The sequence below is a fragment of the Leptopilina heterotoma genome, unplaced genomic scaffold (genome assembly GCF_015476425.1).
Source record: "Leptopilina heterotoma isolate Lh14 unplaced genomic scaffold, ASM1547642v1 Lhet_15, whole genome shotgun sequence".
NCBI classification, from domain to species: domain Eukaryota; kingdom Metazoa; phylum Arthropoda; class Insecta; order Hymenoptera; family Figitidae; genus Leptopilina; species Leptopilina heterotoma.
In genome coordinates this window covers 1,934,907-2,079,085 of record NW_025110867.1, presented here as the reverse complement: position 1 = coordinate 2,079,085, position 144,179 = coordinate 1,934,907, and the positions used below count along the sequence as shown (strand labels likewise).

Here is a 144,179-nt window from a genome sequence, read left to right as displayed (position 1 = left end):
TCGGAAGTTCAATACAGTTTCACGAATTCAGGAAAATTGCATCATGGCTCCAATTCGTATTTGTCACAAAGCGGGATTCACGAAAGCTCTTTGTGAATTCTTTTTAATTCATTTCAATTAGTTTTCGTTTACTGGGTTCTGTGATGTACAATTCATTTTGAACTTCACTATTTTCTGATTCTATATTAGAAAAGTTTCTTTAATTTCTAGACCTTTCTTACTAATATAAATTTTGCAGGTGTCGCAAACATATTGTCCAATCAAGGAACTAAACACAGTCTTCCAATCCTTTGTAACACATTTTACATTTTTTTGAATTGATTTGTGCTTCACTTTTAAGAGAAGATTACAGCACCGTGGCACGGGTGACATTTTAATTAAAAAACAAATATTTCGTAAATAAACAAGATCAAAAAAATTAACTTACTTATAAAGCACTTTTAAATTATATCTATAACACTGTTTTTTAATTTTAAACGAACAGAAGCCGTTAAGTGACGTAACACGTTTTATAAAAAACAATTTTAAAGTTTTCAGATATTTGTAAATATTTTTTAAAAATTTATTTCTAGAATTCAAGTTTGTTTTTTTTCTAAAATTATTAGTAATGTGCTGGAAAAATATTTGGTAATTTCGCAGAAGAAGGACTTTTCCTAATTTTAGAGATAAATGGTTAATTCTTTTTGGAAAAGCTTTCACTTAGCTAAAAAATGTGAATGTGAAGGACATTTTTTTAGGAATACGAAATTTTTATTAGATTTTTACATCGTTTATTGATAATTATAAGTGTTGTTAGAGATATTATAAAACTTTTAAAACAGTTTATAACATTTATGATAAACAAACATTTTTTATTACTGTTTCATGTTTTATTTGTAACAAATAATTAAAAATTTACTGATCAACATCTTCCCAGAAGTCACATTTATTAACTGGATTCATGAACTGCCCTTCTTCGCATTGAAATGTTTCCGCAAATTCCCTCATATTCTGTAGGGTACCAATGACTCTTTTATCAGATGGTGAATGTTCCGCATCTACATTTAAGGTGTTACGCACTTCGCAGTATCGCTACAAAAATATTTTAAATCATTTTCGTAAGTAAATTTATATTTTAAATTAATTTTACATTTAAAAAAAATTATTCACATTTGCGAAAGATATAAAAAACAATTTGTTTGCATCGAAATCATAGATATTTCCTAATCTTTCATCTGCTAGAATTGGATAAAGATCTATGTATCGTCTCATTGCTTTAAATGCTAATTTTAATCCTTGTGTATCAGCAACATTTTCCTTTAAGGTACCTCGTCCATCAACCTATGTAGAAATATATTATATTATATAAAACTTTTTTGACACAAATAAATAAAATTTAAAATATTGAAAATATAAATATAACTGTGGGTATAATACATCAAGATCGTTGAACTGATTAGCCACGCAATCCATTTTTCTATTAAATATTTCTGACAAGTCTTCTTGATTAAAAATTTCATCTGTAACAATTAAAAATTAATCTGTTACGTATAATTAAAATAAATAATAAAGAAAGAAAAATTATTTATGTACTCACATCCGTGTCTTGCTTGAAAGTTTGGATAATCAAATGCATGAGAAATTTCATGACCTATTATAAATCCTAATCTCCCAAAGTTATATGCTCTATTGAAATTGTACATTAGATATAAATCATATAATACCTTTATAATATATTTAAAATTATTATTTTGTTTATCTTTTTGGACATATCAACTTACATTGGTGCGTCCATATAGAACGCTGGTGGAAACAGGAAAGCTGTCGTTAGCGCTAACATAACAAAAGAATTTAAGAAATAATACTTTTTGTTGTCGATAAATTTTTCTAGGCAAGTTTAACAAATGTATAACTTACTAATAATGTTTCTAGAGGACGTATAAAATGCATTCAAATCAATTTCCCTCTTTTTCCTTTCATTAAGGCTAAAAATATATTTGTTGGTTATCATTTAAAAATCGGACTCTTTAATTATTGTCATATTGTAATTTTTCGAAATTCATCATTAGATTTATAATAATAAGTACAAATATATAATAATAATACAGCTCAAAATAAAATTAGTATTTGTAGATTAGTAAATCTGTCAGGATTTTTTAGTAAATGTAAAAATTTAAAGAAATCGTTTGCTGCTGAAAATACCTTTGCTGCTGCATATGAATTAAAGACAATTCAAATTTATATGCCGTTTGTGCCTTTCTATAATTGATCCAATTTAACAAACCAACAGGAGTAACATTAAACTGTAAAATTAATGGATGTTTGAATTAAATTTCAGTGATTATGTGTTACTATTATTATTATTACTACACATGTGAAAGTTATTACATCGTAAGAAGTTGAATCCATTTCTTTTCGAGTATAGGGAAAATTCATTTTGCTAATCCTAAGTTTAATTGCTTTTGTCACATTAATCGCTCTCGCTTTCGAAACATCATCCAGCCAACTGTTTTGAATTTCGTTTACTAATTCATGTTTTGACATATCAATCATTGTATTCAACTAAAGCAGAAATATGAAAACAAATATTTTTTTAAAAACTATTAAATCTGATTTTAAGGCGCATAAACCTGCCATAGGTTATATCTCCCCTTGAGTTAGTCCCTTCGATTTAATTTTTAGAGATTCTCATTTTGTATTGAGTAATTTATAAAGTAGAAAAATTTTGAGACCCTTTTTTACTTATATATCGCAAACTATATTGTTTTACATACAAAATTACAATTGTAAGAGATAAAACTTTTTCGTAACTTACGAACTCTTCTCTACGGTAAAAATCATCACTATCTGCTAAAAGTTCATAAAATCCATCTGTTATAGGAATAGTGCTGATACAACGATGAGATCTATTATTAAAAGCATTTTCCTTTGAATATCATATTAGTAAAATGTGTGATTAAAAAGCGAAGAAAATTTTTTAGCAAAAATTAATATTTATTTAAAGAGAATCAAAACAAAATTTTTAATAAAAACTTATTTAATCACATACCTTTCAAGTAATGCTGCGTCGTTCAATGAAGGTGTAACGTAAAATAACGTTTCGAAAGATGTTTCAAAATTAAACTGCAAATATCGCACTGTAAAGTAAATTATCAGTTCTAAATAAATCCATCCAACATTTATTAATTTAAAAGTAAATTAAACGTTAGTTCTTTTTATAATTTATAATTACCGATTACGTTGTTTGGAGTGACACTTAAAATTTGACACAAATTACTTAAATATATCCAATCAATTTTTATCTCGTAGAAATCTGTGAAAGGTATTTTGCCACCCTCAGAAAGTTTTAAAAAAAAATGAAGCCAATTAATCTGAAAAATTTTAATAAATTCTCATGATATTCTCAATACTATTCTCAGGCATGTTTTTGCGTCATTCATAATTTTCGAAAAATAGAATTACAAATAATTTATATAAGATTAAACAAAAATTTAATTAAATTAAGCAAAAAGTACCTCTGATACAGAATTTAATAAAGGGCAATCGGTGATATAAATTTCTCGTAATTCTCGAATAGTAACTGGTAGAAATGAAGCTACTCGACCATAAACCAACTAGAAAGTTAAATTTGCAAATTATTTTGTCCACTACAAAGTATAATTTAGTAGTTTTTTACATTTTTTTTTTACATTCTTTAGTAGTTTTTGAATAAAATTAACCATAATATTACCTTGTTTATAGACCTTAGAAATTGGATAAATTGACTTTGAAAATTGGCATCTGATTCACGATACTGATTATACCACATTCTATCAGGAGGGTTGCTTAAATAAATATTTATTGCATTTAAATTTAATTTTTCGAATGGTAATAAGTTTGCTTTTGTGTATCCTGGTCTCATAATCTAGATAAAATTGTAATAATTAAATTAACAATATTTTACTAGAGACAAATACAAAACACTGGTATAGAATCATGTTTGCGAATATTAATTGTATAATTTGCATTGAAATTTTCTTTAAATCATGGAAGTAAACATAAAAATGTTGCTATGTAATAGAATTCGCAACTTAACTATTATTACTATTTAAATCTTACTTCTAGTTCGTTGTTGTGGTTTAGTGACACATGAAAAAGTGAAATTTCACCAATTTTAGTAGCATAATATGCAGCCACATTTTGCCACAATGGCCCTGCAAGCATGCTTTCAATTACTATAATTTTGTATAAGCTCCTTCCTTCTTCAATTGAATGGTCTGTGAATATTTTTAAAATACGGGATAAATAAAAATAATAATGTATTTAGGCATATAAGTTTTAATAAAATATCCGTTTCACTGAATGGGCGATTCTCCAAAAAACCGCATTTTGCATGTAGTCAAGATTTTCTAAATAATTATAATCATTTGGAAAAATGCCAAGTCATATTTCACTATTTTATGACTTTTTCTAAATGTTCTGCAAGAAAAAGTTGTAAAATTTTATTGTTTAATGCATTTTTAAAATATTTTACCACCTTAAAATCGATTTTCTAACCTGTCATCTAAGTGCTTTTCATTCTTTCAATACGTAACACAATTATTTAAAACATGAAAATTGGTACTTTATCAATTCTTTCTAAAAGTTATGATATTTAAGAACAATTTTCTAAAATATGAATAAAATATGTCGTGTAGTTTTTTTAAATATAGAAAATGAAATTTGTCATGTAGTACCGCGTCATTTCTCTCACTCGTTGAATATTATCCAATATTTTTGCTGTGCGTAGAGATATTGATTAATTATTCTATTGTGATTAATATATTTAAATTAACATTTCTAAAATTAATTTCTTAAGTTACTTTTTATAAAAAATGTTATTATTTTGCGTTAAAAAAAATTAAAATTGAGACATAAGCAGAGATTCACAACATAAAGCGTCATTTCTCTCACCCCTATAATAAAAACAATATTAATATATATAAATTGATCGCAATTTTTTTTCACATAAAGTTATCATTTATGAACAAGATAGGGCATATATTATAAGCTGAAGGAAAATTATTTGTCAATTAAATAAAATTAAAAAATGTTTAAATCGTCATTCCTCTCACCCGTCATTCCTCTCACTTTTTTAAATAAAAATTAAAAATTGATATGATTGATATCATATTGATATGATTGTCGGTTGTTTACAAACTGTCAGTGAAAAGTGAACCTAAAATGTATGAAAAATAATTTTTGACAATTGTTAAAAGAGATTTTTGACAACGATAAGTATTTCAAAATCTATAAAATTTATAGATAATATTGATAAATTATAATTATTACATAATTTTTTGTAAATAGAAAAATATTGTGCTATATATAATAAAATACGCCGGCGCCAAATTTTAACCTCTTAATTTTTTTATAAATTTTAATTTAAAATATATATACTTTAAAAGCTAAAAGTTAGCATGATCATGCTATATAAAGGTGGTAAATATTTGAAAGCTCAATATAATTAACTGCATTAATCCATAAATAATAATTTTTTTTCTTGTTTGTTTGTGACTCACAAAAAGGAGTATTTCGGGAGAATCACCCGAATATTTCATAATTACCCGGATCCATGCAAGCATTGTAGAATCGCTGTTCATCGAGTAAATGTGAGTGACTTGCGGCATTTGAACTTTCCAATATATCTGTAAATAAAAACATTAAACATTTCATAAAAAATAAATTAAAATATTTAGAAAAACATGATTATGCATTGAAAAATTTAATATATCAGAAACTTTATACAATTTATTTCTCGATAAGAAGAAAATTTTTATACTTTTATAACGTGATTACGTTATATATATTTACGATACGGTATTTAAATGATACTTTTAATTTTCCTAATTATGACATCTTTGGTTATTTGATCAGCATTCCAGAAGTAATAATAATCAGGTTTTCGATACACTTGTGTCCAATTGCCACAAACATAGTTATAAAAATTTTCACAAGGATTTTGACTATAGTCCATTCCGGCAACTAACATTCCGGCTATAAATAAATTATTTATTAGTAAAGGGAAAAGATATTTTTCGATATAGACTTACATATATCGTCTATGCTAACGTCGAAACTGTAAACGTCTGCTAAAGCAGATCTAGAAATAAATAAATTTAAGATAATTATTATTTAACGTAAAATTAAATTTATATACATTTCATTTAGCATAAATGCCATTTAACATAATTCTCATTTGACATAAAATTTACTTGACATAAATTTCATTTGGTATAAATCCCATTTAACATAATTTTCATTTGATATAAAGTTTATTTGACATAAAAGACATTTACACAATTCTCATTTGTCATAAAAGTCATTCAACAAAATTCTCATTTGACATAAAAATCATTTTACACAAATTACATTTTACATGAAAATATCGGCGCCAATTTTAAAAGTAACCAATTAGATATTATCAACAACATTGTGATTCGCCAATTTTGAAATTCGCGCCTATATTTCTATGTCAAATGATTATGATTATGATGATTATGATTATGATGATTATGATTATGTAAAATGAAATCTATGACATCTGAATTTTATGTCAAATGAGAATTATGTGTAATGACTTATCCGTCAAATGAAATTGATATCAAGTGAACTTTATGTCAAATGAAAATTATGTTAAATGGGATTTATACCAAATGAAATTTATTGTCAAGTATATTTTATGTCAAATGAGAATTATGTTAAATGGCATTTATGCTAAATGAAATTTATATAAATTTATTTTTACGTTAAATAATAATTATGTTAAATGATATTCACGTCAAATGAAATTTATGTCAAGCTAATTTTATGTCTAATGATATTTATGTCAAATGAGAATTACGTTAAATGACATTTATGTCAAATGAAATTGATGTCAAATGAATTTTAAAACAAATAAAATTTACGTTAAATGAGTTTTATGTCAAAAGAAATTTATGTTAAATGATTTTTATGTCAATAGAAATTTATGTTACGTAATTTTTATGTCAAATGGGAATTAAGTTATCTGAGTTTTATGTAACATAATATTTCTGTTTAATGAATTCTATGACAAATGATATTTATGTCAAATGGTTTTTGTGTGCAATTAAATTTATGTCAAATAATGTGCTTGTGCATATTATGTGAATTTTAAGTTAATTAGTTTTATATCAAATAACTATTTGGTTAAAAAAGATTTCGGGAATAAGCATGCGTCTCCTGAACACGATCCCGACTTCCAAAATTTTATTGAATATCACGTCAGGATTTTGAGAAAAGTGTGGGGGTAAAGACCCCAAAAACGCTTTTTTGAGGGTTTTCAACACTTTTTTCTCTTTAACCTGACGTGTTGATTTTCACAAGGTCTTAAATTAAACCCATATTCAAAAAATAATCATCTTTTAAATGGAGTTGAAGACATTAAAAATGTGTGTTTTTGGATTGCTTTAATAGAATTCTTGCAATTGCTTGGATTCCCTTGAAAATGGTTACTCGGGGTTATTGGGGTTGCTGATTATGTATCCGATATTAGTTTTCAAAAATTTAAAATGGCGGAATCATGATGGCAGATGTAAAAATTAAGAATTGATTGGATTCGCTTGAAAATTGTTACTCCAGGGTTTTTGGGGTCGCTGATTATGAATCTGCAATTTTGAATTTTTGAAAACTAATATCGGATTCGTAATCAGCAACCCCAAACACCCCGAGTAACCATTTTCAATTGAATCCAAGCAATTGCAAAAAGTCTATTAAAGCAATCCAAAAACACAAATTTTTGGTGTCTTCAACCCCACTTTTTGAAAAAAAAGTTTTAATTTTATTTTATTTTATGGATATGGGTCTTGTAGTGGACATTGCAGGCTTTAATTTAAGAGCTTATTGTTGATTTTTCTAAAGGCCTAAGCACAATAGGTTCGCGAACGCAAAGCATGAGTTAGAAAAGGACAGAGATATATTTGTGTCCTTGTCTATCTCATGTGTCTCGTTCGCGAACGACTTTCGCGAACCTATTGTGCGTTGGACTTAACACGTCAAGTTAAACAGAAAGAAAATGTTGAAAACCCTCAAAAAAGCGTTTTTTGGGGGTCATTACCCCCACTTTTCTCAAAATCCTGACGTGATGGGCAATCTTGGAAGTCGGGATCCCCAATCAGCACATAAGCTTGCCACAAACTTGCATTAAGCTTGCTGTGCAAGGTGTGCAAGCTTACAAAGCAAGCTCGTGACAAGTTTGTGGCAAGTAACAAAATGTCCTATTGATGCAAGCTTGCACTGCAATCTTGCTACAAGATTATGATATAAGCTTGCTGCAAGCTTGTGAGGCAAGTTTTCGACAAGCTAATTTGGCAAACTTGCTACAAGTTTGCCGGATAAACTTGCTACAAAGTTGCTGCAAGCTGCCGGATAAATTAAAAAACTTGACAAGATGCGCAGTTGAATTCTATGGCATTTACGTCTGCGCAGTAAATTTCTTTGCCACCTGGATATGTTGCTGAGTGTATATTTTGAAATTTATACGAAAATATTCAGAAAAAATTAAAATTAATTCAATTACATTGTATATACTTGTGCAGCAAGCTTGCAATAAGCTTACTGCAAACTTACACTACAAACTTGTGGCAAGTTTGTCAAATAAGCTTGTCGAAAACTTGCCTCACAAGCTTGCAGCAAGCTTATATCGTAATCTTCTAGCAAGATTGCAGTGCAAGCTTGTAGCAATAGGACATTTTGTTACTTGCCACAAACTTGTCACGAGCTTGCTCTGTAAGCTTGCACACCTTACACAGCAAGCTTAATGCAAGTTTGTGGCAAGCTTTTGTGCTGATTGGGGATCGTGTTGAGCGTCAAAAAATACATTGGAAACCATTCGGATAACTCATAAAAAAAGTAAGTCTTTTTTTGTAGACCTGTGTTTTCTGTAAAGGATTTTTTCTCCTTCTTTATTTTCTTTAAGAGGTTAAGAACACCCTGACCGCATGAAAATAAGGCATTCTGGAGGAAATATTTTTGGAAAAAACTATTAGGCTTGTAACTTTTAAGTTTTTATTGAATTGAATTACATATCTTCAGCTTTAAAAATATATATATTATATTTAAAAAAAATTAAAAGTAGTAGAGATAGTGCGTCTCCTGTGAGGCACCTGTTGAGACTATAAAATAAGTATGTATGAGGTCGCGAAGTTAGAGCAAGCGCTACGTGTAAAATTCGCACCACTAACAAGAAGATGACGTCGATGGAGTTTCTCATTTAATAAAACAGAGGCTTTTCTATTTAGAAACAAGATTCTATGCCTTATCTAGAGAACTACTATAAATTGCAGTAACGCGCATGCTTTTCTGACACTATTTTTATATTTATATAATGATAAAATTTTTAGAAATAAGATCTACAAAATCTAGTATATTTCAAGATATTGGGATCTGAAATACGCCACCTGGTGTTAGCCTTGTTGTGGTAGCCATTTTTTTAGTCGTATTTCGTTTTTAACATATGCTATGGGAAAGAGATGAATCAAGATGGCTGATACAGCAAGGTTATTTCCACGCGATTTCTGATCGCAAGACAAGTAATTTATACATTTTTCTTATTGCAAGAGAATTGCCAGAATTTAATGATAATCTAAAGATGAATATTTCATCTTAAGATGTATTAAAAATATGTATAAAAGTTTGTTTTTTTTTTTTTTTTTTTTTTTGCTTAGGGACTTTTGAGAAATCTGCCTACAGATACCTTGGATTCCGCACTCCAAGGTTATGTGGGGTTGGTATGATAAAACAAAAGGAAATATAAAAAAAGAAAAATAAATATATATATTATAGTAAATTTAATAAACTGGCGACCTACTACCAGCCCGACCCACTAAAACCCGTAACCCTTCTTCTGGAGCCCTTTACCCTCCCTCGGAACTGTCGTATGACTTTAGCCATCGAGGGTGGCGCTCCAACTCTGTCGCTAATCCCTATTGAAAATCCCCATATGGGAAACCACATGGGAAACCACATGGGATCCTATGTCAAAAACCATGTAAAACCCTACTTCCATGAAGGAAACCACGTGGTTTACCATGTCAAACCATATGGGAAATTGAGACAGGATTTTAGTTAGGAATAGACATGGGGAATTTGAACAGTTCATCTATGCATAAAACCATATCAAATCCCACATGTTTTTCCCAGTCAAATCCTAAACCGAATCCCATGTGAAAAACAGTATCATTCATTTATAATTATTTTCCCAAGTCAATCCCCAAGTGAAAAACAGTATCATTTATTTATAATGATTTTCCCATGTCAAATCCTAAACCAAATCCCATGTGAAAAACATTATCCGCCTTATTGAATATCCCTGCATGGGAATCCACTTGGAATTTTACAGGGGATTTCACATAGGATTTTATATGGGAATTGACATAGGATTTCATGCAAGATTTCACCTAGGATTTAATATGAGATATCACATAGTATTTTATTAAAGATCCAATGAAGAAATTTTCAAAGGATTAAAAATTATTTAATAAAAAATTAAATAATAAATAGTATTAGTGTTACAAGTCATCAAAAAAGTAAAAAAACGATCATTTGAAACACGTCCTCTCTGCTACAGGTTCTCAGCTTTTATATACTTCCAGAGTCGTCTCAACAGCGAGAGAAGTCACTTTCGCCACCTAGCGGTGAAAGTATAGGAGCGACAGTAATCTTTAACATTACTAAGGAAACCATGTGGAATACCACATAGGATTTCATGTGGTTTCCTACGTGGGAATTAACATGGGATTATTTTACTTAGGAATTCATTTGGGAATTTATTTCTACTTAAATTCCTAAGTAAAATCCCATGTAAATCCCCACGTAGGAAACCACATGGAATCCTACGTGGTATTCCACATGGTTTCCTTAGTAATGTTAAAGATTACTGTCGCTCCTATACTTTCACCGCTAGGTGGCGAAAGTGATTTCTCTCGCTGTTGAGACGATTCTGGAAGTATATAAAAGCTGAGAACCTGTAGCAGAGAGGACGTGTTTCAAATGATCGTTTTTTTACTTTTTTGATGACTTGTAACACTAATACTATTTATTATTTAATTTTTTATTAAATAATTTTTAATCCTTTGAAAATTTCTTCATTGGATCTTTAATAAAATACTATGTGATATCTCATATTAAATCCTAGGTGAAATCTTGCATGAAATCCTATGTCAATTCCCATATAAAATCCTATGTGAAATCCCTTGTAAAATTCCAAGTGGATTCCCATGTAGGGATATTCAATAAGGCGGATAATGTTTTTCACATGGGATTTGGTTTAGGATTTGACATGGGAAAATAATAATAAATAAATGATACTGTTTTTCACTTGGGGATTGACTTGGGAAAATAATTATAAATGAATGATACTGTTTTTCACATGGGATTCGGTTTAGGATTTGACTGGGAAAAACATGTGGGATTTGATATGGTTTTATGCATAGATGAACTGTTCAAATTCCCCATGTCTATTCCTAACTAAAATCCTGTCTCAATTTCCCATATGGTTTGACATGGGAAACCACATGGTAAACCACGTGGTTTCCTTCATGGAAGTAGGGTTTTACATGGTTTTTGACATAGGATCCCATGTGGTTTCCCATATGGGGATTTTCAATAGGGATGCGACCTTCTTCTTCTCTCTTGCGGTTTTCCTGCGTCCATAGTTAAAAATTTAAAACTTTTTCAATATAAAATGTATAAAAGTTTACTTACAGCATAAACAATAAGAAGAACATGTCGCTTCTGCGCATTTTCGAAACAAAATTAATTTTTCAAAAACAAAATTATTGTTTTTAATTCTTCAGGTAGAAAATGTACTACTGAATACACTTTTAAGCGAAAGAAAGAGATATGATGCTTTGTTTTAAAACACGAAATATTTTTTTAGATTTTACTTTTAAGATATTTTTGTCATGAAATATAGACATTGAAAGAGGCACTATTAAAATTGACATTAAATTTTACTATTATATTATCATTCTATTGTTATAAACGAATCAGTTAAAAAATATGTTTTTACGATTTTAAAAGTATCTGTTTGCTTTATGATTTTGTTTTAAATTTACTTTTTTAGAATAATTATATATAAATTTACGGACTTTAAAACTATGTTAAAAATTTCAATGATTTTTTTCAAATATTTTTTATTTCTTAATTATTTTTTTTATTTCTGTCATACATTTCTGTAAATTTTTTTTTCTCGTTTGTCAAAAAACATGCTCGGACGTTTATAATGATATCTCACGAACCGAATAAGATTTTTGAATTCTTTTGGTCTTAAATTAAAGATGAGACTTGAATGATCACACCTATATAAGTTTCAAATTTTTTCTGAAATTTTTAAAAAATGTGCAGGGGTTGAAAAAATTTCCAAAAAAATTGTATTTTAAAAATTTTTTTGTCAAATTGGCAAATTGCTGCAATCTTTGTATAAATTATTAAAATTTTCAGTTATGTACCATTAATCGTAGAATTTAATAATCTTTCGAATGGTATATTTGTTAATTTTCTGACATTTGTATTTACAAAAAAATCGTGATTTAAAGATTGGTATGTTTTTGGGCAGTGCGTGTGCAGCCGTACCGATAATTCCCGACGGTAGTGTATGAATGTCATTCTATCTAGTTGTAACGTCGAGAAGAGAACATAATCTTATAGTTTAGTGTAAGCAAGATGGCAGTATTATTTTCCAATAAATAATGTTAAACAGAATTTATAGCGTGATTATTTGGTCTTTGGAAATCTGACCAATTTTAGTAATTACCATTCTAATTTCCCACACTGGTGATTCCTAGACGCGAGTTATATTTTTATTTTATAACATCGTCTGCAACATGCTTTACCGGCGTCATTAATTATCCACGTTTATCGGAATTTTTTTATTGTTTATTTTATGTTTATTTTTATTTATATATTAAAAGAAAAATTTACTGCATATATTTTTCTAAAAAGTTTGTGTTTATAATTTTTTTTACACAACTTATGGATCTTTTTCCATGCAACCACGTTTTATGCACATGGATACGCCATTTTTATTTCACTTACGCTCTACTACTCGACTGATTTTTAACACATTTTTCATCGACTTTGATGGATGTGACCGTTTTCTGTCACTGGAATGTCTCACTTAACATTTCTCCATTTGATTTTGGACCTGGTGATGCCATTGCAGTCAACCTGATTCCAGAGACGAGAAGCTGTGTTTGTTAAAAACGCTTTTTTCGTTTGTATGGGCTCATCTACTTTGCCCATGCAACAGGTATGTTATCTGTTTTAATGCCTAATTTTTATTTATTTCCTTACGTTTCAAGTTGAAACATTTTTCCGCGCCTGGCAATTTTTTCTCTATGTGTGTGGAGAAATTTCCTGGTGCCAACGTATTCACCCAGCCAAGGAATTCTGGAGAGATATACTGTTCAGTCTTATTTTAGCATTAAAATTAAAATCACATAAGCAGAGTACACATTATAAATTGAAAGCACAATTGTCCTGGAATGTAAAAATGCCGATTTCGATAATATTCAGTGAATGTTTGTTAAAAATTGGTAAAAGCAAAGTTTGACAAGCGCGACTGAAACTGAATTTACCATATGTGAATAAATGAAGTGGTAAGTTTAAATGGACTAAAAGAAATCTACTGTTACCGACAGAAAGTTCCTAGAGAATTGTGGTAAATTCAAATGGAAAAAACGAAACAATGAAATTTTATTGTTTTGTTGAATTTACCACAATTCTCTAGGAACTTTCTGTCGGTAACAGTAAATTTCTTTTAGTCCATTTAAACTTACCACTTCATTTATTCACATGGTAAATTTAGTCGCGCTTGTCAAACTTTGTTTTTACCAATTTTTAACAAACATTCACTGTTTCTTATCGAAATCGGCATTTTTACATTCCAGGACAATTGTGCTTTCAATTTATAATGTGTACTCTGCTCATGTGATTTTAATTTTAATGCTAAAATAAGACCGTATTCGGCGGATGAAAAAAAGATTGAGTCAAACGTCCCAGGACGGTTTTTACTCGAATCCGTATTGGCTCAGAGCTTCACTTAATTCCTAAACGCTCCACTCAATACTTTTTTTCACTGGGTATAGTAATATACCTACAAAAGGTCGACCTCTTCCATTTTTATTACTATTTATTTATCTTTGTTTACATGAATGGTTGTCAATAATTGTTTGGTCCAACACGGAAAAAAATTTCTTGTGTTTATCAAGTTTTGCTGTCATACTATAAATAATAATTGTATCCCATGAATCGACTGCCTAAAACCTTTAAGGCACGAGTATGTGTGTTTATATTATCTAGCATGTGTCGAATACTTGAAGCATTATGCCGAGCGCAAATAGATTGTTCGAAAAATAGTTTTAAGTGATTTTGTATGATAACTCGTCTGTGATCGTATCGCTCTGTTAATAATGCCCATGCAACATCATAATTTCTTTATGTTTATATTATTATTATTATTTATATATTGTAATTAATAACACAAGCCTGCCAACAATCGAGAAGTCATTTCCAGAAGTATTTGGTGCGCTGAATCCGAATCTGGCAACGAAAACCACCCATCACGTCAGGATTTTGAGAAAAGTGGGGGTAAATTCCCAAAAATCTTGTTTTTTTGCCGTTTTTGAAAATTTCTACCGGGTAAATCCGACGTGCTAAAGGCTTGTCATAGGAGTCAAATTAAAGCTTGAACCATCTACTTCACGAAGATATAGTGATATTGCTAACAACAAACTAAATTAACCATCAAAAATGATTTTTTAAATAGTTGTCAAGTATAAAAATTGACTGAGACTGTCCGTAATTAAAACTATTTTGAAAATTGATTGGATTCCCTCAAAATTTGTTACTCAGGGGTTTCCGGGGTCGCTTATTACGAATATGTTGTCAGACTTTCAAAATTCAAAATGTCGGATCCAGTATGTCTGACTACTTGTTCAAAAACGATTCATATTGCCTGAAACTTGTTACTCGAGGGTTATCGGAGTCGTTGATTATGAATCTAACCAAAGATTTTTTAATTTGACATCATATTTGTAATCAGCGACTCCCAAAACCCCAGAGTAAAAAATTCTAAGCGAATTGAAACATTTTTTTTAATAGTTGTATTTACGGACAGTGTGAATTAATTTTTATGCTTGCTAACTGTTAAAAAAATCATTTTTGACGGCTAATTTAGTTTGTTGTTGGCAATATCGCTTTATCTTCTTAAAGTACAGGGTTCAGGCTTTAATTTGACTCCTTTGACAAGTCTCTAACACATCGGATTTACCCGGTATAAATTTTCAAAAACTGCGAAAAACATGATTTTTGGGAATTCACTCCCACTTTTCTAAAAATCCTGAAGTTATGGGAGCTTTTCGTTGCCAGATTCGGATTCAGCGCACCAAAATAATACTGCGGGAAATGATTTCTCGATCTCAGACAACGGAATAAATTTTTACTTTTTTGCAGGCTTGTGTAATGTTATCAAATATATAGATTTAAACCTATTATTTACAATCAATTTATTATAAATAATGGCAAAAGATACAGTCTCGAAACTCAAAAGGTATTTCAAGCTATATCTTCCGAGGTCAAAATCTGAGAAGAGATACTAGCATGCGTTCCCCTTGCGAAATCTCCCTGCTATCTTGAAGAGATACATAGACCTCCAAGTCCTCTGCCAGACATGACTGTCATTGACGATGGCATTGGTGTGCTGCGGTTGGATACTTATCCGCTTCCAGACACGACTGATATCATGGATATATTCGGTGGACCTTGCATAGTGGTGGCGAAACTTTCCACTAGTGGGCAACCAAAACAGTACGAATCATGAAAATGAGCTGTAAAAAATGACTACCTGCAGGATAATGCTTCGGCCAAATCCCTCTCCGGTTCCGACGGTCAATCGCATGGCGTGGGGGCGATGGCCGGTGGTCCGTAGATGCAGGAGGGCAAAAACGCTTTACATATTTCACAGATCACCCTAGAAAGAATCCAAGTAGAAAAAAGTTGTTGACCGAGAAGAATACACACCAGCGTGAAAAGTGGTGGACTAGGACCCAGAAGAGGTAACGATTCAAGTGTGGGCAGATGCATTACCATTTCAGCAACGCTTCTGCTGATGCTATCGCTATTGACCATCAGGATAGGGACACTTGTATTAAGCTGCGAGTGGTGGAGGCGGCTTGCATTGAAAAGATCGCGGGAAAGGTACGCAAGATGCTGGAGTCCTGTAAGGTACAGACGAACGTCAATATGACAATTAAAAAAAGTCTGAAGAACCTGATAGAAATTGTACAGGAGCTTAGGAAGAAGCATGAAGCCGCGAAGGAACAGGATGCGCGCTTCTACCACGGTATGTCCATTTCGAAATAGATGCGTGAGGATCGGAAGAGAAGACAACAGCGATTCTAAGTAAAAGTCATTAGAAATGTCGTGCTGGAGTGCTCCAGGAAAAAGAAGACAAGTCAATGTAGTCCAGAGGTGACAAAGGAGGTAAAGAACAGGTAGGAAGCGCCTATTAAGACACTGAAGCCAAAACCATGGTCATGGTGAGGTCGGCGGCTGGAGAATCAACAATGATCTTCAGGGTCGCGGATGGAAGGTCATTAACCGAAGGGTTACTCTGGGGTTTTACTGCCTGGATTGCCTTACCCAAGAGGACGAGGTACAGGAGGCACTATCAGGTCTCATGAAGGAACCGGCAGGAAGCAGAAAGGTGACGGTTGTTGGCAGTTGTCACCGACCAGGATCAGGCTGAGAAGCTGGAGGTGCTCGGACGCATAAAGGTTGGTTTTATGTTATGTCCGATCAGAAGGAGGTTTATGATAGTGAGGTGTTACCAATACCTCGGCTATGGTCACCTAGCAAGAGAATGCAACATGACGGCTAAAGTCTTACAACAGTTCCGAGAGTAGGTAAAGGGCTCCAGAAGAAGTGTTACAGGTTTTAGTGGGTCGGAGCTAGTACTGCTGGTACCTACTGGTCACCAGCATATTATTAATATTTAAGCATATTAAGCATATTATTTTACATTTTTTTTATTATACCAACCCCACATAACCTTAAAGTGCGGAATCCAAGGTATCTGTATGCAGATTAATTGGTGTATTGTTTTAATTAGCCTGAAGAGGATGACAAACCCACGTCATCGAAACGTTGCTGTTTTTAAATAAACAAAAAATGTAACATTACTTTATTTTATTTATGTTCTTATTGTCACCTTCTATGGATCAAATTCTTGTAATTCATTAATATTAACAGGAATTAATTTTTACAAATATGTTTATTATAGTAATTCAATATGGAAATAGTATAAAGTTTCTAAAAGTGAAATTTGCACTGGAGCCCGAGTTATAGCATTATGCACATTGTTCTGATATAGTGAATCTATCTGTTAACTTGAAGATCATAGCGTTCCCAGTATCACGTAATATTACAGCAATAATGAGAACACTGCCTAAACATTACCAATGTTGCCTCAATGTTACAGGTAGGTTCCCAATATTACGTGCTACTGGGGGTTAAATTTCTAGATAGTTAATGTAACGTTTCATGGTACCGCCACTAGATAGTAAATTGTAAAACTGTATCGTTACGTTATGGATACGTGAAGAATTTCTACCCATGAAAAAATATGCTGCAATTTATTAATATACACCATAGAAATTTTTTTACTTACCTCCTTCAAGTTCTTTAGATCTAACTGCATCAGCATACTCACTTGAAGACACTAAATAAAAATTAATGCAAATAAAAATAATAATGAATGAATGCATTTTTTAAACGAGAATATAATTTCTTTTGCGAAAAGTAAAAAGTTTGAAAGTAAACTCCGTGGCTTTTTCTTTTAGTTTTAAACAGCTTTAGATAAACTAAAACGAAAATTAAATTTTATTCTCTTACATAATGTTAAAGAAATGTACACCTGTTTCACATTTTTTAAATATTTTGCATTTTATGTTTGATAATAAATATTTAAGAAGGAAGAAGCTATCAATTATCCGAATCAAATTTTTACTAAATAAATTAAATATCTTAAATAAATCTTTATAATCTCTATAATCACTGACTGTTTAGTGGTCAGAGCAGTCTACCGACAATAGAAAGGTCGTGGGCTCATATCCCACCATGCTACCGTTTTTTTCTGGATTCTTTGATAATTTTAAAATTATTAATTAATTTCGAAAATATTTTTCAGATTAAGCACACGGAAAAAAATTAATCTCTAAATTAGAGATTAAATCTGAGATTTAGACATAAACTATCACTGGAATCGGACGTAAGATGTAAGCAGATCACTAAAACTGAAATTTGGTATTATATCTAATCCGAATATTAGTATTATGAAGAACACGTATTTCTTATGCCTAAAAATGATATTAGGAATCTCAAATTTTATGACATGGAACATGTGTTCTAAACTATCAACTAACTTAAATAAATTTAAATCTAATATATTATTTGAATAAACAATATTAAAAATTTTAGTCGTATATTTATATAATTCGTATTTTTGTAATAACTCGATGTAATAAGAATTTATAATTTATCACAATTTAGAGTGAGAATTATTCACAAAATATTTATATTGTTTTCCCTGTTTGAACTATACATTGCCAAGTATAAAAAAGTAGTTGGATATTTTTAAAACACAATACGAATTAAATATTTTTATTTCATTTTTTTGTTTTAATCAAATCATATATTTATTATAAGTTTAACAAATACAGGGAAGTACTCTATTAAATTCCACATCAGCCATTGAGATACATAATGGCGTTGGAAGGTCTGTAAAATTTATAGGTTACAATTATCGCCCGACAAAATACGGCACTGACTGATTTAAATGACGTGAAATAGGTAAATAAACATTTTTCAACCACTTTTTCTCTAAACACAGACACTTTTTACAAAATAGGCCAACATACAACGAGTAGGAATCTTCTTAATTACCTAAATTTAAAAGACGGTTTAAATTCATGTAGAAACGCGGTTGTAAAATGTAAAATTGGAAAGTGATGTAATGCTAAGAATATAACAGCTGGACCATTGTGCTCTCTGCATGCTTCTGCCCTCTTCTGGCGACTGGCAGTAAACCGCTTCTTGTTGTCTGTCATTACATTACTTTCCAATCATTTCCAATTTTACATTTTACAACCGCGTTTCTGCATGAATTTAAACAATCTTTTGAATTGGGGTTATTAAGAAGATTCTTACCCGTTATATGTTGGCCTATTTTGTAAAAAGTGTCTGTGTTTAGAGAAAAAGTGGTTGAAAAATGTTTATTTACCTATTTTACGTCATTTAAATCAGTCAGTGACGTATTTTGTCGGGCGATAATTGTAACCTTAAAATTTCACAGACCTTTCTTCACAGACCTTCGCTTTTATTTGGATATTTGAAAATAAAATTAATACTTAATTAATTAAAATGGTTTAAATCTTTTTTGTCACTGATTAACTTAAAACACAATGTACCTAATTCATATAAAAAAAGTTGTGAAATTAACAAATCTGTAAATCAGAGATGTGAATTTATGGCGTTTTCTGGTATAAAGTTTGACAGAATCAAACACAACTTATCACAGTAATTGTGACTATAATGTTTAATTTAGATACACTTATATTTCATTGGACTTCAAATTAATATTATTTCAAGTTTAGAGATTAATTTTTTTCCGTGCAGGTTTCTGTATTCGGGCAGCTGTGCTGTCGATACATATGAAATCTAAGAGCTTATAGAGATTTATTTAAGATATTTAATTTATTTAGTAAAAATTTGATTCGGATAATTGATAGCTTCTTTCTTCTTAAATATTTAACTGCCGAATGATAAATTCACTTTCTATAACTATAACTATTTGATAATAAGTATTTGCATTACATTTTACTACTTTAAAATAGTTTTGAATATTTAAATAAAAGTTTAAAAATATTTTTTAAAATAATTCCTGAAATTATTATGTTATTAATTAGTATATTGCTCCGATGGGTTTATTTGTTTCTGGATTATTTGCTCAAATTGTTACAAATGACCTTGAAATTACTGCATGACTATTATAATATTTATTTTATATGATTATAAAAAGGGGCCGCGTTTAACCATCTCTCAGTCATCGATTTTCCGATTTTCCGGATCTCTCGGTTGTAACTACAATAAAGTGAAAAGAAAACTCTAGTGCAATCGCCTCTCTGGTTTTAATTTTTTCACCTTCCGACACGGTAAGCAACGCTACATTTAAACCTTGCACCCCATACATACATTCATCATGACACATGTACAAATCATAGGCTAAGTTTTACTTAACGCATGATTGTGCGTGCACTCATCTACACCACACAAAACTGATCTTAGGTTGGGCCAAGCCCGGCGCAAGACTGTTTGAACACCTTCTAACACGTATACACCTTTGCACATGCACAAATCATAGGTTAAGTTTTACTTAATGCATGATTGTGCGTACACTCACCTACACCACATACAAATAATCTTAGTTTGGGCCAAGCCCGGCGCAAGACTGTTTGAACACTTTCTAACATACACCTTTACACATGCACAAATCATAGGTTAACTTTTACTTATTGCATGATCGTGCGTACACTCACCTACACCACACGCAAAAGATCTTAGGTTGGGCGAAGCCCGGCGCAAGGCTGTTTGAACACTTTCTCACACGTATACACCTTTACACATGCACAAATCATAGGTTAAGTTTTACTTAATGCATGATTGTGCGTACACTCACCTACACCACACAAAGACGATCTTAGGTTGGGCCAAGCCCGGCGCAAGACTGTTTGAACACTTCCTAACACATATACACCTTTGCACATGCACAAATCATAGGTTAAGTTTACTTAATGCATGATTGTGCGTACACTCACCTACACCACACACAGACAATCTTAGGTTGGGCCAAGCCCGGCGCAAGACTGTTTGAATACTTTCGAACACTTATACACTTTTGCACATGCACAAATCATAGGTGAAGCTTTACTTAACGCATGATTGTGCGTACATTCACCTACACTACGCACCAACGATCTTAGGTCGGGCCAAACCCGGCGCAAGACCGTCTGAACATTACTTACACCAACGCCGTTGTAAAAATGAACTCCCTGAATAACCCCAATTTACTGTCGCTGTCAGATGGGACAACACCGGAGTGAAAGACAGTTGCTAAAGAACAAGGCCCGCGGCTGGAAGATCCAGGCGTATAAGAGGCAGCAGAAATTACTTCGTCGATTGGAGAAGGTCTCCCATCCTACGAAACCGAACAAGGTCATAAAGGAGTACCTTATCCACCAGGAGGCGCCGTCTTCAGAACCGGCTTTCAATTCCTCGGCCCCCATCAAGGTCGTCCAGGAGGACGTCACCCGTTCCAGAGGGCCGTCCTGGGACCAGTAGCCGAGACTCCCGCCGTCCTTCAGGAGCTCGAAGCTCTTCTTCAGGAGCTCGACAGGCAGCCCTATGTGGCTCCATCACCTATATTGAGGTTGACCCCAAAGAAGAGGCCCCCGGTAACGGTGCGCCCGCACCGACCTGCGAGCCACCCCCCGCTCATCGCACCACGCACTGACAAGAGCGTCGAGGCCAAGGCTCCCGACGTGTCTCACAGGCTCCACCCAACAAGTTGGCGATACCTCACGGGTTGAAGACCTTTTCCGCCGGACCTTCAGTAAATTCAGGCCAATCACTCGTCCAAGAGACACCCCAGGTTGGGAATGTCGAGATGAGGCCAACCCGGAGCTCGATTGCGCCCGTCGAGGGACCTCTGAACGTCACACTTCCACCACCGGCCCTACGAGTGTTGACCCCGCTCGAGGCTTTAGCGGTGGACCTAGCCCTGTCATCCGACAGCGACGACGACGACGTCATCAGGTTGGATCCTGGCTCGCCAATCGGCCGGTCGCCATCACCGGAAATAATTGAGTTGGCCTGTTTTCCGTGCCCCCCTGGGCCCTCGCCGTCAACTCTTAAACGGGCTTTGGACCTGCCCATCCTGGTGGACGAAGGGACCGACAAGGAGAATCAGCAACTTCGACCCCTGTTGGGCTACACCATCCCCAGGAGGACCGACTTCGTCCAGCCGACCGACGGCTCCCCAGTTTTTCCCCGAGGTGGGCCATCATCGACTTCTAAACGGGCTTTGGACTTACCCGTTTTGCTGGACGAAGAAAATCCTAAATCACGAAGCAGAATCACCGCCCGGCGGACAAACCACTCCGCCCCCGTGCAGAGAAATGCCGCATTTGAGCGGTTAAAAAGACTCGCTGGACGAGCACCACCGGCGCGACCAAGGACGACTCAACATTGGCCCCGTCATTGACCTAAAACCTCATTAAATTTGTAAAAAAAGAAGAATTTTCGTGTAAGGGGAATTTTAAATGGGGATTGACAGAATATATGGCCGTTGATTGTACATTGTTCGAATCATTGACTTCACCCCGCCTCCAAGTAACCAAATTCTTAACTCCTTTTCACCTTTCGTTTACAACATTTTCCCATCGTCGTTAATACTCGGCTCACCACTCGGCCCTTTGGTTAGTCGCCCTTCCTAAAGTATGTTGGATAACACAATACTACACACGACGAAGAGTCCGTGACTCTCTACATATATCGTGGACTTATCTCTCGAACTCGACGTCCTACCCCCTCCCCCCAGACATAATTCACGCGTCTTTTTCGCTCTCGACCCCCTTGTTTATTGGGACTCGCTAACCGACACCCCAGAGGCAAATTGGCCCTCTGATTGGTTGCCCTTCCTTTAAAGAGCGCAGGGTAACAACACAATACTGCGCACGACAAGATCAAGACCAAACGTTCGATTTTCCCGACTTTTATTCGGGATCTTACTTTTTGAACTGGGGCATTCGCAGGAACCGATCGAACTCACCCAGGGGAACCGACTTCGTTCATACCTTCGGTATCTCTTAGTCTTACACATTTAGCAATGCATTTTGAGACACGAAATATGTGTTTCGAGCATCCGTCTCACACGAAGAAGAAGTTTTACGTGTCATACGTTGTCATACGTGTCATTGAGTTAGATTTAATGTCTTAAAATGAGACACGAGATGAAATTAAATGTCTCAATATAAAACAGATTTTGTATCTCAATGGTTTAAACACTTAAAGCAACTCATTTTAAGACACGCGTGAGATACCAATTTTTGCAGTGTACGTATCAGACACGACACATCTTTTAAAAACACAATTATTAAAAAGTAATAAAACTAATACACTTGAATTACGTATCTAATTAACTTACAAAAATCTAGTGTATCCGCATGAAGTTCTATCGTAAAATGAATAAGTAGTTTATTGTGCTCTGAATCCGAATCTGGCAACGAAAACCTTCCATCACGTCAGGATTTTGATGGAAGGTTTTTGTTACCAGATTTTGATTCAGAGCACAATAAACTACGGGAAATGATTTTTCGATCTCAGTCAACGAAAAGATTTATTTTTTTGCAGGCTTGTAAAATCATTGCACCATATTCACTAATGTATATGTCATTGACAACTGTGAAGTAAGTTATTAGACTATGTTATTATCAATATGCATAGTACGGTAAATCGGTATATTGTACTCGAATCGTACGAATTTGCTGTATCTTCATAAAAAAGCCAGTTAAACGTACTGATGTTATACTAGATTCATACTTTTATAGAGTACTTATATTTTATAATTCGCGAAATAGACAAATGGACTTGAAAAGTGATTAAATTCGTCTATTCGCCTGAATAGCTTAGGTGTTTAGCTAAACTGACAAGGCAGTTGTCTATTTGTCTAAAACTTTTGAGACTCATCTAGTCTAGAAAAATCTGGCTAGAACCTGTTTACATTTTTGTGAGGAAATTCGGACTAGAAATATCTACCTAGGTATACGTGTAAGTTATAAGATCCTATTAGAACTCAACTCAAATTTTCGACACGAGATATAATAAAAACAAATATCATTTTTATTTAGATACAATTATAATTAATACTATGACGTGAGGGAATTTCCTCTCATTTTAATTTTTAATCGATCCTGAAAAATGAGCGACCTTACGGTATTTTCAACGTGTAGGTAGCGCCTGTTCCCGGTCTCTTACCGGTAAAGCCAAATTCAACTTCAATATTTAATTGTATAAAGTGCTGTGTTGTGCGCGTACACGATTCATGCAAATGTAACATCGCTCATATAAGCCTACGTATTAGCGGAAACCCGATCATGTACTTCGAGAACTATTGTCAAACCTCTCATTGCACGGAGAGGGAGATTTTAGTTTGAATTGAGAGAAATAAAGGCTAACTTGAAATTCACGCAAGTCTGCTTGATTTTTGTCCATTACCTATTTTTCCTATCTTCCATGCTACGAGCCTCGGCCAGCAGCCAGAAGGAGTCTTCTTGAGGAGAAGCAAAGAAGGATGGAAGCTATTTTCCAACCGCTTTACCAGTTCGTGTCTTCCACTTTGTCACGTGTTTGTTTGCGATCTTCAAATTTTCCTGATTTTGTCTGATAAAAAGTTTAAAAATGAGTGCGAAAAGAGTCATAAATCTCATTCTCGATTCCAATGGTTGCATAATTCAGAGGCCGTAAGATAAATATGTATTGTGTTATTTGACGAATAGTGAAGGTGAGTACTATTCAGATTTTATAGGTTACATATATTTATTTTAATTTCCATTCATTTTAGTTAATATTTAATACATTTTTCGATTATCACTTTTAAAAATTTAAGAATTAAATTTATCTTCTTTATATAACAAAACTGTAAGATATTAATATAAAGTTTAAAAAATTGTTATTCCCCAGTAATATCCCCTTTTAAAAATGACCACGTGTGTAAATACATGTGTAATACATGTGGAGTAAATGTAAGTCATTATTGATTAAAATAGAAAATTTAATTACTAATTACATTATAATATATTAGAAGCTAAGTCTATAACGACTTTTCTACTGTACTAGAGGATTGCGAATCCCAATAAAGGTTAAACAGCCCCTATTTCCTAGTGAACATCAATGAGCCCTTTTAGGGGCTTCTCAGTCTTTTTTCTGTGAAAGTAAATTTGAAAAATTTAAAATTCCCCTACTCATAAAAAGGGAAATTCGTCCATGTCAAAAATGGCGCCCAACGTGGGGCCCGTGTTAAAAAAGTGAAGAAGTTTAATTTTTCTTTTTTCAAAACCGCCCTCCGCGGCTTCCAATTATTTTAAAAAAAAAAATTCATTCTCTTGTGGGAAAAATTGTAAGTCACCATCTTCTGTAGGACTTAGCTAAATATAAAATTCCAACCACACCCTGTAGTGTACATTGTTAAAAATTTTATTTTCTCCACCCTTTGGAGTTCCTTTTTTAATTCTCCAATGGTCAAGACCAATTAAATATGGTGGCGCCCTCCTTTAAACATTCTTCGTTCTTCGTTCAAAAGTAAAAAATAAAGCATGTTGAACGAACACCTCTAACTAATACCTCAATTTAAAATTCTCTTCTCAATCAATTCGATTTTGCGGGATTTACAAATACCCCCCCCCCACTCATTCCATGATGTCTCGGCGAACGGAAGAACTGACACCAGGCCTGTCAAGAACTCAGCCTCCTGGATACCGTCTGCCTGCAGCTGAGAAATGTAGGCCAGCCTGCATTGACCTCATCACTGGATTCTTAAGACGTACATCAGGCAGTCTTAGAAATTAACCCCCTATGGGCGGGACTCCACGTCCACTAAACCTGAATGCTCATCGGAAAAGGTAGTCACCCCTTGTAAACTGGGATGAGTTAAGAAACTTATTACAGATCATCACCACTACTCCAACTGTGGTAAAGCCCGAGTTTCATGGCAAGGGATACAAAGATTCTCGGGACTTCAAACAGAGAAAGAGCCGGTGGGAGTATTCTTACAAAAGAAGATCCTACTTTTCCAGCAGTTACAACTGAACACTCCGGAAGCAGTGAAAGTGGCTACGCTACTCAAGCTTCTACGTCCACAAGTTCGGCAGGGGATCAGAGCTTTTCAACCTCTAGATCTTGAAATGTTAATGACACGCGCAGTTGAAGCAGATGTTGACCGTACTAATAAACGTGCAGACAAACCTCGTGCGCAACCCTCTTCGAACCCTACTAGTGCCACAACCTCTCAACCCATTGAAGACAAAGAGACTTTGTCTGTGATTGCCCTAAACATGTTTCCTCTGAACAGCAGACTTCGTCTGACCAACAGAGAAACAGGCGAAAGGGGGAAACTCAAGGCGCATTGGTACCCAGAGATGCCATTGGGCGGAGGAATTTCATCCCCACTCTTGCACTATTTTACATTTAAGTCAATGTAAAATGGCGCAAGAGTGGGGATGAAATTCCTCCGCCTAATGGCATCTCTGTTGGTACCCTATGTGGTTATCCGGCGTTCTCCACTTCACTTGTTAATAATGTACTTTCAAATTCACTTGTAGATTGTGTACTTTTAGATGGCGGGTACAGGTTGATTCCCAACAAATTACTCTGTTTTACTGAACCATGTGTACAGGTTGATTCTCAACAAATTATTCTCTGCTGATACAGAACTGCTACCCATTTTTATATAAAAATTTCCTGGTAAGCCTAATGGTTCTGAAGTCATACATGTATTGATCTAATACATTGCGAGTTGATACGAGTGGCAATGGTCTTTAAAAGATTTCACTTTTTGGGTTGCAACGTTTGTTTTGAATCCTCCGCAATGCGAGTGGCAGTGCGTGACCTTCAGTATGAGGTGCCGTCGAATTTTTTTGGGTCGCAACGATTGTTCTGAATCCTCCGCAGTGGTGCGTATACGCACCACTGTTATATTGGTTATAACCAATATAACATTTGTCTTGAATTCTCCGTAATTGTTATTCCTTTGACAATATTTTGAAATACTACCATTTCTTGGATTTGTTATAAGAAGCACATAATATGATTACATTATTTGTTAGAAGATACATAGAATATAATGCAAGTTTAAAACACATAGAAAATAGTAATAATTACAATACATAGAATATAATGGAATGATGAAATACAATATATTTTAATAGAAGATATATGTATTAATAACGATTAAAAACAATATATGAAAAAGAATGCGAGCAAATAGACGAATTCAATAATTTTTTAAGTCCATTCGTCTGTTTGGCCCCAGACGTTTAGCTAAATGACAGATTCTTCTATTTGCCTACAACATATTCAAATAATCGAAACTAATAATTTATTAATAATTGTGCCAGGAAAAATATTTAACATGCTAATATGCATTAAAATATGTATTATAATCATACTAATACAATATTATGTCTACAAAAAATTACAGTTTTAAACAAGTGTTTTTAGTTTTACTATGCAATAACGATTTATCATGCTTATACAAATCCTTAACTTATTTTCTTGAGTACACCATCAAAAAATTGTTTCTTTTATGAGTCACATTTTACTTAATTCCTTAAAGTTTACAATATCACGTGTGGTCTAGCTTGTTGAATTTTTTTAAGTAATATCTGGAATAAAAATTATTATTTCAATTTTCGGAAGTAGAATACTAATACATTAAAAATTTGATTTAATTAATTTTCTGAAAAAATGGTGGAAATCATAACTTATTCTTGGCACAAGGTTGATATTCTTGTATATTAGCATCTTGTCAGAGGTTAACCTTAAATTTCTTAGTGTTATAAATATAAAAGTTGCGATAAACAAATGTAAAATACAATTATGATACAAAATTAACACAATAATTAGTAACATATGATACAAGAATATTGTTTATTTTAAGTGAACATAACAAATTTGTATTTTTTAGGTTATGTACTATTGCGATAATGACACCTTTTCATATGATTTTGTTGTTGATATATTACTATTTTGAATACAGTGTTATTAATTTAAATTAAAAAAAAATGAGTTAGATAAAAAATATCATTGAAGGGAATAGGTGCGTTGAGCACGAAAGATAGCGAAAAAGTAAAATAGACTAAAGAGAAAGTAAATTGATAATTAGATTATAATTATTATTGTTACTTGAAGTGTTAAATTATCTAAATAAATTATTTGTTTTGTTAAATTCAAAAAATATTCGACATTCGAACTGGGCGAAAAAATTCAAACAGTTCGGTTCGAATTATTTTGCACAGCTCTAATTTGTACTTGTACATGATCCCGTATAAGAAATTGAACATGAAAATATACGTGTATAGATTTACTTAAAACTTGTTACTCAGGGATTTTTAGGGTCGCTGAATTCGAATCTGAATTCAAAACTTTAAAATTTGATAGCTAAGGTTCCTGCATCGGAACCTGCACAGGAACCCTGTCCTAAAACCTCGTACGGGATCCTGTACAGAACCTGCACAGGCTCCCGAGAGGATCCTTTAAGGATCCTGTACGGAGATTTTAAGATGGGTACCTATTCAATAATATTTAACACGATTCAGTCTGTATCGCAACTTTCTTATTAAACTTTATATTTTCATAGTGCCTTTTCAAAAATTATTTTATTCATTTGCTTTATTATGCTGTTAACTGGAAGATGCTTATTGGAAAAATTTGACGTTAGCTTCTCCTACGTAGACTATTCAGGTGTATAGAATTGACGAATTAGTCAATGGGAAAACACAGATTCATAAATGTCTGAAAAATATTCCGATTCAAATTTTCCGAAACCGATTTAAAGCAAGTATGGCTTAAATCCGCATTCTTAAAATGTCTGATTCACTAGAAGGCCTGATTAATAGATTTTTTTTCCTGGGTACCGCTGTCAAATACGTATATTTGCTGAATCCACAAACAATTTCTCCGAAATACTTATTTCCTTTGTCACTTGTTACAAAAAGCATGGTCTACGTGCACGCATTGAAAAGGTACATTTCCCTTCGCCAATGGATAAAAGTATCCCGGCTTTCTTTTCAGTCGGCGTCTTGTAATATAAACAATTTACGCACCGCCTAATATAACTACTAACAAACTCTCGTATTTTCGGAAAATAATACGTTTCTTTCAATTTTTCTAAGGTTTTATCTACATCTAAATATGCTAAATTTTTATGAGCTTCTACAACAAGCTTTTGTCTCAAATAGGCACGTACAAACGAAAAAGTTCCTTTGAAAACCAGTAAACTCGCGCATCATACCCTCTTCTAATTTTTCTCGTATTTTCATGATTTCCGCGCTTCCATGAAATTGATCAATATTCATCTAATAAAAACTTGATTTTTCTTACTTAAAACAGTGTTAATTCATTTTAATAAAATATAAATTTTTAAATTCCCGCTAGAAACAGTTTTTCCATTATATCGGAAAAGCGAAGTGTGAACGCGATTTTGACTTTTTCGGTAAATTTTTTTTCTACCGACCGTCGTATAAATGTACCCTGATGTTTATTTTGTTGAATTCAACTAGTGACCTGAAGCTGAGTCTCCAATAGGTGCCAATATGCATGTGCAAGTGCCAGTGCCAAACCCATTTAAAATGTTTTGGGGATTGGCACTGGCACTGGCACTTGCACCTACATTGGCACCTATATTGGAGACTCAGCTTGATGATGGTGGCGAACCTGACCACCGAAACGTCGTCTACATTTTATAAAAAAGTAAAAGAGTGTTTTTCTTTTACCTTTTATATACGTCTTCCAAAAATCGAAAAAATTAATTTATTAAATAATTGTGGAAGAATTTACTAAATATTTAATCCATCATTTTCAATTTTCGAAATCTGACATCGGATTCGTAATCTGCGACCCCAAAAACCTCCGAATTAACAAATTTGAGACGAACTTAATCGATTTTTAATAACTTGTCCGCCATATTGGATCCGACATTTTGAAATTTGTAAAACTAACGTTGGATTCGAAATCTACGCCTTTAGAAACCCTTGATTGGTGATTTTAGTAACTTTAGCGCTTAACTAAATTTTACTACTTGAATTTTTGCTGCAAATGTTTAAGGGATACTAAAAATGAAGAAAGTAGTTTCGTTCACTGAATTTAGTGTAGAATTGTCATTTTTAATCCAATCAAGGTCCACAAGGGCTCAAAATTTTTGTAATCATATAGTCTATCAATAAAAAAATTAAAACCTAAACATTTTTTTCCGTTTGATGTAGAAAAAATAGTAAAAGTTACTCAAATGTCTGAAAATTGTCAAAATTGTCACGAAATTTGATCTTTAATCGACTTTAACTCTCTCAATTTTATTTGAATTTTATTCTGTGACCTATGGATCGAAAGGTAATTTAATAATCTTTCCAATTATACCTCATTTATTATATTTTGACAAGCTAATTTTCCTACAGGTAAGTTTAAGTGACGTCGCACCTCGAAAATGCAAAATTTGAAGCTACAGAAAAACTGCACGAGGGAAAAAATTAAAACTATGATTTTCTTACTCAAAAAACACCTACTATTCGAAAAAAATGTTTTGTTCGATTGACAATTTCACTGTAAATTAGTGTAATTATAAAAGCCTAATTATGTGGTAACATTTATAAGTGCAACCGAGAACTCAGCCTTATTTAAGGGATCGCTTAGATCTTTATTTTAAAATAATATTTGCACCAGGGACCGTCACGGAAATCAAATTTTGATTTCGTTACGATATTCCAAAACAAAACGAAATTATTAATGTATTTTGATTCGGTAACGAAACAAAATTTACTTCCTGTTTTGATTCTAATACTGTAACGAAACAAAATTCACTTTCTATTTTGATTTCGATACTGTAACGAAACAAAATTCACTTCCTATTTTGATTCCGATAATGTAACGAAACAAAATTTACTTCCTATATTGATTCTGATAAGTTAACGAAACAAAATTTACTTCCTATTTTGATTCTGATATTATAATACTGCAATTCGGTTTTCTTATAGAAACAGAAGTCGATTCGAATTCTATTTCAGATTTCGTATGTAAAAACGATATTATCTTCTGATATATTTGACATTTGCAACAAAATTTAGGTTCAATGAGACTTATACACGCGCAGTAGTATTTTATCAAAATTAAAACAAAAAAGAATTTTGATTTTGATATTGGAATCAAAACTAAATAGAATGGAATTTTGATTTTGATATTGGAACCAAAACGAAATAGAATGGAATTTTGATTTTGATATTGAAACCAAAACGAAATAGAGTTCAATATTGATTTTGATATTGGAACCAAAACGAAATAGAGTTGAATTTTGATTTTGATATTGGAACCAAAACGAAATAGAGTTGAATTTTGATTTTGATATTGGAATCAAAACGAAATAGAGTTGAATTTTGATTTTGATATTGGAACCAAAACGAAATAGAGTTGAATTTTGATTTTGATATTGGAATCAAAACGAAATAGAGTTGAATTTTGATTTTGATATTGGAACCAAAACGAAATAGAGTTGAATTTTGATTTTGATATTGGAATCAAAACTAAATAGAGTGGAATTTTGATTTTGATATTGAAACCAAAACGAAATAGAGTTCAATATTGATTTTGATATTGGAACCAAAACGAAATAGAGTTGAATTTTGATTTTGATATTGGAACCAAAACGAAATAGAGTTGAATTTTGATTTTGATATTGGAATCAAAACTAAATAGAGTGGAATTTTGATTCTGATACCCATATCCGAATCAAAACAAAAGTATTTTTTAATTTTGTTTTGATTCCGTGACGGTCCCTGATTTGCACAAATAAGATTGTTTAACAAGCATAGACAAAGAATATTAATCTTAAAGAATAAAAAGGTTGGGTGCAATATCATTGGTCGACGCTTGTTGGTGCTTGGAGAGGGGTAGCTTTTACCATTTTCTTGTTGAATGTGAGAGGCATAGAATAAGGTTTTGGATGGAAATATTAGAGTCGCAGCATACAACAAGGATAAAAAAAAATTCATAAGAATGATGGAAAAATGTTGAGTATTTTTGCGAGGTGCGTTTTGTCGTTTCAGAGTGTTCCCAGTAAAAAAAAAAGTATTCAGAATAGAGAAAAAGTATTGGTGGAGACGTTCGGTGAATGCGTTTTCGCGACAAAACCGTATTGGTGGGTCACGGTGAATACATTTCGCTTACCGTGAATACTTTTTTTAAAAACTTTCGATTTAAAGATTCCTAAGCAAAGTTGAGAATATTTATAAAGAGCGTAAGTGACCTGAAGTATAAAAATGACTATTGCGAGAAGGAAATAAGAAATTTAAAAAAAAACGAAAAATTAAATGTGACAAACAGATTGTCAAATGTTGATCAATTACCATATGCTTTTCTGTGCCTACAACGTATGATGATTAAAAGGAACTTTGACGTTACCGGCGGAACTTACTGTTTCACATACATTTACTTGGATTTCTCAAGTTTCTGTCGGTATCGTCAATGTTCCTTTTCATCATCATACGCTGTAGGTTTGTCACATTTAATTTTTCGTTTTTTCTCAAAATTTCTTATTTCCTTCTCGCAATCGTCATTTTTATACTTCAGATCACTTACGCTCTTTATAAATATTCTCAACTTTGCTTAGGAATCTTTAAATCGAGAGTTTAAAAAAAAAGTATTCACGGTAAGCGAAATGTATTCACCGTGACCCACCAATACGGTTTTGTCGCGAAAACGCATTCACCGAACGTCTCCACCAATACTTTTTCTCTATTCTGAATACTTTTTTTTTTACTGGGTTGTTTTTGTATTTCTCTCTTATATATATTGTCATGTATACACATTCAAATATACCTTGTATTGGACCGAATGATTTGAAATAAATAATTAAATAATTATTACCAAGTTTTCTTCCTCAATTTTTCTTTGAAACTTTTTTCTATTAATAGCAGAACAACTATATGTTGATTGAATGTACTGTGGTTTCATTTTAGTCTGTGGCGTGCTGATTTTTAAAATTTTTTGCATTAAAATTAGATTTTCACGCTCTATTTTCATGAGTTCTTCAGTTGTAAATGTCTTATTTTCTTTCTTTAATTCACTTTGTTTTTTTCTTGAAGGACATAATTGAAGTTTGTTTCTGTGGTAAAACTTTATCACATTTACTTCTGATTTCATTCCAGAATCTGAAATATTCTTGTCATTCAGAGAAAAGGAAGAAAATTCAGAAGATAAAGATCGGCTTGTTACATTCGTCTTTACTGTCTGAAACAAGTAATAAAAATAAATGTTAATTTAATCATATAATTAAAGTGAGTTAACCTAAAATTTTACATTGTACATAGGGCATGTAATTTACGTTAATTTCGGTTAGCGGTTGACGAGTAATTCAATTATAACTCTCTTCAATATTTACCGATAATTTTTAAATTTTATATCGACAATTCGCTAAATTACGTTTACGACAATAATTGAATATTTCAAGAATCAATTTATGCATTACTTGAATTAAATTAATGCTTATTTACTAAGTAATTAACATTATACAGAACAATGTATGTGTGCAATTTTTAGTTTACAAAAACTAAAATACGTGGCATTAGATATTATCTCGGATATTATTAAATTAGATATATTTTATAAAATTTAAAATTATAAAACAAAAAATTATAAACAATTAATATCTCAAACATCGGCCTCGAGGGATGTCTTAAGAATTTATTCTCCTTTTAATTTGAAACAAAGAACACTCAAATCGGTTAAAAATTGTAGGCTGTAGACATTTTTGAACAGTAAATTGTAAAAAAATTCCACTGTGCAGTGCTTGCGCGCAGTATGCAGCGCTCGACAAATAGTCAAATTATGAAAAAGCTTTTCATTTGCACTAAGATTTCTTTTCAGTTCTTGTTTACCTACATTCTAAAGAACATTTAGCAAAAAAAAAATTTTTAATCGCGTGTAAAAAGCACTTAAAACTGCATTTGTTTATAAAAAAATTATTAAAAATTAAAAAAAATAATTTTTTCAAATTTTTATTTTATTATTCAAAAGTTCGAAAGTACATTTACTCACTGATATATAACCATAAATTTTTGTTCAATTTATGCAAAAACTCAATTAGTTAAAATTATTTTATTAAAAGGGTTCTTAAATATTCTTGAAATACTCCGTGAAAATATTACTAGATACTATACCTAATATAGTACTTTCAAATACAAATACTTATTTTAAATTTTGCAACTTTGCGAAAATAGGGGGGGGGGCATTTCAGGAATTTTTACTCATCAATGAAAATATATAAAAAATGTAAGATCTAAAATATTTCTTTGGTTAGGTTAACTTAAAATTACAATTTTTAAAACACTTCTAATGTTTGATCGTTATTCATTTTCACCATGCAGTTAGTTGTTTTCATCGATACATAAATGATAGTTTACTATTCGTAGAACCCATCGATTTATTATGCACTTTTGAAAAAATAATATTAAAACAAGACTTTAATATATAATAATAATATATAATAATTTTAATATATAGTATTGATAAATTCCTACCTCATTTATTGAAGTTACATCAGTGTACAATGATTCTGTATCGTCAAAGTCTTCATTATCATAAATTGCTTCCTCGTTATTAGCGTCATCATAAATAATGTTATTATTTTGTTTACTATTCCCAGGAACAATTTTACTCTTAAGACTAATTTCTTTATCTGATGGTTTTAAAACATAAGTATTATTAAAACTTTCTTCATTATTATCGTTGTTCAATGTCACATCTCCTGTCAATTGGTGAACATTATTTTCATATTTTTTAATATTCATCGTAATAAAAATGGCGAGCAATAGTATGTGTTTGTGTTTTAATTTTACTAAAATTGACTAAAATAACAAGGTATTTAAAATAAAAATGTAAAATATTCAGCTGTCTGGAACTGAATGCCTTGTTTATATACGGTCGTATCCATGGATACCAGGATTGACACTAACCCTGAACCCTCACACATTCATCTCAAAAAATTGAAAAAATGCTGTGTTTTCTGGGTCAATTTACCCCCGTCAAAAATAATAGAGAGTAGAAATATGGAATTTTAGAGGTTTATTGTCTAGTCTTTTTAGATAAAGAATCGAATGGTTTTTGGTTTTTAAGGGGACCCGCACCCGAAATTTCAACTATAACAGAATATAATTGAAAAAATTTTGTATATTTTTTTTCTGACACTATTTTGATTCAGAAATAAGGTGAAAAAATCAAAAAAAGTTTTCATGATTTTTTCGGAAATTAAAAAATTTTTTTTTAAATTTTTTTTGTAACTTTTCACAAAATTAAAATTTTACAAAATTTCGCAAAAATAAAAAAATATTATTATTTCAAAAAATAGAGTAGAATGGGGTGAAAAAGATCATTTTTTACTTTTTACGCTATAAAATCAGAATTTATTTTTTTTTAATTTCTAGCTGGTTTTAAAAGTTTCCTATTAGTCGAAAATTTGGTGGGATAAAAAGTCTCTTTGCGAGTGAAGCAAAATATGTTATAAAATCACTTGTAATTTACAACGCGACTCTTACTAAATGTATCTAACAATTAGCTTAACCCGTGTAAAATAGAAATAATAAAATACATAAATTCTTGTTTATTTATATTACAAATAATCTTATTTTAAAAATATTTTAATAAATTTTAAAGAGTGAATTTCGAAAAGGGATCAACTCGGATTTTTTCCAAACTTCACTTTTTGCATTTTTTTCATTACCTATTACGTCTTCTTAAAATGAAAATTTCATCAGAGGTACTTTTAGGGGAGAAAAATTTGAAGTGTTTTTTCCTTTGACTTTTTAATCTAAAGATTGTTTTTTTTCTAACCTAATGCTAAATTGTTTTTGAGTTCAAAAAAAAAATGTATTACATTTTAAAATTAAATAAATGAATAAATAAATTGTTTTTCCATAGTAAACCGCTTTATTAATATATTTTTATGATTAAAACGATAAAATTTTTGTCATGAATTTCGAAATGGGCTCAACTCTGACAACTATAATATCAATTTTCTCCAACACATTATGCTATCAAGGACAATTATTTTATCATTTTCTCATATAAAATAGAATCTAGTTACTAAGAAAAAAAGTTGGATTCTTTAAATTAAAGTCGTTTAAAATAAACATTTTTTTGTGTCTCCTGTAAAATTTCAAAAACTGAGCGATTCAAATGAAAATCACATAATATTAAGTGGATTTCTTATACCATCAAGTATTTAGCTTTTTACCCTCAATACCACTGAAGTAATAAAAGATAAAAATTAATACGAAGTGATAGAAAATGCGAATTAATTTATTCAAAAAGTATAATTATCATTTTATTTACACTACAAAGCAACTGCAACCATTCGGTTTCTACAAATTTTCCATCGCAATCTATAAAAAAAAGCCAGAAAAAATATAAACAATATTAACAAACGCCTTTTAGACAAAATTACAACGTATTTAAATTACGTTTATTTAAATAAAAATGTTTCTTTTAAAATCTACATTATAAAACCGTTATTATTTAGATTTAAAAGTATCGTTTAAAGCCATTTTAGCTCTAAAAATATCCAAATTAAATCAAATATCGATGAATTGTCTTTCATTAAAAGAATCATTAACTGAAAATTTATAATAATTAGATTTATGTCTAATCAATCCTTATTTAATTTTAAAGTAAAAATAAACTATTTATACACTTAAAAATATTTTTCTTTCGGTCTCACATTTTAAGACACTATCTTTCCTATATCCAAAGCTATAATTAAATAAAATAGATTCTTAATTAACCGAAATGACTGGTCGCAACTGTTGAATTAGTTTATAACAATTGTCAAGCTTTATACGATCGCCCATTCTTTCAAAAGTTTTAGCTGCTTCTATCAACATTCCTGCACGTTCTCCTGGTGAAGCGAGTAATAATGGAGGTAAATGTCGACAAGCTAAACACAAAGCTGTTGCATGTTCACGTTCTCCTCTAGTTTGTTCTGGAGATCGATCTTTGCCACAAATTATTGTTGATCGTAAATTACGTTGGCGTACACTGCGATCTAATAAAATTTGTGTCTTCACCGGTGCTGCGCCAGCCATGAGACGAGCAGTTGCTTCATACACAACGACTTTGGAAAATAATGCCTGAAAAAAAGGATTTTCCAATAAATTAATTGAATTGCCTTAAAAATTATATAACACTGATAAATTAAACAGAACTGGTAAATTAGATTTTAAAATCAATCGATTTGTCTTAATGCAAAAAATATAATTCTTACTTTTATCAAAAACTTATTTGATTGTTATTACATGAAAATTAAACATAAAATATTTATAATTATTTCAAGACTTTTTCATTTCTTCTTTTTGAAAATTCGAAGCAATAAAAATATTGCTTATTTTGGCCACCTCCAAATGGAAGTAATAAATAATTATAATTAATTTCTATATATTCTTACTGGAATACGTTGGTAAAGATGTTTCAGACACAATAAATCCCTCTGAAATGCATAAAGCATTGGACTGAATGGTAAATTTCGATTTGCAGCATTTTCTTGCCACATGGTCGTTCTTTTTTCTAAAAGCCAATCACAAATCCATAGCTGAGTCAACTGCAATAAAATTCAAGTTATAATTCATAAAATTAATAATACATACATCATAATTTTTACAAAAAAAAATTTTTTAAGTATCAGTGTAAATTTATAATTTCTTTCTAGTGTAGTAGTACCGCTAGATAATAAAAAATAACGGAGAATTTAAATAGTAAATTTTAATACACACCAAAAAATTCTGAGATGACTTTTGCTTGCAGTCATAATAAACCATAGATTGTTCCATCAGTAATCCAGCTTGATCGACAAGATTGGTTAAAGTTTCATTTGATGTAGCCTTCATTGCTCGAATTATACAAAGTGCAGCATGATGTAAAGGTTTATTATTGGTATGATGTATACTTAGTTGAGCATGCTTTCCAAAAGGAAATTTCTCTTCAACAATACACTGAGATACCAAACTATTTTCCCCCAATCTCCAATTAGCTGCAGAACAAATAACAGCACCCCACCAAAGTCCAATTTCATCTTTATATTCTGCAAAAACATATAGAGAATATTGTTTTTAAAATAAACATCGAACAACAATTTTTTATACTTGCTATATAATTCAAATTTTTTACCACATAGCTTCCATAAAATTTTTTAAAAATGATTCGATTTTAATCAGAGTTGCCACAAAAATTTCATTTTGTTTTTCCCTGATTTTCAGATAAAATTTTCACTTTTTACCTAAAGAATATTCTGCGATTCACTCTAAAAATGATTAGATACTCAAAAAAAATGTTCCATTATACTTATTTTCGAATTTCTTTAACTGTAAAATTATTCGAAAACAGCAATAACTTCTTTTTAAAGAAAATATTTAATCATTATTATTTTTCCATAGGAATTAAGATTTTCAAAACATTCTAATTCAAATCTTTTTAAAATTCAACAATTTATGAGAATATTATTATAAAACATGAAGAAAGTGATCACTCCGACTCTTCGACTCAGAGTGATCACTTTCTTCATGTTTTATAATAATTAAAGATAACCAAGTAATAAAATCATTAAATTTTCTACTATAAAAAATACTTTTACTGTAACTTCTTCAAAATTATTTTCATCATTTCAATTCAATTATTATTTTCTAGAATTTTTAACTACAATTTATTTTAAATCAATTATTTACAATAATTAAAAAAAAAATTCTGAGAATTTTCAAATGTATTTATTTACAATTCAGTTTTACGAAATTTCATCGATTATTCGGAAATTCTTCAATAATATATTTAAAAATAAAAACTTCCAATAATTTCAATTAAAACTTTTGAAAAAAAATAATTCTACAGAATTGTTAGTTAAAAATATGAAAAATTCAGATTATCAAAGATTTCAATTTGAAACTTTTTCAAAATTCAATTATTTATAAAAATTCACGCTATACTGCTTTTAATATTCAATTATGTAAAATTTTAACTGAAATTCACATAAATCATTTTCTATTAGAAAATTCTACGAGAATTTAATTATTTAAATAAAAAAATTAATAATTTATATTGAATAATTGAATGTTTGTTAACATTGAATTCTCATAAAGAATTTTATCAACAAACTTTTAAATAATTACATTTTTTCGACGAATTTTAATAAAATTTTTTTAATATAATTACATTTTTCAAGGCAGCATTTGATTAAAATTGTACTAAAAATAATTGAAATTCTGCGATGAGTTTGATTATTTATGAAAATAATGGAATTATTGCGAAGAAAATACAAAAATTTGTAAATATTAGAATTCTTGTGAAATTATTTTATTATTTATAAAAATAATTAAACGTTCGCGTAAAATTGTAATAAAAAATTGTTTAAACAATTGAATTCTTTTGGAAAATTTTATTAAAATAGTAGATATTAAATATCATTGAATTTAGGAAAATTTTTGCAAATAATTGAAATTTTCATGAGAATTTTATTAAAATTTTTGCAAATAATTAAATTTTGAAGAAGAATTTTATTATTTATAAAAAGAATTGAAATTTTGACGAGAATTTCTTTAAATTTTTGTATATATTTGAATTTTTGCAACTTTTTGAAACTTTTCCAAAATTCAAATTTTTTTTAGTACTGTTAACTAAAATTCTTCTATAAATTCATTATTTTTAATAATGAATTAAATATATATTAAGAAATTCTAATTTCAGAATTAATTAAATTTTGAAAATTTTTGCAAAAATTTAAGTTATTTAGAATTTTTAATAAAATTCATTCAAAATTGAAATTTTACAAAATTTAAAATTAAAATCTTTTCAAGTTCATCTATTTATGAAAATTGTAAACGAAACTATTTAAAAATTCAATTAATTTGGAAATGTATAAATAAAATTATTCATTAAATAATTTTTAAGTTATAATTTTATGAGATAGTTCTTCAAGAATTAAGTTATTTAAAAAGAAATTATTGTTAGAAATGGAAAAAATTGAATGTATTAGAATTTTTGTTTCTGTAGAAAAAACTATTAATAATAATATTTTAATTATTTGAATGTTAATTAATTATTTTTCAAGAGGTCTGCATTCTGTTGAATGAACCACCTTATAATTTATAAAATTCTTTACAATATCTATATTACTTAAATCATTAACATAAAAAAAACATATTTATATTATGTTGTACTGTTAATAATCTAAATAAGATATAAAACGCACTGAATTCTATAACATTGAGTCTAAATTTTATGATTACACTTTGAAAAAGATTTCAAAAAAAGAAAAACTTGCTTATTTTTTTATTAGAAAAAGGGGACAAAAGGGGACCAACTGTGATGCCTGACTAGAGGGTATTGAAGTCCGTTCTTCATCTTTAAAATGGAAAAAAATCATTAAGTTTGGACCAAAAATGCCAAAATTACAAGCTATTTTATGCATTAACTTAAAAAAAGGTTTTTAGCTCTAAGATGAAAAACAGGTCCAATTTAAAGTAATTTTTTACTTTCACGCAGTGTTAAAATTTTCGTTCAAAAAATAACTCTTATAATTTTTGAAACTCACCTGTAGACTTAGTTTCCCCATCGTTTGCCAAACTTATATCACTGCTAACAGTATCAATGATGCGATTTCCAATTTCCACTGCAGTCGAAGCATGTAAATTACTATAAGCTGTTCCACTCAAAAGTTTCAATCCTTGTTCAATAAGATATTCTCTGTAAGCACGAGCAGCATATGACAATGGTTCAAAAGCATTACTCTGCGAAGTGAATTCACTTTCCACTAGTTTTCCGTATTTCCAATTGTGAGTTAATAGAAATTTAAAACCATCTTCTGTTGTAATCCACTTCATCTTCGAATGAGCCGGATAAGACAACAATAAACTGCGAGCTTTTCCCAAGAAATATTTATGAACAAGCGGAATAAATGATTGCTTAAAACATAGAGCAGCGTCAATGTACATTTCCGCTAGCATTATTTTTGAAATAATATGTCCAGCATTTTCAGCATAATTAATCATTGAAAGTGCAAGGAGCAGTGACTGTTTGTTTAATCCTTCAGAAAATGATAAGCGTAGCATGTGTTGATAAACGGCGGCCAATTCCATAGCGGATGTTTCAATTGACTTTCTCTCTGTCTTTTCTGATAACCATTTTCCCACCAGTAATATCCATTTGCAGGGCCAACATTTATTCAAAATTTGTCTAACACACTGCCACAATGTTGCAAGAAATATTTCAATACGCGTAGAGGGCAAAGAGCGTCCAAAATATTGTAAACATCTCTGTAAATCACGATGAGCGTGCTCGTAGTCAAGATTTGAAATATTGAATTCAGCTTGTCTCCTCCATCTTCGCAATTCAAATATTACTTTATTATCGGCAGGTAATACTGGATCGCCAAATAATAACAATCGAATTAATGCTCCAACGAAGAAGGCAATGTTAACAAACCAAAGCATTAAGTGCATCCACATTTTGTTTTCAGTTGTCGAATTTTCTGTAATTACAAATTTTAAACTTACATTTATTCCAGTCGAACAGTTCACATAAATAATTAAACTTTGAACTAATAACAAAATCCTAAATTTTCATAACTAAATCACTATAAATATTTTGTCACATAAATAAATTGTACAAATGGGAAAGACAAAGAGTTTTAAATGAACTTCATTTATTAAATACCAACCTTGATAGTTGAGTATTGTCCGGCCATCCAACTTGGAACTATAATAATTGTAGTCCATTCTTGCCATTTTGTTTACGACAATTCCAAAAGGATTGAATATTAGAAAAGCGAATAGAACCACACACAGAGTAACACGTGTATGATCTGGAATTCCCTGACTGACAGAAACTGTTGGAATATTAGAATTGTGTGGTGGATTTATTTCATCCTTAGTAGAAAGAGGTGAAGGAGGTCCAGAAGTTGGAGACAATGGTGGTTCACTTGTTTCTGAACGTGGCGGTGTTAATTCACCACATGATATTATATCACTCACATTTTGTCGTTGAACTGACATTCTTAATGCCATGTTTTCATTTTTCAATTTTAGATTTGAATTCTGTAGAAATCTAAAGAAAGAAATAGAATATTTTATCTTTGGCTCAAAATTTCTGAAGCGTGCCACTAATTTTTCGATACAGACATTTTTATATTTCATATCAATAATTTTATAGTATTTTCGTACCAAAATATGATCCCAAAGTTGTTTTTGAAAAATTTTCATTTTTTTGAGTTATTATTTAAAAACAATTTTTAAGCATCAAATTATTAAAACATTTTTTTCTACCGTTCTATTTGATGCATTTTAATAAAATCAGGCCTCGGATCGACTATAAGGTGCAAAAAAAGTCGCTTTAGTCGATTTAAAATTGAAAAAAAGTCGAAAAAGTCGTTTATTTAATTCAGTGTCATCAAAAAATTTTTATTTTTTATCCTTCTGATCCTTCTCTGATTTCTAAATATAATTATTTAAAACTTAAATAATTTCGTTAAATAAATATTTAAATACTTCTTGTTTGTTTTTATACGGGAATAAAATTTAAAAAATTTCTATTTAAAACCTACCTAATTTTAAAAAATTAGAATACAAAAATTCTAAGAATTATTTTTATCAAAAATATTTTAATATAATTTTTTTGTAGCTAATTTTCATTATTCCCATTTTTAAATTTACACTTGAAGATTTTTCATTAAAATTTTTGAGAAATCAATTATTTTCAAAATTAGCAATTAAAATTCTTTTAAAGTTTATTTTCAAAAATTTTTATCAAACACTTTGAAAAAAATCAATTATTTTCAATTAAATTTTACCAAATTTCAATTATTGAAACTCTTTTTTATTGTAAATTTTGAAAATTTATTTAGTAATTAATAAAAATAGTTGAATTGTTTAGAAGAAATTATTAAAAATTTTAGGAAATAATTGAATTTTATGGAAATATTTAAATTCTTCACAGAAATTCAATTAAATATGTTTTGAAAATAATTGAATTTCTGCAAAGAATTTTACTATTTATAAAAATAATTGAATTCTTGCAAAGAATTTTTCCATTTATAAAAATAATTGAATTGTTTCGAAGGATTTATTAAGATTTTAGAAAATAATTGAATTCAATTAGTATTTTAAAAAATAATTGTATTTTTTCTAGAAATTTTATTAAAATTATATTATAAATAATTGAATTCTTCCGAAGAATTTTATTATTAATGAAAATAATTGAATTGTTTTGCAGAATTTCATAAAAACTATTGAAAATAATTGAAATGTTTTGCAGAATTTTGGCAAAAATTTTTGAAAATAATTGAATTTAATCTAATAATTTTATTAAAACGTTAAAAAATCATTTTTTTAAGTATTTTACCAAAAATTGTTGAAAATAATTGAATTCAACTAACATTTTTAAAAATAATTGTATTTTTCTAGAAATTTTATTGAAATGGTATTAAAAATATTAGAATTCTTCCGAAGAATTTTATTAAAATTGTTGAAAATAATCGAATTCGTGCGAAGAATTTTATAATTTATAAAAATAATTGAAGTGTTTCGTAGAATTTTTGTCAAAATTTTTGAAAAAAATTGAATTCTTTCAAAAGAATTTTATTAAAATGTTTAAAAATAATTTTCTTTAAGTATTTTATCAAAATTGTTGAAAATAAACGAATTCAATTAATATTTTCAAAAATAATTGAGTTTTTCCAAGAAATTTTATTAAAATTGTATTAAAAATAAGTGAATTCTTGCGAAGAATTTTATAATTTATAAAAATAATTAAATTGTTTCGAAGAATTTTATCAAAATTGTTGAAAATAATTTAAATGTTTGAGAAGAATTTTATTACAAATTTTTGAAAATACCTAATTAAATTTAAACGAATAAATTTTATTAAAACGTTTAAAAATAATTGAATTCTTGGGAAGAATTTTTCTAATTTATAAATATAATTGAATTGTTTCGTAGAATTTTGTCAAAATTTTTGAAAATAATTGAATTGTTTCAAAGGATTTATTAAGATTTTAGAAAATAATTGAATTTATTCGAAATATATATTAAAAATTGTATTAAAAATGAAATTCTTCCGAGGAATTTAATTTAAATTATTTTCAAAATTTGCAATTAAAATTCTTCAAATGTTGATTTTCAAAAATTTTTGAAAAAAACTTTAAAAAAATCAATTATTTTTAATTATATTTTACAAAATTTCAATATTTATTGAAACTCTTTTCAATTGTAATGTTCGAAAATAAGTTGCATTTTATACTAAAAATTATTGCAATATTCGGCAGAAAAGTCGAGAAAGTCGTAATTTTTGAAAATAAGTCGAAAAAAGTCGAAAATGTTATAATATCCGAGGCCTGTAAAATTTGAAATGAGTAATATACAATAACCCTGCTTTCAAACAAAAAATATTTGTTAAATTTTGTTCATAATTTGTTTAAAATAGCAACAATTATTATAAACTCTACCTCATAAAATAATTTATCTTACCGAATATAGTCAATAGTCTTTCTCAGAATTGCAGATTTATTAAGTTTTGCATCGACTCCCACAACAATGTTTTTCAATTCAACTATTTTGTCATTAATCGAAGTTCTGTACCTCCGTTCAATAGCATTGTGTGCACTGCGCTTTACTTCTTTAACACGGGGCATTCCACTGTTTGTCGTGGAATTTAACCGATTTATTTGGACTTTATCTGTATCTAACATAACAGGAATTCCTGAAAAAAAATTAATTTTTTAGATCGTTTGTCTTTAAAGAACAAATCGACTTCTCCCATTCATAAAGAAAACGAAGTCTGAAATTTTTGTTTTCCAGATATATTAAAAAAAAAGTTAATAACAATTTTAATTGTTAATTAATTTTCTAAAAATAGAGAATTTTTGTTAACGCTCTGCTGATGTTGAGATTTCCTAAGGAAGAGAAAAAACTCACCTGTTGTAAGTAGAGTTCCATTAGTTGTATTAACAAGTGTATGCAACTGATGAGGTACCGAAGCAGATGCAACAGTTTGAGATCCTCCAGAATATATAACAGATTCTGATTTTATCAAATTCGAAGGTAAAATCAGATGGCTGCGTTGCGTTGGAACAGATGTTAGTGTAACAACTGGTGTTGAAACATTCAGGTTAATACTGTGCGGAACAGTATAATGAGGACTGTATAAAGTTTGTGCTGTATGCACATTTTGTTGCTTCAGTTGTATTGGAATAGTTTCTGTAAATTGTAGTTTTTCCGCGGATACCAAATTTGTTGAATTCGATGGTTTAACATTCTTTTTGTCATTAAATATAGTTGTATTTTCAATATTTAAAAAATTCAAATCATCAGTAACCATTGGTTCTGGTTTGTCCATTTCAGTGAGAAGAACTTCATCACTGAATAGATTCTCATTTTTGAGTAATTCATTTTCACAATTTGTGAAGAGATCTGTAAATGTAAAGAAGAAAAAATTTATTCAATTACAGCAAGTACAAAAGCTGTTTTATTAAAATTGCTACACTTTTATAAAGTCATAAATTTTGATAAAAATTCTTTAACAATATATGCAAGAATTAATTATTTCAAATGCAAAAAAACTGATGTGAAATTTATTAAAGTTAAATTAAAATTTAATTAATATTCTGAATATTTTATACTTACTAAATTTCTAAATTTTTTTCTAAATACTAAATTACTAAATTTCACATAAGTTTTTTTTAAAAATTTATTATCAAAATTTCGCTCTGTCGCACTGTTTCCCCAGTTTGTAAAATATTTTTACAAAATTTAACATATATTCTCTCTCCGTATAAAAATAAATGACAAAAAGAAAACAAGAAATTTACATAAAATAAAGTTATATTCAAAATTAGTGAAAAAATTTACAATTGAAAAAGAAGGCTGATCTTTTTTTCTTTAAGAAACCTTGAAAATAACGTTTAAGATTTGTAATAAGTACTCTAAGTAGTGATGATTGTTTAATAATAAATTATTGCGTCAGGCTATGAAATTCAGGCATCTAAACGTCTTATTTAAATTGAAAAGCCGGACAAATTAGGTACTTCTTCAATTGAATCAGTTAAATATAAATACTTCAAGAAAAATACGGAACAATAAGAAAAGTATTAGTAAAATAATAATTATTTACTTGTTATAAATTTCAAACACTTTTATAATGACATCAGTTAATTTTTTGACAGTTATTAAAAAACAAGTGTGCAAAATTATAAAGTGAACACAAAACTTACCATAAAATCCATTTAGTTCATTAAAATCAAGACTGTCATTGTTAGACAGATTTGAAAAATCATTTTCCGATGTTGATGTAAAATCATCTGACTCAGTCATTTTGATTATTTATTTTTTGTTTATTGAAATAAAGGATTTTCAAAATAAACATTTATGTCACTGAGTAAAAATTGTAGGTTAATATTGTAAAGAGAATTTTGCTTCTTAAGAAGTAAAATATAGTTTACTGGAATATTTATTAAATACGCAAATTAAGAGAGCAACTTCCACTTCTGATACATGGTGATCTTTTTTGTTTAATAATAAAAAGACTAATTGATGGTTCAAAACACCACGACGTCCAATGAAACAATCATACAAAATCACGCCACATTACGTCATCATTATTGCTCATATAAGAGATGGTCTACAATAAAGAATTCCAATAAAACCTCTGTTGTTTCTAAATTAATCTTGATTTAGGGTTTTTTTACGATACAAAAATATCTACATACGGAAGCTTACGGTGAACGCGTGACGTCAAAATGTTATTCAAATGGGTGACGTCACACGTTCGCGTTATTGTGTTCTCTCCTTTAGGCCTTTTCATTGAATCGGAAGTTACAGTTGTATTGTGCTTAGACCTTTATGTAGAAAAAATGTAGAAACTTCTGTTATGCCACCCTGGTGTTCTACACTTTTCATGTTCAAAGATCAAAGCATGCAATGTGATTTTATTATCCTTCCTAAGAATGTTGCACGTGTTTAATTGAAGTGTCATATTTTTACAGTCTGTGCACTAAAAGTGCATAAACATTGTTACCATTTTCAATATTCTAATTGAAAAAAATCAGAAAACCTTCTCTAGTGGGCGAATTGAATTCGTAAGTATAGTGAAAACATATGCTCATTTGATAAAAAAAATCTTCAACATAAAATTAATTTTAATCAATAAATTACAACTTTTTAAAATTTTCCATTAAATATTTGTAACTAGAATCATCTATCGTTATACTGCAATTATAAAATTCTATTTTATACTTAATTTATTAGAGATTTGCATTTTTTTGTGTGCTAAGCATATTGTTTGGATGCTGCGGTCACTACAGATGTTGAATGTATATATGTATCAAGCCTAAAAAAATATTCATAATTTTTCAGTTACAATCCATGTAAAGTTCCATTGAATATTTTAATTTATTTTTATTATTGAGGTGAAGCAATTACTGCAGTAAAATAATTTAAGCTAACTTACGACTCCGAAAATATTTTGAGGTTAGAAATTTTTTATTCTATAAAGCTTTTCTTTTTTATTCAAATAAAAAGTATTGCAGTAATATTTTTTACCTTGCAACCATATTATATATTTTTAGCCATATGCAATATTTGTAAAACAATATAATTCAATGTTTCTAATTAAAAGTATCATTTTTTAATTTTTTTTTTTTTAAATTATTAATTTCAAAAGAGGTAATTATTACTTTGAGCAATTTTAAAAAAAAATGTCCTCCATATTGGACCCGCCATTTTGAATTTTGAAAATTTCGAAAATCTGACTTTAGATTCGTAATCAGCGACCCCAAAGAACCTCCGTGTAACAAGTTTCAATAAAATTTACTGATTGGGTTACCCGGGGGCACGAAAGGGTTAAAATGAACCCGTGTAGAAAAATTGTTGGGTTCAAGTAAGGAGCTAGAAAGACCGTCTACTCACTAACGGGGCGCTGAAAAGATTGTCTGATCATGGCGCTAATTAGATCAGTGATGATCGAATCACGCATTGGTCCAGACTGGACGAGCTAATCAGGTCTAATTAGCAGTGCTAATATTTAAAATTTTAGATTCTATTTCAATTTTTGAATTTTAAATAATTTACCCAAATTTACTCGTTTCTCACGTTTATTCAATATATGTAATGTGAATATATGAATTATTAATAATAATAAATATTATTGCTATTATTTTTATTCATATAAGTGTGAATATATGAATTATTAATAATAATAAATATTATTGCTATTATTTTTATTCATATAAGTGTGAATATATATTTAATTAATGACAATAAGTTATTATTTATTATAATAATATTATTTTCATATAAATAATATATTACACTAATATAACAATAAATGTCATTTAAAATAGTAATATTGAAAAATAATTTTAGTAAAAAAGACAATTTGCGTTAATTGGTACATTTTTGAACAAACCTTTAACATTATTTACAAACATGTTTACAGTTTTTATTCATAACACTTATACATATTCAACAGTAATTTTATTATTTTATATAACACACTTAAAATGAAAATTATCAGCTCGCATGTGGTATCGAACTCACGTCCCCCCACCCCTGACGTAACGCATTTAAACCACACGGCCACTGAACGCTGGATGAGAACTCTCATAATCTACTATATCAATGATGCAATTGATTTAAAAAAATCACAGGGATCACAGTTCGTCCCCTTTTTCCCCTATTCCCCTTTTTTCCCCTTACAAAAAATAAATCCCCTAAATCTCCTTAATTCAAATATTTTCTCCCCTATTCCCCTTTTTTCAGTAAATTTTTTTTTGAAAAGTAAAAATTATGATTTAATAATTTTTTTTAAAAGATTTTACAGGGTGTTCAGCGTTCAGGAAAGTCAGGGACATTTTTATAAATTTAATAAGAAAGTTAAAATTTTTTGTGAATTTAAAAATTTTGTAATCTAACAAGACTAAATTGGTTTTTATTACTATTTGTTACTCTAATTCGATATTAATTTATCGCTCACCCTAAAAGAAGTAATCTTGATTTAATGTGGAATCCTCTAAACTGAATGCATATTTTCCTCTTATATATGGTATCAAAATTAATACTCTTCACTTTAGAGGATTTTTCTCTCGGATATTATTTGCAAATTGTGGTTATGAATTGATGAAGAAAAGTTAATTTTATGCACTAAATTTAATGTTTTTAATTAAATAATTATATTTAATAACTAAAAGTTAATTACTTACATTATTTAATATATTCATTCCTTCATTTATTTCCTTTAAATATTCAATGTTTTTGACAAATGTCAATAATAAAACAATGAATTAATTAATAATAAAAATAATATACATTCAAGTCGAATAGTTTTGTTTTGAGAGGAAAACATTAAGAGGATATTAGAAGAGGATTTTTCCTCTAAGTATGAGATTACTTTTTTCTTATATTTTATTAACTATATTATAGTCGAAGAAGAAATAAGGAAAGTAAAAAGTCAGGGAATCTTTTTCTCAATCCTTGTTGGACACCCTGATTTTATTTTTGTAAAATGTTAAATAGCGCGCAACATAAAACAAACCTTAGAAAACTCCATATTATACCGTAAAAAGAAAAATGGCTATTTTTTCTTAAATTATTTAAGAAAAAAGGAGCAAAAAAAGTCAGATTTAATCCAAAAAGCTGTAAATAGAAGAAATTCTGTATGTTGTAACAAAATAATTTTTATCGTGTTTTTTAAAGGAAAATCCCCTTTTTTCTTTTGAAAAATCCCCTTTTTTTACCTATTTTCAAGTGGAAATGCCACTGTGATCCCTGAAATCACCTGCACCAGCCTCCTACTTCGTTTTTTGTTATAAACATTAACTGTAAATATCTATAACAATATCAAGTTTAAAATAGTGAAATAATTTTCTTTAACAATTTATAATAATAATAAAAAGATGTAAAAATATTTTATGTGATTATATTTTATTTTATAATCAAAAAAATAACGAAATATGCTTTCAAAACAGGCTTGAACACCAGACTACCCCCTTAATGTCATATAACATATTCTCGCAATAATTTTTAAAATTCGACCACTGCCTATTCTCTTCCAACATTCTTAAATTTAATAAAGAAATTTGTTTAAGTTGTTGCTGACGGACATAAATAACTATAACAATCATGCCACCAAAACGGTCGATGGAAGAAACCGACCGCTTAACCAGAATTGCTATAGTCAATTCTGATAAATGCAAACCTAAGCGTTGCAGGCAAGAATGTAAGCGTTCTTGTCCTGTGGTAAGAATGGGAAAGCTTTGCATTGAAGTAACGCCGAATAACAAAATAGCTTCAATTTCAGAAGAACTTTGCATTGGATGTGGTATTTGTGTTAAGGTAAGTTTTTAATATTCTTATATATTAAAATATTGGGTATTTTGATCGGAAAATAATTATTTGAAATTTTTTTAGTTAATTTAACAGACATTTTTACAACAGGTTGTTGATTAATATCAAATTATTTGATTTTCTACGGACCAATTTAAGGGAATTTACTCCTTGAAAAAGCATTATTTTCAATTACAAACATAATATCTCTAGGAAAACAATTTTTTAATTTTTTCCGCTCAAAATACTCTTACAGGGTGTCTATAACACCTGGAAAACCGGGAAATGTCAGGGAATTTTTTCGAAAGTCAGGGAATTTTTTTCATCATGACTATTTCAAGTCATGATGAAAAAAAAAAATTATTACAAATTAAAATTATTTTACAAATTTTTAGTAAAAAATTAATAGTAATAATTAATATTGCCTTTCCAATTCTATTCTATATTGATAAATAATATGAACCACAGACATATAATCAAATAGAAAAAGGTTGACCGCTTAAAATTCTGAAAGATCAAAAGAAAAGCAGAAATTCAATTATATTCAAACTTTTTTTTAATTCTTGTCAAAATTTCAATTATCTTTATGAATCTTTATAAATAATAAAATTATTGTCCAAAATTCTATTGTTTTCAAAAATTTTAATAAAATTCTTGACAAAATTTCAATTATTTACAAAAATGTTCCTCCATTTCAATGTTTTTCAATATCTACTATTTTAATAAAATTTTTCCAAAACAATCTAATTATTTAAAATTTTTTTAATAATTTTTATAAAATAATAAACATTTCACAGGAATTTAATTATTTACAAATTTATTATAAATTTCTTCACAATAATTCAATTTTTTTATTTTCATAAATAATAAAATTTTTACTGGGATTCAATTGAGGGGCTGGATGCTGTATGAAAATAAGCGCCATTCACTTAACATGGCGCGTATCCCCTTATAGCATCCAACCCCTTAATAATTTTCATAAATAATAAAACTCATCAAAGAATTTCAATTATTTTTTTTTTTTTATTTTTTTATTTTTTTATTTTTTTTTTTTTTTTTTATTGTTTATACTCCTGCCCTATTGGCCTTACGCACTTCGACAAGAGTCCCCGAGAAATACTTTTTTGGATTAAGCATTTTCTATTCAAACTTTTGTCTTAATAAAACTTTTACAATGTTTCTTGAACAAAAAGTTAAAAAAGAAAATTTTGTAAACGTAAAATATTGTTTTCTGAGAGAAAAGCAGTTTTTTTTTCTTTAAATCGTTGATGACAAACGTTGTGAACTTCTCCCATGTCATTTATAAGTCTTATCAAATAAAATTTAAGCAATGCATTTTTTGTTACCTCTTATTATGTCGATTCTTAAAACCTGGAAAAAAAATTTTTAGAAGGCCTGGAAAATCTGAAAATGTCAGATAAATTTTTTTCAGATTAGTTGTAGACACCCTGAATATGAAAATCAATTATATAAATTAAAAGCATTTGACATTTTACATGTTTCGCTTCTTTAAGTTTGTTAATGATTTATTAATTTTATTTAAAGAAATGTCCATTTGAAGCTATATCAATTATAAACCTACCGAGTAATTTAGAAAAAGAAACTACCCATCGGTATTCCAAAAATTCCTTCAAATTACATAGACTGCCAATACCACGACCTGGTGAAGTTCTTGGATTAGTTGGTACTAATGGAATTGGCAAATCTACTGCTCTTAAAATTTTGGCTGGAAAGCAGAAGCCTAACTTAGGTCAATTCACTGTAAGTACAACCATAATTTCTAGAAAAATTCAATACTCAGCAAATTCAGATCTATTATGTACAATTTATTACTAAATAAAAATTCTTTATTAACAGAATCCTCCTGATTGGACAGAAATTTTGAGCCATTTTAGGGGTAGTGAATTGCAAAATTATTTTACAAAAATTCTCGAAGATGATTTGAAAGCTCTTATAAAACCACAATATGTCGATCAGATTCCAAAAGCTGTTCGTGGAACTGTTCAACAATTGCTTGACAAAAAAGATGAATCAAAAAATCAAATTCAAATCTGCAAAATGCTTGGTAAGAAATAGTTTATTAAACAACAAGGGAACAAAGGCAGCCATTTGTTTCCGTTTTATTTACGCTATTTTTTATTCCTAATGCACAAAAGTGGCGATTTCAGATAGCAGATGACAGGGAGTAAATAATATATTTTCCTCCCGTGGTGCACAGACTATTTTCTTTAACACACGTAAACGGAAAGTACAACCACTTCATAAAAAATTTTAACGACAATAGTGTTTTCAACCGAAAGTTTATTATAATAATAGTATATTTTTTTAAATGATTAATTATTAAAAATTAATAATTTTAACAATAACAATAAACAACAATTTAACAATTTAAACAAATTAAAAAACAAACAAAAACAACAATTTTAACAATTTAACAATTAAAACAATTTTAAACAAAAAAACAATTTAACAATTTTAACAATTTAACAATTTTCAATAAAACATATATTTAGTCGTAAATAAAGATACATTTTATCTTTACATTGTTATTAAAATATATTACATGTGATTTTGGACGACAGGGAGGTAAAGTACTTTTCTCTCCCCGCTATGACGTCACGGGGAGGTAAAGTATATTTTTTTTCTCCCCGTTATGACGTCAGAGGGAGATAAAGTAACATTCCCTCCCTCTCGTCGGAAAAGACATACTTTCCACCCTCTACACAGGTAAGAAATGATGTACTTTCCGTGCGTGTGTTAGAAAAAAAAATTAATCTTAAAAGGGGGCAAGAGAGTTGTTTAAATAACAAATTTAAAGGTTTCAGAGATATACCCTTATTTAAAAAAAAGTTATTAAATTCCAAAATCAGTTTACGTTTTATATTTCTTTGTATAAATAAAAAAATTTAATATTGACAGATTTATTGCACATACGAGACAGAGCAATCGATGCACTTTCTGGTGGGGAATTGCAAAGATTCGCTTGTGCCATGGTGTGTATTCAAGATGGAGACATTTTTATGTTTGACGAACCTTCATCATACTTGGATGTTAAACAGCGACTAAATGCTGCTGTGACAATCAGATCTCTTATACATCCAGACAAGTAAGTTTATTTAGTTTAATTAATTATCTAATTATACTTAGGGACAGTTTCATCAACACCGATTAAAAGTTAATCAATGATTAAATCCTTAACCAATCAATTGTGAGCGCTTAATTTTTGATTAACTGATTAACTTTTAACAGGCCTCGCATATTATAACATTTTCGACTTTTTTCGACTATTTTCAAAAAATACGACTTTTTTTGACTTATTTTCAAAAATTACGACTTTCTCGACTTTTCTGCCGAATATTGCAATAATTTTTAGTATAAAATGGAACTTATTTTCGAACATTACAATTGAAAAGAGTTTCAATAAATATTGAAATTTTGTAAAATTTAATTAAAAATAATTGATTTTTTTAAAGTGTTTTTTAAAAATTTTTGAAAATCAACATTTTTGAAGAATTTTAATTGCAAATTTTGAAAATAATTTAAATTAACTAAATTCCTCGGAAGAATTTAATTTTTAAAACAATTTTTAATATATTTCGAATAAATTCAATTATTTTCTAAAATCTTGATAAATCCTTCGAAACAATTCAATTATTTTCAAAAATTTTGCCAAAATTCTACGAAACAATTCAAATTATATTTATAAATTAGGAAAATTCTTCCCAAGAATTCAATTATTTTTAAACGTTTTAAAAAAATTTATTCGATTAAATTTAATTAGGTATTTTCAAAAATTTGTAATAAAATTCTTCTCAAACATTTAAATTATTTTCAACAATTTTGATAAAATTCTTCGAAACAATTTAATTATTTTTATAAATTATAAAATTGTTCGCAAGAATTCACTTATTTTTAATACAATTTGAATAAAATTTCTTGGAAAAATTCAATTATTTTTGAAAATATTAATTGAATTCGTTTATTTTCAACAATTTTGATAAAATACCTAATTAAAGAAAATTATTTTTAAACATTTTAATAAAATTCTTTTGAAAGAATTCAATTATTTACAAAAATTTTAACAAAAATTCTACGAAACACTTCAATTATTTTAATAAATTGTAAAATTCTTCGCACGAATTCAATTATTTTTATAAATTATAAAATTCTTTGCACGAATTCGATTATTTTTAACAATTTTGATAAAATTCTTCGGAAGAATTCAATTATTTATAATACAATTTTAATAAAATTTCTAGAAAAAATACAATTATTTTTTAAAATGCTAATTGAATTCAATTATTTTCTAATTGGGTCCTTTGGACCCAAGGTCACAATATAAACAGATTTATTTGACAAAAATTAAGATCCTGAAAACATTCTAAGTTGTATTTAAATAATTGAATTCTCTAAGAACTGTCGGAAAATTATTAATAATAATTGATTTTAAGAAGAAGTTTGATTAAAAATTGTAGAAAATAATTGAATTTCAAGAGAATTAAAGTTGTAATTTTTAGAAATTATTAAATTTCAGTAAGTTTTAAATAGAAATTTTTTAAATTTTATTCCCATATAAAAACAAATAAAAAGTATTTAAATATTTATTTAACGAAATTATTCAAGTTTTGAATAATTAAATGTAGAAATCAGTGAAGGATCAGAAGAATAAAAAATAAAAATTTTGTGATGACACTGAATTAAATAAACGACTTTTTCGACTTTTTTTTCTATTTTAAATCGACTAAAGCGACTTTTTTTGCACCTTAAAGTAGATCCGAGGCCTGTTCTAACTGGGGTTAGTGCAATTGGCAGTTAATATAAATTTGTTAATTTTACAATTCTGTAAAGAGAAAATTGTGTTTATTGAAGTAGATTTGCTTTTATGTATAAGATCATTAATTAATAATAATTAAACTGAATTTTAATATTTCTACTATTGTTAATTTATTAGATTCATCATTGTGGTCGAGCATGACTTGTCAGTTTTGGACTACTTGTCAGATTTTATATGCTGTTTATATGGTGTTCCTGGAGCGTATGGCGTTGTTACTATGCCCTTCTCTGTTCGTGAAGGTATTAATATTTTCCTCGATGGATTTGTTCCTACTGAAAATTTGCGTTTCAGAGAAGAGTCACTTGTATTTAAAGTGGCTGAAAGTGCAACTGAAGAAGAAGTAAAACGCATGAATCATTACGAGTATCCAGCAATGAAAAAAACAATGGATAATTTTACTCTTGTTGTTGAAAGGGGACAATTTACTGATTCTGAAATCATTGTTTTATTGGGCGAGAATGGAACAGGAAAAACTACATTTATCAGAATGCTTGCTGGTAATTTATCTCCGGATGAGGGAACAGGTGGGTTTAATTTTTTAAATTTGTGATCCTGATCATTGAATATTTCTGAAATTATGGTTTTTTATTGTTACAAAATTAATAAACTTGCAGATAGTATTCCTCAATTGCATATTAGTTATAAGCCGCAAAAAATAAGTCCTAAATCGCAGGGAATTGTTAGGCAACTTTTGCATGATAAGATTAGGGAAGCATACTTGCATCCTCAATTCATAACAGATGTTATGAAACCATTGAGAATTGACGATATTATGGATCAAGAAGTTCAAAATTTGTCTGGAGGGGAATTACAACGTGTGGCTATGGCTCTTTGTCTCGGTAAACCTGCCGATGTTTATTTAATTGATGAACCATCCGCTTACTTGGATTCAGAACAACGTTTAGTTGCGGCAAAAGTAATTAAACGGTATGTTAATTATTAATATTTATTAATTTTGTTGAAATTTTAAACCATCCTCCGTTATTTATTATTTTAATTGTATAATCATCATAATTGGAATAATGAAATTGTTTTTAAATTTTATTTTGCCTAGGTTTGTTCTTCATTCAAAGAAAACTGGATTTGTTGTGGAGCACGACTTTATTATGGCTACTTATTTAGCTGATAGGGTTATTGTATTTTCTGGTACTCCATCTTTATGCACAGTTGCTCACAGTCCACAATCTTTATTAAATGGAATGAACAGATTTTTGGAACTCTTAGGAATTACGTTTAGAAGAGATCCTAATAACTTCAGACCACGCATCAATAAAAATCAATCCGTCAAGGTAATATTTTTATTTACTTTTATTGTAATTTACTTATTTAACAACTTTAATGATTTAAATGGGAATTTCTCTTAAAAATTCAAATTTTAAGTCATTTTTCTTTTTTAAAAATATATATTTAAATATTCCTAATATTCTACGTCAACATAGTATTTTATTATTATTTATACTTTCAACAGGATTTGGAACAAAAGAAAGCGGGACAATACTTCTTCTTGGAAGAATGATTCTAAAATGGTGATTGAAGACTGGAAGATCAGCACTGTAAATTTGTGATCTTTCAGGTTAATGATGAATTTTAATTATTTGGAATTTGAAAATCAAAGAGAAAAAATAAAATAATCATTCTTTACGCATGAATTTAATAAATATTTACCACATTAAAAGCTTCTATTTAATTACGCCTGCTGAGATCGTTTAAATTTAATTCCTGTAAATTAAAAAATTACTTTTTCAAATTTTCTTGATACAATTTTAATGACGATTAAAATGAACCTATGAACGTTAAAAAATGTTAGCTTTTTTGGAAGATATAAAGAAATTATGCAAATCGCTGAACTGAAAAATGGGGTTTTCGTTAAATATCTGATTGAAAAATAAAAATTTTTTTGTCGTTAAGGTATCATTTTGTTCACAATTTTATTAGTTTTTTGTGAAAATAAAAAGGAAAAAATTGTAGATAATATTTTCTAAAGATTAATGTTAAAAAATTTATATTTTATTTACTATAAAAATTGCTATATATATTATAATTAATTCAATTTTTAAAAAGTTTATTTTATCTGATTAGTAAAATTACTGCGAGAGTACGTTGTATTTCACTGATATTCCTAAACAATTTAAAGCAGTTTCATTGAAAAGAGTTATAAACATTTTCAAGGAATAATTATAAATATATAACGAAAGCAATAATAATAGAATCGAATTTTTAATTCATATTAATTAGAATTTAATTATTTTCAAGAATTAATTTTAAAAATTCTTTGTAAAATTTCAATTATTTTCAATTTTTAATTAAAGTTTCCAAAAGAATTAAATTATTTCAAAATTTGTGGATGAAATTCTTTATGAGAATTTCATTTTGAGAAACATTAAATTATTCAATAAATTATTTATATTTGTATTTTAATAATCGAATTCTCGTAGAATTTTCTAATAAAAATTAATTTATAAATGAATTACAGTTAAAATTTTAGATAATATTTGAATATTTGAAGCATTAGGTGGTTGTTGTTAATTTATCTTGATAAAAAAAATATATGATGTCATATTCATAAAATGTAAAAGTTTTTTTTATTGAGAAGAAAAATATTTGAATAAAATAAAATAAAAATTTTCGTTCGATAATCCCAATTACATTTTATCTTCTTTAGAAACAAATTTTTATTTAATAATAATGACCCTGTAATTATCTGGAAATGAATATTAATTTATTTATAATAATGTAAACATTTTTTTATTATTCTTTTAAACAATAAAAGCCTATTTATCAGAAATGATTTACTACATTCGTAAATGACAATTATATAAGTGAATTTTAAATGTTGAAACATAAAATATAAATTATATAAAAGATGAAAAAAAAATGTTTGCAACTTTATTATTGCAAATAAAACAGTAATTATTTGGTTTATATGAAATATTTAGCAGGCGCAACATATTTCCCGTCCCCTAAAAGTACGTTTGCCCCACTATGTTTTATTTCCATTAATCAACGTTGGACAAAATTTATCAAAATTTTAATATTAAACATTGTCGTTGTCTTTGCAAAAATTTATTTATTTTCATTTCCTATATTCTAAGAAATATGCGACCACAAAAAATTTTTACAAACCATAAAACTTATATTATTGCATTTTTCTAATGTTTGTTGTGTTTTGTAAAGCATTGCAGGGTGCAAGAAATTAATAATCATTCGCTGAGTTAATAACAATTTTCTAATGTTCGATTTTTCGTCAAATATAATAAATTTTAATGCATTATGCGTTATTTTTTAAATGACTTTTAAACATTATGCAATAATGTGCAGTTCAGATTATATTTATTTTAATATATATATATATATGTAAATCTTATAAAAATAAATAATAAAATTTTGAATTTGTAATATCGCTAATTACATGTTTCGGAAATATTTTACCAGCTTCTTTTGGAAATATAGAAATTCCCTTCTATATATGTATTTTTAACCAAATTCGACGCATATAAGTGTTAATTACAAGAAATAAGTATTTATTACACGAAAATACGACATCCCTTTTTATAAAAACATTGCCAAAAATATATATTTATAATATTTTCTTTTTTCGTTGAAATTCTCTCACATAAAAATTCGATTTTGTTAAATTCCAATTCTTCGGCCAACATTCATTTAATATTTATATATTCAGTTAAATAAAACATTTGATAAACAATTTGAAAAACATACATCTAAATAACAATAATCAGTTATAACATAAATATAAAAATTATTTCAATTTGACAATTATAAGAAAAATTTCATATTTAATATAACAATTTCATCAATAACAATATCAGAAATCGGAATCGACTACTAAAGATGGAAATTTTTTTTTTCAAAAGCACAGCGCACTATAAATAATTGTGATGAATCATAAGCATATAAACATTAATTAATGTGATTAGAGTGATATTTCACAACCAGATCAGCGAAATGCTTTTAAATTCTAAGAAAAAAAAACAACTTTTATCGCTTTATTACAAATGAGTACTAAAAATATTCGGCTACAACTTTGTCTGTTTTCACGTGCGGAGAGTGTGTTCTACTTTATTTATTTATTTTTAATGTACATCCTATTCAAGGCCATTCTTATGCTAGAAAGGTCAATATGGTGATGTAGAAGTCTTCACAGTGTTACTTTTCGTCTTTTTTTTTAACTTTTCGTTTTTATCAAAATCCGAAATGGCGAATCCAATATGGCGGAGTAAATTTTTAAAATGTTTCAAACTTCTATAAAACATGGTATTTTAATTTTTTACTGCGTGTGAAATCACCTTTACAATAAATCTTAGAATATTATGAAAAAGGTTCGGTAATGAAGCCATTAAAACAAGAAGAAGAAGAAGAAGAAGAAGTTTCGTAATGAAGAAATAATTTTAATAAAAAGTGAATTCCAAAATTTTTCTGCCAAAATAATGTTTCGGCGAAATGAAAATTCGGCTAAAAAATTAAATGAAAATGTGATTGATAATGTTTTTGATAATCTTCCAAATTTTTTTTCTAACATTTATTAAGTCTAACTGCCTAAAAGGAATTGAAAACAAGGATTAAGAACAATTTTCCTCTAATCCTCAATTATTGAATTTCATTTTATAACTAACACTGAGTTTGATGAATTTCGTTGAGAAATATTATTAGATTTTTGATAAAAAAAAGAAAATATAAAAGTAACACCGTGGGACACTTATAATCTATTACCTCCTTATTCATAAAAGGTAATAAAATTTCTTAAATTTAAATACATTTTGAAAAATATACATTTTTTACAATACTCAACAATATACATATAGAACAAACACAGAAATCTTAACAGAAAACAAAGTAAATGGAATGATTAAAACTTGATATTTTATTATTAAAATACAAGAGGGATAATAAATTGTTTAATTTTTCATTTAATTTGTATCTGTTCCATATATATAAAAAAGGGCTAATTCTGATACTTTTATTTAATGTAAATTTTCCACGACTAATTTTTATAAAGTTTTAATAAATTCCACACGATCAATAAACTAAAATATAGATTGTACTTCAAATAAAGAACTCTATTTATATCACTGGATACGTGTCTCATGTGTGAAATAAATTCTTCTAAATCAAACTAATGTGAAAGAGGTATTAAAAAAAATTCTCCATATTATTATTAACATTTAGAATTTTCCAGTTTTTAAGAAAATATGTTTTTTTTTTGTATTAGGAAGTAATTAAAAAAAAGTTTTTTAAACTCAGAGAAAAATGATTTGAAATGTGAATTTCTCTGAAATGGAAATTTTGAAAAGTAAAGGCTGAAAAATTATTTAAAAAATAAAGAAAAGTTATTATACGTAAAATCAATAGTGAATATTAAAATATTTATATTTAATATTTATTACAAATAAATAGTAACTTATTTCTCTTCTTTATTAGCAAACCTTCTCTTTATATATACTTTCTTTCATAAAATAGTAATTTTATAAATAATTACTTATAAAATCATTATTTAATTACCCTTTGTTTGAATTAAACGTTAAGTTATTTCTTAATAAATAAGTTAATGTCCCAAGATTTTCTACAGTCGCCCTGCTTTCAGAATTAACCCATTAAATGAAATTTACTGTAATGCAAAAGAATGTATTAGCCAAGAGTTAAATAATACTTTTAAAACTTAATATAACAATAAGTGTTTCTTTTTTTTATATATACCTATAAACTTTGTAAATTAAAGTAACACCAGTTATTTTTAATTATCAATAAAGTGGAAAATTTAGAATTTTCTTATGCGAATTTTTAATTTACATTATTCATTAATATTTACATCATTTATAAAGTTTTTTTTATTTGCATTGAATAAAAATATATTTTTCTGTAAAATATTTTACTTTTTTTTAAATATATATTAAATTATATTAACATTTTATGAAATAAGTTCTTAAAAAATATTTTAGTAGTGATTGGAGAAATATTTTTAAAAATAAAAGATAATAAGATTTTTCTTTTCACCTCTAAAAGCAAAATTTATGTCTTGCGAAAGACATATTAATAATTTTCTTTTTCTTCTAATAATTTTATAATTAGCTTTCTAAAATATTTTTAATATAGGAATTATATTAATTAACGTTTTGTGTTTTAAAAGAGTAAGGCCACCCTAATATACCATTATTTTTTTTTTCTTAATAAATTATTGATGATTACCTAATATTCTTAAAATCTATTGCTTTCACTGATGACTTTTACTAAGTAAATGTGAATTAAACTGATATAAGTTGCAACACTGTTCCCCACAAATATTACACTTCCATGGATTACTTTCACTATGACAACCTTTATGTAAAAAATATAAAGTTTGATCTGGAAATGTTATTTTGCAGTGGGTACATTGCATTCCGCTTGTACGACTTTCCTGTTTTGTTGTTGATAAAGGTTCACTCCGTGAGTGCATATTAGAAGTTGAGCCATTGTTATTATTATTATTATTAACATTATTACAAGTACTTGACATTTTTCTTCGAAGATCATCTCTCAATAATGATTTTAGCGGAGAAACCTTTATTAATGATTGTAGTGGTAGACTACTGCACGCAGCACTGGATTCATCTAAACCATTACTGTTAGGCTCTTGCTTTATTGGAATAAGTGAAATTGAGGGAGTTATACCTTCATCAGTATTACTTAAATTTCTAAAACAAAAATAAGTTTATTCAAAGTAACTGCACGCAGAGGAACAGTTTTTTTGTACATCAAATATTAAAAAATATTTAGGTTTTAAATTTGTTATTGATAGTCTATTTCATTATGAAAATTTTGAGCTATTGTGGACTTCGATTGGATTAAAAATAAAAATTCTACACTAGATTTAGTGAACGATACAACTTTTTCATTTTTAGAATCCCTTCAACAGTTGCAGCAAAAATGCAAACTGTAAAATTAAGTTAAGCGCTAAAGTTACTAAAATCTCTAAACAGGGGGTAATTGGACCTATAACAAAGGCTAATTGAACAACCAGTCCAATTTTAATTAAAAAGGAAAATATGAAATCTTAAAGTAAGAAGTAATATATAAAATTGTACTTACTTATGAATATTAGTTTTAATAGGCAGATGGTGATGACTACTACTTGGAACGTTACAATTACTGTCGGCACTTTGTGGACTACTGGGACTATCTCCATTTACTAGAGGAGAATTCGTATTATGTTGACTATTAACTTGTTCTGGATAAGGAATGGAAATCTCCACATGGGGTGTAAGAAAATGCATTGGTGGAGTGGCATTATCAGTTGACCTATTACCAGTACTATCTCCGCTATCAGATAAAGGCGCAGGAGGCACATTTTCGCCGGAACAGTTGCTTAATAATGACGTTGAACTATTTGGTCCAGGATTATCCAAATCTATTCCGTGCCTATTAAATAATTAAAGAAACTTTCTTTTATCCTTTTATGCGAATAAAAAATTATTCAAATAATTTCATTACTCTCAACTCAAGGGGTTAGGCTACCCTGAAAATTTTTAAAAATCGAATATTCAAATAATTACAATAGTTATGACTATTTAATGACCGCGTCTTAATTTCATACGGTCAGAATGGTCTAACCCCTTAAATATTTCTGAAATCGACGAGATAAAGAAGGACATATAATTTACGTAAATTCAGAATATAAAAAAATCTATTTTAAGTCTGGTATCAAATATTGCAAAAAAATGGTACACAAACAAAAAAGGTAGCGTACCTGTTAAAAAAATGTAACCTCAGGCACTTCATGGTAGAAGCTCTATAGTGACACAATGGACAGGATTTCACCATATCATGCTGACCGACATGTTCGTTTTGAAAATGAGCTCTCATTGCAATTTGTCTTTGAAAACCTCGGTTACAAATAGGACAGTGATAAGGCAATGTTTTTGAATGCGTTGTAAAATGTTCAGCTAAATGATCTTTACGAAAAAATCTTTTCTGACATATCCGACATTCGTAGGGCTTGACCCCTGTGTGTCTCATCTGGAATATAAATTACATTTCATTACATTTTTTCGTGGATATTGTATAATTTCGCGAATTGAGTATGGGATCGTACATAAACCTCGTAGCCACATTTTTTGGAAATTTTGACCCCCCCACTCCCCCTCAAGAGGCTACGTGGTTTATGGATGGTTCCTTATTGTTCTCATTAAATCGTTGTATCCAAATAGGAATGTGGGTAAAATGAAGAATATCGCAGTGGGCATTTTAATAACTAGTGTCATCTTAGGTCATAAGAGAATTACTCCAAATGGTCAGAATCAACTTAAGGTTTTTTGTGATAAATGGCAAGATGCCAACATTCACGTTGACTCTCCAATTTTGGTAGAAAAAGATTTTAAAGCCTTTATTTCTTCTTCTCTTTTGAATCGTCGTATTCTGGTCAGAGAGATAGACATTGACTTGGGTGCGGGAGATATTTTTTATTTTTTGGAATCTTTCCTTTCGTCCGCAGGTTTTGGAGATCCGTAGGAGAACAAAATCTCGCCCTCTGTACAAGAATAGTAGTGCAAACGCTATTCCTGAGCCTGTGGACACGATTGAAATGATTGTTTCTGCGCATAATGTCCCTAAAACAATTTTTATTGCAAATATTGCTTGCTCGGCAATTCCAATTATTTCACCATCTAAGAGGTGCTACAATTGTCATAGGTTCAGACATATTACGAGACAATGTAGGAGTTCGAGACCGATTTGCGTTGTTTGTGCGGATTTTCATAAGGAGGAGGATTGTCATAATAGATTAAAGCCTGCCTTATGTTTAAACTGTGGTGGCAGCCATCTTGCCTCCTCAAAGGATTGTCCCGTATATGCTTTTGAGTTTGAAGTAATGAGGATCAGATATGAGAATTTTTGTGGTTTTGATGAAGCTGATTCTATCCTGGAAGCTATGCTGGATATGCTGGATTTTTTCTTGGGACTTTTCGTCCCCGGCCATTATTTTTTGGCCCTTTGATTGTTTTGGTTCGAATTGATACTGTCTTGTTTGTTTTGTTTATTGGATGTTCTTGTTCTTTACATCCTTAGTTATTTTTTTTGTTTTACTTAATTCAAGTTTAATCCTGCTTTATTTGAATTTTATTTTTTGTTTCATTTGTCAAATGACACAACACAATGTTACGTGGAGCCTTTGGAATGCCCATAGCGTAGTACATAAAAAAGCAGAGGCGGAATCAATTTTAATCATCTATCGGTTGGATGTACTATGCATAACTGAAACGTGGCTTACGCCAGAATTGAATTTTAATATTTATGGCTATTCTACTCACAGAGCTGATGAAATTGCTGGAAGGGGAGGTGAAGTCCTTATTCTACCTAGAGATGGTTTGAAGATTGAGCTGGGGAAGGTACCAATCCTATGTGGAGGAGAGATTGATCTTTTGGTCATAAATGTGGAAACTGATTTAGGATTTATTTCCTTTCGTTTGGTGTACTGTCCACCCAATGTGCATACTGAGTTTGATGATTGGCTGGCAATATTCGACCTTATTAATACCTATTCGTTTCCGATTGCAAATGATCTTTGCAAGTTCTTTGATTCCCTTTGTTATCGTGAGGTCAAGGATTCTTGGCTTTTTTTTGGTGGGAAACCAAGGGGGATGAGATATTTTAATAGTATAGGATATGAGTTCGAAAGGCCGTGGTTAAGTGGTCTCCAGTTAAGCCGGAAACGATTCCTAATATTGTTGAAAATTCTATTCACAATCCTCCAGGAGCACGTCAAGAAATATTAAAAAAATTATTTAATAATCAGGATGAGAACTTGACAATACAATTTCTTGAAATCGTGTTCAAACGACCGAAGGGAAATTTTCATCTGTCTTTGAAAATATTATTAAGAATTGAATGTTTTTTATTTGTTAGTAAATTATATTTGGAGCCTCGAACCCTGCGCATAGAATAATAAAAATTGTAACTATTTTCTATAACAAACTATTACATACCTTGTGCCGCCTCATATTTGCTCCATTAGAAAACTTCATATTACAGACATCGCATTCAAACATTTTCCTATGTGAACGATGGCTAGAATGTCCTTCTCCATCAATATCATTTTCTACACCTTCGCTAACTTCGGTATTTTCTCCTCCATCGCCAGAAATAAGGCATTGGTCTTGATGCGTACAAAATGCTGCTTTATTTAGTGTTTCATAATTATCACAGCGTTCACATCTACAAAAACGTTATATTCAAAATTTAAACATTGCGTGTAGAATAATGTAACGTAGGTTAATGTATCTACCTCTACAAATAACCACTGTTTATTTCGATTATTACATGTCAAATTAAAAAATCAAATAAGAAAGAGTTCTCATCTGATTTTTTAATCTTTAGCTAAGAGCAGATCAGGTTATTTTTAGCTAATTTTGAATTTTAAATTAAAAAGGAGACATGAAAACCCTGTCAGTGAAGTGGTTAATGTTTGTTTGGCGCTCACACGACAATTTTTCGGTGTAGAATGTGGAAAAAAATCCATTGTACACAAAAAGTTTCACCTACCTGTATACCAGGACAGAACCATCACTACTATCATAATTTGTATTTAGAACCGTTTCACTATCATGATCAAGTGTTTCTTCATTCTCAAGGCTTTTAGAAGTATTTCCAGTTTCAGCATTTAAAGAGGAATGTGAATCTACCTCGTGCTCTTCGCCTACAGTGTCAACTCCATCTGACATCGTACAAAACGGAAGAGCTATTTGAAAATCTTCATTTATCTAATAGCTGTAATTACAAAATATTAAACAGGTTAAATATAATAATGTATTAAATAAACATTATATCTAGTAAATCTTCCAATACTTCTGGAATTAAAGTGACGTTAACTAATTGGACTATATATTTGGGCTATAAAATTAAATCTAATAACAATTTTCTCAGAGGATGGTCCTAAATTTTATTTAATTGATAAAATTATTGATTTAGAAAATAAAATTCAAATTTTTTCTAAGCTACCGAATTTTTCTAATCTAACACGATTATTATTGATTGAGCATTTTCAAGCATTTAAAATTTTTAATAATAATAGTTTCTTGTACTGTGTTCTTAATATTACTGACATCACTTACAATTCACCAATAAGTGCCGGGAATGACGTATCTGGGGTTCATTATTATATTGCTAAACATTGGATGTGACATATAAAAATTTGTTACTTTCACATCTTCTAGTTTTGGTCCCGGATCTATTCTACCGGTCAAAATTGAGAGACAAAAAGGGGATAAAAATTCATTTGTTCTTATAACTTGCATATATAATTCAAATTTTTTATCATAAAGCTTCCATTAAATTTTTTAAAAATGATTCGATTTTAATCAGAGTTGACGCACAAAAATTTAATTTTGTTTTTCCCTAACTTTTCCCTGATTTCCAGAAAAAATTTTGACTTTTTCCCTAAAGAATATTCTGCTATTCACTCTAAAAATGATTAGATACTGAAAAAATGTTCTATTATACATTTATTTACAAATTTCTTTAACTGTAAAATTATTCAAAAACAGCAATAACTTCTTTTTAAAAAAAATATTTAATCATTATTATTTTTCCATAGGAATTAAGATTTTCAAAACATTCAAATTCAAATCTTTTTGAAATTCAACAATTTATGAGAATATTATAAAACATGAAGAAAGTGATCACTCCGAGTCTTCGACTCGAAGTGATATCTTTCTCCATGTTTTATAATAATTAAAGATGACCGAGTGATAAAGATCATTATTTTCTACTATAAAAAATATTTTTACTGTAACTTCTTCAAAATTATTTTCATCATTTCAATTCAATTATTATTTTCTAGAATTTTAAACTAAAATTCTTCTTTAAATCAATTATTTACAATAATTTAAAAAAAAAATTCTAAGAATTTTCAAATGTATTTGTTTACAATTCAATTTTACGAAATTTCATCGATTATTCGGAAATTCTTCAATTAAATATATGAGGAGTAAGTTTTCAAAACCATTAAAATTAACTTTAATGTAGAAAAATTGTAATAAATTATTCATTTTTTAATATTTTTTCTATTTTAAACGTTCTGTTTGTAATTAAATTCTATTGTAATAGGGAATTTAAAGGTTTTGGTAATTTTTTCTAATAAAAAGATCAAAATTAAAAATCATCAAGATTAGGCCAAAATATTTTTTCAATTGAAAATTCTTTAGTAATAAATTTTTTTTCTTAAATTGAACAGTGATAAATCGATTTCTAAGGATTTTAATATTTTGAATATGTGTTTATCTCAATTTTTTTAAAAATGGACTTATCAACTTTTGAAAAATTGCTCCTCATATATTTGAAAATAAAAAATTCGAATAATTTCAATTAAAGTTTTTGAAAAAAAATAATTCTACAGAATTGTTAGTTAAAAATATGAAAAATTCAGATTATCAAAGATTTTAATTTGAAACTTTTTTAAAATTCAATTATTTCTAAAAATTCACTCTATAATGCTTTTAATATTCAATTATATAAAATTTTAACTGAAATTCACTTAAATCAATTTCTATTTGAGAATTCTACGAGAATTCAATTATTTAAATACAAAAATAAATAATTTATATTGAATAAATGAATGTTTCTTAATATTGAATTCTCATAAAGAATTTTATCAACAAACTTTTAAATAATTAAATTCTTTCGACGAATGTTAATAAAATTTAACTCAAAATAATTTAAATTCTGCGATGAATTTGATTACTTATTTCTGAAAATAATAGAATTCTTGTGAAATTATTTTATTATTTATGAAAATAATTAAACGTTTGCGTAGAATTTTAAATTGAAATTTTTTTAAATAATTGAATTCTTTTGAAAAATTTTATTAAAATAATTGATATTGAATATCATTGAATTTAGGAAAATTTTTGCAAATAATCGAAATTTTGCCAAGAATTTTATTCAAATTTTTTTAAATAATTGAATTTCGAAGAAGAATTTTATTATTTATAAAGAGAATTGAAATTTTGTCGAGAATTTCTTTAAATTTTTGAATATAATTGAATTTCTGCGAAGAATTTTATTACTTTTGAAAATAATTGAATTTTTGAAATCATTTGAAACTTCTCCAAAATTAAAATTTCTTTTTAGTTTTTTTAACTAAATTTCCTTGTTAATTTCTTTATTTTTAATAATTAATTAAATAGATATATTAAAGAATTTAACTATCAAAATAATTTAAATTTTGAAAATTTTTGCAAAAATTTAAGTTCTTTAGAATTTTTAATAAAATTCATTCAAAATTAAAATTTTATAAAATTTGAAATTAAAATGTTTTGAAGTTCATCAATTTATGAAAATTTTAAACGCAACTATTTTAAAATTCAATTAATTTTGAAATGTATAAATAAAATTGTTCATTAAATAATTTTTAAGTTATAATTTTATGAGATAGTTCTTCAAGAATTAAGTTATTTAAAAAGAAATTATTGTTAGAAATGGAAAAAATTGAATGTATTAGAATTTTTGTTTTTTGTAGAAAAAACTATTAATAATAATATTTTAATTATTTGAATGTTAATTAATTATTTTTCAAGAGGTCTGCATTCTGTTGAATGAACCACCTTATAATTTATAAAATTCTTTACAATATCTATATTACTTAAATCATTAACATAAAAAAAACATATTTATATTATGTTGTACTGTTAATAATCTAAATAAGATATAAAACGCACTGAATTCTATAACATTGAGTCCAAATTTTATGATTACACTTTGAAAAAGATTTCAAAAAAAAACTTGCTTATTTTTTTATTAGAAAAAGGGGACAAATTAGCAAAAAAAGGGGGAAAAAGGTGACAAATCGTCAAAAAAGGTGATAAACTTGAAATAAGGGGCATTTATTTTCTAAATTACCTAATATTTTAGTAACATTTTACACTTAAATAGGGCAACAATTTATCAAAGTTTCGAGTAAATCCCTTTTTTTATGAAAATGTCCCAAATCAGAAAAAACAAAATATAAAATAATTTTTATAAAATAAAAATTTCAATTTAATAATTAAGGAAGAATGGCATTGGAATGAATAATATAGTCAAAAAAAGTTCATTAATACCAAAAAAAGTACCAAAGATCACTGACCGAATAGTAACCTAACCTAAAATACTTTTAGTTGCAGTATAAGCAGTAAAAATTCTACATATTTTTCCATTCTGTTAATTATTATTAAAAGTAAAAGAAAACTACTAATAAATGTTGGTATTTAAATGGAAAAAAACAATTTTCTTTCAAGGACATGTTCAAATATTTTTTCAATTTCATATCATTTTTCTTGTAACGTTATTCTGTGAACCCTTCTTCAGTACTTTATTTCTATAACAATATTAAAAAAAAGATTTTTCAACCTTTCACCCATTTAAATATATTTTTCTTATAAACCAAGTATTTTAGTGAAAAATTGCCTTTAATTTTAATTTACGTCGAAAAGTAACACTTGACAGTTTACAAAAATGGGCATCATTGAAAAGTGGGACACTTATCTTAATAACAAATAATGACAACAAAATAATACCATTTTTTTGCAAAGTTAAACAGTAAAATGGTTTTTTTTTTCGTTTTACACATCTAGAAATATGTTTACATTTGCCCGTTACCAACTGCAAAGAAATCATTGACAAATAATGTGAAAAAATAAATAATCATGAAAACATTACATGTATAGGAAATATATGCAGTGTAGAAATGTTCACTTGTCAAGGTATCCTTCCAATATTATTACAGTGACTGACAAATTGACTGATATTTTATGTGTTCACTTTTCCGCATGAATTTCCTCTTCGTTCATGCAATCACTATGGCTCATGAAAACATTTATTTTCTTCTCAAAAATCATTCAAATATTCTTATGTAAATATATAGTTTTAACAATTTATTAATTTACTTTTTTATAAACTATTTAATTCTCTTTAACGTCAACAAATCTTATTTTTATACAACACTGTAAAAAATTTAGTGTTAATTTACTAAATGACAAAAATAACCAACACTAATTTTAGGGTTCATTTACAAAAGCTAGTAATTTTCAGAATATTCCACAGTAAAACCCCTCTTGTTTCCGCAAATGTATTTTCTATATATATGAATATAGCTTAAGGTGTTTAAGGAGATTGTGCTTAGGCCTTAGGGTGCGATCCCATGTGAGCAGAATACGTCGACCGAAAGCAGAAAATCATGAGAGTGAAAAGAACAACAATATCTACCTATCTCTTTTGCACTCATGATTTTCTGCTTTCGGTCGACGTATTCTGCTCACATGGGATCGCACCCTTAGGCCGCAGTCCCATGGCAGCGTTTTGCGTTGCGTTGTAATGAGAGAGAATGCATCAAACGTATATTTGCGTCTTTTTCTTTCCCATTACGACGCAACGCAAAACGCTGTCATGGGACTCCACCCTTAACGTTTCACATTACGGATGTTCTACCATTCAATCAAATGTGTTGCTCAAGTTTTCAGTTTTGTAATTTTGTTGGCTAAAGTGACAGTAGTCAGTTCCATGCAACTGTACTGCTATTAAATCCAGTATTGTATATTGGTTACAAATATGTTTTCTTCTTTAAGTAAGATGATTTTTCAATTAAAAAAATCCTTTTTCTGATACTATAAGATAAAAATTGAATATTCCACTCTTGTAATTAGTTTTGAAAATGAGTATTATGATTAATTGGTTTAAAAAATATTATATAATGTCTACTGTCATATATTTTCATTGTTGAACTCTTATTTTTTTTAGGAAAACAATCAGTACGCTCGTTAAACAAAACTATTCAGACATGTCGTTATTCGCAGTCACCGAAAGTAATAAAAAATGTCACACCAGCCAGTATGAAAAGAGGTACTGGAGGGCGCAGTTCTTTTAATGGAACTGTTTGCACAATTTTTGGTTCCACTGGATTTTTTGGCCGGCATGTTATTAATCGTTTAGGAAGAACTGGAACTCAGGTAAACAATTTTCTTTAATTTATCCTTTAAAAATTTTACAAAGTTTACATTTAAAAATGTATAAATTAGCAATAAATACGCACGCGAGAAATGATCTGTAGGTTAAAATAAAAAGACTCGTAATTTTGTTCCGGATAAATAATAATTTTGTTGTTAAAAATTCATCATTTTAAATATTAACATCTTACAGAGTATGATTTTTTCTACAATACCTATAGAGAAAAGTTATTTCAAAAAATACAAAAAACAATTTTTTTAAATTTTGAAAAAATTGTAAATAAATTCGTAAGAAAAATTGTGGATATATTAGGAAATCCTTGTGTCAGATTTTAGGTATTAATCGTATTAATGAATGTAATAAACGTACGACATTTAAGGACAATCCGTCAAAACGTTTCCTTATATTTTAAAATATCAATTTTTGGAGAGTAAATAATGTTAGGTTATCTAAATCGGTAACACAAGATATACATAAGTCATAAACATTTTATCTCCTACAATTAAGTATCTATGTTATTTTTCAGTAACATAAAAACATAATTAAACATGAAAATAAAAATAATAAACGACTAATGCGACTAATAAGGATAAAATCACTATAAAGAATATTGTTGAAAATTTTTAACATATTAAAATAAAATTATTTGAATTAGTAATATGAATTTTTCTATTAATTTGATTGGTCGAGGTTCTCAATATAACCTTGAAAAATATTAACAGTTTCATGAATGTCTAGTATAAAATAATTAAATATTACTTAAAAGGGGATCCAACTCTACATTGTTGGAAAAGTCGATGATCTTTTTTTTACTTATATATCTGCAAGAAATACATCCAAGAATATGTACCAAAAGTTTTAAAGACTAATATTCAAAAGTAATAAAATTCTTCGGAAAAATTCAATTATGTATGTTCAAAATTTTTTTTAAATTCTCGTCAAAATTTGAATTATTCTTAGAAATAATTAAATTCTTCTCCAAAATTCAATTATTTTCAAATATTTTGATAAAATTCTTGACAAAATTTCATTTATTTAAAAAAATGTTTAATAGATATCTACTATTCTATTAAAATTTTCCAAAACAATTCAATTATTTAAAAAAAAGGTAATAAAATTCTATACACAAACCTTTAATTATTTTCAAAAAATAATAAAAATTTCCCGGGAATTTCATTATTTACAAATTTTTTGTTATAAATTTCTTCGTAATCATTCAATTATTTTCATAAATAATAAAATTTTTTACAGGGATTCAATTATTTTGGTAAATAATAAAATTCTTATTACGAATTCAATTATTTTGATAAATAATAAAACTCATTGCAGATTTTTAATTATTTTTAATACAAATTGTAATCGAATTTCTCGGAAAAATGTAATTATTCTTAAAAATTTTATTAAAATTCGTCAAAAGAATTTAATTATTTAAAAATTTATAGATGAAATTCTGTATGATAATTCACTTTTAAGAAACATGCAATTATTAAATAAATTGTTTTTTTGCATTTAAATAATTGAATTCTAGTCGAATTTTCTAACAAAAATTGATTTAAAAATGGATTTCAGTTTAAATTTTAGATTATAATTGAATATTTAAAGCATTAGAGCGTAAATTTTTTAAAATAATTGAATTTTGTAAAGGTTTCAGATTAAAATCTTTGAAAATTTGAATTTTTCATATTTTTAACCAACAATTCTTTGGAATTAATTTTTTTTAAGAAACTTTAATTGCGGATTTTTTTTATAATATTTGAAGTTTTTATTTTCTAATATATATTTAAATTGAAGAATTTACGAATAATTGAAATTTCGTGAAATTGAATATTGCAAACAAATGGATTTGAAAATTATGTCAAAGAAATTTTTCGAAAATTATTAAAAATTATCGATTTTAAGAAGAATATTAGTTAAAAATTCTTGAAAGTAATAATTAAATTGATAATGATTTTATCACTCCGTCATCTTTAATTATTATAAAACATGAAGAAATTGATGACTCCGAGTCGAAGACTCGGAGTTATTGATATCTTCATGTTTTATAGTTATGAGAAATTTAATTTATAGTTTTAAGTAAAATGTTCTTTTATTTGACTCGGACTGGTTATATTTTTTCCAGTAATTGGTCCGTCATTTTTTATTTTTGGTCCGTAAAGTCCGTATTTTTAAATACTTTCACTGGTTCGAGCCCTGAATCTGACATTTTAAATTTTTAAAAACTGGCATCGAATTCGTGATCATCATCCTCAGAAACCCACGAGTTATAAGTTTCATGTAATTTTAAATTATAATTAGCTAATTTTGATTTTTCAGATGGTAATTCCTTATCGTGGTGACCATTATGATTGTATGCATTTAAAACCCTTGGGCGATCTAGGACAGATTATTTTCCACCCATTTGATATTCGTGACGAAGATTCAATTCGCAGATGCGTTAAATATTCAAATGTTGTTATAAATTTAGTAGGAAGAGAATATGAAACTAAAAATTTTTCATTTGATGATGTTCACGTGAAGGGTGCAAGAACGCTTGCTAGGATTTGTAAAGAAAGTGGAGTTGAAAGATTTATTCATCTTTCTTGTTTAAATGCAAATCCAGATCCAAAGGTATTAACTTCTTTTTTATACAGCGAGATAAAAAAATGTATAGAAGATAAACGTTATCAAAAATTTATGTTTATAAACTTTTATTAATTTTTATAATTATTATATTATTAATTATTTTCTAACTATAAATTTTCGAAAATTTTATTAATGTAAAATTTTGAAGTTTAAGGCAATCATATTTTTGAATTCGTTTAACTTTACAGACTGTCTTTTTTTAGTTCCGACAAAAGTTTTTTTTTTAAATAGGAACTCAAATATGAAAGAAAAACTTGTTTAATTTTGAAATATTTATTTTAAGCCAATAATTTTAAAAAAACCATCTCGATACTTCACATCAAAATGGGAGGGAGAATTAGCAGTTAGACAAGAATTTCCTGAAGCGACAATTATTCGACCTGCTGATGTTTATGGACAAGAAGATAGATTCTTAATGTTATATCATAATAGATGGAGACATCATTTAATGTAAGTAGATAAATTGTACAAAAAAAATATAGACAAAAATTGAGAAAAATTGGTTTTAAAAGAAATTGTGGTTTGAATTGAAATTAGCAAAGCCCAGTTTCTTTTTTAATTTCTTTAGAATGATCTGAAATTATTCTTTTCAGTCATGGTGTTCCACTGTATAAGAAAGGCGAAGTTACCGAAAAACAACCAGTATGGATTGGAGATGTAGCAGCTGGAATTGTGGCTGCTATGAGAGACCCGGAATCAAGTGGAAGAACTTATCAGTTTGTTGGGTGAGTTTTTAAAAACACTTATGTGCTACAGCAAAAAAGAGTTAAAAAATATTAACATTTGTGTTTATTAAAATTCATCAAATTGAACGCTTGGAAAAATTTTTTCAATAATGTGATGCCTAGAAATTGTTTAAACAATAACTCTTAAAAAAATTTAAATTTTGCAAAATCAACTTTGGGGTCATATTTTGGTACAAAATTACTATAAAATTATTGATATGAAATATAAAAATATCTCTATTGAAAAATTAGTGGCACGCTTCAGAAATTTTGAGCCTTGAATGAAAAGTCAAAAAATAATTATGAAAAATGACTCTTTTTTGTGGTCAAAAAGGTATGTAACCCCTTAAGAGAAGGAATGTTTTTTATTTCAATTTTAATGCATATTTATCTCTACGTCATGGTTTAATTTGTTGAATGATATAATTTTTAGACCGAGACGTTACAAACTTGCTGATTTAGTTGATTGGTTCATGAGAATATTGAGACGTGAAGCCGATACTGCAATGTTTAGAAGATTGGACATCGACTATTGTCCTCTCTTCAAATTAAAAGTTGCAATAACTGAAAGATTGAGTCCAGCATATCCGCTCGGATATTTATCTTGGCAATACTTAGAAAGAGTAAGTATGTTATATATATGTATGATAACGGATATATTAACATAATAAAGTTGTGTAATTTTAATTAAAAATATTTAATTTTAAAAGTAGATTTTTTTTTAATATTCATTGAACATTTTTGAAAAACTTATTATTGTTTTATTTCAGGAGCATACCACCGACAATATTGTAAAAGGTGTGCCAAAACTTGAGGATCTTGGAATAAATCCAACAGTAATTGATACACAAGTCTTATGGGAATTGTCGCCATGGCGATATGATTTGTCTAGTCAGAAATATTATGAATTATTTGAAGATCCCCCTCCGCCAGCTCATATTACTAATGCAACAGTTTAACGGTTAAATTTTTAGATTGTATACTTGTTTATTTTGAAAATAATATATTGTAGTAAGAAATAATGTGTTACATATTTAAACTATATATTTATTTGAAAACCAATTATATATTCAATAAGTTATGAACAGTACTGATTTTTTTAAAATTATAAATTATATAAATTACAAAATTTTAATTTTTTTTATAAATTCTTTTCAGAATTTTCTACTCGAGGTGTTTTTTGAATGCAAAGCAAGAGTGTCATCATATATCAAATCATCACTCCACTTTTGTTTTCATTTAAATAAATTCTTTTAAGAAAATTATATTTGGAACTGAAATAATTCTATTTACATAACTTGGTGTTGAATTCTTAAGGCAGTAGTCTCCTTTATAGGCTTAAAAGAATCGACTTCTTTTTTTTTCCTAAATCTATTCCAAAACTATCGAAGAATATGTCTTTAAAATTTTAGAGGCCAATTCGACATATTTTCGAAGGTAGAACAGATTTTGTGACCGTCGTTCAATTCGCTTGTGTGGCGCTTAAACCCAAAACACGTCAATTCCGGCTCTAAAATTGTCGAAATAGCGGCAAATTTGGCTGCAGGCATTTTTAACGAGGCCTATGCATCTGTGCTTTCCATTATGCAGCTCCTCGATATTGTCATCGGTCAGCAATGCAAGAATTTTGCAGACAACATCGATGCTGAGCGCATAACGCGGGAGAACCGGCGCGCATCATTTTTGAGCAAGGAGGCTCGCGCAGCTCGACTATCAGAAAACCTCCGCCAAAATGAGTTCTTCGAAGAAGAGGAAGGATTGCTGTATGGTCCAGGAATATCTGATTAACATTTAATTAGTGTAAGTATCCAAAAACTTATATTTTTTGGACCGAAAACTTTAAAGCGCGTTTTCTCGAATTTTCATTTTCACATGTCATAGAAAACGGTACCGGCGATAGCAAAAAGAATATTTGTCCGATCGACAAAAATCAAAGTGATCTAGCTTCAGTATTAAATTATTTTCTATTTAAACTAAAATAGTTGGACAAAAGTATTATTTAAACTACTTCTTTTGCAACTTGAAGTGAATTTTTTTTCAAATTTCGAAAAAATGTGGAATTTTAGAACTTCTTCGGTATTTTTTTAGTTCAAATAGAAAAGAAACTTATAAAAATTAAAAAAAAATTGGTTTGACTGTTTCAGATGCATCGCACGACCTCTATCACCGGCACCGATTTGCAAGTGCAGACTGCAAGCGCTCCAGAAAAATCGTTATAACTTAGAAGAATTTCAATATTTTTTAATAATAAAAATTGTTTTTTTAAGCTGAAATATAGTAGAATATCACCTAAAAATTTCGTTTACCGCAATCATTTCCTTCCCTTTCAAAAGTGAAAGCCTATTTAATTTTTCCATTTTTATTAAAAAATAAGAAAACCACCTGTCTCTAGGTATTACATATATTTTTATTAAATAAATGTATGAATAACGTTTTTGTCATTTGCAATAAACAAGCTGACTAAAATATGTAATGAAATTAAAACTATATTTATTTTCATTACTTAACAAATTGTTGCACAAAAACGTGCGCCTATAATATTATAATTCTTATAATAATGTTTTTTCATGATACAATTTTAGAAAAGTTATTTAAAAATTGAAAAAATACAATATACATGTGTTTAAAAAATTTTCTTTTTTACAAGGTTACTGAGTGTTGATTAGAAGCACTTGGATTTGTTGACGTACATGATTCTGTAGACTCTAGAGGACAAACCAAATTTGAAAAGTCAATTTCATTTTTACTCTTCTTTCGTTTTAATGTAAATTGTGACTTTTTTGGCACCTGAAAATTCAATATTTTGTTAATTCAGCAGAGTGGAGAAAATTTCCAATGTTGAGAGTAGAAAAAAAATGTTTACCTTCAATCTAGCTGTAATTGTAAGGGGTATAAATCCAGGAGAACTTTCTACTTCTCTTTTGTGTTGTACAATGTCTTTGCCAAGAAGTTCATTAAAATGAGTTACTAAGTGTCGACGAAGTAACGATTTGGCGGGAGAAATACTTAAAAGAGTAGCGAGTAATTCTGCAGTGAATCTACCCTCATAAACCATAAGGCTACCGTGAACGCCAGATCCCCTTAAATTAGGCGCATATTCGGCTAGGTCTACAACGCGAAGCCATTCCATAACTCGATGGTTTGTCCAAAGCGCAATATTTGTTCCGTCTACAAAATTGCCATTGAGTGATCGTCGTTCCAAATTATCAAATTGAAAATCCAAGTCCCGCAATACCTGCATAATTGTATAAAATCAAGTTTTACCGATCTGAATAAATAAATATCAGTAAAACACGCTGTAAAGAGTGATATAAAAGAACAAACCTGAATTCCACGACGTAAACTCGATGCATGCAATTGAGATATGACACCAAGATTAAATAAATCTTCAGTTACCAATCTATCCAGAACCCTTCCATCTACTTTCCCGATTTGAAAAGCCTCTTTATGCTGTGGTAAACCAATGTCATCGAGCCATCGTAAAACTGCTGCATTATCCATCTATTTGCCGAATTTATAATTTTCAGATTAGTATTTTACAGAATTTCTATATTTGCAATTAATATTCTAATTAAAATTTATTTTGATAAAGTAAATAAGACTTAAAATTCTTAATTTCATTGTCGCATAACGTTGACCGGGGCTATTATGTATTTTTAACAAAAACAAATTAAATGTTCAATTTGTAAAACACTAATTTAAATATATACCTTGTCAGAACCATGAAAGCCTTCTCCGTGACATCTTTCAAATTCAATAGCAAACAAAAGTTTTTTACAATGTAAAGGATTCTTTATGTCCAATTCTCTTTCAATTTGATGTTGCATTGATGATAACAGTTTTTGACCAGTTGCTTTCCATTTCTTTAATTCGTCAACATAACATTCAAGTCCCAACTTTATTAACCACTTTCCAATATCTTCTGTAGAAAATGTTGCAAATGGTTTTGATAATTTTGGTTCCTCACTTACTTCTTTCTTATTTAATTGAGTCTGTTCTAATGCTGAAAGTAAATTTTAAATTAAAAATAATATTGATTTTTGAAATTATTTCTTAATTTATATAAAACTACTCATAGACTGTTATTGACTTACCAAACATCACTCCCTTCGAAGTTGTTGACGAACGCGGTAGACTGTTATATTGACCTGTAAATCTACTAAACTGTTCGCCCTAAAAAAATGCAATTAATTTATAACTTTCATTTTATTTAAATTATAACTAAATTAAAATTTGTTTAAAAATAAAACACGAAAATATTTACGTTTGAAAATTGATTAGATGTACGCAGAGCAATGTTTTCATGTTCTAACGTAGCAACTTTGAGTTTAATTTCAGATAGAGAAGTTAATAGTTCCAGTTTTTGTGTTTCTAAATTACTCCGAGCTAATACTTCCTAGAAACAAAGAAAAAGAGAGCGAGTATTTATTATGAAATCATTCAAATTTTATATGTAATACCTGAAAATATTGCATTGAATTCAAAAAGAATAAAAGTTATAAAAGTTGAAGGGAAAATAAAGTACGATGCATGTGTGAACAGAATATAATAGTAGAAATAATCTTACTTTTTGTAAAGCTTCTTCCATTTGCTTGAAGGATGATACATTTTCTTGTAAAATCTGTTCGAGTTCATGTATTTTATTTGATTGGGCATCAACTTGCTCTGAAAGAACAGATATTTCCATACATAGAACGCTACGTTCATTCTCTAACTTTTTTAAATATTCCTAAAACGAAAAAGAATTTGTCTTAAAAATTTATACTTTTCTATGACCATTTTATTGTTAAAAATATTATAGAATTATCTCTTGTATTTCTAATAAATTGAATTTCACTTAATTCAAAGTTGGAAGTAGCTTCCTCTCACAAATTATATATTTGTTAATTTATTTATTTGAAAAAAACTAAGCCCATCAGTAAAGACTAATATAGGGCCACCAAAATATGAATACAATATCTTAAAGTAGACTATCGTTAATAATTATTCAAGCACACTATGTTAACTTACATAACATCATACAGCACGTATGAATTCTTTGAGAGACATAAAAATAAATCAATATTATTAACCTCAAATTGTCGATAGAAATCATTTACATAAGAACACATACAGGTGAATGACTATATTGACAACTGATGGCAAGTAAAAAAGAACATAATTACAATGGAACATTAAATGAAAGAAATTGCAGTATAAATGTGCAGTTAGGCGAATTGTGTCGCAGTTAGATCTTAGACAAATTACAGAATTTACATACATCTTCTACCGACTACCCTCCAAAATCTGCATCTCTGATGGAAAGAACCTTATTTTCTTTCCATGACAAAAATTTTAAAAATTAATATACTTCTGAAACTCAGAAAACCATAAAGGTTTGCTTATTCAAACTCGGTCAAGATTAGTAGTTGACGCAGTATTTTTAAGGTGTTCTCAAATTGCCCAAGTAATCTAATTAAAAATCACAAGGTTCCAACTCTATTAATAATACCATACAGGGTGTCTAGCGAACCGGGAAATCGGGAAAAACCCAGGAATTTGATTAAACTCAATGAGGGTGCCCCGAATGATAAAAATCTCCCATAGAATGGTTTGATGTAATTAAGTACTTACCGGTTGAAGCCATTTCAATAAAACTTCTACAACTTCCTTGTCTAACGATGGAAGAGGACATTGTGCTTCTGTAATAGCAGTTACTAAATTTTTTGCACTATCTACAACTGAATCTTTCCATTCATTATTAGCTTCACTATTTTCAGCACAAGTTCCTAGAATAAAAAAGTAACATTAAACCTCTGACAAGTTAGGCAGAATGCTTTAAAAATTGTAGAAATTATGAAAAATCAAAATAAGAATAAGAATACATTTTACTATTTATTTATTACCAGAGATAATACCATCCATTTGGAGTAAAGCTGCTTCTAACATTCTACTTGCATCTGATGATTTGTTTAATAAAGTCGATTCCTTTGTTTTAGATTGACTTTGATTCAACTGACTTTTTCCCATTACTATCTTCTGTAAATTCAATATACAATAATAAACATTTTAATTCTGTTAAAATAAGTTATTATGAATTTCTTTAACTGTAAAATTATTCGAAAACAACAATAACTTCTTTTTAAAAAAAATATTTAATCATTATTATTTTCCCATAGGAATTAAGATTTTCAAAGCATTCAAATTCAAATCTTCATGTTTTATAATAATTAAAGATAACCGAGAAATTTTTTTTTAACCCCAAAAATTAAAAAGTTAATTTATTTAAACAAATTATACTTTTTAATTAAAATTTTGATCATTTATCTAAAGTACAATTCCTCAGGTAATCTCTCCTCCAATTTTTATTAAAATCGGTTCACCCAATCGCGAGTAATTAACTTTTTACTAAAACGCTACAAATAACTTTGACCTTGAATAACTTTGGCAAATATTCAAATTTCGCAAAACTATTTACAGGTTTTTATTATATCATCATAGGCTATCGAAACATATAAGAATGAGAAAAATTCACCGACCCAATGAAAAATAGGGGCCCACTTCAGGAATTCTTACCCAACATTGAGTTTAAATTTTATGATTACACTTTGAAAAAGATTTCAAAAAAAGAAAAAATTGTTTATTTTTGATTAGAAAAAGGTAAAAAAGGGGACAAATCAGCAAAAAAGGTGAAAAAGGATATAAAATTGAAATAAGGGACAAAAGGGGAAAAGGGCACCAACTGTAGTGTACCCATATAACTAGAAAGCTGCAAAGAATTACTATTTGTAATTAAAAATAATATAATAATAATAATAATAAAGGTTGTTTGTGTTCTATGTATATTTTGATTAAAAGTTTCTTTTTAATTATGTAAATTTGAAATCAGTTTTTATTAAATATTTTAGATGCAACGAAAACTTGAACATCAATAATTTGTAATGATAATCGATTCTTCTTTTGTATTTTTACTTCAAAAATTATAAACATAACCTAACATTTTTTGCTTAGGCACCTTCCTTCGGAGTGCATCACATTTGTTAATTTTCTTTAAATTTTCAAAAGCTTAAAAAAGTATTATTCATGTTTTTAATCTTTAAAAAATAGTTTAACAAAATAAGAATAAATTTTAACAGTAAATTAAATTTATAACTTGTTGTAAAACACCTTGTTTATATTATAAAAGCCTTATGTTTAGACTGTCATGTGACAAATACATTAATAAGATATTAAGAATAACATTAATAATTAATTATAACAACAGTGATACATGAACGAATAAAAGTTCACCGTGCACAAAATTACGCAAGAGAATAGTAAGCCTGAACTATGTTAAGGTTTTATAGCAAAATGTTATTAAAAAAGGTAAAACAACAGAAAAAACATTTCAACTTTTATGTAACTGAAGATTCAGCATATCAATAATTTTATATTTAATGTCTCAAAATTTTAAAATAAGGTTATAAAGTGTTTTTATTATTATCAAATATGTTGATTTTACAAACAATTAGTTATTTAATAACAAACCTATGTGTAGTAGTTTCGTGTATATCGTGTGTATATATATACATTTATTAGGTATTGAGAACAGTTAATTTTAGTAATAGTTAGTGATTTTTGTATTGTATGGAAAAAATAAGTTTTTTAATAAAAATAATAAACGAATTCCTACATACATTGTCAAATGGAATCAATGTCAATATACTTTTTGTATGTATTTACATACAAAATAATAAACAGATACAGTCTTCAGTCCTGATGTGTATAGTCATTACTTTGGTGGACTATATTCTAATAAAGGTAAATCCACAATGTCTACAAAAATTTAGAGGACGAGGAGGCATATACTGTAAAGGTGCTTCTATACCTCCGGTGGATTGGTCAAGCAATCGGCTCGATGAATTTTCACGGTCGGAAAATGTACTTTCATGGCGGGTATTTTTGAATAAGTAAATGTTGAAAAGGTTTTTACTTGAAAATTTATTTTAAAAAATGATTTTATCATAGAAATTCTTTTGAAATTTATGTTAAAAAACATGTTTTATTTTAAAAGTTATCAAATTTTAATTCAAAATGTTTTAATTTTCCAAAGAAGTGTAAAAAGCCTAATGTTTTTGAAATGCTAGTACAGACGGTACAGACTGTTTGTTATGAATGTACATAACCTAGCGTTGTGTTGTCGTGCTTGTGATATTATTATTATATTCTAAATTTAATGATTTAATTATATTAAATAATAATGAACAGACAACACAACGCTAGGTTATGTACATTCATAACAAACAGTCTGTACCGTCTGTACTAGCATTTCAAAAACATTAGGCTTTTTACACTTCTTTGGAAAATTAAAACATTTTGAATTAAAATTTGATAACTTTTAAAATAAAACATGTTTTTTAACATAAATTTCAAAAGAATTTCTATGATAAAATCATTTTTTTAAATAAATTTTCAAGTAAAAACCTTTTCAACATTTACTTATTCAAAAATACCCGCCATGAAAGTACATTTTCCGACCGTGAAAATTCATCGAGCCGATTGCTTGACCAATCCACCGGAGGTATAGAAGCACCTTAAGGGTGCGATCCCATGTAAGCAGAATACGTCGACCGAAAGCAGAAAATCATGAGAGTGAAAAGAACAACAATATCTACCTATCTCTTTTGCACTCATGATTTTCTGCTTTCGGTCGACGTATTCTGCTCACATGGGATCGCACCCTAAGTATATGTCTTTCTTTCTCTATCTCATTATTCAACGCAAAACGCAGCGTTAAGGTGCTTCTATACCTCCGGTGAATTGGTCAAGCAATAGGCTTGATGAATTTTCACGGTCGGATAACGTAATTTGATTGGCTGTACTAAAGATTCCATTTTCACTGTTTCTAATTTTCAGGAACAGTAAAAATAGAATTTACTCTTCAACCAATCAAATTGAGTGACCCGACCGTGAAAATTCATCTAAGGCCGCAGTCCCATGGCAGCGTTTTGCGTTGCGTTGTAATAAGAGAGAATGCAGCAAACGTATATTTGCGTCTTTTTCTTTCCCATTACGACGCAACGCAAAACGCTATCATGGGACTCCACCCTAAGGCCGCAGTCCCATGGCAGCGTTTTGCGTTGCGTTGTAATAAGAGAGAATGCAGCAAACGTATATTTGCGTCTTTTTCTCTCCCATTACGACGCAACGCAAGACGCTGTCATGGGACTCCACCCTGAGGCTGAAGTCCCATGGCAGCGTTTTGCGTTGCGTTTTGTAACTAGACAATGAGTGTGAGAGAGATGGAGATATATGTTTGCTGTATTTGCACTCATGGCCTAGTTACAAAACGCAACGCAAAATGCTATCATGGGACTCCAGCCTCACGCTGGAGTCCCATGGCAGCGTTTTGCGTTTTGTAACTAGGCTATGAGTGAAAATATAGCGAACGTATATTTCCATCTCTCTCACACGCATTGCCTAGTTACAAAACGCTGCCATGGGACTCCAGCCTTATGCTGATTCCACACTTACCCAGCGCTCCGCTTTTCCGTGGCGCTTTGCGTGAGATAGAAAAAGATAGAGAATATCTCTATCTTTTTCTGTCTCACGCGAAGCGCCACGGAAAAGCGGAGCGCTGGGTAAGTGTGGAATCAGCATTAGGGTGGAGTCCCATGACAGCGTTTTGCGTTGCGTCGTAATGGGAGAGAAAAAGACGCAAATATATGTTTGCTGCATTCGCTCTCATTACAACGGAACGCAAAACGCTACCATGGGACTCCAGCCTTAGGCTGAGGGTGGAGTCCCATGACAGCGTTTTGCGTTGCGTCGTAATGGGAGAGAAAAAGACGCAAATATACGTTTGCTGCATTCTCTCTTATTACAACGCAACGCAAAACGCTGCCATGGGACTCCACCCTGAAGTCCCATGGCAGCGTTTTGCGTTGCGTTTTGTAACTAGGCCATGAGTGCAAATATAGCAAACATATATCTCCATCTCTCTCACACTCATTGCCTAGTCAGCATGTGAGGGCGCCTGAATGACACTAGCCAGCACTAGCAGACGATTCGATATATTGTAGATGTAGAGAAACCCTTAAGTAGAATCACAACATTGAAATTTTGACAGTTGGTTATCTTATACATTCCTCGCCGGTCAAATCATTAAAGAGAAATAAAAATTGTTTCCTATTAATGTTAACATAGCTAAATGTATTAAAATATAATGAATTATAAATACAATTACAGTTGGGGAATTTTGACATTAGTCATTCATTTAATTCTTTTATGGGGTGTACTGGATATCAATTTTCATTCACCAATAATACAAAATCTCCCAAGAATACCGGTTACAGAAAAAGGTCCAGCTAAACGATTATTAATCTTTGTAGCGGATGGACTACGATTTAGAACATTCTGGGATAATATTCCACCTTATTTAAGGTAAGAATTATTTTATTAATAAATTTAATTTAATCTTGTAAAATGTACTGCTTCTTCTCCTAAAAGAAAAACAACTTTGTTAAGATGCATATATAAATAAAATTTAGCACATCTAACAAATAATCCAGTGGATATACAATAATTTAAAAACATTAAAATAGTTACCTTAGTAACGTCAACAGTAATTGAATATTATCAAATAACGAGTGTTGCGACACTTGGGAATGTAGCCCATGTGACTGTTGTGTCAGTTTATGTACTAATGCAGATGCCCAACTTCCAGGGCCGGCGCAACCATTAAGGCGAACTAGGCGATTGCCAAGGGCGGTAAAATCAATCTTTAACTTCCTTTTTAAAATTATTAAAAGAAAATTTTTTTTAGAAATGTTTCTGTTTCTATTTACTCCGAATTTCCAGTTTTTAGGAGTGAATAGAAACAGTCTCCTATTTTTAATTAAAGTTTGCAAAATGAAAAAATCAAAGTTGATTTTTGTTGTACAGTCGAATTTCCCATAAGTTAATTTTGGTGGGGGCCCTGTTTAAAAAAATTATTAAAATGGATAGGATTTGATAGAATTTTCTTCCTTCACTCCTTGAAAATCGAATCCAATTTAATCAAATATTGAAAATCCAATCCACTTTTATCCAAAGTAGAAAATTAAATCCATTCCTATCATAAGTTTTGATGTATTATCTATCAAAGTTAATAATATACTAAAATTCAATATTTTACTATCAAGAGTTTGGATACAAATTCTATCAAATTCTATGAGTCGAAAATTCTTATAATTTTCTATCCATGAGTTTTGATTGAATACCTATCAAATTCTTTCCAAATGAAAATCTAATATTTCTCTATACAAGATTTGGATACAAATTCTATCAAATTCCATGAGTCGAAAATTCTTATAGTTTTCTATCCATGAGTTTTGATTGAACATCTATCAAATTCTTTCCACATGAAAATCCATTATTTCTCTATCAAAAGGTTTGGATACAAATTCTATCAAATTCTATGAGTCGAAAAATCTTATAATTTCTATCCATGAGTTTTGATTGAATACCTATCAAATTCTTTCAACATAAAAATACTATATTTCTCTATCAAAGATTTGGATACAAATTCTATCAAATCCTATGACCCTAGATATCTTATAGTTTTCTATCCATGAGTTTTGATTGAATACCTATCAAATTCTTTCAACATGAAAATCCAACATTTCTCTATCAATGATTTGGATACATTTTCTATCAAATCCTATTATCTGAAACGTCTTATAACTTTCTATCTATGAGTTTTGATGAAATACCTATTAAACTCCTTCCAAATGGAATTTCACTTGTCATGTCAAATTAAAAATGAACAAGCTTAAGTTTGGAATTTCCAACTCCAAATTTATATAGCACAGTGATAGATTAATGTCATCTTGGTTTAATTTTGAATCGGGGATCCATTCTATTTGGAATTTTAAGTTTAAATTTAAAGAGTTTGATTAATCGCGAATTAGAATTCATAAAATTGTCATTTTCGCCAATTGTTATTTTTGCAAAGAATTATTATTGCAAATGTCACTTTGGCAAATAAATTGAACTCGATTTTGCCAACGTGGTGAGAATAAATAAGCTGAGTTAATTAATCAAACAATTTAATTTATTTCAAAAAAGAAAGGCACTCCACAAAAATTGTCTTTCCTTTAAATATTATATTACAATTTATATTAAAAATTTCGAGTCACTAATTATACTGCTATCTCTACTAAAGTTATTAGTCATCTGCCTAATTGTCGATTACAATCAATTGTCCCCTCTCTAAATCTATTGTTGCCCCTCTTCAAATAATTCGCGAAGCGACAGCAAATTTACATTTTTACAAATATATATTTTAGTTAACTGTTATTTTGCAAATTTGTTATTTTTGCAAACTTACATTCTTCGCAATTGACAGTTTTACAAATTGTTAGATACTTTTGCTAATTGTTATTTTTTGCAAAACTGCTCTGTTATGAATAATTATTTCTGCTAATTGTTGTTTTGCAAATTTTATTTTTGCGAATTTGCATTTCTGGAATTGATATTTTTATGAATTTGTTACTGTTGCTATTTGTAATTTTGTCAATAGTAGGGTCAGACCAGCTCAACCTGTGTTAAAAAAATTTCGTTGATTTTCTAAAATGTTAAAACTTTTATGAAAATCTGTAGTTCACAACGTTCACAACAAAACAATAAAACAATTTTAACCGTTTTTTTGAAATTTTAAATTTTTGTTATTTTTTTTGCATTAACAAAATATTACAAAATTTTAAAAAAATTAATAACTCAAAAGCCGTTTACACTAAAATAATGAAACTTACACTATTTACACAAAATTGTTAACTCTTTTAAAAGAAAATATTTGCATGATTGTAAATTTAAAAATTCCATATTTTTAATAACAATTTTATTAACAATTTGAATTATTTATGTTTTCTACCGCTCCTGTTGCAATGAAACTAGGAAGTATACTCAGTAGTCTCTTCTTGAAACCCAAAAAAAAATTTTGGTATTTTCAATTTGGAAAATGTAGGGGAAAGGTGTACGAGATGATCCCCTGGGGCAAGATGATCCTTTTGAATTTTGGCGAGCCTATTAGCGCCACCTTTTAGGCAAATACGGTAATACGTTGCCAATGACATATCTATGAATCAGTCAAACTGTCATGACAACACGCGTCATTAAAAAAATTCTATTGGAAAAAATAAAAATTTCATACTTTTGATCTAAGGAAAGCTTAACTTTGGGCTTAGATAACTTTTGTTGTAGTAGCTGAAATTCCATGTTTCTTGTACTCACGGCTTCAGTATATCTTCAACTAAGTGTTCTGATTGGTTTTATGGAATAACAGAGCTTGTAGGTTAAGTTACGAACAAATTACAAAATAGTGGCATTTGGGGCAAGATGATCCCTCAATGGGTGTACAAGATGATCCCCCCTGATTCCCATGTATTTCGCCTCACCTCAAAGTGAATTTTCTAGTATTAATAAAAAATTCAATTTTTCTCGCTTCTTATATGTTTTTATTATGAAAACTAACTTATCTAAAATAAAAAATTGACATCTACATCTATTTTATTAATTTTCTCGTTGTAGACAATGCCTCGTAATTATAAAATAGGAAAACGAATCGTGGTGAGTGGTCAAAAGCGTTTATGGCCTAAATAAAGTATATTTAATAGTGATACACTGTTATTCCTTCAATTTAGACTCATTTTCCAATAATTGGGGTAAGATAATCCTACGGATCATCTTATCCATACCATGGGGATCATCTTGGACACCCCGGTGTCCAAGATGATCCTTTTGTAAGGTTTTGGAAAAATTAAATTTAATAGTAAAATATTAATTAGCTGCAAATATTTCAAATCAGAATAGTTAGATAGATTAATATATATGCGTAAAATGATTAGAATTTATCTTTATAATAATAGTTCAATAATCAGAGCAATATATTGTTATGACTTAATTAATATGTATTTAACATTTTTTGCAGTGATGTAATTAGATTAGATGGAATTTGGGGAATTTCGCACACTAGGATGCCAACGGAATCTCGTCCTGGAAATATAGCAATTGTCGCAGGTCTTTATGAAGATCCGAGTGCTCTTTTTAAGGGTTGGAAAGAAAATCCTGTAGATTTTGATTCAGTATTTAATCAAAGTTATCTAACATGGGGATGGGGCAGTCCGGATATTATATCTCTATTTTCAAAAGGTTAGTTTAAAAAAATAAATAGAAAAAATGTAAATATATAGAATAAAACTTGTACCTACCCAGTTAGAAAAAGTATTGAGTGAAGCCGTTAGAAATTTGTGTAAAAACCGTATTGGGACGTTTGACTCAATCTTTTTTTTTCGTCCACCGAATACGGTCCTCTTTTAGCATTAAAATTAAGATAACATGAGCGACTACATTTATCATAAGAATCAGTAAAGTCGGTACAGTAGATCCTTCTTTCGTTTCGAAATCGGCAATTTTATATTCCAGGACAATTGTGCTTTCAATGTATGATGTGTACTTTGTTCATATGATCTTAATTTGCATATGATTCATATGATTGAGTCTAACATCCTAATACGTTTTTTACACAAATCATAATTAATAGTTATTAAGAGTAATAATTTTACTATTAGGAAAACAAGGAAACTTTATTGGAAAGAGTTATTCTGCTAGTTGGCAAGATTTTGATCCCTCATCATCAACTATCAGGTTGGATTCCTGGGTATTTGAACAGTTTTTACAATGGTTTAATAATGATGCAGATAGTGTCAAAGATAAAGACAAAATTATTATTTTCTTTCATCTTTTGGGATGTGATACTGCCGGTCACGTTAGTAAGCCTCACTCCAGGTAAGATATGTTCCTGTACATTTTTTATAATCTACATATTGAGTTTTTCTAATTTTCTAGTCTTAATCTAAAAAGAAAAATATAGAATTCTATTTTTCATGTTTATACAGGAATTGTAATTTCAGATTTTAATTAAAAGATTATTAATCCATGTAGGCTATTGTTTTTTAAGTTAAAATTTACATTTGAGGGGGTGGATCTTAAAACAACACATAAAATTTCAACAGCGGTATTCGTTAGCTTTTTTTTCAAAAACTGTTATAAATATAAAAACAATTATGAGAAGAAAAAAGATGCGCAAGGAAATTTCCTATAAGATAGTGAAAAACTTTATTTAAAAAAATTATTTTTCGAGGTGTCAGGGGTTAACGAATACCGCTGTAGAAATTTTATGTGTTGTTTTAAGATCAAGCCCCTCATTTTTTAAAATTTTAATTAAAATTTTTAGTGCCTATATCGATAACCTAAAATATGTGGATAAACGAATAGAAGAAATAGTTCATAAAACAGAAAACTATTTTGAGCCTGGAAGCACAGCTTATTTGTTCACTTCAGATCATGGAATGACTGATTGGGGATCACATGGTAGTGGTTCAAAGGATGAAACAGAAACGCCTTTTGTCATTTGGGGTGCTGGAGTTTCGAAAAATTCAAATCTTCAAGACATTGAACAAGCTGATTTAACTCCTTTAATTTCAACTCTTTTGGGAATACCGGTTCCCGTTAATAATGAGGTTATTTAAATTTTAAAAATTCTTTAAAAAAAACAGCAATCAATTACATTAAAATATCTTCAGTACAACAACAAAATTTCAAGTCACTACCTATTAATTTATTTCGTTTATTGTGAAACAATAAATATTTTTTTATAAATTACAGGGAATTTTGAAATTACATTTTCTCTCTTCGGAATACAAAGAATACGGAGTTCGTGCTCTGCTTCGAAATATAAGACAATTATCATTTCAAGTAGAGGCAAATCGAGAACTCAGTCTCGGTACAAGTAAAATTAGAACAAATTGGAGAGAGAGACAAATAAATGCAAGTATTCAGAGAATTGAAACATTAATGCGCGAAGGAAAACTTGCAGAAAGCATTGCCGAAGGAGAAAGAACTGTTTTATTTGCAAAAGTGTCTTTAAATTATTTCCGCCAGTATCAAAGAAATCGGTTAATTTTATATTTAACACTAATGTGGCTTGGATGGATTACTTTATTGTTTTTGAAGATTACTGCAAAGCCCAAACAAATTAAAAAATCATTTTTATTGAAATTAACATTCTGTTTTGCTTTTTTCCTTTTACTTGCTGAATATGTGGGTAAAGTATTAATTAAATATAATTACTTACATGAAGACCATTAAACTTTTGACTACCAAATTGATTTAATTCTTTAATCACCAAATGTACAAAAATAAAAGTTTAATGTTCTACAATATTTTTAAATAATAAAACACAATAAGTAGACAGTAGACTTCTATATTATAGTTAAGAAATCGATCTTTCAAATGATGCATTAGAAAATACTGTAAATTTAAAAGTAAACAAATTTTGGGTAGTTAATTATTAGAAAACATTAATTGTCAAATTTTTTTTTACATAATATTTTTTATATCATTTACAATCCACAATGACTTATTGTATTTTATTGTTTAAAAATATTTCTGAACTTGAAGTTAAAATTTGGAATATTTGCTAATTATAACAATTATCGAAGACTTTTAGTAATATTTAAATAAATTGATTAGTTAGTCAAAATTTTGAAGTCCCTATTGTTGATTTTAAATTACTTATCTAACTACTTACTAACTAGTAAGATAAAATTAATAAAATACTCTAAAGATCAATTACTTACGGTAATATGTTTATTATAATTTTTTCAGTATTTGGATATAAAGATCAACGTATATTAGGATACGGAATATTGTCAATTGTTTCTATATGGTTGGCGATTTTCCAATTTATTAATACATCATCCTTTTTAAGAATAAAGAGTACAAAAATTCTTTTGTTCGGCGTGATAATGATCACCTTACTAATCTTAATCATGTTTGCTGGATTAATATACAGAACTTTTTTTACATTTGCCATGTTGTACATTGTACTATTACAAAAAATATTATTAAGCGGAGGAAATTCATGGTTTTTGAGGACTGGACTATTTTTAGCTGTTTTTCCATCTTTACCAGTTGTTGAATCTGAACCACGTATTATTCTTGTGTAAGTTTCTTTCAAGTGCTTCTTTCAATATATTTATGGTCAAATCCACGAAACTTTTAACTTTTGTGATATTTGAGTTGAACACTTTAAAGTCTTTAAAATTTTTTATTTTACTTTATTAATTAGTTTCCCGGACCCTATCATAACAGAATCATCAATGAGCTTGTAAATTTAAAAAAGAATCAATCTTAAAAGTTAAAAGCTTCGTGGATTTGCTCTTATAAGAAAAATTTTGTTATAATTGAGAATTATTTTTAATTTTCCAGATTAATATCCTTATTTTTTATTGGTTTGATATCTTTTAAAAGAGAATCCTCAGGAAAAATAAAATGTTTGGAAATTACACGACTTATATTAACTGGATTAGTATATCTGGAAATTTTAGATGGTCGATCTTGGATATCATGGTTAATTTTATTCAGTACTCCTATATGTATTTGGATGTATGCCCTAGAATTTGATGAAATGATTATGGGTGTTACATTACATTTATCATGCCCTCTTGTTTTACTTTCAACATCATATGAACCTTTATTCTTTTTGGTACTTGCTTATCATTTTCGCTATTGGCCTATTGAGAGTGAGCAAAAAGATTTAAAGGATAATACAACACATATAGATATACAAGATTTAGTGAAAGCTGCTTCTTTGGTATCCTTTTTTAAAACAGATTATAATGACTAACTGTTTTTGAAATTAACAAGATATTTGTTAATATCAGAAACGTAATTTTTTTTCTAACCTATCCCAATGGAAAGCTTACATTTTTTCCTATGAGCCATATAAAAATCAGAGTGGGACCTTGAAAAGTACTGCAGAAAATAATTATAAATCATCATTTTCTTTAAAAAAAATAATGATAAATTATTATTTTCTGCAAAATTTCTCGAGGTCCCACTCTGATTTTTATATGGCTCATAGGAAAAGAGAAAAGCTTTCCATTGGAATAGGTTAGAAAAAAATAATAAAAAACCGATTTTGAGATATAGTAGTAATTAATTTATTTTAGTAATTTTTTAGTTATTTTATTTATTTATAGAAATATGTACATAGTAACAAAGTACAAAAAATCTATTAGACATAACCTTTCCTTAACCAAATTAAATAGATGTTATATACATTGCTGTGCTTTTTTGGTACAGGAAATATGGCAAGCATAAGTTCCTTTGATCCAAGGTGGACAAGACATTTTGTTACTGTTTTTTCACCATTTACAATGATGATTCTTATTTTATTGAAAATAATGATTCCACTGATATTGGTTGGTTGTGCTAGTCGTGCTTTTGCATCCTCTACAGTATTTGCAGGAGTGCTTTTCCTTGGGAATTGTTTGACTTTGCCACTTATTTTTGGAGTTACAAATCATGGAAGTTGGTTGGATATTGGCAGTGCGATCAGTAGATTTATTATTGCCCTCGCTTTACCATATTCCCTATTCATTTTGTATTACTTGTCTTATGCATTTATATCATTACGCTTTTCAAACACTTTAAAAAGTGCTTTTCAAAAAGCCTCTCAAAGTGTTTAAGATTATTTTGAAAATTCAACGAACCTATACTATTGGATTAAAGAAGTTCTTCGCATATTATGGATGCTACGTGACTGAAATGTGATAAATTTCACAGTGATATTTTTAATTAAATCAGTGTTTCCAAATATCAAAAAAGTGAATTGTTTCCGTAGCAACTGTTGCTATGGTTACTATAGCAACCACTCCCATAGCAACTGTTGTTATGAAAATGGTTACCATAGTAACTGTTTATACTGCAACGGTTGCTATGATAATAGTAATGATAAATTATTATAACCTAATAATTCGCTAACGCTTCAGTTTTTATGGAAATATTTCTGTAAAACTATTGGGATTTTCTCGAGAGTTAATTATTTATTTTATTTTTTATGCCTCGAAACCCCAAGATACAGGCGCTTTGCTCCTGCTTCTCTTACTGGTTTCTAATAATTATGTTACTTAAAATATTATCTGTGAAGAGTATTAAAGACTGTAGTCTCTACACAAGTAAACCTACTCAAAGGTCGCATTTTTTGTTATCGGTTGAGGAGATGATTTAAGAGTTGAAAGTAGACCTTTTGTTGCTAAAAAAAATCCCTAAAATTACAAGAAAGGTTAAAGCTCTTTCAGTTTAATATATAATTTTTAAGCATTTGGTATAAAAGATCCAATATGATGACCGAAAATATTGAAAGATCATCAGATTCGCAACAAAAGGATTAGTTTCAACCAACCATTAAATCGTCCTTTTGCCTATAACAAAGAATAAGAATAAGTTTACTTGTAAAAGACTAATGTATTCCCAGATAACTAATGTATCTGGCTCCTGAATAGTGTGAATTGTAATTTCTCTAACCTGAAAATAGACTAAATTTTACTACTCACAATTTTTCAATAATAAACATATTGTACAGTTTATTATCTTTTGACTAAGAGCGGCTACGACACTATATTTTTTAATGTAGTTTTGTAAAACTTATACATTTTTAGATATTGATACATTTTTATTTTCAAATATTAATGATGGGTAAATTTTATTTAATTTGATGCTATTAGGGTAAGTCCGGGGGAGATGGCCATACACGGAAAAAAAAAGTACGTGAATTTTTCATTGACTCGGTACTTGACTTTTGGATACGACACAAAATACTAAAAACAGTCTAGTACTTTTGCATGAGAGTTTCAAAAGCAGTCAATGAAAATTTCTAGTACCTTGCTTGAGAATTTCATTGACTTTCAAAAAAACTGTAAAATAAAAAAAAAATTCCACTTGTTCACAGAGTTTTTCTGAAATTCACTCATTCATTCACATAATATTTGGATAATTAATCACACAAACAAAGAACAATTATTGTATCACTTTTCGACGTTCGTCAACACTTATGAACTAACCTATAACACACACATATATTCGCGTATAACTTAAATATAAACACACACTTAACATTTAAAAGTACGTATCGAATTGTTCTTATATACCACATGGTGAAATTTTTCACGACTTCTGAGACATGCTATTTCACTGAAAACTGAGACTTATATAACATTCTGTTTTGTGAGAAACACAAAACAAAAAATATTTTTTTGAAAGTCAATTCTTGAAGACAAATATATATTAACACTATTTGTTTTTCATAAAATAATAGTATATTCACATCTGAAATTAACACAAACGGAAACAGACGATCAGCTGGCATTTACTTTGGGTAGAAACGCGCAACGCACACTGCGCATGCTCTACAGAATTTTCAAGCGCAGTCAACTAATCTTTCACGTACTTTATAAAACTGAACAAATGACTTTTCGTTAAAATTTAAAAAACACTGTTGCCCATACTAGTACTAAAATAACTCTAGGACTTTTCTATATTTTCTAATAAAAAGTATATGATACAGCCTTGTACTTTGTGTTCTATCCAAAAGTCAAGCACTTTCAAGGAAGGATTCACGTACTTTTTTTTTCCGTGTACGGGGGAGTTGGCCAGTTGAAATATTTTACAGAATTTGTTAATAAACATCACTTATTATGGGTTATTCTTCAACCTTTTGTGACTAACTAATAAATGTAAACAACAAATTGTTGAAAAATAATGAAAATGTAAGCGTAATCCTTCTACATTTTTTTGCATGGGTCCAAAATAATTTGAGAATTTCAGATTTCTTATTGCTATATTGTTATTTTTTAACGGATTTTTTAATTTGAAGTTTTATTGAGTAGTGCAATAATCCACGCTTCGATATACACAAAAAATGAATGGAAAAATTATTTTATTTATTTAATATTTTGATGTTTATTTTTTATTTAAAATTTTTTATGTTAATGTTAGATACTTAAGACATATTAAAGAAAAACAAATTAAAAATTTCCGAGAACAAAATAATTGATCTAATTGACATTAAAGATGGAGATATATTTGTAGGTTGAGTCGAAAATAACAATCAAACGACATTGATTGAAGATTGTATTTGAAATTATTGGCTACATAAAAACTGCACTGAATCCCATGACAAATGTTCAAAATGTGACCAGAATAAGAAAAAAGTAATTTGAACGATTAAAAATTAAGTTTAAGCTAAAAGTAAAACATTATAAGCATTGGCCATTTCTCCCGCACACATGTGGCCATCTCACCCGGACATTCCGGGATGGAGAGATGGCCAATTGCACTTTTTACAAAATGTAAATTTTGAGATTGTTCTTATGAAAATATTTTATTTTTCTTTACTTTAAAGTTAAGTGTTCAATGTTTAATTATCAATAAAAGTTTAGACATTAATCGCTTTTTTATAATTTTTACAGAACTTTAAAAAAACTATAGCCATCTCCCCCGGACTTACCCTATATATTAAAGGTAAACTGCCGTCCTGATTTAAAAACACCATATCTACATTTTGGGTTGTTTCGAGATATGTGACAAAATACGTTTTTATTAATACTTTCTTTAACATAATGTTTTTTTCAAAAGGTAATGATGCTTCTTGAGTAATTCGGGTACGCTGAATTTTATTATGCAAAAAAAAATTTCAATTTTTTATTGCAAATATGCAAAACTGTAGATGTGCTAATTAATTAAGTGAAAAATCGTAGCGAATCCTTACAAAAAGGCATATCTACGAAGATATGCTTTTTAAAACATGGAGAAACAGCTCAAGTCCATCAGGAAAGTAGCCTCTACAAAGCTCGAGTTCCTGATCTGAAAACACCATAACTACGTAGATAGGTCTTTTTCATTAGGAAATCACTGGTCAGACGAATCCAACTGTATGAAATACTCATTTTTGATAAAAAGTGTAGATATGGTGTTTTTAAGTCAGGACGGCAGTAAACTTGTTAATAGTGAAACAGTTAATTGTTAGTTTTCTCTTCCATGAATGTTCACAATGTACATAGAATTTTTTCTCACGGGGTAACAATTATTATTCAAATATATCTATAAATCTATGAATAATCCTTAATAGAAAAATAGCTATTTTTTTGGCTGGAGTTGTGAAAATGACATGATGACGGTCGCGATTGTTTGAAATACGACGATGACGGTCACTATTGGCTGAAATAATTTCAAATTTTTGTGCACGCGCAGTTTTGAGATTCTAATTTGTTCTACGTGGTCGAGTGCGAGTATTATACATGAATACATGATACATGATAATTAATGAATATTACAGAGTATTACAGAATATAGAAGTAAAGAATAAGTGTTTTTTTCTTAAATATTCTTCATCATTCTTAATAATATTCTTAATATATTTTATGATAAAAAGTGAAAAGTGACAAAACAATAAAAATATAATTATATAAAATATCAGAAGTGAAAAAAGTTTTGTAATTAAAAAATAAGAATAAAGAGGATATAAGTAAGTTTTTAAAAATTGTGTAAAATACTACTTTTTAGTGATAAAAAATATTTTTTTGTACGTAAATGCAATTAATAAATAAATATCTTTCCCGTCTAAATCACTAAAACATAATCTATTTTTTCAGCAATTAAACTTATAATAAAGAAATTTAAGTAACTTCCTAGAATCAGTTAAAAAATTCTTGAGTTTTGTTTCATTAAAATATTAAAATTAATATAATTGCTGAAATACTTTACATGTTTTAATATTTTTTTAATGAATCTTAAACAAGCACCCAGATTTTATTTTAAAAATATTTATGTTGTTTTTTAAAAAAAAGAATATTTAGTGTTACGTCTGTAACTTCTTAATATACTTAAATAATCTATAACATTTAGGTGTGTATTTCTTTTAAACATATTGAATTATACATATATATTATACTATATATGTAAAAAGAATAACGATAATGCATCAAGCAGATTACTATAATCCCATAATCATTGGAGTGCATAAAACAAGCGGGCAGGTGTCTAATCCCTGGAAACTGAACTGAGAGGTACAACGGTCGCCCCTCAACCCCCCTTAAACTATCGCTCTGGATTGCAACCTAGCAGCCACAAAAGAGAGACAACAGTCGCCTAGCAGTCACAACTGAGAGAGAAAATAATCACTCCTCACGTTTCTTAGACAGTCATCACGGCATTGCAGCCTAGTCGCTCCAACCCCCCTTAAAATCCAAGCAACATCGACACGTGTATGATCCAAAGAATTGATGAGGACACTTTTACATAAAAGGGGTATGAGTTCTACTCAGATCAGAGAGTAATTTTTTAAGAATCAACCAGTTCATATCGTTCAGTCAACAAGTGAACATCACATAGTTTACAAGTGAAATCAAAGTACAATCTTTGAAAGTGAACAGTATATCTCCAAGTATTCTTTTCAAAGTGCATTGTTCGAAAGTGAACAATATATCCCCAAGTGTTAAATTTGAAGTGAACTTTAAATCAACCTTTTAAAATACATCAATTTGCAAAGTATAAATTTTAAACAATTTCCAAAATTATTAAATTGGAAATAATCTCAACGATCAACGAAGATCTAATATTGAAACAACACATTCCAAATTTCGAACCATCGAAATTTGCTCAAGAGGCGACAACCGTCTGGAAGAAAGCAGATATTTTCAAAATACAATACACTATCTCATTAGTGTAAACAAGAGGATTAATACCTAACCATTAAGGACAACAAGTGGAAGGCCCCTTTTCGTCTAGTGCTCAACACCATTGAGATTAGACAGGAGATTATCATCACACCACCAGTAATCGTTATTCTTTAAGTAAGATTCATAATTTTGTACTCATTGTAATTTTGTCAACTCTTTTCTTTCTTGTTGGTTTTTTAAATAAATTATTCTCTCAAATTTAGTAGGCTCATTGACTTATCCTCATCCCAAATTAGATTCATTTATGAAACTAATTTAAAACCAGGAACGCTAGGTATATTTAAAAAGGTTTCTAGTTTTGACGTAACATTAGGTATAAAATTAAACTTTGACAGTTAATAAACAGGTGTTATAATAATTGGATTATAGTTTCTGCATCTGTAACTTTTAGAATTAAATTTTAAAGGTAAATACTCTTTTTTTAAACAAAAATATTAATTTTTTAAAAATAAACTGGATGCTTATTTTAGCATTATCCAAAGAACATTAAAACATGTAAATATTTCCTAAATTATATTAATTTTACTACTAATAAATATAATAGTAATAAATAATTTATCGCAGAATAATTTAATCCCAACAAAAACATCTTTGATATTATATGAACACAATTAGTCTTGTAATATATATTAATAGTATTTCAATATTAAATAGAAGAAAAACCCTAATAAAAATATAATATACACTATCGGTCAAAATTTAGAGACCATACCCATTTTCAGGTGAATGAAAAACATTTCAAAACATATAAAGTAAGGAAACTAAAATTTTTTTCTTTTATGTTTTAAAAGATGATAACATTTTGAATAGAACAACATCTTTCAGAAGTCGTTTGGACAATATTTTATTCAGATATTTTTAAAAAATCGTCATTTTCAATGTTTTACAAAAATTGTAATAACTTCTAAAATAATGAACGCTTTTTAATGATCTTAGGCTTATTTTAAAGATGCTTTTCTACAGAATGAGAATTATTTATAGGCATTAACGTGAAATTTTTTTCTCAGAAAATGCAAGTCGTCAAACTTGGATTAAAAAAATTCAAAAACTTTTAAACAATCTTATTAACAAAAAAATGATTTTTAAAATATGAACATATGTTTTTATTAAATTAAGGTTTTATTTTGTCTCAAATGGCAAGGAGTGGGCGCGCAACGCGCGCCTTCTTATTGGTTCTAGTAATAATACTAATACTTCTGAAACCTGATTTTACTATTGACAGGTTCTTATACATTTGAAAAACTTATTAGAAATATAAAATAGTTATTTTCGTATCAAGGGCGCAAAATAAGCGAAAGTGTCCCCGAGGTCCCGAAATTTCACCAGAGTCGTAATCACCTTTGTGCCCATGATGCTAACATAATTTTTTGTCCTAACTGCATGGAAAGTATGTCATTGAGGGCACGAACGATTAAACGCTCATATTAGTTAAAAAATTAAACTTTATATAAATGTTAATTGTTTGACGTCTATTATGATAGAAGCTTTAATATAGAAATAAGAAAACAATGTATTTAAAATTGACAATTTTTACAACTAAAATGGGAACAAAACCAAGTTTGTCATAATTTTTTTTAGAGAAAATCGAAAGAAAATTGCACAGTTTTATAGACAAAATAAAACAAGTTAAAAATGTTTGCAATTTTATAGTTAACATAAAAATAAAGTCGAAAATATCGCATTTTAATGAAAAAAATCGAATAATTAACATGCGGGCGCAAAATACTTTTCCGCCAGCTCGGAGGTAGGGGAAGCGGGCGCAAAATATTTTGCGCCCGCTCTAAGTGCCCGAAATGACATACTTTCCGTGCAGGTAGGACAAAAAATTTGGTTTATATCTGTCACGCTTTAGAAAATTACTATAATTTGATAACAAGTCTTGAATTGTTATAAAATTTGAATTTTAAATAAAATTAATTATACATAAAGAATTTGAACTAATAATTCCAATTTCGAAATAACAAGTCCTGTGAGATCTATTTTTGAAAATAATTAAGGTAATCTATGTCAAATTTATTGTTTGTTTTCACGTTTATTGACTCAAGTTGGCAATATAAAATAAACAAGTGATTGTAATAAAGTTTAAAAATTTCGATTTATAAACAGAAAATATACAATTTTGTAAAAAAGTGAAAAAGTTAAATATGACAGGTAAGATAAATGTTATTACTGGATGAACCATGTCAAAAATTTGCTCAACAATTTTAAGGTTTCATAAATGTTTGTGTTAGAATAAATTGAATACATACATCTTATTGTAAGCAATGTAATGTTTGCGCAAGTGCGAAAATATAAAAGGTAGTGCTCAATGTGGAAAGCAGAGCACTTTGGGCCGTGATGGCGAGAAGTCTTGTACTTTGGGCAGTGTGTACTGCGAACTAACAAAGATACTTTTTTATTTACATTAAAATTTTGAATCAATTACCTTAACAATAAAATAAATAAACATTTGTCGACATTAATAATCAGTTGTAACTTTAATTATATTATTTAACAACATTGTTTATTTATACACTGTAAAAAATTCAGGGAGTTAACGGACTCGGGAGTTAAATTTTTCGAGTTAAAAATCAACTCCAAAAGAAAGTTAATTTCTAACTCCCTTCATTCAACACCCGCGCGAGTTATTTTTTCCATGGGGAGTTAGCATTTGGGTGTTAAATTTTAACTCTCTTTATTTAACTCCCCTGGCATTAACTCTCCAATGGGTGCGACTATTATAGACCTCCCGGGGGAGTTAAAATTTAACTCCCTTTTTTTACAGTGTACCCTTCAAATTTTTACCTGTTCAATTTTTTTAGTTTAGGGAGTACTCTAGCTGTATTTTAAAATAGTTTTTTGCCGCGTTCAAAAGCAGGACATCTCACGCCTTAAAAAGCGTATTACATCATTGAAAGATATTGTAAGTGAATTGAGACGTACAAGAGCAATTCCAGATTCTTGATTACGTAAAAATGCAGGTACGGGAATTACTAGAGAAAAATATTCAACAGCTCTTAGGTCGTTTGCCATGACATTACATTTCTATTCATTAAAAGCTTACGGGTCTGTAAGGCGTAAATTTTGGAAAGCTTTGCCAGATCCTAGTACCTTAAGTTCATGGTATTCTTCCATCGATGGTAATCCTGGTTTTACTAGTGAATGCTTTGATACTCTAGCTTCAAAAGTGAAGGAAGCAATAAAATGCAATAAGAAAGTTCTTGTCAGTTTATATAATGCTCAATGAAAGGTCAATTAAAAAGTCTCTGCAGCGTTTGCCTAACGGAAAAGTTTCTGGTTATGTTGATTAAGGAACAGACAAAGAAAATGGTGAAACTAATCCTGTAGCTAAAGATGCTCTAGTAATAATGGTCGTTTGATTAGATAGTTTATGGAAAATCCCTATAACTTATTTTCTAATTAATGGCATTTCTTCTGTAACATAACAACATTTTAGTGCCATGAAAGCTCTTAGAGCCTCTTTTGATTTATTAAACCTAAGGCCTTTTTTTCCTTATCCATGTGAAAATAGAAATCCCTTGTAAAAATTTTGGACTAATTCCGGATTAAATACGGACACATTAGTACGGATTAGTCCGAAAATTGTACGAAAAAGTTCCGAAAATGATCCGCGCTAGTCTGATATCAATCCGAACGAAAACCTGAATCCGAAAACACTCCGGAGTAATCCTGAATGTCTACGAATTCAGTCCGTAATAATCCAAATTTAATCTAGTTAAAAGATTTAATCCGAAACAAGTATAGAACAATCCGAAATCTGTATGCAAAGAATTCGGTAATAGTCAGGGTCAATCCGAATAATATCCGATCAAAAGACCCCAGTCCGAAAATAAGTCTTATTATTATAAGAATTTGTAAATATGTACAATCCACAGACAGTTCAAAACAATCCATATTCAATCCAATTCAAAGACTTAATCCGCAATGATTTTGTTATAATATTGAATTGGTATATTAAAAACAATTTGTATTCAATGCAGATAAATTCAAACTATAATTATAATTTCGTATGACAAAAACCTGACCAAAACTAGATTAATTCCGGATTTAATAATTTCACATTTCCAAGTTGTGTATTATCAGACTAACTTCGGACTAATTCCGGATTCACTTGTTATACACAAACCGCATTGAGTTTAAATTTATCCGGACAAATTCCGAGCGACAAAAACCTGTCCATAAGCAGACTTTTTCGGATTAGCTGCGGATTCACTGGTTAAACCAACCGGATTACTTCTGCATTTACTAGTTGCATATGATCTAATTAACTGCAAACTAAACCGGGCTAATTACGGATTCCATAGTTATAAAAAACGGTATTGATTTAAAACTTAATTCATGGTGAAAAAACTCCACAATAAACCGCATTGTTGCGGACAAATTCCGGATTAGTCTGAAATCGGTCCCACTTTTTATTCAGGGTATTTACTTACGGTAAATAAAATATTTAATTCTGCAGTCAGTTTGTTTTTACAAATTTACTAGTAGGTATTATTAGTTATCTTGTTTCAATATTAAAATTAACACTGATGTGTTTGTTTCTTGTCATTTCTTTTCGTGGCACTTCATAAATTCTATTATGAATTTGAACTTCCATGCAAGCGTGGTATAGTGGTTAGTGTATTCGATTTCGGTGCGATATAATGTTAGGTGTTAATGATAGGTGTTGGTTCGAATCCCCAAGCGTTTGAAATTTTAAGTTAATGTAAATAAAATTGCGATAGGTAAATCAAAAAATATGATGAATGTAGCATAAAGTAATAATAATTAATATGTAAAACTTGTATAATTATTTTTTTATTAACATTTACTAAATTGTCCGGACTAACTTTTGACTATTTCGGACTAATTCCGGATTCACTAGTTAAAGTTAACTGATTAATTTCGGACTTCATCGGACCAACTCCGGTTTCATTAGTTGTTCACAAACCGTATAGAATTCGGATTTTTCCGGATTAATTGCGGGTGACAAAAACCTGACCATAAACCGCATTGTTTCGGACAAATTTCGGATTAGTCCGAAATCTGTCCGGTTTTTTACCCAGGGATGTTTTTGTTATTTTTTATCCTTGTCATTTATTAAAATTAATGCGGAATTGTTTAGGTAAACAAAAAACCGTTCAAGAAATTTAATAGAATGGAAATATATTGAAAATCTGCAACGATTGCAAGAAGAAGAAGGTTTGCGAGTAGTACTTTTTAAAACGCCTCTCAAAGTGTTTAAGATTATTTTGAAAATTCAACGAACCTATACTATTGAATTAAAGATACTGCCGTGTTTTGGAAAAACACAGTAACTGCAAAAAAATCGAAAAATGAGTTTTTTATATCGTTGGAATCGTAGAAAAAAGATACACCTGTTCATGCAAAGCATTTTTTAAAATTATTAACTTAATTAATAATAATTTTTTTATAATTATGCTATTTTAACAGTAACTGCAAAAATTGGCAAGTCATAATTCGAGAAACTGGGTTAACTGTCAGATACCTGGTGCCATATTTGGGCATTGTGACGTATTTTGAGGGTCGTGATTTCAAACACCAAGTAACTGCACAGTTACTTGGTCTTTCAAAATAGTAGCGTTCTTTTTCGAGCCCTCGTCGCACGAAACACCAAGTAACTGCAGGGCGCTCTCGAAGCAGTTCAGTTACCTAAGTTTTTCGTGCGACGAGGACTCAAAAAGAGGCGCTAGTAATTTGAAAGACCAAGTAACTGCAGAATTTTATATAGAGCTCGTAAAAGTTACGAGCAATTCATTTAAAATAATTAATAATTTATTATTATTCTAAATAATACTTAGTCATTTATTACACTGAAAAAAAAACTAGTAGATTTGACTACTTTTTAACTACTCTACGTAATTCAATAGGTCCTCAACTGAATTCAAATAGTTGTACTAACTATCATAAAAGCAGTTAAGACAACTAAGAATGTAGTTGGTTGAATGTGATTTAGTAGTTTATTTGACTAACTTTAAAGTAATTATAACAACTAAGATTTTGGTAGTAGATTTTACTACTTAAAGTAATTCGATAGGCTTTAACGACATTTCTGTTGTAGAATTAACTATTAAAAGTAGTTAATGATCTGTTTTATAAAGTAAAAATTAACATTTTTTTGTTTTTGTCAGCAACTACTTAAAAGTAGTAGAATTATTTATTATTATTTATTAATTATTATTATTACTGAAATTCATTTTTTCATCTCCTCTAGCATTCCTATTGGTCACATATACTTTATAATTTTCAACACTTATGTACATAATGGAGAAAAATCCTCAAACGCCGGGGATTGAACGCACGACCCTAACATTCGCAAACCGATAACCTAACCACCTAACCACGCTCGCACGCTACGATGGTCTGCATGAAACCTGATGACATTCTTGACATAGATCAACCGACAACTGTAGTTCATTTTACAATGTAATGTAGTAGTATTTACTACTTTTACTAGTTCTTTTATCTTCTTTAAATTCTTATTTCTGAACTTTGCTTTATTTAAAAATGCTGTTCAATCCTTTCTAATTACTTTAAGTAGTACAATCTACTACTCAATGTAGTAAAACTTAAGTTCAAAAAGTTAAAATTATCTATTATTTTCTCACCAAAACTACTGCATTGTGTAGTAGATTTTGCTACTTAGAGTGGTTCGATAGGCTTCAACAATATTATTCATTTATTAGGGTTCCGTACACCTACGGTGTATCGGCGGAACCCTATTGGTGAGACTCTGTTGTCCGTAGCCAAATCGTGTCCCCCCCCCTAGCGGCTAAACTATTTGACCTAAAGAGCTCAAATTTGGTCCAGATATGTATTTTCACTCGTAGATTACAGGAAAAATATAGAAAATGTGTTTGGAGATGATGGTCATAGCGTTGTCAAGGAAATAACAAGATTTTTGGCCAAAAATGCATAAAAAGTGATCATTCCCCCCCCCCTTAACTTCTAAACTATTCGACATGGAGAGCTGAAATTTTGCATGCTGGTGTATTTTTACTCGAATATTACAGGAAAAATATAGAGAACTTGATATGTAATGATGGCCATAGCGTTGTCAAGGAAAAACTAAAAAATTTAAAAAAAAAAATTTTTTTTTCCCTAACTTTTACATTATTTGACCTAATGAGCTGAAAATTGGTATCCTAGTGTATTATTACAGTCTGACGACAAAAAATTTATTTAAGAAACTTTTTGAAAAAAAATCAAAAAAAATTTTTTTTAAATTTTTTTTTCAAAAAAAAAAAATTTTTTAAATTTTTTTTTAGTTTAAATACGTGGCATTAAATATTTTAAGGAAGAGAGTGAAATTTTAAGAGAATAAATGAGAGATTGTTTTCTGACTTTAATTTCTTAACTAAAAATAAAAAAAAATTGGACAAGTGCGAGTTGTACTCGCACTGCAATGGCGGGTTCCGCACACAAATATTAAAACAATACTTGCAACATTGATCGGTAATTAGTAGAATTAAAATAAACAATTATAAAAATATATTAAAATCATTTGATAAAAAAAATAACTAAAAAAAATTAAAGTATTGTATATCTAATATTGTAAACAATAATAAGCAGAGGAACTATAATAAATTTTGAAAATTTTGTTCCTCTGCTTATTATTGTTTACAATATTAGATATACAATACTTTAATTTTTTTTAGTTATTTTTTTTTATCAAATGATTTTAATATATTTTTATAATTGTTTATTTTAATTCTACCAATTACCGATCAATGTTGCAAGTATTGTTTTAATATTTGTGTGCGGAACCCGCCATTGCAGTGCGAAAACAACTCGCACTTGTCCAATTTTTTTTTTATTACTCTAATGTTGTAGTCAAATCAACTACTATAACTACATAAAAGTTGTAAAGTCTATTACACGAAAAAGGTTTGACTAATAAAAAAATTAGTTCCCTCTACTACTTTACGATAGTCAGTTGTGCAAGTCACGTGTTGTTTCAAATTCAACCGTATAAATTCTTTAATTCAACAATTTGGTGTTAACTATATTAAAGTAGTAAAATTTACTAGTTAAGAAAGTGTTACGTTACTTACAAAAGTAGTCCCTTTTACTACTTTCTATTTATAACTATAAAATTGTTAAATTTACTACTTATGAAATGTTGAGTAAACTATTATCTTAGTTGTTCTTACTACAGCACTGTAGTCAATTCTACAACTTACATGTTGTTAAAATTTAACTACATATATTAGTAGAATCAACTACTATTTATCAACTACATAAAAATAGTTAAATTAACTACGCAAACCGGGTTAGACTAACTAAAAAAGTAGTTGTTTTTACTACTTTTCACTTAACTACCCAAAGGTAGTTGAATTTGTCAGCCTAATTTTTTTCAGTGTGGGTTATAGAACAAAACTATTGACAAGTACACCCAGATATTATAAAGAAATACCTAATCACGAATAAATACAAAGACAATCACTGACGGAATTAAAACAAACGACAACTCTGAAAATAATTTTTTTTATCACACCGTGAATAGTAACAATTTTGAAGAAAACCTGGCTCTACCAAAGAATCAACAAGTCTCATTACGCGATGCTTTAGAAACAATACCTATGTTTGATGGAAAAAACTTACCATTATCAATTTTTATTAAAAGCTGCTTAGAAGCAAAGTCATGTCTTCATGACATTGCACAAGTAGAAATAAATTTAGTTAAATTAATTAGAAGTCGAATTTCGGGTGAAGAACAATTATAATAGGAAATAATTTTAATACCTACAATAAAACAATTAACAGAAAGGTTAAAACAAATTTACGCGCCAACAAAATCTGTATGTCAGTTACAAGGGGAGTCAGGGATATGTGGGAATACGAAAATGTAATTTCTTACGGTTCAAGAATTGTAGAAGCATCAGAAAGAATATTAGACGCACATATTATTAATAATGAAAATAGAGTAGATGAAGCATTTTAAACAAGTTTAGATAGAGCAACTGTCGATTGTTTTCCACGAGGACATATACCAGAAATAGAATTGCGAATTGAAACAGCTGATATGATACATTTCAAGGGATAGTTAATAAAGCAATAGAAATAGAAAGAAAATTGTTATTACAACGTGAACTACGAAGAAGTGAAAAGAATATTGAATATAATGTACATCTTAAAAGAAAGATTTTGTTAAAACAACAAACATTAAGGTCATGTTATTCAGTGGTCACGTGTTCCCATAGTAAAGTATATGGAGCACGTGACCACTAAATAACATGACCTTAATATTGCTCAAAACAATGTAATTACTTGTTCAGCTTGTGGAAAAAAGAGTCATTTTGCAACAAACTCCCAGTGGGCACAGGAACGTCTTAAAGACGTCCCTTTTTGTCCGCGGACAATTCGGGGACAATGATGGTAATGTCTCTGAGTCATCAAAAAGACAACTAAAAGACGTTATATGTCTGGTCCAAAAGACGTTCAAAAGACATCTAAAAGACATAAGAAAGGACGTCTAAAGTACGTCTTTTGGACGTCTAAAAGACATAAAAGGGACGTCTAAAAGACGTCTTTTGGACGTCCTTTTCACATTCCTTCATATCTTAAATAGATATTTCTTTTATAATATTTTCTAAGTTGAAACTTAGTAATATTGTATTAAATTTATTTTAGGTTTAATTTTATTTTTTCTAAAATGTGGAGAAATAATAAAAAAATTCCTACGAAGCTGGGATCGAATTCGGATACCTTGGGCTTGAAGCACTGCGCCTTAAGCATCTCAGCCGTTCAAGACAGATATGAACCTCTACAAAGTTAACGATATCACTTGTCAATGAAATGAATTTAACTTAGAAAAATTGCAATGAATTTCACATTCATGAATTTCTAAGTCCAAGTTAAACTTAGAAAATAATATTTTCTATTTATGAAAATTTTTCTATTTTCAAATGTTGAATGAAAAAGACGTCTTTTAGACATCTTAAAGACATCTATTGGCCAAGACATAGAACATGTATAGGACGTCTTTTTGTACAAGTTCAAAAGACGTCCGCAAAAAGACATCCTTAGGACGTCTTTTAAACAAGTGTGCCCACTGTTTTCAACTTAATAAAATGTTAGGATCAAGACAAGAAAATTTTTCTATCCAGGCCCACAACAAAATTTTTCAAATCAAAATCGATTCAACTACCAAAATCCAATGTTTAATCACTTTCAACGTCAAAATTATTATAGAAATCCACAACAAAATCAAAGAAAAAATAAATTTAGAAACGTACCACAGAATCAATTGCACATTCCGCTTCAAGATCAAAGGAAAAATCAACATCAAATTTTTTTACAAAGTCAACGTCAAAATTTTTCGCAAAATCAACAACATTTTTCTCAAGAACCACAAACTAGCACTACAACAAGCTTCTCAGGTAGAAATCAAATAACCTGTAATTATTGCAAAAAATTATGACATGTTTCCACTAATTGTAAAGAAAAGATATGTGATGACAACAATAACGGCACATTTTCAAACATCGCAAACCATTTTAATCAACCTTTAAGAAAACTAATATCGGATTCGTGATCAGCGACCCCAAAAACCCCGAGTAACCATTTTCAAGCGAATCCAAGCAATTGCAAAAAGTCTATTAAAGCAATCCAAAAACACGCATTTTTGGTGTCTCCAACCCCATTTTTTGAAAAAAAATTTAATTTTTTTAATTTTATGGATATGGGTCTTGTAGTGCACATTTCAAGCTTTAATTTAAGACCTTGTGGAAGTCTCTAGCACGTCACGTTGAAGGGGAAAAAATGTTGAAAATCCTCAAAAAAGCGTTTTTGGGGTCTTTACCCCCACTTTTCTCAAAATCCTGCCGTAATGGGCAATTTTGGAAGTCGGGATCGTGTTCAGCGTCCAAAAATACATCGGAAACCATTCCGATATTACATAAAAAAAATTAAGTCTTTTTTTGTTGACCTGTTATTGACTGTGGTTACTTTTTATGAATTGTGAATTAAATTAATTTTGATGACCCAGATATTAATTGGAATTGTTCTAGGCGTAATTATGCAGAAGAAGGACTTTTCCCAATTTTAAAGATAAATTGTTAGTTCTTTTTGGAAAAGCTTTCATATATAATTTTGTTGTAAAAAATATGAAAATCTCCTAAATTTTTTATCCAATTATCACAAATTATTGTTAATAAGCAAATATTCACAAATTTTAAAATGAAAATAATTTAACATTTTAAATAATTCGTTTTGTAAAATTAATAAATAAAATTTATTTAAAATGAATTTTATAAGAATGTAAAAAATTTACAAATATTTCAGTAAGTGAAAACAGAAAACACAGTGTTCCAAAGTGATAAATTGAAAATTAATTATTCTTTAAAAAACTATATTTCATAATATGCTTCCAAAAAGGAATTTTTATACTTGTTAATAATTACAAAAATAATCAAAAACCATTCGATATTGAATATTTTAATAATCCAATAATTAATGAATAAAAATGTTTGCATCGTGGAAAAAAGATCTAAGTGAATTTGTCATTTAGATCCCTTTTCCACTGGAAAAAATAATTTATTAGTTTTTTTTATCAAAAAATAAAGAAAGTACTAGAGAAACGCTTTATAGCAACAATTTTTCTCCTCTTTGAAAACATTGAAAACAACTTTTTTATCCAAAATAATTTAATTTTACTTTTTTTTATTTTTCTTGAAATTAACATTATCAAGGTTAGCTCCCTCTTCGACGCGCGGCTTTAATTATAATTCTATATTATGATTCTATACAGGGAGTGGCTAAAGTTTGGAACCTCTTAAATAATTCTTAAAATCTGTATTCGGAACAAAATAAAAAAGTTGTTAGGCTTAAAAAATGTTTGAAAATTATTACATTTTTTAACAACTTTTGTTTCAGAACGTTTTGTCCCAAAATACAGATTTTAAGAAATATTTAAGGTGTTCCAAACTTTAACCACACCCAGTATATTCCTTTTAACCCTTAGGCGGGCAACGGGGTCTATTGGACACCGCTTGATGTTTGTTAAATTTAAAATCTCAATCATTATTTTTATACTTTAATGAATTTAAATTTATAATATAATAAAAAAGAAACCCAGTAGTAAGCGAGGAATTGAAAAGGATTGAAATAATTCAAACTCTGTATGGTGTAGTAGAAATTATCCAATACTTTTAAATGCCATTTCTGTCCAATACTTTTCTATACCATGATAGGACCACGTTTCGTCTAAAAATGAATGCAATTCAATTCTGTTTGTAATTGTTAACAAAGACAAAATTTTTTTCTGAATGCTTTCCAATCCCATCCGAAATTATTACAGCCTGTCCATTACATCACTTTTCAATTTTTCATTGGAACCGCGTTTCTGCATGCATTCAAGCAATCTTCTGGATTTTTGTAATTTATAAGATACATACAGTGGCAGATTTTGTAAAAAGTGTTTGTGTTCAAAGAAAAACTTGCTGAAAAATTGATTGTTTACCAATTTTACGTCATTTAAACGAGTCAGGGCCGTTATTCTGTTAGACAATAAATCATAACCTAAAAATTTCAGAGACAGAAATGGTATTCAAAAGGATAGAATTTTTTTAATGCTTCTTAATCTTTGCTTTCTTACTAGGTATTCAAGAAGATTGATATCGTTACTTTTCATATTGCTCTCACTGGATAGAAAAGTATTGGACAGAAATGGCATTCAAAAGAATAGAATCTTTTTAATACTTTTCAATTTCTCGTTTCTTACTGGGAAACCAAATATTCAAAAATCTACGTTTTCTTAATTTTACAGGGTCCAATGAACCCGCTTGCCCGTAATTTTTTCATCTTGCCCACCCAAGGGTTAAAGGTGAGCCAAATACTAAATAGAAAAGAGCAAAGATATATTTTGTGTCTTTTTCTATTCTATTCTTTTTTCTCGTAAAAGAGTTTTATTAAGAATTGCACCACTATAAGTTTTTAATAAAATAGAAGTTACAATTTCAATAAAACTTACTTGACAAGTGACTTACAAGTAACTAATAATTATTACAGTCCTAAATAAATTAAAACTGTTTGTCAAAATATGAATTTCAATTTCAAAACTTTTATCAAAATGTCGCAAGCATCTTATTAAAATTTTGTTTATCTGTAGTAATGAATACTTTATTTCTTTAAAATTACTTCATCGCTTTTTTCATCCATTTGTTATTAATTAGAAGAGATAGCAATAAATTCCAATGTAATTTATTACTGGTTTATTATAGATAGTTTGTTATGCCACGTCTTTCATTGCAGGTGTATATATAACAATTTACTTCGAATCAATTTTTACATCATTATAAACTACAAGCCAATAAAACCTAAAATAATTCAAAAAGAAGAATGAAATTCTCTTCATTATTTATGATTCTATTACTTCTACTAGTAGGTGGAATGATTCTCCTGATAGAAGGCAAGTTTTTAAACTTTTCTAACGCTTATAATTAAAGTTTCTGTTATACTAACGACATTATATTTTTGTAAATACAGTATAAAAAATATTCAAAATTGATAATCAATATGGCTTATGAAAGTATTGTTTTAAATATTTAGTAAATTCTTCCACAGTTATTTAATAAATTAATTTTTTCGATTTTTGGAAGACGTATACTTTTTTTTAAACGTCGTCTATTTTATAAAAAAGTAAAAGAGTGTTTTTCTTTTACCTTTTATATACGTCTTCCAAAAATCGAAAAAATTAATTTATTAAAGTATTGTTTTGCTTCATTTTCAAAGTTATTTGAAATTTATTTATTTTTTATAATAAATAATTTAAAGTATATATTTTTGATAATATATTATCATTTGTTTGAAATTTAATTGACATTTTTGTATATAAAATAAACACATTTTTCTCTTCCAACAAAAGAAAATAAACTAGAATTAAATTTAATTTCTTTAAATTAATTAATTACGATTTTATTTGTAATTAAACTTTTTTCTTGTTTCGATATTTTTGTATTTTTAGGGTTCCGTACACCTACGGTGTAACGGCAGAACCCTATTGGTGAGACTCTTGCGTCCGTAGCCAAATCGTGTCCCCCCCTAGCAGCTAAACTATTTGACCTACAGAGCTCAAATTTGGCCCAGATATGTATTTTCACTCGTAGATTACAGGAAACATATAGCGAATGTGATTGGACGTGATGGGCATAGCGTTGTCAAGGAAATAACAAGATTTTTGGCCAAAAATGCATAAAAAGTGACCATCCCCCCCCCTTAACTTCTAAACTATTTGACATGGATGACATGGATTCGACATGGATGAATCATTTGATAAAAAAATAACTAAAAAAAATTAAAGTATTGTATATCTAAAGTGACCATACGTCCCGGATTGTGCGGGACTGTCCCGGATTTTTTCACTTTGTCCCGCAAAGACTAGCGTCCCGCAAAACGTCCCGCATTTGACATAAAATGTCCTGCATATCCCGGAAAATATTTAAGAATATCCTGCATCTACAGGTTAGCACAGTAGCGTATAAGTGTGAGAAAGATAGACTTTGTGATATTTTAAGAAAAATTCAATCGTCAGAAAAATATGTGATTTAATGTTACAAAATAAGCATAATATTATAAATAATGTAAATGTCATAAGACGCGCGCTGTTTCAATTCCTCTCCAATTTACTCCTACAAATTCCCTGTTCCTTTTTTTTACTAAATGATATAAATAAGCGGTCGTCCCGCATTGACATTATTTCAATATAGTCACTTTATGTATATCTAATATTGTAAACAATAATAAGCAGAGGAACTATAATTTTGAAAATTTTGTTCCTCTGCTTATTATTATTTACAATATTTGATATACAATACTTTAATTTTTTTTAGTTATTTCTTCTTATCAAATGATTTTAATATATTTTTTTAATTGTTTATTTTAATTCTACTAATTACCGATCAATGTTGCAAGTATTGTTTTAATATTTGTGTGCGGAACCCGCCATTACAGTGCGAGTACAACTCGCACTTGTCCAATTTTTCTTTTGTTTATTATTGTTCTTATTTTTTATTTTTTTTGTAAAAATAATGAAAAAAAATTCCACTGAATAAATAAGAAATTAAACATAATTAACATTAATTATAACACAAGAAAATAGAAATTTCATCTCTATATTTTGTCAGAAAATTTTAGTATAATAAGGGAACAAAAGCGTAATGATTCAAAATACCTGAAAAATTTTGTATACAAAAAACAATTATTTTTAATGTTTTCTAAATTTTCTGTTCTAATTTTAAATTTAAAGTAAAAGGAAGTACTAATAATGAACTTTAGAATCCGCTGTTTGTCATCGAAAGTCATTTTTTGTTTAATGCTGATAATTAATTAAAGTTTTCTTCCAATTTCTTTTATGTATTATTTAATATTTCGGATAAAATTTTTTAATAAAAATATTAAATTATGTAAATTTAATCTCAAATTTCAGGACGAGGGGCCCCAAATTGCGCTAATGGTAAGGGATACTGTCGTACCAGAAGCAGTGCTCCATGTGGGAAGGGGAAACTCTCTAGAGATGTTTGCGAATCTGCATATGGATATCTGTGGGAATGTTGCTTTTTCTAATTATTAACAATAATTAGAAAATTGCATTTTTAACAAAAAATGCAATGAAATGGATTTTTTTTGTTTTTAAAATGACAATTTAATATCTAATCGCTTCTTTTCCTTTCTTCACTAAGAATCCTGGGATTTAAAATTTTTTGAAAATAAATAGAAAAATGTATTAATTATTTGAAATATAAATGCAATGCAGAAAATACAAATATTGGTATTATTAATTTTCTGGTTAACCAAACAGACAATTTTTATTAAAAAAATCTTCGTCCTTGTGTTAAACATTTTTTTTTTCCAAGATTTTGGTTATATTTATGAAAAATGGTCAGTGAAGGACCACGAACAAGTTTCAATAGGAATCTTTCAAAGAAATGCAACTTTAGGGTTAAAATGTTTTCCAGCCAACCGTGATATGATATAGTAATACATTTGTAAAATATTAGCTCTTTTAAATACAAATTGTAAAAAGTAGTTGGGGTTATATTTTGCCATTTTAACTAACACTGACACTTTCAAAACCATATAACATTTATAAAACTTTATCGATTTAAATGTGTCGGTAATAAATTTAAAGCATTTTTCATGTACTTTCTAAAAATTAAAAAAAAATTTTAACCCTCTTTTTCTAAAAAATGAAGTTTATTTTTTAATTTTTACCTGAATGGGTATTTTAAAAATTTTATTTTTATTGGAAAGCTGACATTTTTTCTAAAAAAAATCATGTATGTTTTATTAATTTAAGTAATTTTTAGGCCAATTTTTTACCACAATTATTTGTTTATTGGTTCTTGTCGTTAAACAACGTTTACATTAAAAGCACTGAAATTTTTTTTAGGTAATATTTTATTTTATAATTTTTTTTTACTTTTATATATAATTACATTCAGAAAAAGTTTATACTTACATAAAACATTGTCATGAGGATAGTTAAGTTATTGTAAAATAAAATAATTGTTATATTATTGTGGTTTAAATAACAAACATTTTTTTAAATTAAAATTTAAAAGAATGATTTTTTTCATCCCTATGTTGTAGATAGTGATAATACATAAAATTCAGATATTAATTTGATAAAGATTTAGGGATTTTAATACTAATAGAGATTGTATAGATGTTAATAATGTAGAGTACTGTGTTATATTATTATACATTATTTAAAAAACCCTGGTAGATGTTACCTAACTTTTCAATATCTGTTTTAAAATTTATTGAATATTTTTTTTACTATATATATCATTTCAAGAAATTTTCTTTTATGATAGTTTGATTTAATTTTTTTGTTTAGTATGTCGATTGGAAAACCATTTTTTAGAAGAGTTTCTTTAACGATTATAAGAATTTCTTTATGAAACTTTTCGTCTGCTAAATTGATCGCGCGATCAACTAGAGCTATGACAATACTTAATTTATATTTTAAGCAATGTTCAGAATCGTAATTTATGTATCGTCCTGACCATATTTGTTTTCTGAACCAATTTGTAATTATTTTATTGTTTTCTATATACAACGTTAAGTCTAGGAAATTGATGTTATTGTTTGTTGCTTCTTCCAAAGTGAATTTTATTTTTTCGTCTATTGAGTTGAATTTATCAAAAAAAGTATTTATTTTATTTTTTGGTAAGCATATTAAAGTATCGTCAATATATCGGTGGTAGAAAATAATTTTGTATTTAATGTTTTTCAAAAACTCTAGATAAAATTATTGTACAATGTTCGCTAATAAATCAAAAAAAGCGCCTTAAAAAATCTACGAAATAATATAAAAATATTTGAAAAATAATTTTAAAATAATATTTTGTAAAAGTTTTGGGCAAACTTACAAAAATAATTCTAATATTTCGTTCAAACTATTTATATAAGTTGTCCCCAAAAAGAAGATCTGCAAATTAGTAAAAAAAAATTTTCTGTAGCTTTAATAGTTTCAGAGATATATGCCAAAGCATCGGAAATTTTTTTTAAACACGATTTTTGAGTACCTGAGGTTAAAAAAGACCAAAATCAATCAAAAAGTTAGTTAAAAATTATCACTAAAACAATTCTTCCTATGAGGAAGTAATGATAATCCGAATATTCTATTATAAACTATAATATATTTAACTTTAATTTTGTAAAATTATACATGTTAAGAGATGAAAAATTATGAATGATTTATCTCTTATTCAACGCAAAAATTAAGTTCAGTAGGGAATTATAAAAACTATTAAAACACAATTAAGTAATTTTTCTATTTTTTCGGATAAAATACCGGTTTTCCTTGAATAATGAAGCATGCAATTTTACCAACAGATTTGCAGAGTCTTCGTTAATATATAAATGGATATACAAAATGTACCTTCACTTTCTTGTCTATCACTGATCTATCACTGATCAACAAAATTGAAGGAAAATTTAATTTAAAAAATTAACTTAAGAACTGTTTGTTAATAAGCGAAATTAAAATGAAATTATTTTTTTTAATCAGTATTTTCCTGCCTCTTTTCTACCAAATTTCAAGTGACTTAAATTCGGTAAGCAATAAAATTTATTTACAGATATTGTATATATTAATTACTTATTAAATAAATGGAATTATTTCTAGTCTTAAATGGATATGGGGCATCTTCAGTAAAAGTTTCACTCAAAAATTTTTTTGCATTAAAACAATTTTTTTCGAATTATATATGAAAAATAAGTAAATACGTGTTTTTTTATTTTTTTATTTGATCAAAATTATAAAAGTTATGATTTTTTTAAATTTAACATCTTCGGAAGCAAAGGATTTTTAAAACACTTTTAACCCCGTTATACCAAAAGGTAAAAAATAATGTAATATATGAAAATGACTTGTTTTTTCTTGAATATTTCAAATATGTAATAAAAAATAACTTTAATAAAGCGAAAACATGAAATAAATTGAAATTTCGTCTAAATTGTGAGTTTTCTCAAAAGCGAAGTAATTGATTTTCGATTTTTTCTTCCATTACAACCACTGATAAATATAGAAATTTTTCCCACTTATGACAAAGTGGTGTTCTTTAGGGTTCAAATTATATTTAAAATTATGTCAGTAGTTGCACAGAGTTTTATTCGATTTTTACACTTTTTCAAAATTTAACCTTCAAAAACAAAAGAAAACGAATGTTTTGTGGTTAATTTCTCAATTTCCTTCTGTACAGGCTCGGATTCAGAAGCAAATTTGGGGGGGGGGGCGATTCGTAAATTAAAACCTTATAGTAATGAAGGCATAGATATATTAATACCTAACATTACACTGTGAGTAAGTGTGTTTGGGGGGGCGATCGCCCCTTTCACCCCATCGTGGATCCGCGCCTGCTTCTGTAAAATCTGTGCAACGACTGATATAATTTTAAATACACTGAAAAAATGTTGAGTACCGTGCAATCTCAATCGTCGGAAAGTGGAGGAACTATAGTTTGGATGTGCTACGTTCTCAATTCGAAAAATCTACGTTCCTATGTCGGTGTCGCTGAACACCCAAGATTTGAGACTCAAAATCTTGAGACTGCCTGCAATAGCCGCATCTTGGGCGCTCAGCACGCCCGAGTTAGAAATGCAGCTCCTCCAAACTAAAGTCGTATCGCATTCGTAAATTTTCGGTCTACTTGGAACGGCCCGTCACCTAAAATTTTTTCCGTGTATAATTTGAACCCTAAAGAACACCACTTTGGCATAAGTAGGAAAAATTTCTTTATTTATCAGTGGTTGTAATGAAAGAAAAAAATTGAAAATCAATTACTTCGCTTTTAAGAAAAGTCACAATTTAGACGAAATTTCAATTTATTTAATGTTTTCGCTTTATTAAAGTTGTTTTTTATTACATATTTGAAATATTCAAGAAAAAACAAGTCATTTTCATATATTACATTATTTTTTATCTTTTGGTATAACGGAGATAAAAGTGTTTCAAAAATCCTTTGCTTCCGAAGATGTTAAATTTAAAAAAATCATAACTTTTATAATTTTGATCAAATAAAAAAATAAAAAAACACATATTTACTTATTTTTCATATAGAATTCGAAAAAAATATGGTTTTAATACAAAAAATTTTTTGGGTGAAACTTTTACTGAAAATGCCCCATATATTTTTAATTAATTTTGCAGTTAATTATTTTTGTATTGTTCAACATGGCTTGTTTGCAATAAAGTTTTAGTCAACATTTTTTAATTATGGTAAAAATTTTGTTTTTTTTCAATTAACATCCAACTTCAAAATAAAGAATTTAAATTAGAAATAGAATTTACCACTCTGTAAAACATTATTTTACATGTAAGATGAATTTATCATTTATCAAGTTTTCAAATCAAACTGTTAATACAATAAAAATACGTAAGAATTTAACGCACTGTCGCACAGTGGAACAAATCGCAAATCTAGCTAGACAAAAGTCGTAGCTCAAAATGTTTTAAATGAATTTTCATGACAATTTATAGCTAGGAGTTTTTGGGGTCACTGATTACGAATCTGACGTTGGTTTTCCAAAATTCAAAATGGCGGATCCAATGTGACGGACAATTTAGAAAAAAATAGTCGATGCCTATGAAGCTCGGTATCTAGGGGTTTTTCGGGGACGTTGATTACAAATCTGATGTTGGTTTTCAAAAATTTAAAATGGCGGATCCAATATGGCGAACAAGTTTTTCAAAAAATATCTGATTTGTATGAAATTTGGTATCTTGAGGTTTTCGAGGTTGCTGATTAGGAATGTGATGTTGGTTTTTAACAATTAAATGTCGTGGATTTAATTGAATAAATATGGTTAATGAATTGTTAAAAAGTAGATGGGTTTAAATAAAAACTTAGCTTTGGAAACTTCTGTGGCTGCTGATTATACAGTGTTCTTATTAATTTCCCTAAAAATAAAAAATTCCAAAGGTATCAATTTTTGAATATGAGAATTAGAATTTATTGTTTAAAGTATAAATAAGTTAAAAAACAGCAACAATCTTAAAACATCAAAGAAGATGTTAAAACTTTAAATGATAAAACTATCATAATAACTATAAAAATTAAAAATAGTTACATTTGACTGAAGTGACGTCAAAAAAATATTAACTTTTAATCATCATCGTTTTCGTCATCTTGATTAATTTCAAAATTCTCTAAAAGTCGCAATACATCAGGTGAAATGCTATCGCTTTTCTTTGGTTTCTCAACTCAAAGACTGGTTATGCGACGATCTGAAGAAAGTAGTAAGTTCATGTTTATCAAGTCACTCATTGTATCACTTCTGGAAAATTTTCGGGTGTGATATTCCCTAAAGTTTTTATAATATTTACAGCTTCTTTTATTATTCTTGGACCATGAATAAGTAGCTTGTGGATACTTTGTGGCATGTGATACCACTTATACTTCTTTACATAAAGTTCTGCTGTTTTAGAGCAATATTTTTCAAACGCATCAATATTGATACTGAATCCACTGGAAATTGTCTTTAAAATCGTAGCAAAGCTTCTAATAAGCTCTTCATCAACACCTGTTATATCACGATTCTAAAATAATCAAGAAAATATTTTTTTAATATTGAGAAACTAAAACTACTATTATTATTTAAGCATATTAAAATTACCATTAGAAACTTTTTTGTTTGTAGCCAAATCCGAAAAAATGTCCAAAACATATGACATTTTTTTTGGTCAATGAAAATAGTACCCAACAGTATTGTGATTGTGATGATACATTTTTATATCACCTTGAAGATAATTTTTGCTACGATGCCTACAGACAAGGTCCTTGTCCATCTGGATATTACTTCGTTTTATCACCTGGAAAATATATGGCAACATGTCAAAAGAATCCGTGTCGCATAGACGGAATTGTTCCTTTTCAAGGAAAATGTCATTTTCTGTGGGAATCAGGACAGCCTTGCAAAAACAAAGAAACACAATTAGGAGTCAATAACGATTTTCAAATAGAGTGCGGTAGAAGAAGTTACAATGGTTACTATTATGATTGGGTAAGTTTAATTCCAATTTCTTAGCAAACACTCTAGAAAAGTAATCTTTATTTTAATATTCCTATAAAATTAATGCTCAATTTCATTTTTCTCTTATTTAACTTTAGTTGAATGTTATTATTAAAATCAGAAGCTGAAAATTTATTTTATTATGTTATTAACCATCAAAGAATAAAAAACAATATTCTACATAAGTCATTCCATTATATTTCGACTAAAGTCGTTGCCGACAAATTAAAAAAAATAATTCTTAATTAATTCCAATAATTTGTTAACATTTACCTAGTGAATTATTTGTTTACGTTAATGTTTTCTAATACCTACATGAAAAAGTGACAATATTTTAAATGATTATTTTTTATATTTTACTTACTGCGATCGAAACATACAAAGCAACAGGTTTGACGCCAAGGATATGTTTGACCATTTGATATGATTATTCAAATGTACATTCATGAATTGCAGATAACAAACTGGGTGAAAACATTTTTTATCAATATATATGGGACATTCCACGTCAACACGGACAGAGCTCTAAACAAAAATTGCTTTGATGGATTTAAACGTTCTAGGGCTTAAAAGATTTCTACGTTCATGTTATTTAAGATGCCGATGGGCGTTTTTTGCAAAATTCCATTTCCGATGCCAATAGAACTGTCAAAAGTCAAAAGGTCCAAAAATCTCAAAATACTTTTATGAATTAAAAGCAAAAAACGAGGTAAATTATTCTGTAACTCATTCTTTATCAGTTTTTAGGGTTCCCGAATATGAATCTAAAGTTTTTTTTTAAAAATCCAAAATGGCGAATTCAATATGGCGGACAAAATTCAAATTTGATCAGATTCGATTAAAACTTGTTACTCGGGGGTTTTTAGGGTCGCTGATTACGAATCTGAAGTCACTTTTTAAAAATTCAAAATGGCGGATCCAATATGGTGGAAAAAATTTTCAAATTTGATCCGATTCCCTTAAAACGTGTTACTCGGGGGCTTTTGGGGTCGCAGATTATGAATATGAAGTTACTTTGTAGAAATTCAAAATGTCGGATCAAATTTTTTAATTTGATCAGATTTAATTAAAAAGTGTTACTCGGTGGTTTTTAGCGTATCTGATTATGAATTTGAAGTCTCAAACACAAAGTAACTTCATATTCATGATCTGCGACCCCAAAAGCCCCCGAGTAACACGTTTTAAGGGAATCGGATCAAATTTGAAAATTTTTTCCGCCATATTGGATCCGCCATTTTGAATTTTTTTTAAATGACTTCAGATTCGTAATCAGCGACCCTAAAAACCCCCGTGTAACAAGTTTGCATCGAATCTGATCAAATTTGAATTTTGTCCGCCATATTGAATTCGCCATTTTGGATTTTTAAAAAAAAACTTTAGATTTATATTCGGGAACCCTAAAAACTTATAAAGAATAAGTTACAGAATAATTTACCTCGTTTTTTGCTTTTAATTCATAAAAGTATTTTGAGATTTTTGGACCTTTTGACTTTTGACAGTTCTATTGGCATCGGAAATGGAATTTTGCAAAAAACGCCCATCGTCATCTTAAAGTACATGAACGTAGAAATCTTTTAAGCCCTAGAACGTTTAAATCCATCGAAGCAATTTTTGTTTAGAGCTCTGTCTGTGTTGACGTGGAATGTCCCATATGTATTGTATGCAATTTATTAAGATGCATTCATATTAAGAAAAAATTACTTTAAATTTATAAAAATTAAAATAAATATAAAAATAGAGGTGGGGGGGTTGGCGCGCGAAGCGCGCAGGGGGGCGAATCCCCCCTAGTATATATATATATAAAATTATTCGTTATTTTTATTTGTAACAATAAATTTTAATTTTTGCAATTTTTTAAAATTTCTTTCAATCCTCTAAAATAAATAACGTTTTAAATTTGAAATTAGTATTCTTGATTACAAAAAACGTCAATATCCGCAAAATTATAGCAATACTGTATAAATAATAATTATATTTCAGAAAACATCCAAATCCTGTCAAAAGGATTCCTTACTGATGCCAACAAATGATGAACATACACATTACATTTGCAAATGTAAATCAAGTTTTATTTATTCAGCAAAATATAATACATGTCAGCAGGCCTACAGACAGGGAACATGCTCTCCAGGAAGTTACTATGTTCTACCTCCAGGTCACAAAGAGCCGAGATGTGAAGTAAATCCGTGTCACGAAGATGGTCTTGTTCCCTTCAAAGGGAAATGTCATAAAGTCTATAAATATGGATATCCTTGTTCTGATGATTATACTCGATTGTCAGTAACAGAAAAAACATTTAAACTGGATTGCCTTTATCAACCACCTGGTAGTGCGGGTGCCGGTGGAATTATAACCGCTCCATCAAAGGCTTGCCCACGAGGAAGTCGAAGAGTAGTTACAGAATGCAAACGCGTTTTTCAATGAAATAATATCCATAAAATGAAATATATATGGTTCAATAAATTAAAAAATTTACCACAATCTCGATGCGAAATCTCTATATCCTAATTTAACATTTTAATTTAATTCACCTCTTAATACATGGTGATTACAACTCATCAAGTCTATGTTCAAAATGTAAAATGGAAGGAGTGTATTACATGGAAATAATTAATTTCTCGAAATAACAAAACAGATTTATCTAGTTTTGAAAACTGGTTCCTTTTTAGGATTTGTTTAAATGTTTAAGAGAAATTTTCTTGAAATATTACATTATTTAAGAAAAATAGCATTACTGTTAAGAAATAATAATAAGAAACTCGAAATCAGTATTTTTTATAATTTTAAAAAGGCCTAAAACATTAAAAAAGTAAACTGTTTATAAACAATTTATTAAAAAATAAACTTTTTATTTTGTTTAAAGAATACTTTTTATTTTCATGAAAATTTCACGAATTTCAAATCTAACACTGCACTCGTAATCCGGTGTCATATGAGCATTTTGATAATTAATGCGAATGTACCATCAGTAGGCTTCGCCATAAAAGATTTCAAATCCATTTTTGGTGATATAATCCTAAAATCAGAAATCCGATGCGTACCCTAGTACTTGAATTAAATGCAATAAATTACAATTTTTGATTTCTTGATTTATGTAGGGTAGGGGCCCTACGGTGGCCATCCAACTTTTAAACAACAAGATTTTTCCATATTGCTATTATTATTATTATTATTATTATTATTATTAAGAAGAGGGTTGTGGACCTAGGACCTTGCAGGTCAACGCCACTAACGCTTGGGTAATCCCTTTACGTTCCCCATAACCACCCCTATATCCGAAGTCCTTTCCACAACAGGAGGACTTCGGCCAGGTTTTTGGTAGCGATAACGGTCTCCCCCAGAAAGAAGTAGCCCGTAATGTGTTCCCGCTCCTTCACAAGTGCAGGGCAGTGACACAAGATGTGTATCGGGGTTTCATATTCCTCTCCACACCTACGGCACTTCGGGTCATCTAGGATCCCCATTTTGTGCCTATGATAGCGCAGATCGCCATGGCCAGTTAATAGCCCCGTTATGATCTTTGCCTCTTTTCTATTTAATTTGCGGAATTCCGCTTTCCTCATAGGGTTAATACTACTTCCCATGAGTACCTTGGCTTGTCTACAGCCCTTAGTTACCTGCCATTCCCTTTGGTGTTCCGCAGCTATCCACTGTTTAATTTCCAGTGTCAAGCATTTGTTGGAAACACCAATGGGAGGTTCAGGTCCAATAAGTTGTTTTCTAGCCCCTTCTTTGGCTAGCTCATCCGCCCTATCGTTTCCCGCATATCCACTGTGACCAGGGATCCACAGGAGGGTAACGCGGTTCGTTTCAGCTAGTTTGTTAAGTGATTCATGACAATCACCGACCAGCCGTGATGTTGATACGTATCGTTTCAAGGAGAAAATGGCCGCCTTGCTATCCGAAAGGATAAAAATATCTTTGTTGTGACAATTTTTCAAGGCTTCAACAGCACCATAAAATATTGCCACAATTTCGGCTTGTAACACAGTAACAGTGGTCCCTAACTTAAAGGAGTGTCCCACTTGGGAGGTTACATGATAGATTCCTGCACCGACTCCATTCCCGCCTTTTGATCCATCTGTGTACCAGACTTCACCGTCAGCTGGAATACTTGTCAGTCCATTTATCCAATCTTCTCTACTAGGTATATTAATCCTATACTTTTTGTCGAAGAGATACAAAGGGACAGTTCTGTCCCTAATCATACTTAGAAGGGGGATTCTCACCAATTTCTTTGGGAGACGCCATCTGCCCACCTCCCTGCAGCCCACAGGACCACTCAACCGCAGGGCAGCCTTAACCGCCGCTGCTTTAATTGTAAGGTGTAAGGGTTCTAGCCCCAAGAGGGCACCAAGGGCAGCAGTGAGAGTTGTACGCACCGCCCCCGTTATGCCTCTAAGTACCATCCCATTTACCCTTTCCAATTCTGTTTGTGCTGTTTTTAGCTCAACTCTACCCCACCAGACCACACAAGCATAGGTCAGCCTAGGGAGCAGAATTGCTTCATAGATCCACAATAGTGTATCCGGTTTGAGACCCCAGCTACCACCAATGGCCCTTCTACATTGCCAAAGAGCAGCTGTAAGTTTCTTACATTTTTCCTCTAAATGCTTTTTCCAGAGCAGTTTGCTATCCAGGATTACTCCTAGATATTTTGCCTGCTCTGTGTATTTGATCTCTTTTCCGGACAGCGTAAGTGAGCACGAGGCTTTCCACTTGTACCGTCTGGTAAAGATAACCGCTTCCGTTTTCCCCGGATTTACAGATAAACCCACCTTCTCACACCATTTATCTACCAGGTTTAACGCTTTTTGGGCCACTTCGAGTATAACTTCAAGGTGGGGACCGCGAACGATTAACAAAATGTCATCCGCATAACCAATTACATGGTATCCTGCTTCGGTCAGAATTCTCAGTAGTTCATCCACTTGCTCTGGTACCAAGGACCAGAGCAAGGGTGAAAGAACCCCTCCTTGGGGGCATCCAGAGTTGACTGTCCCTTTCAGGACTGAGTCTCCTTTAGTTGATAAGAGGTTCCTGTTTTTTAACATATGACAGGTCCAATCAACCACTCCTGTAGGAATATTAAAAGCTGTCATAGCTCTTTTTATGGATTCCGGAGAGGCCTGACTAAAAGCTCCTTCTATGTCCATAAAAACACCCACAGCAAAGCCCTGATTCTGCAGTTGCCCATCAATTAGGTCTACTGCTCTAGCCAGAGCTGTTTCCGTAGAGCATCCCGCTCTATACGCATATTGATCCTTTTGTAGCGGGAACCGCTCCAAAATCTCACTGCGAATATATCTATCCACCAACCTTTCAACTAATTTTAGGATAAAGGATGTAAGGCTAATAGGACGGAAATCCTTCGGTGAGGTATAACCGTTCTTGCCCGCTTTAGGTATGAATACAACTTTTGTACCCCTCCACGCTACTGGGACATATCCCAGAGTCAGACTCGCCCTAGCAAGTCTTACCAATGGTCCAACAGCCTCATATATCGCTCTTTGCAAGAGGACAGGGTAGACGCCATCAGGACCCGGAGACTTGTAAGGGCTGAAAGATTCCGTGGCCCATCTGATCCTCTCGGCAGTCACAATCCTGTTAGCCAACTGCCTCCGAGACCGGTAATCAGCCTGCGGAAGGTTTGTTGGCGGCTCAGGATCGGATCCGCCCTCCCCAGACCTCGAAAAGCCCGGGAAGTGTTCCTGGACCAGGCAAGCCAAGGTTCCATCGTCCGACTCAGAGAAAGTCCCGTCCGGCAACATTAAAGTGCCCAGAATTGCATCAGGGTTCTTAGCGAGCAGCTTATCCAATCTGGCCGCCTCTTTCCCTTTTTCGATGCTAGAGCAGAAAGCATTCCAACTGTCTTGTTTTGCTTTCCTTACTTCATACCTATAGTCGTCTCTCATTTTCGTAAAATCAGACCAACCATTAGTCGTGCGCCTTTTCTTGGCACGCTTAAAGAGTCTCCTGGTTTCTCTCCTGAGATTCCATATTGCTAAGGAAAATAAAATTTTGGCGACCATTCAAAAATTCACTGAAAAAGTTTAAACAAGTTGCTCATTTCATGATCATTTAGCTTCCTCTATATAATAAATACCAATTGCTTAATTTTTTATTAGGTATAGAATCATTATTTTAAAGTATTAAGGTAAAATTTTAAAAATACAAAATTTGAAATATTTGTTAAAAATAAAAATATTGATTAATTTTATAAATATTGATAAAATATATACTTAATATGAATAAATCGAATCGTTTTCATGCCAGGAATATAGTTTTGACAAGAATTAATAAAAATTTTAATAAAGAAAAAAGTTATTTCAAAAAATACAAAAATAAATTTTTTCAAAAATTAAAAAATTGCTAACAAAATTTTATTTTTAGATATTTTTGAAAATCCTTCTGTCTGATTTTAGGTATTTGTGACCTTAATACACCTACAAACTTTTATCAAAATCCGTCAAAATGTGTAAGAGAAAATTTGTCTACGCGATATTTATGAGTGACGTGCACGAACATTTGCATATATGTATGTATACATATGGGTAAGATATTTATATGACCATTTATCATTTCTGTAATTTTTAATGAATGCACACAAACATTTGTAGGCTTTTAGCTTACCATTAATCTTTTTCAATTATTATATGTAGTTATTGATAGTTTAATGTTATTTTTTATAAAACATTTTTTTTTACTTTTTCTATGTAGAAGAAAATTTTTATGTAGGTTAAGTCGCGAGTATATTTGACACTAAAATTTTGTTCTTATTTGTATTTTTCTTATCTGTTCTTTAAGACAAATTTTATTTGTAAAAAATCACAAGTACATTTTATAATTTGAAGTTAAATTTTGTTTTTGTTCATTTTGTTTTAAAAATTTTTTGTTTCCTTCTGTTCTTAAATCCAATTTTCTTAGATTATGTCACATGTATAGTTAAAACTAAAATTTGTTTTATTTTTATTAATTATTTAAAAAATAACTTTATATTCACCGCGTTGTTTTTTATTGCTTATACTATTCTTTTTTATGTAGGGTTAATATTATTTTCTATATTTACATAGCAATTAAGAGGAAAGTTCCCTTAAAATTCGATGAAAAATGGAAAAAATTTGTTGGCTTAATTTGTATCCTAATGTTATTAATACGTGGGAGAAAGGGTACATCGATGTAATGTAAAAAATAATCAACGTTACAGAAAATTATAAAAATTGCTTGATTTAATAATTCACGTTCTTTTAATACAAATATTAATTTGGATCAATAAGATAATTTTTTTGAAATAACTACATATTTATTTAAATCAAATATTCAATTATTCATCATAGATAATTATTTTAACCCTTAAAGTATACACTGAGTACAGATCGCCCAAGTTTTTTGTTCAAATGCGTTTTATTTTTAAAAACATTTCATTGTCTATTATTAAATATTTTTTAACAAATTTATTTTGTATCAACAAAACTATATTTTTTATATTCCTTAGAACATCTCCTATCGATTAAAAACAATCGACTGAATTTCATCAATTTGAGACAAATACACAGGTTTACAAATTAAAAACTTTTCTTTGCCAATCGAACAAAACATTTTTTTTCGAATAGTAGGTGTTTGTTGAGTAAGAAAATCATAGTTTTAATTTTTTTTCCTCGCGCAGTTTTCTGTAGCTTCAAATTTTGCATTTTCGAGGTGCGGCGCCACTTAAACTTACCTGTAGGAAAATTAGCTTGTCAGAATATAATAAATGAGGTATCGTTGGAAAGGTTATCAAATTACCTTTCGATCCATAGATCACAGAATAAAATTCAACAAAAATTGAGAGAGTTACAGTCGATTAAAGATGAAATTTCATGACAATTTTGATGATTTTTAGACATTTAAGTAACTTCTACTATTTTTTTCTACATTAAACAGGGAAGAATGTTTAGGTTTAAATTTTTTTATTGATAGACTATATCATTACAAAAATTTTGAGCCCTTGTGGACCTCGATTGGATTAATAATGACAATTCTGCACTAAATTTAGTGAACGAAACTACATTCTTCATTTTTAGTATCCTTTAAATATTTCCAGCAAAAATTCAAGTAATAAAATTTGGTTAAGTGCAAAGTTACTGAAATCACTAATCAAGAGTTTCTGAAGTCGTTGATTTCGAATGCAATGTTAGTTTTGCAAATTTCAAAATGGCGGATCCAATATGGCGGACAAGTTTTTGAAAATCGATTAGATTCGTCTCAAATTCGTTACTCGGCGGTTTTTGGGGTCGCTGAATACGAATCCGATGTCAGATTTCAAAAGTTAAAAATGTCGGATCCAGTAGGTGCGAATTCGATGGATTTTAAAAAACTTGTTCACCATTATGAATCCATCATTTTCAATTTTCGAAATCTGACATCGGATTCGTAATCAGCGACCCCAAAAACCCCCGAGTAACGAATTTGAGACGAATTTCATCGATTCTTAAAAACTTGTCCGCCATATTGGATCCGCCATTTTGAAATTTGCAAAACTATCATTGCATTCGAAATCTACGACTTCAGAAACTCTTGATTAGTGATTTCAGTAACTTTGCACTTAACCAAATTTTATTACTTGAATTTTTGCTGGAAATGTTTAAGGGATACTAAAAATGAAGAATGTAGTTTCGTTCACTAAATTTAGTGCAGAATTGTCATTAATTTAATCAAAAAGTTTATGAAATCAGATTATGAAAATCATTACTCGGGGGTTTTCGGGGTTGCTGATTACGAATCTGGCATTAGATTTTTAAAACTCAAAATGTCGGATCCAATATGGTGGATATTTAAAAAAAATTTCTTAATTTATAGTATTTGCTTAAAAATCATTATTCAGCGGTTTTCGGGGTCGCTGATTACGAATCTGGCATCGGAACACACCCCTAACCCCTAAGTAACGATTTTCACGCAAATTCGGTGAATTGAAATTTTTTTTTAAATTATCCGCCATATTGGATCCTCTATTTTAAATATTCAAAAACTGACATCAGGTTCGTAATCAGCGACCCCGAAAACCCCTGAGTAACAATTTTCAAGCGAATTTAATGAATTTTAAAATTTTTTGAAAAAGTTCCGCCATAATGGATTCTCTATTTTTAATATTCAAAAACTGACATCGGATTCGTACACTGTAAAAAAAGGGAGTTCAATTTTAACTCCCCCGGGGGGTCTATAAAAGTCGCACCCATTAGGGAGTTAATGCCAGGGGAGTTAAATAAAGAGAGTTACAATTACAATTTCACAGGTGAAAAACGATAGGCAGAAATTATAAGAAATTTTGTTTTCGTTTATTCTTTTCACAAATAAATTCTTACAACTTAACAAAGTTGAAATATTTCAAATTACAATAATAACGAATGTTTTAACATGACTTGAAAATTATAAATTAAAAATAAAATAATAAGTTGCAAGAAACAGAATTTTAAGGGGACACTACTGACAATTTGCTTCATTTTTCAATTTCGAAAAAGAAAGACTTTATTTTTAAGCTAAAATCGTTGCGATATTCAAAGTACGTGTAATAACTGAAAACGAGATACAATAATATTTAAAAAATATTAATCATGTGAACAATTTTTTTATGGGGACACCACTGACATGGTGTACTCGACAAAGCGATTGCTTTCTGCCACCAACCGTACAAGTTATAGATGTGAAAGAATGTTGTAATATTTTTTCTTTTAGAAGCTATACATATCACCAATATTATTAACGCTTAATAAGGTAATTATCTGCACTAGGCTATTTAAATATCAGGTATGATATTCAAAATTTGCGATAATTACTTAAAAATATGAAACTTACGGACAGGCGGTTTTGATTTTTTTTCTAGCACTGGATAAAAATTATTCTGTTAGCACAATTAAAATATAAATATAGACTCTCAGTTGTGCATAATGATTTTTCTTGTACTAAAAATGTGAGAAACAACCATTTTTATTATTAGATAAAGTTCTGATTTTTTAAGTGCGGACAAGGGACACCACCATGACTATTTTGCTTCTAATTCTTCTGCAAAATTTTTTAAAAGAATTTCTAGCGACTAAGAATTGTTAATTTAAGTAGAAGGAGTGATTAAAAAAATTAATTAACTTCAAAAACTTTTATATATGAACTAGTATACCAAATTTTTGGGCAGAACATGAAAATGACATTTTAAATTTAACCACCCACATACATATAGTGAGTAGTTTTCAATAAAATGTTATAATGTTTTTTCACTTTTCAAGAAAAATATATCTTTTTTAACATATTAAAAATTATTATATCTTTTCTAACTTTTTGATCACAAACTTTTTAAAAATTTACACTTGCAGGGCGGTATTATAGTTTTTATTAAACTAACATTTTTGTTTCTTGCAGCCGTAGAAATTCTCAGTTCTTTATAAAACATAAAAATCATACAATTTATACAAATCTATTTTTTTAATTTTGAAAAAACAATGTTACACAAATATTAGAAATTGACAACAGTAAAGATCTAATAAGTTATTTTTTATCTATCTTTCCGAAAATGTTTAATATTTTCACAAAAAGCAGTTGAAAGTTGTAATAAAACATTGACTAACGAAGTTAACAAATAGTGTATAAAAATAAATGCTTATGATAAAACATATTTTTATTTTTAGAGAAAACCTGCTCCTTGTCCATAGAAAGTATGTCTCACTACTGCCGTGTTTTGGAAAAACACAGTAACTGCAAAAAAATCAAAAAATGAGTTTTTTATATCGTTGGAATCGTAGAAAAAAGATACACCTGTTCATGCAAAGCATTTTTTAAAATTATTAACTTAATTAATAATAATTTTTTTATAATTATGCTATTTTAACAGTAACTGCAAAAATTGGCAAGTCATAATTCGAGAAACTGGGTTAACTGTCAGATACCTGGTGCCATATTTGGGCATTGTGACGTATTTTGAGGGTCGTGATTTCAAACACCAAGTAACTGCACAGTTACTTGGTCTTTCAAAATAGTAGCGTTCTTTTTCGAGCCCTCGTCGCACGAAACACCAAGTAACTGCAGGGCGCTCTCGAAGCAGTTCAGTTACCTAAGTTTTTCGTGCGACGAGGACTCAAAAAGAGGCGCTAGTAATTTAAAAGACCAAGTAACTGCAGAATTTTATATAGAGCTCGTAAAAGTTACGAGCAATTCATTTAAAATAATTAATAATTTATTATTATTCTAAATAATACTTAGTCATTTATTATAAATTATATTATATTATTTATGTTATAAGTTTATTTACAACTATTAATTGATAATTTCTAATTATTAATTAAATTTATTTTAATTGATTTCACTTTTATTGTTTAAAATTATTAAAAATAATGAAAATACTTTACATTGAAAAAATTTCCTAGTAGATTTGACTACTTTTTAACTACTCTGCTTAGTTCAATAAGTCCCCAATAATATTCAAAACTTGTATTAACTATCAAAAAGTGTAGTTTGTGCTATCAAATTTTGTAGTTGTTTTTGCAATTTTACTACATTTCTTAGTTAACTGAATTCTAAATTTTTAACTACATAAAGAAATAGTAAAATTAACTATACAAACAGTGCTAAGTAAACATGTAATTAGGTACACTGAAAAAAAATTATTTGATTCAAATAACCGATTAATTGACTAATTATTAATTAAATATTTACTTGAAACAAATAATATTTATTGCAGGCAATTCAATAGTATTTAAACCAATAATTGCAGTATTTAAAGTAATTAACATTTAATTGACTCAAATAAATATTATTTGATTCAATTAAATATTTAATTTATAATAGTCAATTAATCGGTTATTTGATTGAATCACATTAATTTTTTTTTCAATGTATTTAAACTAATTCTTCGTATTCACTTTACTACCCAAAGTAGTTGGATTTAAAAAAAATTATTTTCTGTGTATTTTAATTTTAAATTAAAAAAGAATAATAATTAATAGTTTTTGATTATTAATTAATAATTAATATGTTATAACAAAATTTAATATAGGGAAGTTGGATATTTATGTAAATAATTATTAAAATACGGCGTCAAGAAATATTAACATTTTTATATTATATTGCGCAGGGTTTTCTCTTGTTGTTATTTTATTTATTTTTAAATTTTATTATAATTTTATAATATTATATTATTCACTTTTTCTAAAATTATTACATTAAAAAAACCTTTTTTTAGAACTCCCCATTATATTCTCTTGCAGTTACCTAAGTTCTCTGCGCGACGAAGGGTCTTATACGAGCGCTCATCGCACGAAAGACCAAGTAACTGCCAGTTACTTGGTCTTTCGTGCGACGAGACTCAAATCAGCATACCGGTAACTACATTTTTAATAATTTATTTATTGTTTAAACAAATAAAACATTTATTTTTACATCATTAAAAAGAGGACATTCATACGAATCAAAAGTAAAAAATGGCGTTTTATAATTTCAATTAGACTATGCGGGAGAGGGCAATAAACATTCGAACAGTTTTTCGCGTTTTTCTCGAAATCTTTCAATCTGCAGTTACTGTGTTTTTCGAAAACACGGCAGACTACCCAGATAACAAAATGCTTGCAGTGCTGCAGGAATTTTGCACTCATATGTGCGCAGTAAATATCACGTATGCTTTCAAAACACCACACAGATGTGTCCACATGTGTGGCACTAAAAGCAATCATTTCGTGCGTTACCATAAAAAGCTAAGCATATGAATAGCTTTAGTGTGCGCATTCGTGCTAATCACGTGCGTGAATGTTATTTGCTCGCAGTGTGCACGCACGAGTGCAATTCTCGCGAGACGGACATCGTGCGACGCACGTTTGTTTTCTGGGTATGTTGATGACAAGAATCAATCCATCGTATTTTGCGACTGCAAAGAAACTCTTTTATATTTTCCTGAAAATGACTTCTGTTACGATGCCTACAGACAAGGTCCTTGTCCTTCAGAGCATTATTTGGTACTAGATCCTGGAGAAACAGTTGCAAAATGTAAAAAAAATGTGTGTTTATTAGATGGTCTTGTTCCATTTAAAGACAAATGCTGTTTTCTTTGGAATTCTGAATTGCCTTGTGAAAAACAATTCCATAAATTAACAGTCAATAAAGATACTTTTGAATTAGAATGCAGTCTAAATTCATATAATGGTAGCTGGTCAAATTTGGTAATTTGTGAAAATTTTGTTATTCTTTCATTTTATTAATAAAGCTACTTTTCATATCATTCAAATTATATTTATTTATTTATTTCAGAAAAAGTCGAAATCCTGTCCTGAAAATTCAATACTTGTTCCTGTGGATGAAAATGAGTCAAAATGGAATTGTGGTTGTGAACCAGGTTTTCTTCGTCATGCAAAAAATAATTCTTGTCATCAAGCATTTAGACAAGGTCCTTGTCCTCAAAATCATTATTTCATTCTTCCTTTAGGAGAAGATGAAGCGAGATGTGAAAAAATCCGTGCCTTGAAGATTCACTAGTTCCATTTAAAGAGGGCTGTCATAAAATTTTTAAATTTGGATCGCCTTGTTCTAGTTCATTTTATTATCTGGGAGTTGACGAAAAGAGTTTCCAATTGAAATGCATTTATTCTAGACATCATTCTGGAGGTCCCAGCGCCGGCGGAATTATTACTGCTCCTCTTAAAGCTTGTCCTCCTGGGAGTAAAAGAATAATAATAGGATGTAAACGCGCTTTTCAATAAAACATTGCAGCAGATAATTCTTATTTTTTATATTCTATACTCTAGCAGTAGAAACCTGACTGCGAAATAAAATACTATTTGTAACTTTCAATTATTCTACAAATGATAATGCGTCCTCATAGGAAACTGTACTAACTTCAATTGTAAATTAACTATGCTTGCAAATAAACTAATATTAATATATTACATTAATCTCAGTATAATATTAAATAAATAATAACATTATTTCATAACTTTACAGTAACGTACTTTACAATAATGGCACAAAAAATTAAAAAATCAGAATTTTTATTTGATTTAACTTTTATTTTATTAACAATTTTAAATATTTAAATACAAATACACTTATTGCAGCAGAAAATGAAAGTTAAGATAGCTAGTCAACTGTATAATAGCACATTAGTTACAGATGCTTTAAAAACTTGCCAGGATTTTTCTAATTGTGCTTCTAATGTGCTTCTCTTTCAACAACTCAGAAACAATATCAGAATAGAAACATCACTCTTTTTTTTAATCGAAAAAACTACCCTTAAATGTGCAAATCCAAACTTTAAAGAAAAAAAATATAAGATAATAGATTTTCATCCCTTGTTTTTGTTAAAATTAAAAGAACTATCCTTAACCCCTTAACTGCCTGCTGAAAAACACTAAATGTGCCCAGAATGCCAAGAATAAAAAATCGTTCAATTTGTCTGAAACTTGTTACTCAGGGATTTTCGAGGTCGCTGATTACGAATCTGATGTCGGTATTTCAAAATTCAAAATGGCGGATCCAATATGGCAGACGGATTTTTAAAAATTGATCAAATTTACCTGAAATTTGTTGCTCGGGGGCTTTCGGGGTCCCTGACTACGAATATGATGATGGTTTTTCAAAATTCAAATTGGCGGATCCAATAAGGCGGAAATTTTTTTTTAAATTTTGGATTCGCTTGAAAATTATCATTAGGCGGTTTTCGGGGTCGCTGATGATGAATCCGATGTCAGTTTTTAAAAATTAAAAATTGCGGATCCAATATGGTGGAAATTTTTTTTTTTAAATTTTGTATTCGCTTGAAACTTGTCACTCAGGGATTTTTGGGATCTCTGATGACGATTTCTATGTCAGTTTTTCAAAATTAAAAATGGAGAATCCATTATGTCGGATATTTTTTTTTTAATTTTGGATTTTCTTAAAAATTATCACTCAGGGGTTTTCGGGGTCGCTGATGACGAATCGGATGTCTGTTTTTAAAAATTCAAAATGTCGGATCCAATATGGCGGACATTTTTAAAAAAAATTTTTTTTTATCATAAAAGCAGAACAAATTTTACAAATGCCGGTTTCATAAAACAGCTATAAAGAGAGTGCAAAAAATGAAATTGGATCATGGGTGAATGATAACCCGAATGATAATTTTCAAGCGAATCCAAAATTTTTTTAAAAAATGTCTGCCATATTGGATCCGACATTTTGGATTTTGAAAAATCATCATCATATTCGTAATCAGCGACCTCGAAAACCCCCGAGTAACAAATTTCAGGTAAATTGGATCAATTTTTAAAAAATTCATCCGTCATATTGGATCCGACATTTTGAATTTTGAAAAAACGACATCATATTCGTAATCAGCGACCTCGAAAACCCCCGAGTAACAAATTTCTGGTAAATTGGATCAATTTTTTAAAAAGTCGTCCGCCATATTGGATCCGCCATTTTGAATTTTGAAAAACTGACATCATATTCGTAATCAGCAACCCCGAAAACCCCTGAGTAATAGATTTCTGGCGATCTTAGACATTTTTAAAATAAAAATGCATTGTATTGTCCATGGCAAAGATTTTGAAAAATTTGCTAAAAGTGTTGTTTTTAAAAATTTATAACATTTTTATAATTCATTGAATTTAAAAACAGAAACGTGCGTCGCATTCTGCATAGCGTTGACTTTTTAGAAATAATTTTATTTTTAATTTTCTGCCATTCTTGACTTTTTTACATCAATTTTTATCATGGCAAAGATTGTCAGTTTTCCGTCAGTCAGAGCAAAGTCCGAAATGGCAAAGATCTTTGTCAACGGCAGTCAAGGGGTTAACAGGAAACTCATTTAAATTTTTTTTCCTTTAAAGTCTGAGATTATTCATATAAGGGAAGTTTTTTCGATTTGAAAAAATTAGAGGTCTCTGCTTTCTAGTTGTGGGAACAAAAATGCAGAAACGTATCCCGATCGAACTTTTAAACCTGCTTACCTCCTGGTAAGTATAATTTAACCCTAACCTGCACCTAAGAAACCCTGGGTGTTCTTTTTCCTCCTGCGTAAGTTCTCCCGGTAAGAAGCGTAGAATAGAAAAGAATTCAATTTCCAGAAAATATGCTTGAAAACGAGAATTTTGAATTATTCTGAATACGCGAATTTACCTCGAGGGTCTATTCCACATCAAAATTTTAGAAAAATCAATTCTTCTCTATTGCTCACGTCGATTTGCAGATAGAAAAGAATCCGAATTTTCTATTTTTCTTTGCGCAAAGTTTTATGGTATTAAAAGTTCTTGAAAAAAAATATAGAGTTCTATTCTTTTGAATTGACTGGATTGACTTCTAACGATTCTAGGTAGTCAATTCAAAAGAATAAAGAATGTTCGACGAGTAAATATGAAATGTTTATTCTTCTCAATAGACTGCTTCGAATTTCAGAAGCGCATTAAAAGGAATACAACTTTTGACAAGCAATTTAGAAAAGCCTAATCTTTCCAATTGTTTGTAGGAGCTCCTCTAGTTATTGTCTTAAAATAAAACGCAGTGACAGTTATGTTTCGTGTCGTGTAAATTTTATTGTAATTTCAGTGCTAAACTATTAAAATTAAATATTAAAACTAGTGAAAATATAGTTAAAAAACGCAAAGTGCTTACGATAAAATATAAAATGCTTTTACTGAAAGGAATTTTCATATGTTCAATGTTTAACGTCAAGTTTTGAAACCTAACCTCACTTTCTAGTGGAATCTTGAGTGTTAGTAAGTCAATTCAGTGGAATAGAAATTTCTACTGATTTGCTGTAGATTCTGATTCTTTTGAATGCGCGTTTCATATTTTTGTAAAGTCAATTAAGAATAATAGATTTTTTTAAAAATTTTGGTGGTTCCTGTGGAATAGAGCTCCGAGGTAAATTCGTCTATTAAGAAGAATACAACTTTTGAATTATTTTCAATTCTACGCTTCTTACCAGGCTATTAAACTCTGACAACTTCTTTTTAAGTACTAATTGAACCCTAAACCCTGTATTGCTTCTACTACATTCTTACAATAGCAAATGTTACGCGCGGAACGAGATATTCAACTTATTATTGTTATGCAAATTACAAAATTTTTTATTTTGAAAATTTCTCGAAAGAATTCAATTATTTTCAAAACAATTTTAATTGATTGGATGAATTCAAATATTTTTAAATATTTACTAGAGCTGTGCAAAATAATTCGAACCGAACTGTTCGAATTTTTTCGCCTAGTTCGAATGTCGAATATTCGACATTCGAACTAGCCCAGTTCGGATGTCGGATATTCGACATTTCGGCGCCCCAAAACCGAACAAACCTCGGTTCGGTTCGAATTTTGCACAGCTCTAATATTTTTATAAATTGCAATTATTTCCTAAAACTTTAATAAATTCTTCGAAACATTTCAATTATTTTTAAAAATAGTAGACTCCATTAAACTCCATTAGTTTAAAAAAAATCAAAGAAATTTTTCCGAAGAGTTTTATCAGGATTTTTAAAAATATTGTGGTAACATGTTTTTACCACAATAAATAAATAATAATAATAATTCCGATTTAATATAAATAAATCAATGAAATACAGCTTTTAAATAAACAAAGAATTTATTCCTCGAAGCTGGAATCAGGATACATGAATTGCTAACAATTAAATATAATATTCTGAGATGCCGCGTTCTCAACAAGATAAAAAGACATCTTGACACTTCGGACCCAAAACGGCAACTGCCCAAGTCATCCCTTGGAAACCGCGCTTTCCTTGGGAGTCGCCAAATTCCTCTCCCTCGCTGTCCCTGTCTAGCATAGACCATATGGTTATCATATGGTCCTCGAACCACCTAAATCTCTGAGTCTCTCTTTGTTTCCGTGAAGTTGGACCCAAAGTTGTTGTCAAGCGAGTTTGAGACATTTCATAAAAATTTCCACTCCAACACGGCCTTTTTTGACCACATAAAGATGTCCTCAACTTTATTCCCTTTTAAGTTGGAGCCTACAATTTCTGAAACAAATAATTTATCCACGATAGATGTTTCATGCGAATCAATCTTTTACAGAGTTAAATAGTACCAATAGAATTCTCATTCCAATTTTGGCCCACTGAACAGAGTGGCCACTCTCTGACAGTGCCTTATTGTTTTGAGAAACCATTGTACTTGCACTCAGGATTCAGAAAGAAAAAACAGAAAATAAGACTTCCTAGGGCTTTACCCTGTAGAGCACCGCTACAAGATCGCTCCTACAGATGCCTAGTCAGTCCTATCTGGGTCTGTTAGGACTTTATTCCTTTTGAGCACCTCTTTCGAGCGTCACTCCTCAAGGGAACCTGTACAGACCTACCCGAGATAGCATAGGGCTTTACCCCACTGAGCATATCTGCCTAGCAGACCTCGGCTCCCATGAGTGCCTAGCTTCAGCCGAGCTGAAGCCCTGTTGCAACTACGTGCTCACCTGAATCTGGCAAGATGCAGACCTACAATCTGTACCATCAAACCACGATTCATAAAATAATTCTCGTGCAGCGGTGAAACAATTCACGCTGACCACGTCCTGGCAAAGCCCAAGTTTGCCCCGCTCTAACCAGGCCCAAAGCCCAACAGTCTCAAGCGCTGACCTCGTTTCGACTTTGACTTGTCGCAACGTTACGCAGCTTACTGAGCAGCAGCATTGTTATGACCCATCCTGGGACTGCAAACACCACAGTCCTTGAGCAGGTCCATGCCCATGATGACTACGGCAATTCCAAATGCCCTGATCATGGACTCCAGTCACCTCTCTCGCTGAAAGCTTGATGTCTCTTTACCATCAATTCAGCAGTCAAAGGTGCAACCATTCTGTGAACATTCAATATTTTATAAACAATTTGGTACCAGTATTTTACGGAGTCAACCTTGTTTGGTACTCGTAATACTTAGCCACTTTGTTTCTCTTTATTTTCTCGGTTCTTCTCAAACAGTTGAATCTTATGGCTCCAATGCATACAATAAGAGACGGTTTATTATCTATTGCTATTGACCCGGCCTAGTGCTATTATTTACTCACACGGAATAATAAATTCCAGAAAAATACGGATTAACGTAATTACCAATCAATTCCAAACTGTAAAAACACAAAATTTATGTAATAACCAATAAATGCTCAAACGATAAAGTTTTACATTTACTCTACGAGAATGAGAACATTATCACAATAATGTATGCATAGATGAGACCCTTCATCCTTTGTACTAAAGACCTTTAATTTTGAAATTCAATCGTACACAAACAACAAAGAGAAATCCATCTCTTAAATAATTCAGAAATGAAGTTTGAGTTACTTAATTTCGAAAATAGCAAATTCAAACAGCTCAACTTCAAATGACTCAAAATTTGACTGCGTTCAAGCATTATTACTCCTTGAGTAGGCAAACGATAAATAAATTACCAACATGGGCATCACCACCATTGCAGGAATAAAATTAGTACACTAAAAGAAACTCATTGCCCTCACTGCCATAATTTTGAGTGATTTTGACAAGTTGTATTGACATTCTGTCATGATCCTATTTTTGTCAAACCTCTCGAGTATTGCAACCAATCACATTGCAACACACAGGCTATTATGAATCAACCTCAACCTAGTTAAAGTTATTCTGACTTATTTACCGATCAGACAGATTAAACAACAAACAAAATTCACAACAAAAATTAACGTCAGTAGTCTCGAAAGCTCGAGCATCCCTCAAATGCAGCCAATCAATCATCCACACAATTTTCCTTGTGATACATAAACTCCAACATTAACTTAACAATAAGAAAATGTTCTCAAACCACCGAAAATGGTGTTACTTTATCACACAATCACTTGAATATCAATTAAAATTCATCGCAGTGTGACACATTATTAGTTAAGATAATCAACGACAGAAGAGCTACAATCTACCTTCTCTTTTTCGTAAGTTTTATCTGCATTTTTATTTCCCTAAACAGTGCATTAAGAAAACGTGTGTCTTGTTTGGTACTTTACGACAAATATCGTAAATTAACCACGAAACATTTGAAATATGCATAACAACATTTGGAACAAATTTTCTACATTACAAAGATGCTCTTAACATTTTTATTTTTCCCCAAAAAAATTTCTATGTTTAGACCAAATTGAGATATTTGAAATTTTAAATTTCCAATTTCTAACAGGAAAAATAATTTTCAACATTTAAAGGGACCTTTTTTCCATATGCTGAAAAAACGAGTCGAAGAATCATTTAGGGTAGAGTACCCACGAGATTCACACTCAAAACGTCATAAAAGATGTCCCTTTTTTTCTATGTACCCGATACTTCTCTAGCGGTCGGTCCCCCGCTGTGCAACGGACTCATTTCCTTCAACTATGCACATTTGGCACAGCAAAATTCAGTCTTTACATGAATTCGATTTCTTATTTTAATTTTAGTTCGAAACAAAAATTAAAATCCTAATCTCAATTAACAGTTAAATTTACTTTAATTTTAAAGGAACAACAACATTACTTGTAACAACAAATTATTCAACTTATTTGAGTTCATAAATTAGCATTTTTCCTTTTCTAATTATTGCTCAAACCCAATTTTCAGAACAAATTGTTTAACAAATAAATATTTACTGTGAACTTGACTTAAACTGAAGTAAATATTTCTGATGAACCTTTCAACGACGGTTATATAATCACGAGAAGATTACCATAACTTACATTGTTCATAATACATAAACATATCTAAACAATTATTCAAATAAACATTAAATAATATAAAGATTATTCCTTTCCACAAAATTAATGCAAGTACAACAAACAATTCAATTAAAAGGTAAACATTTTTCTCAAAAATCCTTGCACCATGTTAATTAATCATTGTTTTCTCATTAAAATTCAATTTAAATAATCTCTTTCATCTAGTATACTGTAAAAAGTATCATTGCTAGATGAATATCAATTAACTACAACAACGCACAAGATTCCAGAGTTCTAGACTTGACTTCAAACTAGAAAACTGATTAATCAGATTTGATTAAACAACTCATTAACCAAAGACATTAACATGAAGAATAACTCTTTAATTCGATACATTTTTGAAACTCTTTCCATTCAAAAATGATACGGCTTCCTCCATTTATTATTATAAATTTCAAAATGCAAGCAAACAACTTTGATAGCACTAGTCATTCAGCAAAGATCTGACTTACCGCTCGCTTAATACATAATTGCAATTGAATCTTCAGCCATACCTATTTTAGGTGTATAATACAACCTCAAATTTTCCATCATCTCTGAGGTCATCTCCAAACAGTCAGATCTGTTGTCCTCGACCAATCACTCGATGATAAACGCCGATGATGATTCTGTCATCAGGTACTACTTGAACTGCTTCCTGTTTGTTCATAAGCGATTTTCCCACTTGCAAAATCTAACCACTTTTTGCACTTTAAAATCACACTATTTTCACGGAACCAGTTTATAATATTGTTTTTACAATTAGATACACATGAACGTGTGTGTATCCCACTTCTGATATGTGGTAACATGTTTTTACCAGAATAAATAAATAATAATAATAATTCCGATGTAATATAAATAAATCAATGAAACACAGCTTTTTAATAAACAAAGAATTTATTCCTCGAAGCTGGAATCAGGATACAAGAATCGCTAACAATTAAATATAATATTCTGAGATGCCGCGTTCTCTACAAGATAAAAGTGCATCTTGACACTTCGGACCCAAAACGGCAACTGCTCAAGTCATCCCTTGGAAACCGCGCTTTCCTTGGGAGTCGACAAATTCCTCTCCCTCGCTGTCCCTGTCTAGCATGGACCATATGGTTATCATATGGTCCTCGAACCGCCTAAATCTCTGAGTTTCTCTTTGTTTCCGTGAAGTTGGACCCAAAGTTGTTGTCAAGCGAGTTTGAGACATTTCATAAAAATTTCCACTCCGACAACAATAATAAAATTCTTTAATAAAATTTATTTATTATTTTTTAATGTCTTGTGTTATAATAATGTTTTGTCTATTCATGGAATTTATTTTTTGTGATTTTTGTGAATTTCCTATTGTTTTCCAACGTTTTTGAGTTTTACGTAAAAATTGACAAATTTTATTTTTATGACGATTTTTATATTTTGATGACGATTTGAAAAAGATGATGTAAACAATATCACTGATTTATTTCGGTAAGAAAGTTCAAACTCTTATTATTTTGTATTTATTATAATTCATAGTATTGTATTGATTTGTAAATTCGTTTATCACATTTTTTATATTTTTGTATTATTGTTTGATAGACTCCCTGAAGAGGAAATTGTTGAGATTTCGAAACGTTGGAGAAATATATAAAATTAAATTTGGTCCGAATGAATTCGTTTTTATTTACCTTACCTTTAAAATTGAAAATATTTGAAAAGAAAAATTATAAAAAAGTTAAGAAACAAAAAAGCAAACAACAACTAACTTCAAACTGCAAAATAGGTTACCGGAACATGTACTTTTTTATTATTAATTTATAAATATTATTTTTAACTGAAATGTTTTTACATTTTTTTAAATAATAAAAATATTAATTTATAAATATTTGTGGGTTATTATTATATTATTAATATTGTTAATATTATTATTAAACAATTTATTTATTTGCTGTAGTGTATTAGTGTCAATAAATGCTTTATTAAATCACTCAACAAGTCACTGAAAATAAAGCGTCTGTGTTCAGTTAGGTTCCGTAGCATAGTGGTAAGGGTGTTAGTTTCGTAGGTCGTAGGTTCAAGTCTCGCGTGCGTTAGATATTATTTATTTCGTAGGTTTGCGTTTAATCCGATTTTTCTGTATTGTATAGGTATAAGTATGTAGTTTAATGATTATATACACCGTTAAATAATTTAATTAACAAATATTTAATTAAAAAATTTTTTTTTTATTTATACATATATAAAGGGATATGTATTAATCCCCTTTAACATTATTTATGAATTCGCTATTGATCACGATTAAATTTAAAAAAAGTAAAAATTATTAAATAATAATGTCATTTATTAATAATTGAGGCCTTGGATCCAATAACTCGCCCGACGCTTGGAGGAACGCGCAACTGCCAGTCAGTGAGCAGTGAGCGCCTCTGGGCCACTCACTGCTACCCGACTGGTATTGGCGCGTGCCTTCGAGCGTCGGGCGAGTTATTGGATCCAAGGCCTCAATTGAACTTATTATAAAAATTAGTTAAAAATGATCTCAAATATGCTATGAGCAGTTTTTCCAGGGTTTCAGGAGAGGGAAGAATTCAGTAAGTAAGGGTCAAGCAGTATTTAATAAGGTTCTAGGATAACACCTGCTTTCCCCTTTTACCATCTAAATATGTCGCTAACCAGGGGTTTGCAGGAGGTAATCAGAGTTAACTTGCAATGCAAATAAACTCTGTTTTCATCCAATTACATCCTTAAAAATGCTCAGTTTTAAGGATGTAAGCAGGTCTAAAAGTACAACTCGGGTTACTTCTTTAAATTAAAATAAAATTTTACGTCACTGTGCTGAACAATGTTAGAGGAACCCAGCACCTTCAAGAGAAATTAGGTTTTAAACGCGAAAATGCAAAATAAACACACTGTGCGCCGTTGAACGGCATAAGTATCACTGTTTTATCTTTATCTGCTTCAGTAAAAGCTCTCTGTATTTTATAGAGTTTTTTTTTATTGTTTATACTCCTGCCCTATTGGCCTTACGCACTTCGACAAGAGTCCCCGAGAAATACTTTTTGGATTAAGCATAACCATTCTACTTAGAAATTTTCTATATATTAACCTAATTTTGCGTCTACAGCCGACTTTATTAGGAGTACTCGCATTACGCCTGGACCACCCGTCAATGGGTTTTCTCGACAGAGAAGAGGGAAACTGTAGAAAACCTCTCCTGAGTACAACCGGTTTATCGACAGTCGAGTTCTAATGGTGTGTACCGGACAATAATCGACGGTGCACATTATTATACCTCGACGTCAAACCTCCCGCTCAGATTGTCTCACGTGCCGGAAAAATACCAAGCCAAGTGGGCGCCAACCAAGGATACTTATACCCTTGGTCCTTAAACGACCGCCAATGCGAGGCATCTATCCGACTGAGTCAATCTGTCGGTATATTTTATAGAGTTGATACTGTCATAAAAATAATACCTGCATTACTGTTACTGAAACAATTTTTAAATGAATTATTTTGAAAAAGAATGGTGAAAGCTTAACATTTTTTTGAATAATTAACTTTGAAAAAGAAAGCTTAATGCTTAAAAATAAAATATTTTTCTAATATAGTAGAAGATTTTGAGTAGAGGTCCAGGGCGCCGTTTTTTAAATGCCAATAACTTTTCAATATTTGCTAAAAATACACTCTCTCGTGTAGAAATGGTGGTTGGGTTTTAGTGGGGACCCCACTAGTTTACCCCATTTGAAAAAGGGCTCCAACTAGAGAAACTAGTGGGTATCTAGTCGATTTTGTCACGCTCGTGTTGATAGGGTTCCTACTAGAGATTTTAGTCGGGTTCTAGTGGGGTCGCCCTATTAAAACCCTATATCATAAAATAGCTTATAGGTTATCCCAAAATCTGAATCATTGAATATTTCAATGATTCAGATCCAGGAGTTAATTTTAAACAAATAATTAGAATTAAATTATGTTTCTCAAATATATTATATTTTTATATATTTTGTACTTAATTAAAATAACATTTTTTAAAACTATATAATT

The 144,179-nt window shown here is 29.4% G+C and overlaps 10 protein-coding genes across 12 annotated transcripts; 4 read left to right on the top strand and 6 right to left on the bottom strand.

The window, feature by feature from the left end:
• Positions 1-778: 778 nt before the first annotated feature.
• Positions 779-11,877, bottom strand: LOC122498414 (endothelin-converting enzyme 1-like). Of its 2 annotated transcripts, XM_043606129.1 has the most exons (18): positions 11,722-11,877; positions 6,051-6,100; positions 5,833-5,994; positions 5,565-5,645; positions 4,078-4,235; positions 3,710-3,883; positions 3,495-3,593; positions 3,212-3,350; positions 3,029-3,116; positions 2,795-2,885; positions 2,368-2,541; positions 2,182-2,282; positions 1,897-1,964; positions 1,761-1,812; positions 1,577-1,665; positions 1,417-1,499; positions 1,150-1,320; positions 779-1,071 (listed from the first exon to the last, which is right to left on the bottom strand). In XM_043606129.1, exons 1-18 carry the CDS (start codon positions 11,757-11,759, stop codon positions 895-897), a joined length of 1,995 nt encoding a protein of 664 aa, XP_043462064.1. In that variant the 5' UTR covers positions 11,760-11,877; the 3' UTR covers positions 779-894. The 2 variants fall into 2 exon arrangements, with proteins under 2 accessions (XP_043462064.1, XP_043462065.1); XM_043606130.1 differs by lacking the exon at positions 5,833-5,994.
• A 15,445-nt stretch (positions 11,878-27,322) lies between these two features.
• On the bottom strand, positions 27,323-34,792 carry LOC122498454 (cilia- and flagella-associated protein 97-like). Its single transcript, XM_043606179.1, has 3 exons — positions 34,413-34,792; positions 32,761-33,123; positions 27,323-27,512 (listed from the first exon to the last, which is right to left on the bottom strand). The coding sequence occupies exons 1-3, from the start codon at positions 34,680-34,682 to the stop codon at positions 27,465-27,467; spliced, it is 681 nt and encodes a 226-aa protein (XP_043462114.1). The 5' UTR covers positions 34,683-34,792; the 3' UTR covers positions 27,323-27,464.
• A 1,396-nt stretch (positions 34,793-36,188) lies between these two features.
• On the bottom strand, positions 36,189-46,517 carry LOC122498426 (sterol regulatory element-binding protein 1). Its single transcript, XM_043606143.1, has 8 exons — positions 46,133-46,517; positions 44,838-45,332; positions 44,391-44,622; positions 41,588-41,973; positions 40,463-41,398; positions 37,656-37,963; positions 37,331-37,483; positions 36,189-37,016 (listed from the first exon to the last, which is right to left on the bottom strand). Exons 1-8 carry the CDS (start codon positions 46,230-46,232, stop codon positions 36,663-36,665), a joined length of 2,964 nt encoding a protein of 987 aa, XP_043462078.1. The 5' UTR covers positions 46,233-46,517; the 3' UTR covers positions 36,189-36,662.
• Positions 46,518-46,795: 278 nt separating this feature from the next.
• Positions 46,796-56,749, top strand: LOC122498427 (protein Pixie). 2 transcript variants are annotated; one of them, XM_043606144.1, is made up of 9 exons: positions 46,796-46,996; positions 50,003-50,249; positions 51,786-52,001; positions 52,098-52,305; positions 53,160-53,346; positions 55,192-55,598; positions 55,689-56,001; positions 56,129-56,363; positions 56,543-56,749. In XM_043606144.1, the coding sequence occupies exons 2-9, from the start codon at positions 50,037-50,039 to the stop codon at positions 56,588-56,590; spliced, it is 1,827 nt and encodes a 608-aa protein (XP_043462079.1). In that variant the 5' UTR covers positions 46,796-46,996; positions 50,003-50,036; the 3' UTR covers positions 56,591-56,749. The 2 variants fall into 2 exon arrangements, with proteins under 2 accessions (XP_043462079.1, XP_043462080.1); XM_043606145.1 differs by having other exon boundaries at positions 49,990-50,249.
• A 4,382-nt stretch (positions 56,750-61,131) lies between these two features.
• Positions 61,132-70,065, bottom strand: LOC122498408 (zinc finger protein ztf-16). The gene is made up of 6 exons (XM_043606117.1): positions 69,754-70,065; positions 65,602-65,826; positions 65,046-65,274; positions 62,813-63,081; positions 62,155-62,484; positions 61,132-61,760 (listed from the first exon to the last, which is right to left on the bottom strand). Exons 2-6 carry the CDS (start codon positions 65,778-65,780, stop codon positions 61,301-61,303), a joined length of 1,467 nt encoding a protein of 488 aa, XP_043462052.1. The 5' UTR covers positions 65,781-65,826; positions 69,754-70,065; the 3' UTR covers positions 61,132-61,300.
• Positions 70,066-70,527: 462 nt separating this feature from the next.
• Positions 70,528-75,649, top strand: LOC122498409 (NADH dehydrogenase [ubiquinone] 1 alpha subcomplex subunit 9, mitochondrial). Its single transcript, XM_043606118.1, has 8 exons — positions 70,528-70,657; positions 70,831-71,039; positions 73,351-73,644; positions 73,943-74,109; positions 74,253-74,384; positions 74,818-75,007; positions 75,155-75,345; positions 75,543-75,649. Exons 1-7 carry the CDS (start codon positions 70,642-70,644, stop codon positions 75,341-75,343), a joined length of 1,197 nt encoding a protein of 398 aa, XP_043462053.1. The 5' UTR covers positions 70,528-70,641; the 3' UTR covers positions 75,344-75,345; positions 75,543-75,649.
• A 1,122-nt stretch (positions 75,650-76,771) lies between these two features.
• On the bottom strand, positions 76,772-82,192 carry LOC122498407 (liprin-beta-1). The gene is made up of 10 exons (XM_043606116.1): positions 82,040-82,192; positions 80,270-80,402; positions 79,998-80,152; positions 78,952-79,113; positions 78,649-78,780; positions 78,479-78,557; positions 78,095-78,387; positions 77,709-77,885; positions 77,248-77,619; positions 76,772-77,171 (listed from the first exon to the last, which is right to left on the bottom strand). Exons 2-10 carry the CDS (start codon positions 80,391-80,393, stop codon positions 77,025-77,027), a joined length of 1,641 nt encoding a protein of 546 aa, XP_043462051.1. The 5' UTR covers positions 80,394-80,402; positions 82,040-82,192; the 3' UTR covers positions 76,772-77,024.
• A 2,261-nt stretch (positions 82,193-84,453) lies between these two features.
• On the top strand, positions 84,454-93,968 carry LOC122498464 (GPI ethanolamine phosphate transferase 1). The gene is made up of 8 exons (XM_043606196.1): positions 84,454-84,785; positions 88,312-88,532; positions 88,952-89,168; positions 89,617-89,902; positions 90,048-90,486; positions 91,050-91,386; positions 91,653-92,037; positions 92,495-93,968. Exons 1-8 carry the CDS (start codon positions 84,568-84,570, stop codon positions 92,912-92,914), a joined length of 2,523 nt encoding a protein of 840 aa, XP_043462131.1. The 5' UTR covers positions 84,454-84,567; the 3' UTR covers positions 92,915-93,968.
• A 21,906-nt stretch (positions 93,969-115,874) lies between these two features.
• Positions 115,875-122,253, top strand: LOC122498447. Its single transcript, XM_043606168.1, has 3 exons — positions 115,875-116,025; positions 119,111-119,473; positions 121,463-122,253. The coding sequence occupies exons 1-3, from the start codon at positions 115,957-115,959 to the stop codon at positions 121,904-121,906; spliced, it is 876 nt and encodes a 291-aa protein (XP_043462103.1). The 5' UTR covers positions 115,875-115,956; the 3' UTR covers positions 121,907-122,253.
• On the bottom strand, positions 118,570-119,226 carry LOC122498448. The gene is made up of 2 exons (XM_043606169.1): positions 119,087-119,226; positions 118,570-119,009 (listed from the first exon to the last, which is right to left on the bottom strand). The coding sequence occupies exons 1-2, from the start codon at positions 119,135-119,137 to the stop codon at positions 118,734-118,736; spliced, it is 327 nt and encodes a 108-aa protein (XP_043462104.1). The 5' UTR covers positions 119,138-119,226; the 3' UTR covers positions 118,570-118,733.
• Positions 122,254-144,179: the final 21,926 nt, after the last annotated feature.

Coding starts and splice junctions, on each gene's coding strand:
- LOC122498427 (XM_043606144.1), top strand. CDS start 50,037: ATGCCACCAAAACGGTCGATGGAAGAAACCGACCGCTTAACCAGAATT. Junction 52,002..52,097: donor CTAACTTAGGTCAATTCACT/GTAAGTACAACC, acceptor CTTTATTAACAG/AATCCTCCTGATTGGACAGA. Junction 52,306..53,159: donor TCAAATCTGCAAAATGCTTG/GTAAGAAATAGT, acceptor TAATATTGACAG/ATTTATTGCACATACGAGAC.
- LOC122498407 (XM_043606116.1), bottom strand. CDS start 80,393: ATGGGAAAAAGTCAGTTGAATCAAAGTCAATCTAAAACAAAGGAATCG. Junction 78,781..78,951: donor TGGAAGAAGCTTTACAAAAA/GTAAGATTATTT, acceptor CTTTGTTTCTAG/GAAGTATTAGCTCGGAGTAA. Junction 78,388..78,478: donor TTCGAAGGGAGTGATGTTTG/GTAAGTCAATAA, acceptor ATTTACTTTCAG/CATTAGAACAGACTCAATTA.
- LOC122498464 (XM_043606196.1), top strand. CDS start 84,568: ATGAATTATAAATACAATTACAGTTGGGGAATTTTGACATTAGTCATT. Junction 89,169..89,616: donor GTTAGTAAGCCTCACTCCAG/GTAAGATATGTT, acceptor TAAAATTTTTAG/TGCCTATATCGATAACCTAA. Junction 89,903..90,047: donor CGGTTCCCGTTAATAATGAG/GTTATTTAAATT, acceptor TATAAATTACAG/GGAATTTTGAAATTACATTT.
- LOC122498408 (XM_043606117.1), bottom strand. CDS start 65,780: ATGTCAGATGGAGTTGACACTGTAGGCGAAGAGCACGAGGTAGATTCA. Junction 65,275..65,601: donor GGTTCTGTCCTGGTATACAG/GTAGGTGAAACT, acceptor ACGTTTTTGTAG/ATGTGAACGCTGTGATAATT. Junction 62,485..62,812: donor AGGTTACATTTTTTTAACAG/GTACGCTACCTT, acceptor ATTATTTAATAG/GCACGGAATAGATTTGGATA.
- LOC122498448 (XM_043606169.1), bottom strand. CDS start 119,137: ATGTTTTGGACATTTTTTCGGATTTGGCTACAAACAAAAAAGTTTCTA. Junction 119,010..119,086: donor AAACAAAAAAGTTTCTAATG/GTAATTTTAATA, acceptor TGATTATTTTAG/AATCGTGATATAACAGGTGT.
- LOC122498447 (XM_043606168.1), top strand. CDS start 115,957: ATGAAATTATTTTTTTTAATCAGTATTTTCCTGCCTCTTTTCTACCAA. Junction 116,026..119,110: donor TTTCAAGTGACTTAAATTCG/GTAAGCAATAAA, acceptor TTTTGTTTGTAG/CCAAATCCGAAAAAATGTCC. Junction 119,474..121,462: donor ATGGTTACTATTATGATTGG/GTAAGTTTAATT, acceptor ATTATATTTCAG/AAAACATCCAAATCCTGTCA.
- LOC122498454 (XM_043606179.1), bottom strand. CDS start 34,682: ATGAATATTAAAAAATATGAAAATAATGTTCACCAATTGACAGGAGAT. Junction 33,124..34,412: donor ATGTAACTTCAATAAATGAG/GTAGGAATTTAT, acceptor TACTTGTTTCAG/ACAGTAAAGACGAATGTAAC. Junction 27,513..32,760: donor AAATTGAGGAAGAAAACTTG/GTAATAATTATT, acceptor TTTTTATTCCAG/ATATTACTTAAAAAAATTCA.
- LOC122498414 (XM_043606129.1), bottom strand. CDS start 11,759: ATGCGCAGAAGCGACATGTTCTTCTTATTGTTTATGCT. Junction 1,500..1,576: donor CTTTCAAGCAAGACACGGAT/GTGAGTACATAA, acceptor TAATTGTTACAG/ATGAAATTTTTAATCAAGAA. Junction 1,321..1,416: donor ATCAGTTCAACGATCTTGAT/GTATTATACCCA, acceptor ATTTCTACATAG/GTTGATGGACGAGGTACCTT.
- LOC122498426 (XM_043606143.1), bottom strand. CDS start 46,232: ATGACTGAGTCAGATGATTTTACATCAACATCGGAAAATGATTTTTCA. Junction 37,964..40,462: donor TGGGGAAACTAAGTCTACAG/GTGAGTTTCAAA, acceptor ATGTTTTTGCAG/AATATAAAGATGAAATTGGA. Junction 37,017..37,330: donor ATCTTTACCAACGTATTCCA/GTAAGAATATAT, acceptor CCTTTTTTTCAG/GCATTATTTTCCAAAGTCGT.
- LOC122498409 (XM_043606118.1), top strand. Junction 73,645..73,942: donor ATGCAAATCCAGATCCAAAG/GTATTAACTTCT, acceptor ATTTATTTTAAG/CCAATAATTTTAAAAAAACC. Junction 75,008..75,154: donor CTTGGCAATACTTAGAAAGA/GTAAGTATGTTA, acceptor GTTTTATTTCAG/GAGCATACCACCGACAATAT.